This window comes from Ixodes scapularis, unplaced genomic scaffold, assembly GCF_016920785.2.
Source record: "Ixodes scapularis isolate PalLabHiFi unplaced genomic scaffold, ASM1692078v2 PGA_scaffold1__304_contigs__length_218370807, whole genome shotgun sequence".
Lineage (NCBI taxonomy): Eukaryota > Metazoa > Arthropoda > Arachnida > Ixodida > Ixodidae > Ixodes > Ixodes scapularis.
The window spans coordinates 44,851,381-44,995,559 of record NW_024609846.1 but is presented as its reverse complement, the minus strand read 5'-3'; the positions used below and the strand labels follow the sequence as shown (position 1 = coordinate 44,995,559).

The window sequence follows — 144,179 nt, the reverse complement described above, 5'->3', positions numbered from 1 at the left end:
ACTGGTCCGAGTTTCAGGTTCCGCGTCGGGTGGTCTTCTCACCGGGCTCGGAATCGGGCTTGCACCGCGGGCCCTGGGAGGGGAACGCTGCACGGGCATGCTCTACTCCGCACCTCCACCAAAATGTCACGGGTGGTGACCAAAAAAATAGGAAATAAACAGGAAGAGATAAACGTTTAATGTGGCGAACTTGTGCCAAAAAAAAAAAATAAAAGGGGTACAACGATAATAACAGAGCGTCGCGGGCGTCGAAGTCGGCGGAGCAGCACAGTCGAACGCTGGGGCGAAACTGGCTCCGGCTTGCCCGCGGAGCCGCTTTTGTACACAAGTTGGCTTCTGGAGCATTCGACGTGGAAGGTTCGACGCGTAGAACATTCTGACCTCGAATCAGCTAGACGGTTCTCGATTTCACCAGAACATCACATTACAGTGTCAACAAAAATGCATAGCCGCGGCCAGGGATCGAACCCTGGCCCTTCGCGTGGGAGGCAAGCGCGATAACCGTTAGGCTATGGCCGCGCTGCCTACTTGGCGCGCGGCAATATTGCGAAAGCCCGTGGCAACCGCCGAACCGCGTGTCTCTATATCAGCCTGACATTCTCGCATATATGAGTTTGCTGGGCCACGCTATTGAGCTAGCTGAGCACAGCTGGCAGCAGCGCGAGTAAGGTCACGATGGGAACGGGATGGTGCTCGAGCCATCCCACCGCGAACCAATATTTCGGTCACCCCACGGGTACGTGTCGCCATCTATTGGTTGAACTAACGCCTTGTGCAAGATGGCTGCCGTGGGACCGCAGCCTTTTGGACGGGCCCTGGGCTTTTCTTTGTTGTCACCCCACTCGATACGCAGCATGAATCCTTATGCTGTTCCAGGCTTCTCCCTTGACACCCATTCGCGGTGCATCCGGTTCGACCTTATCTCCAGCATGACACCAGATCTGGTGCTCTTCTCACGTCAAGCCGAAGCCAAATGACCCGTACGATTTCAGAGGAGTCAGCGTGGAGGTGATCGTCTTCCCCTTGACGTTTTATTTTCCGGAGTTCACTGGGGCCTCGGCGTCTGCCTTATTTCCAGGTTTCCCTGATCCCAGCGAATTCGAGCCCTAGGCCTCCAGACATCTGTCTGCAAGTTCAGCCATGCTTGCCAAGTTTTTCGTCGCTCCCTCCCGAAATAACAAAAACAGCTTTGGTGGACAACTTTTAACGAACTGTTCCGTCAACAGCAGGCTGCGCACGGACTCGTAGTCATTCGTTATCTCCGACAACTCCACACAGCGGTCGAAGAGACTCGAAAATCTCATCGCATACTGCCCCCCCCCCCCCCCCCCCCCCCCCCCCGATTCGCCACTCTCCGGTTCGGCCCCCCGCAATTTATTTCGAAATCCTTCCGCTGTTAGTCGGAATCTTTCCATTAGCTGCTTCTTCACGCTATCGTATTCCTCCGAATCCGTCGCTGAAAGTCTGGCCACAACCGCCAGTGCCTTTCCCTTCAGGCAGAGAGTGAGCGACGTGTCCCACTTTCTGCCGGCGAGCGTTAATTGCTGAGCCGGATGACGTTCGAATCTGCAAAAGTACGCGTCGAGATCGTCTCTCTTTTTTTTTTTTTTTTTTTTGTCGAAAGGTGCCATTTATTGTTGTGGACCGGCAATCATTTCTCCGAGGGAGGATGGGATTGGATGTCCTTCGCTCCTCCAACTGTTGTTCTCGCTTTGCACTTCTGCAAGACGTATCAGCAACTCCATGATTTATTTTTCCTCTCGTCTTCGAGTCTGCTGATCCTGTGCTTGCCTCTCCGCTTCTTTCTCCTGAGCATTCCTTTCCGCGTCCTTCGCTTTCGCCTGTCGTTCTCTTTCTCAAATGCTACATCTTCTCTTTCGCGGTCTCGTTCCTGTTCAACGAACTCTCGCAACTCGTCTCCCTGTTACCCCAACTCCTTCCCAAGGGTACACGAAGCTTTCATCTCAGTAACTTGACGAAAAACTTAACAATAAAAAAGTCGCTGCAGAAGATACGCCACTTAGTAGCGCACTGACATCCTTCTACCGTTAAAGGGGCCCTGCAAGGACTTTTTTGCTGATTTTTAATTTGCACCGAACCTTAGCGCACTGAACGTAGTGACCTAACGAAACTTTTCTTTTCTTGAATTTCGAATTATTTTAAAAGTTTTAAGCAAATTAAAATTACATAAATAAGCAAAAATAGCCTCCTTCATGACGTCCTTGGTTGCTTGAGTGGCCGTGAACTAGACGAGGGGTAGTGAGCTCAGCGAGTCCTCACGGCTACCGCACTCCGTGTTGACGGCTCGAGAGGGCGCCACTAAAGCATGTTCTGGATAGGCTGTATGAGGAGGGTAGCCAGGGAGGCTCGCATTAGATTTGCTGCGCGATTAAACACTAATTCGGCATGACACTTCATTGGCCACGAACGACGGCAAACACGGGGAAAAGATCAGTTCAGAACGGGAGCCACTTCACGCTGCCATACCACCAAAAAGCCAAACCACAAGCCAAAGCTGCTCGCCGAAGGCCTTGTGAACGCTCGGAACCGGTTGGATTCTCCAGTCCGTACGACCGCAGCGCCGCCGTGTACATCCGGGACCTTTCTACGCTCGCCGCTCGTTGGCATCTGATACCACTACACCTTTATAGTGCGCCGCTTTTTCCACCGCTTGGTGGCGGGTATGTCGACGGGTAATTTCTTGTTTCCGTACTTTCTAAACTGCATTTGTTTCTTTTCTGATCTAAAATAGTTAACAAAAACTACTTCTATAAATAACTGAAACGGTTCGCGCCACTTTTATTTTGCATTTCGACAAAAAAGAAGCTTTTAGCGGCTCGGACCAATAGTAAGCAGAGGACCTAAGATGTCACATATCGCGCGCTTTCGGCACCGCGGCTCGCCCCCGCAGGTGGAGGAGGCTTCCGCATCGTCCAGTTAAAATATGACGCACTGATATTTAGTTACTCTCTCCACGCCCGCTGGCTTGCCCGAACCCCGAGGGACGTGGAAATCGCAAAAAAGGTACACGCTTAAATATGATTCCAGGGCCCCTTTAAGTCGTCTCCCGGCTACTTCACCAACGCTAACCGGTCCTGTCGCGGACGCCAGATTATTCTCGATGTCAGTGGGTCTTTTTGTCAATTAGTAAAATAATGTACAAAAACAAAGGCCACAGCTCATTTGCAAAAAAGTAATTGGTTCGACCGCTTGGCAGGCGATAAGGCCGCGCCTGGTCTAAAAGTGAGCAGGGGAGGCGACTTAAGGGTAAAGGATAAAAATCCAAAAATATTTACCACTTTCGCAAGACTAAAAACTGAGCTTGCGCAAAAACACTATATTCCGTCTCACTAAAACCGTACAGTAAAGCCAAAGCCACAGGGGATAGAGCGTGTCCCAACCTTTTCAAGAAGGGGGAAAGGATGAACAGAAGAGAAAGGCTAGGAATCCCAGCCTCTCTCTCCTGTTCCTCCTTTCGCTTCTCTTGAAAATGTTGGGACACACTTTCTCCCCTGTGGCTTTGGCTGTACTGCACGGTTATAGACGACGCGCGCTCGCGAACAGACAAACAGAAAACCAGTGAGTACCCCAACAGTGAAAAAATATAGTCGTCTGTGTTTCGCCCTCTCTACGTCTTATTCGTTCTGTTATCTAGTACCTAAATACATAGGAGCAAAATCAAAGAGCACGGGCGCAGCAAAGGACAAGTGACAATAAAAGTCTTACCTGCTGTCGTCACTGGTCCGGGGAGACAATGCTCTCCGTGTTGTCAGACCGCCGAGCAATTTCGCGTAAGGTATATTCCAACCAAGCTACTCTTGCGTTTATAAGTTACATTTATGACAGTGTCCTGTCAGGTCACAGTGACGGAAAACAAAACATATCAAAAGGCTCTGCCGCATTGCAACCTGTCCGCGAATGAACCGCGATGTCTTGCGTTATGCCCGCAGCTGTCCTCGATGCCAGACAGCAAAACCCCGGGGTGGCAAGCCCCTTGGTTTCATGCAGTCGGTTCAGAGTCATCGTCCTTGCGAAATTGTTGCGTGTGATATCATAGGCCCATTTCCACGCAGCCCACAAGGCATCATGAAGCACCACGCCCTTGTTAGGTTCGCTTCCCGGGCGCGCTGGGACCAACAAGCCGCAGGTCCAATAAGGACTGGCAGCGGCCGACATCTCAGCACCATTCAAGGGCCGCACATTGAATGAGCGGTGCAAATAAGACACACCGTCAATTTAGACCGACCAGGAGCGCGCCGGGTTATGCGCCCTAGGACAGGTGCCCATGATCACGGAGGACGGTTACCTACACAGGGCCTTCCACGTCGAGCGTCGTCAAAGACAACGGGACAATGACAACGGCAGCAACTCGGGCATCATTATCCGCCGACGTCGAGGCAGCACCCATCGTCGTGTCGAGATCGTGCCCTGAGAGGCTCAGGGCGCCTGACCCAACAAGAACCGCACTCAACGATCGAAGTCTCGACGAGATCTAATCCACCCCCCAGCATCCCCTCCCCGCCCGACTCCGATACTCCGCTCTCCAAAAGCTGCAACCACCAGCGGTCCAGGTCACGCCACACGCACCACCGATTGCCCACTGGCAAGGAAGAAGAGATGACAACCGTCTCCAGTCCACCGCTGGCGCCAGGGAGAGTGCCAATTGAGTGCGCCCACCGGAGCCATGAACAGCCGGGAAACTCGTCCGGTAGAAGAGAACTGGGAGGGTTCGAAGTTGGCACGAGCTGCTCCCACCCTGAATTCTTCAGAGCCGATTCAAAAACCGGCAAGTTTATGAGCCAGACCATCAGAGCCAACGGATTTGTAGCGACCGTGATGTCCCGAATCTGCCCGACCCAAATAAACGAGCGCCGTCATAGCATCATCATCAATGCCCCCTCTCTCTCTGCCGTTTATTCGTTTCCACCGCTCAACACATATGCCACATCATTACGTACAGTCCGTGATGCCTCCGTACGTGCCGGCAACAGAAAGACAAATGTCTGTTGCCCGCACGTCGTCTGTCTATAGGCCTTATGCAAAATCCTTGCAAACTATCATCATCATGCCATTAGGAGCCGCCATATTGGGGGATTTATTACATCTTCCAGTTGTGGACGAGGCGCATCTGCATTTAACTCTCCTTTTATGATATTAGGGCAGTTTATTTGTACATTCAAGGGGTGTCTGGTTAGCTTCGGTTCAAAAAAGAAAAGAAAGACCGCCCAAAATTCTGGAAAAGGAATTGTCAGCAATGAGGTAGCAAGACTCGTCACTCAAGCAGTGAACTGGGCCATTCATGTCAATGAAAGGTATTTCTCGAAGACGTTCTGTGAAGGGTTTGTATTGGACTTGCAGCAGGTGATCATATATTAGTTCTACGACTTCCATTTTGCCGGGTATATTGTTTCTCGGGCGAACCAATCGGTACGGCAATCCCCCAATATGGAGGAAATATGATAATTGATCACGAATACACAAGATGGCGCTTCTTTTTGCATATGGTCTATTGCCCCCATATCCCTCCGAGGGGGGATATGTGGGGGACGAAAATAAAGAAAATAAAGATGGCCTAAAACGGGGTGACGGGCAAGTGCGCGGGGCCGTCGGAGTTTGAGCACCGTGAGAATCGGTATTCGTTTCTGAGTCTCCGCAACTTTTAGAGCATACCTCTTTCCAGCGCTTATCACTCAGACCAAAAATTTACGAGTCACCGGGCTGGGGATGCATGCATGGCGTCGATATTAAGCCAAAGAGAGCTACCGCGTATGATCGGAACGCATTCCGCAGCCCACTAGACAAAGATGGCCGCTCCCAGAACTCGATTATGGGAATGGTTTTATACAGCGGGCTCGGCCTGGATTCTCCCTAAATAACAGGTGGCAATCTTTACAGATGGCAATTATTTTTGTTTATTGAGGAACTTTAATTAGAAACGATGCTTTAGACACGCACACTTCCGAGTTGGCCAAAGTATAAAATCTTTTACAAGGGTTAAAACGAGTGAGAACGATTATTGCCTGATTTGTAATATATTTACATAAAGCTTCTTTGCACAAATACACTCCCGCTACTTAGCCCAAGCACGCTCAAAGAAATGTTTGACGATTGTATAAGCCCACACAGGCACAACGATATATATATATATTTTTTTACTTTCACCAGGCTTCTTTGGTCTCATATAACAGAGGCGTACGATACAGCCGGCTGCATATTTTTCTTCTTTTCTTTTTTTTGCATTGTTAATGTTTAATTACTGGATAGATAGCTCGATGTCTCAGACTTCGAAGTGTAGCCCGCGAACACGCTCAAAAACATTGATGCATTAGAGGAAAGCCTCGTCTCCAGCCCCTTATTCCCTCCTTATCTCAACACACGACTTCACAGTTCGTTACTCTCTCGAACACTGGACTTAGTTATTATTACTCGAGCTCCTCGACTAATCCTGTTTTGCCAGGTCAGTGTTCCTGCTTAAACACGCTTATCTCGAGAAAAGGGGCGAAGGAGCAAATCGTTCGTCTAATCTCGTTTGCCTGTCAAGCACGCCTGCTTTCAACTCTCTTACGTTTGCGCGCCTAGAAGAAAGAAAAACAAATAATGAGCGGCGGTAATGGCATTGTTTAAACGTAATGAAGGTTCGGTTACGAGATTAAAGCGCTGAGCCGCGTGGCTGGACACCCTTAACGAAGGTGTCTCTGAGGGTGTCCTTAGAATTTTCTCGGGGGATCGGTGGCCGTGTGTGTTGACGCACCCCTGCTCGTAGCGCGTGGAGCTCAAGCTCGCGCTGAAGAACCCAGGGATTAATTAAAACTTGTTGTTGGCCTAGTTGGTTCATGATGCAGTTTAGAGGTTTTTTGCGCGACACAAGGGACATTCACAAGCGAGTAGACACAAACGGCGCTTGTCCATGTCTGCTCGCTTGTGATTGTCCCTTGTGTCCCGCAAAAACCTCTAAACTGAACCCAGGGATCCTGGGCTTAATCGCCAGCCCTGCCCTTTGAGCATTGTACCGGCGTGCGGTCGTGTATCACTACTGCGTGATGCACGTTAAAGACCCCAGGCTAGCAGTGGCACTGCACTGGCTCAATTTCTCACCTACAGCTGAGTCATTGCATGTCAAAGACGACGCGGCGATTTTTTTATGTCTGAGATATGCAAGAAAAAATTCATCTGAATAAAAAAAGTCTCTAAATTAAAAAAAAAAAATTCGTTTGTCAAAAAAATAATTTTCTTTTAGATGATATTATGCTCTCAATTTCTGAAATTCGCATAAAACCTATGTTGCTAAAAAAAAACATTCTGAAAAAATATTTTCTCAAAGTAAAAATCAAAATTTGCCCTTAAAAAAAAAGGTCTTAAGTGGCGACCAAGGATTAGGCACGAAACGTTTCGGAACCTGACGTGTCCTTCCTCAGTCTGTTATTTTTTTTATTGATGTAGAAGATAATGAAGTTAGAGGTGATTAGCCGGGAGCACGGTGGAAGAAACACATTTAGGTGGTGACTCTGACCGCTCTTCCCGCTGAGAGCGAGCGACCAAATTGTGTTCGGAGCTAGCTTCGAACCAGGAGTACTTGGTTCCGCGCCGCCGCGGAGGGCGGTAAGCTATGAGGTCCCTCCTCGGCGGCCACGGTGTCGGCGGCGTAGCATGCTCGCCTTTTTCGCGGTGTGATGGTGTGGTGGTGGCGTGCGGCCAGTGGCTGGCTTCGTGCTATGCTTTGGTGCTCTGTCGATCACAGGTGCCACCATCGTACACGAAGGTGAGCCTTAAGACACTGGAAAAAGGGGCGTCGCAGCTTCGACGGAGAGCAGTCGGCGACAGGGCTTTTCTGGCGAAACACTAATCGCCTGTTTCTGCAGGTAGGAAAAAGTATATTTATTTTTAACTAAACACTTGGCAATCCCTGTCGCTGATTGCTGCTCGAGAGTGTCATTTGAAATGTCTAATAATGATGACGTTGATGACGTGTGCCTGCATTGTAAAAAGACAATATGCGATGATAACACTGTTTTGCAGTGTATTGAATGTCACTTCAGTTATCACCTTGGTACTTGCACGGGCCGAAACGAAAAATCGCTCCGTAGGAAAAAGCCGGGGTTTAAAGAAACCTGGAAGTGCCAAACGTGTCTGGGAGCTAAGGGAAAACTTGGCAGCACTCATGAAGTTGTGTCGACTACAAAAGTGGTACCAGATGTACTACAGCAGCAGTTAACTCAAATAACGAGCATGTGGGCAATACTCGCGCCACTCAAACAACAAGTTGACGAGTTGGCAGTAATGAAAGAAACCGCCATGCACGTTGAAAAGTCAGTGCAGGCAATGTCTGACAACTACGACGAGGTGCTAAAAAAAGATGAAAGAACACGACAGCGAGAAATTAAACAATTAAAAAAGAAAGTAAACCAACTGGAACAAGACCGAAAGACTGATGAAACTGCGGAATTGAAGAAAGAACTAAATAAGTTGGAACAATATGGACGAAAAAACAATCTCGAAATGCACGGTCTTATGGAAGCCTTGAATGAAAACCTTTTGGAAAAACTAAACAAAATCGCTGACGAAATAGAAGTTCCACGGCTGTCAAAAGAAAACGTAGAGGCGGTTCACTGCGTTCCAACTAAAGCAAAGAAAGCGTCCATGCTGATTGTGCGTTTTGTAGATCAACATGAGCGAAACGCATGGCTTCATAACACGCAGAAGTTGAGGTCTGAAACTGGTAATGATAACGTGTATCTCTCAGAGAATATGACGGCATTAAACAGAAAGTTGTTTTACGACGTCAGAATGAAGGCCAAACTCCTCGGCTCTAAGTTTGCTCGGCACAAAGAAGGGTGCTCGTACGTGAGGAAGCAAGAAGGCGAACCGACAATTCGAATTGAGCACGTGGGCGATCTGGAAAAGATTAAATAAGGAAGTACTTATGATAAACCTTGTTCTTTTTATTTTTTCTTTGAAATGGCAACCCTAAAGCACACTTGCATCGCGGCAGACAGGCAATATGAGTACGGCTATCACAACAGCTTTATTTTTAATGAATACTTACACGATGAAGGACATTTTTATACAATTTATCTGCAATTTTCTCTCCGAGGGTGGCCACTTACACTACATACGTATGTTCTCTTTATTTTTAATGGAAAATGAGAGCCTTCTGCTACCGCAAAACTTGAAAAGTAATCTTGGTGCGGAACGTATATCATGTATGACGTGCTTTCATTCAAATGTTAGGTCGGCAATAAACAAAGCTGTCGAACTCGAGTTGCTTTTTGGCGAATTTGGTTTTAATTTTAAAGTAATATGCTTACTGAAACATGGTACACCGAAGAGACTGATATACTAAGACTGCCTTCGTACCGTCCTTTTTATATAAATCGAACTGACAAACGCGGTGGTGGTTTAGCTATACTAACAAAGTATGTTCCTTGTGAATTAGAAAGTGATTACAGTGTTATCACTCCTGATTACGAAATGCTGTGTATACGTAATAATAAGCATATTTTTGCAGCGGTTTACAGACCACCAAACGAATCTTTTTTGGTTTTTGTTAATAAATAAAAGTGCATCGTAATATGTGGTGAGGACTTTAACATATGTGTGCTGAAACCGCTGTTAAAACGACTTTAGAATCGCTAATCAGTGCAAATGGCTGTGCAAATGTTATCGATTGACCTACACATGTTACTTTTTTATCAAAAACGGTAATAGATTTGTTCATTTCGAATAGCTCTGTTGAATATATAAAGGCCGGTGTCATTGGTTGTTATCGGAGTGACCACCTTCCCATATTTATTTCTCTTAAAAACGTCCCGAAAAAGGTCTGCAAAACGAAGTGGACACTGATTCAAAAAATAACTTTAGATCGACTAGACGCCTTCGAAATCGCTGTCTCAAAGACAGATTGGAATAGTATACTTTGCGAACTTATTTCCGATGGTGCTTACAACACTTTTATTAAATTATTTCTAAGTTTGTATAAGACATACTTTCCCTTCACACTTATAAAAACCAATAAACGCGTAAGAAAACCTTGGATAACTCCAGAGCTACTTTGTAAAATTAACATAAAAAACGTCTTATATGGTAAATTCGCAAAGTCAAGAGACGAGAATGATCTATCAATATTCAAAAACTATTGCAACAACCTAACGAAAGAACCACGGCGTGCGAGACAGCGTTATCATTTCGATATGTTCAAAGCCGCACAGGGCCGTGCAGACGTCATGTGGAAGCAGCTAAACTCTCTTATCGTGATCGCCCATCCAGTTCTATTGAAAAAAATATGCATAACGGCACTGAACTTACTGGTTGCTCACTGGCAAATGCTTTCAACGAACATTTTGTAAATGTTGCGAGTACGTCTGCAACAAATAATGCTGCTAATTTTAGCGATAAAAGAAACAGTGACACGATATTTGTAGACCCTGTGGTAGAGCCAGAAGTGTTGAGTGTATTTTTTCAGCTTAAAAATAATGGAAGCTGTAACGTAGATGGTATTTAAATAAGGCCTGTAAAGCACGTGATTCATTTGTTAGCAACTGTAATAACTCACATATTTAATATTTCTCTAGCCACAGGAGTATTTCCTAAGCGAATGCAGATTGCTAAGGTTTCAATATTGCATAAAAAAGGAAGCGTAAATGAAATGGGAAATTACAGACCTACCTCAATATTGCCAGTGTTTTCCAAGGTACTCTAAAAAGTCATTTATACCCGATTAACTAACTTTTCTCTTAAGTACGACTTGATAATAGCGTCGCAGTACGGTTTTAGAAAGCACAAATCTACGGAATCTGCTCTACTTGTTCAAAAAGAATTCATTTTGCAAAGCTTTGAAAACAAAATGATGGCCCTTGGAGTATTCATAGACTTTGCTAAAGCTTTCGACTGCCTCAATCATCAAATTCTACTTTCTAAATTAGATAATTATGAAATTCGAGGGAACGCTTTAGAGTTAATACGGTCGTATCTGGGGCATCGGATGCAATATATCAGTATTAATGAAAACTCATCCACCATAAAACCTATTCTTCCTGGCGTACCACAGGGTAGTATTTTGGGTCCTTTCCTTTTTAATATCTATGTTAATGATATCACCAATATTAATCCAAATGCTAAATTTGTCAACTACGCTGACGACCACAAGTATACTCTTTAATTCAAATAATGCTGATACCTTAATTGCTATGGCAAACCTGACTCTGTCCCGATTAGAAATATGGAGTGAGCACAACGCGTTGCAAATAAATGTGAAGAAAACAAACGCCGTGCTTTTTCGTTCAAAAAATAAACTTGTAAACATTACAAAAGTGCTAAATTTAAATTCTAGTAGAATTGAGATGATGAACTCCTTTAAGCTCTTAGGTGTAACTTTCTCTGAGAATATGTCGTGGGAAAACCATATAAACTACCTTATTCCAAAGCTGTGGGCATGTTAAATCGTCATCGTTATAATTTGCCAGAAAAAAAAGTAAATGTATTATTATAGAATTCTCTATTCCACTCCCACTTAAATTAGTGCCACTTAGTTTGGGGTACAACGACTTTTACTAATCTAGAAAAGCTGCATGTGTTGCACAAGAAAGCACTTAGAGCTATAGGAGATGCCCCGTTTGACTTTCATACAGCTAGCTTATTCAAAAAATTTCATGTCATAAATGTACACACATTGTATGATTACAGGCTTGCCACTAGCCTAAAAGTGGAGCAAATTAGAAATACGAACGTTTTCATAAATCTTTCACAAATCTTGAAACACATTCATAGTTACCCTACCCGCGCAACTCAATGTTGGGAGGTGGTCACTCCGAGAACAAACTATGGCACACAAACGCTGAAATACGCTGTTCCTAAATTATTTAATATGTTTTTAGCTAAAGGTATTGATTAGGACAAGTTATCGTGGAGTGAAGTGAGGTCACCCTTTTTTCACTGATGTAGTTGCTCTCTTTACTCCGTGTTCTGTTCATAACGCTATGAGCTTGTTTTTGTTTTTGTTTTTGTTTTCCCGTCATGCCCTATATGTCAACACTGTAATAATCTAAGGTATTGTGCTTAACATCTTGTGATGGCGATCATTTTTTGTACATTTGTGTTTCTCTTTTGATTGCTGTATTATTTCCCCACTCTGTCGCTGCTGCTGTAGGCGGTCAGGAACCCGTCAAGCTGTACCTCACAGCTTTTTTTTTCCTGATCGCCACCATCATCTTATGGTGGAATAAACACTATTATTATTATTATTATTATAAGCCGAAGAAGGAGAAGGAAGAGAAAACAGACTTACGGACTCTGGTGATTTGATGGTGGCGTGGCGGCAGTGAGGTACAACAAGAAGCGATGAGCGAGGACATGCGGGACTACCGTTGCGAGAAACAACCGGAGCGGTTGGTTTGAGAGAGATCCCATACTTGGGCGCCATCTATCCCCGTGCGACTAAAGCGCTCGGTACGCCGAACATAATGTGGTCACCGCGTCAGACAGAGTCATTACCTAAATGTTTTTTTCCACTGTGGCCGGGAGATATCTCCTGACTGGCTACTCTGGTAAGGTTGGGGAATAAGGATAAATAGATGAAGGAAGAGTTGAAGGCACACAAAAATTAAAGAGAATTAAATAGAAAAAGATTGTGTGTCAGTATTAGAGTTTCTTGTTGAGACCTGTAGCTGACAGGTATCGCAGGAGAGCAGTTGTAGCCGCTGTGGCGGAGGCTTCGTTTTCCCATGGACGTAGTAGTTTGCATAAGCCGAGATCTTCTCCGGAAGGCAGCTGAATCTCCTCTTTGAGTTGTTTCCGTTCATCTTCATACTGAGGAAAGACCAGCAAGACGTGTCCTAAATTTTCTGCAATTCTGCAGTTAAAACAGTCTGGGGATTTAATTATTGCTATGTGGTATAAGTATTGGTCAGTGTAGGCCACCTTAAGACGTATTCGGCGAAGCGCAGCTTGGCGTCGTCGAGTGAGACGGTGAGGTGTACAAAACGTTAGATGAGGGTCGATAGCTCGTAAGTTTGTGCATTGATCAGTGGCCTGTGGCTGGCTATTGTCTTTCCCAGTATGTTTACTATTCTCTTTATGTCTGACCTAGTAATTGGGGCTTGAATCTCGTGAATGGAATTTTGTGCATTTGTTGCACCAGCATCGCCCATTTCGTTGCCTTGAACGCCACAATGACTGGGGACACACTGGATACGTAATGAGTACACAAACTGCGTCCCAATGTAGTTTGAGAATGTTCAATGATAGCATTAGAACTGTTCTTACATGGGCGCTGGAAGGATTGAAGGAATGTTTTAGAGACAGGTGATTATTGTCCAAGAACAGGCAGATATTGTGAGGATGTATCTCAGGGTTTCACGTATAGCTACCAGGTCTGCTGCTGTCGACGACATTCCGGAAAGAGAGGTTGTAACCAACTTTCATGATGACATGGTTGTGTGTTGTGGAGGCATCAGTGTAAATGTGACATAAAGAGCGGTGTTCAAAATGAATGCATGACAAAGCTGTCGAAGAACGACATTGGGTTGCATCGATTTCTTGGTCATTCCCGGGATTGTACTGTATATTTTGATAGGAGGTAATGGCCATGTAGGTGTAGAACGACAGTATATTGAGATGTTGAAAATATGTCGGTATAATGTGTGTGTGATCAAGGATCTCTTGCGTAATACGGTTGTAGAAGCACCGCTCCGGGAGATTTACAAGGTGATGGACGTGATGCCATGTGAGATTTCGCAAATGATGCCGAAAAGTCTCCTGGGTACGAAAAGCTGCTATGGATAGCTGGTGGGGCTATGCTGCAGTACCTAGTTTGCATGTATGTACACTTAGGAACGCCCAGACAAACTCTTAGTGTATGTGCTTGTAGTGATTGAAGCTTCTTCATGTTGGTACGACTAAGGCCATGCACTACAGGGAGGAAGTGTCGAAGAATGCTAACGAAAAGCTAATGTACATGCGAAGAAGGGCACATGTCTAAGTTCCCCCCGTTATTCCACTTATAAAACGGCCAAGGCTAGTAAATAAAGATAACTTGATCCTTAGCTGGGGGTTCAAGTTAGGCCGCGCTGTCAATAAAAATTTCGAGAAATTTCTGAGACAGGGCATAAGGAATCCAACTACCACTAGTTTTTAACGGGTATCAATCCATTTTCATCCGTGTGAAAAAAAAAAAGAATAGCGGCAGACGTTTCAGGTGGTATTTCAAGCCCACGCATTGCCAAAAACTGAGGTACACTAGAGAGTTGGTGAAGGCCCGTTTGCGCCCTAACTTTTTGTTCGTTAATTCTACGAGATGTAAGCTTCGTCCCCTTCACGTTTTCTTCTGTTCACTCTTTACCCGTCTCGCATGTACAATTTCACTCGTTGTGGGCTTTGCGCGAACTCGGCCATCGGATGGACCAACTGGAAGCGGAGATCGCCTACATCTGAATGTGCCTAAGGACCAAGTACGTCGACCAGGGTCGTTTCGGGTCCCTGGCTTCAATACAAGTCGGGTGGCATGGCAAGAACGAGTTGTTAAATGACTACCAGACTTGGCACCAAGGAGCAACTACACTCTAAAAACTATCACGCTGGACCTCACGCTAACCACGAGTTTCAAGCGTGGAACCGCCGTCGATACCACGGGAATGACGTTTTAAGCACCACGTGATCGAGAATAAGCGTTTGTTTTCTGTGTCCAAGCGTTAGAGCAGTCCGAGGAATCCCTCTCGGCCTTTTGTTTCGGACGTGATCAACAGCGTTAGCGTGACGACCGCAAAACACACGCTTAGATTTTCAAAAAAAAACGCGTGCGCCTCCATTCATCGTCACGCTAATATATATCCGAATGGACTGACCCTCCCGAAGAAGCACTTGCGCGTGGTTTTTTGTTGATTTTTAGTTGACGTGAGCTTCTCTTTTCTGGAAGCACAGAGAGCGCATGCGTCTTCTTTTTTGGCGGGAAAAGCGAGAAAGCCGTTGCGCTGTTTCCGTTGCGGACTGTCTCTCTCAGTCAGTTCCCGACACACTTTGTTTGTGGCTGGGGCTGGACCAGCTTGACTGGCTGCGACTGGCGAGACTTAAACGGCGCATGAGTTCGGGCACAGTGTTCCATGTTTACCGCACTTGACGTGCGTGGAGTGCAGCGGGGTCGCTGCAAACCCAGCGAGTGCGAGTGCCCCGAATTCCTGCGGGAGACGGAACTGAATGCCAGCCAAGGAAAGGGCTTCCCATTTGGCTGGTGCCTTTATATATACTGCGGCCATTCGCCAGCTATTCAAGGAAGACTGCAATATTTGTGTAAGAACCCTGTTTTCGTTTGTCCCCCATTACTCTCTTGATCCGCTGTTTTTTTTCTTGTTTTGTTGCGAAAGCGCAAGTATCAAGTTGCACAATCTCCACCGTATTGCTTTTCTCGAAGCGATGTGCTCTTCAGCATAACTGTCACATCTAGGAAACAATTTTTGCTGCTTGTGATTGAGCGCGGCATTGAGACAAATGTTGTTTATTCGGAAAGGTAAAGCGGTGAACCGTGGATGCTGGGGTGTAGGTAAGGTAGTCGGGCGAGTTTGCTCTCGGCTGTAGACACTGCAGTACAGAGGTGAGCTTGTTATTCCAAGTGTTGCATTGCTGTCGCAAAAACTTCGAAAGCATATTTTGCCTGAAGTCCCGCCTCTGCGTCGGTCTCCCGTGTTAAACGTTTACGGTTTGGAATCGACAAACACCCAGAATATGGGTGAAGGAGAGAATGGGTACGTGACAATGTGGCAAGTGAAAAAGGGAGGCAACAGGAAAGAAGGGAAAGGGTACACAACGTTGCATTGTAGGAGGAAAAGGGTCGCAGCGGTGAAGGAGACGCAAAGAATCACAGTAGTATCAGAGGCAGCCGCGTGAATCTTTGCATGTTCCGGTGCTTGGAGGCATGTTTCATTTTGGTTTTGATCGGCCTCAACCCAATCGTTTCTTTGAGGTAAAGCTGTGCAGAAATATCGAGTTAGCTTGAGCGGCGTCGCCGTCGGCGTAACCGTAACGCGTCGGCGTAACGCTTTTTCGTGACGCTCGCAAAAAAAAAAAGCACTGATTTTAGCGGCGAGTAGAGCACTTTCGCAATAAAGTAAATACTTTAAGCACGCTCAAAGCGCACTTTATGTTACACAGCTTCACGAACTAAGAACAGCCTGTTATGAGCGCTTCAGTTAATACAACATGGACAATGTTAAAGTTCAAGTGTTTGTACTCATTTTTGTAATACTAAGTTTATTTAGGCCATAATATCTTAATCTCATTGTTAACAGGTTGCACCGACGGATATTCTTGGACCCCGCATTGTGTGGGGCGAAACGAGACGGCTAATCTGCGGCAACGAACCACGAAACGAAATCGACCTGCAACCAGACACGTCTCTCGAGAAAGCGCTGGTGCTATGCCTCTGTGTTTACTACTTAAAGAACGTAACATACCCAGCAGCGTTTGGACAGCTGCTTGGTTTTGTACAGAGTGTAGTGAAACCAGCAAGCAGTTCTGAGGTAGCGTGGGCCCAGAAAGGGTTGTGTGATCTACTCTCAAAATTGCACTTTCTCGCACAAGGTTTTTTGTTTTGTTTTTTTTCTTTTATACTCGTTTTTGAGGAGTGTTTGGAGGGGAGTTATGTACATCACAATATAATAGCTCTAGTCAGTTGAACGAAAGTGCCCTTAATAATGAAAAATCTAAGGTATCTAGAAAAAAATGGCAATGCCACGTCGTCGAATGCGCCAAAACTAAATCTAGTCATTAAATAAACGCCAATTCAATTTTTGTTAGCAAGTGTTGACTTTCCTAACGAACTTAACACTTTGCTCATTTGAAATCATTTGATATTTATGCCCGTTTGACCTTTGTTAGCAAAGTGTTGACGTTGTCCAAACTGTTTGTGTCTCGTTATGAACCAATCTTAGAAGGAAAGACCTCCTTCATATTCTGTGGTTAATTTCTTTTACAAAATCACAGACTTGCCACGAAGCACAATTTTTCTAATATACCAATTATTGTAGAAAATGAACCGTAAAGAAGTATGACACGACACAATTATCACCGCGTAGCTGCAAACCATATGGTAACGAATTGTATATTGATATTGTTACTAACATTTACTGAAAAAATATATCCTGATTCAAACCCGCTAAAAAGTCAAAATAATGACATTCGTTCATAGTTGGTTCATGATACTCTAAGTAGTTGCAGTTCTTAGCAGTTGGTGGGCTTTATACTTTTAACGGCTTATTTGTACAAACAAAAATAGATTTTCTAATAAAGAGTTTATCCCCGAAGCTGAAATTTGTTTGCCTCTTTCTATTTAGTTCCTTTTGGACTGTTCCTTCTTGTAACTGGAGCCTAACGAGATCTCTCTCTGTCTCTTTGGGCTTTTAGACGTCAAAGATAAATTTCTTAAAATCTTTATACAAGTTGCACAGCTGTGAACAGCTTGCAGCTACTTAGCGCAATGTACCAGGCGTAACATGATTCACAATTGCCATTCGGATATGTGCGTAATCATACATAAAAGCAGCACGTCGATCTTTCTTGCACTACTCAATTCGCCTAAAGGAGTACTTAGAGAGATTTAGCAGATCGTTTTTGAGCCCTTATAACGATATCCGATAACAATATGGTGCATGGGGGCCCGTGTGTTCATACGCTTATTACGGCGCGCGTTTTCTCCACTCTTAAATAATGACGCCTTCCAGGCGCGTGGAATGTGCGTCGTGGTTGAAACCTCTGGCCATTGACATTGGGCTTTCTCGCATTTAGTATATCGTCCCAATAATCTTAGTTATTGGGACGATATACTAAATGCGGGAAAGCCCAATGCCCACGGCCAGAGGCCTCCACCGCAACGCGCATTTCACACACGCCTAGGAGGCGCCATTATCTAAGCGTGGAGAAAACGCACGCCGTAATAAGCGTGTAAGCACAAGGGCCCCCTCACGCCTGCCAAGCGTTAAACCATAGCACAGTTCACGCTTAGGAAGCGTGAATTCGAAGCGTTGAAAAACAGCACGCTTAGAGCAAGCGTGTAAAAAATCGCTTTGCGACACGCCTGCAAGCGTTAAACCTGTGCGCAGTTCACGCTTAGGGAGCGTGAACTCTAAGCGTTGAAAAACACCACGCTTAGAACAAGCGTGCAAAAAATCGCTTTGCGTCACGCTTGCTCTGCGTGACCATTTTTAGAGTGTACACACGGTGGACCAGCTCTCCGAAAATCTTTGGACTGCGCTTCTCGGTGAGAAGTTTCAGTGTTCGCCTCTTATCACTCAATGGCAAATGTTAAAGATCAAAGACTTCAATGTTATGTTTCAAAGTCGTCTTTGTCTTCAGCTGTCGCGAAAGTGGCTAGTCTAGTAGTCAATCCATTCAGTGTTGGCTTGACGAAACGTACTGAAGCATGTCTAGCTAATGATCGCAAGTTCTGTGGAAATGTTAAACATTCAAGGATGGATATAGTATCAGCTGTGCACAGCTCATCCAGTTTAGCATCAGGAGCTGCGGGAAAGAACGCCATTTTTTCATCGACGCTGAAAAAAATGTCGTCCTCGGTAGACTCGTCTTTTAGGACTGATCAGACGTATTTTCAAAAGATTGCTTTAGTGAGAAAGAAACTAAGGGAAAAAGAGGTCACGCTCCTTCAAACCGACAAATCTGGGAAATTTGCTGTGTCTGTGACTCTGCGTGTTGTGTTGTCCATCGTCTTTTTCCCAGTGACGGGGGTTTGCCTAAAATTATGTTCCCCGATAAAATTAGCGAAAAAATTGACGTCACGTGACCTTTGCATAGATTCAGTTTCCCCGCTAAATTTGGCGGGAAAACACATCACGACCTTAAAATGCTTTATTCATTGACAACGTGTCGACGCTAAATAACGCAACGTACCATTTCAATATTGCATCACCGTATGTGACGTACGATCGGCGCAGTATGTCAATCGATCGTCAGCGCCATATCGTCGAATAACCAGCACAGCGGTCGCTGTCTAAACGCGCCTCACGTATAGTGTGATAGTCGCGCAACTGTTTTTTTTTTTTTTTTTAACAAGTCTTTATTTATTAACACGGATGCGAACTAACATAACCACTCCCTTCGATTATCTATCGCGTCGTCTGCATTAATACTATACTGGCTACGTCACAGAAGAGCGCCCGCGAATTGGCAGCTCCTAAAAAAGAACCGTTTCATAAGTGCGCGCCATCGAGATTCTGCTGCACCAACTATCCGAGTTCGCCATTGTTTTAGCACACGTACCCTGAGCACGTATAGGACGCGAGGGTGACGTTAGCGTTCGTCGAAGACTCGGATCCAATCACACGCTTCGTGCCCAAGAAATGGTGACCGCCAATGTTGCCCGATGGAGTTTTGAAAAGGGTCTATCGTCGGAGCTTACATTAATACCGTTTGAGCAATGTGCGTTGGCGGAACTACCACTCGCATTCCCCCAAAAACCGTAGTTAAAAAAAAAAAAAAAAAAAAGTCCAGGTCTTTGCGGAGCATTACTGATTTCACCCTTATGTGTAACTGAGGTATATATGTGCATCTTAGATTAGCTTTACGTTATTTTATTAAGACATTTACGTTTAAAATAAAAAAGGCATACTCTCTTCCTTCGACTAACAAGTCTTCTAAGAACTATTTCGCGCAGCGCTTGAATATTGCGCAAAGCTTTTATTTTTTTTTCTTAATCTGACAACGAGTGCGGTGGAAAAGTACGACACAGACAATGCTAAAAAACAAGAAAAAGAAACGATTTTTTTTTCAGTACGGTATTTGTATTTCTTCACTATTTAACTTTGTAGAGTGAGGAAAATGAGACGTTCTTTAAGGCAGCCAACTAATCCACAATGATGGAACTTACCCTAGACTGGGGTAGAAACAGATACTTAAAAGTAGAAGGGACAGAGACAAGTGAAGAAGAGAACGTCTCAATCCACAACCTAATTTTATTTTATTTCTCTCTCGAGACGTCCTCTGCAGGAGGCCCAGCTGCAGAAACACGTGATGTTATAATTGCAATGCCCCAAAAACAACTGCAAAATGATATTTTTGGTCCGCGAAGAATTAGCAGCGAACTAATTTCTTGTCAAGTTCTCACGTTTTATTTTTATATTCTTCCTACTGACGAACGCAAACAAAGCTGAAGTATTATTCTCCTCGGTAATTATTCTATGATGAGTTTATTGTTTTCTTTTTTGTTTTGTTGTTGTTTTTTTCTTGGGCGTTCACCTTTTTTGCGTAAATATTGTTTTGACTTCCGAATACAAAAGAAGAATATTCTCTCGAAGCAGAGCTGATTTCTCGAGTTAATGCGTGAAATTAAAGTCTATTTGCTTTCATTTATATGATGCACGGACGTTCTTCATTACTTTATGTTAATACAATCAGATACAAAGTAAACTACAAAGTAGTGGCTAAGGCGGTAGATAAAAATATAAACGTTGTAAAGGTATCGTGCTTACATTTATTCAAACTTGTATCTTACATGTTTAATACTTGTTTCTGGTAAGTTTCCAAGCAGGCATACAATTACACTTTTGTCGTTAATTTAATTTCCGCCAAAATATAAAAGAAGCAAAAGACCGACAAAAACGCCATTTCTAAGAAAAACAAATGTCGACTGTGTGGATTTACGCCGACTCGACTGTCAGCTGCTAATATCATGACCTCTTAAAAGTTTCCAATGCGGCGTTATGCGAAGCATACAAACCCGCGGAGTCGTGCCAATCACTTCTTCTCGTGCGTGTGTGTGTGCGCATGTGTGCTTGCGCGTGTGTGTGTGTGCGCGCGAGCGCCTGTGTGTACCTGCGTCTGTCTGCGTACGCGTGTGTATGTGTGCGTGCATATCTGTGTGCGCATGCGCGTGCGCGGGCGCGCGCGTATGTATATGTGTCCGTGCATGTGTTTGGGTGTGCGTGTACATGCGCATGTGTGTGAGCGCGCTTGACTGTGAATACCAACATTGGAACGGTGTATAAAAATGAAAGAAGTTTACAACTCTTTGTAATGCCGAATTAGAGCACAGCTCTTGAGGAGGAGGAGGGGATGGTACGGAGAGGAGGGTATGCCCCTCCCCCTCCGTACCGTTTCCTCCTCGATCCTCCTCCCTTTCTCCTCTCCCTCCCCCTCGTGACGTCACTCGTGATCCTAGTGACCCTCGTGATGTCACTCGTGAAGGTCACGACCTTCACTGTGAAGGTGACCTTCGTCGGGACCTTCACAAGTTACCTTTGTGACATCACTCGCCACCCTCGTGACGTCAGGCGTGACGTCACGTGTGACGTCATTATGGGAAACGTCCCATAATGCAACGCGCGGTTACTCCGACGCCGTTCAACCCGGAAACAAGCGCCTAAGAGCTGCGCTCTAAAAGGGATTTATTGGTCCCAACACCACACGTGCTGCGGTGAACGCCGCAACGCCTGTTCATTGATAAAGAACCACAAACACTGGCAGTGCGAGAGTGGTTTACCGTACAGACCCCTCTGCATGTTGTTCTTTATACCCGATTCACACGACCGGACCGAACCTCAATTTTCGTCCGCGGACCGTGTACCACGTGACTGTCACGTTACCGATTCCTGCGATCGGCGCCTCGTCCACGGACGCACGGACTGATACAGTCGAGCGGCTTTTAGAGCGTAGCTGGACCTTTACGCTAAATGCCATTTGAAGTGCCGTGTGGCACTGCTTAAATGACATTTACATTAAAGGTCCTTTGGCATAAAGGTCCTTTTAGCTGCCCGTCTGACAAGGGTATAAAAATAACTAAACCTAAAGGCATGGTAGGCTGAAGGACCCACCGTACTAAAGGTCATACCTGATTCCTATGAGGCGAGTTTCCTTGCGAGTCCCCATTTCTCAAGCGGCAAAAAAGTGGGGTGGGAATTCTTTAAGTCGCAACTGCAACGATGGAAGTGCTTTGCCCTTCGCGTCAAATAGTGCCACGGACAAAATTCTGATACATCTTGTGCCAAAGTGCCAGTTTTACTAAGAATTGCGCCCTACGTGCGTGCGGAGATATTTGTTTCTGGTCATTATCAATAATGACCTCATTTAGCGATGCGGTCACTTTTTAATGATCAAGTGATGTGCTAAGAGATGTTGGAGTCCGATCCAAAAGGATCAGCCACTGCTACAGACCATTGTTTTGAGTGCTACAGAACCTAGCTGCTACAAAAGATAAAATGCCTATTTTCATCACTGCAACTGCGAAATGACAAGCAAAATGGCACTATGCAAATCATGCGTCAGGACATTTTTCATTAGGTCTTGGGCAACTAAATTCGTCCCTAAAATCACAAAAGCTCCTCAGAACAAAATTGTGAAGGCAAACATTAAGACCGTGACCCGCTTTGACATTGCACATTTGTTTGTAGAACAGTTGGCTCCTGGAAATCCGGATTATACTCAGCATGTGCAGCTTCTCGTGCCAACTGAAGTCTCCCGACTGCAACGTCCGCATGCATGGGAGTCTTGAGTGAAAGTCTGAAGGTGACTGAGTGACCCAGCGACCACCCTGAATTCAAGCTACGACCTTTGACAACGCTGAATTCCCGCTACAGGCTGGCCTCGCTCCCTATCATCCAGGCCCATTTTACCATTATAACCCAACAGACATTCAGAGCGATGATGACTCTGATGACGGTTCCGTTGATGGACAGATCAGTGCACAGAAATAAACGCGGGGCCAAGGTGGTTATAACTAGTGCATGCCACTAAATAAGCAACGCTTTTTTTTTTCAGAATAACGACACTTGGCCATATTGTGGCTTAAAATCATGGTTGTCAGTTATCTGAAGCTTTATCTGAAATCGCAGGAAACGCTTTTCCGTCCTCCCCAAATGTTTAAACAGTTCGCGTCAAAGCACAACGATATTTCATGAGCTTCCTAACACCGAATCTAATGCTGAGGAAGTCGCATTTTTGAATCATGACGATCGGCAGTTGCGTCTGCTCAGCAAAGCACCAAATAGGCGACGCCCACAACAATGCTGGGGAACGGAATACCGCTACCCTAAGCCAGTGTCATAGGCAAAGGGGGGGGCGAGGTCGAACTCACCCCCCCCCCCTCCCCCCCCCCCTCCCCCCCCCCCCCCCCCCCCCGTGGGCCCGCTTGCTCCCCTGCTCACGCAGTCGGTTTTGCATGGGGCATGGAGCAAAGGGGGAGTGTAGACTATGTCCAACTTATATGCTTTCGGGAAAAGTGTTTGTGGGGTAGAAAATGCTCATAAATAAAATAAGCAATCTATCTTCATTCACGTTTATTTGATGGGATGCGGAACTTGATCTTAGATATATAGAGAACGGATATTTCGAAACATTTGTGGGGTGAAGGATGGCAATTTCAAGGCCAAGTATAACAAACTATCCTCACTAGTATACACAGTTCAATCAAACAAAGCGAACATAATAAAACGAACACATGGTTATAATATAAAACAATATCAGTGATCCGTTAATGACTTCTAAAAACAACTGCACTGCAAGCAACGGGTGGCGCTGCGCTCACGCACACCTTGAGTACTGATCAAAATTGCGTGCTTTCGACTAGAAATTACCACGAATAAAAAAAGTGAGTGCAACTAGTTATTTCAGAAAGCAATTTAGAGCCTCTCTTGATCATCTTATATATGCCAAGCGCCTGCGCATTAAGATGCAGCCGCGTGCATTCACGATAAAGAATATCCAGGACGTCCTCAGCTTGAACTTCAATTTCGCGGCGAACATTCAAAAGGGCTAGACCGAGCAGTCGCTCATTTGAAGTGGATGCTCTCAGGAATGTTTTCAACCGTCGCGAAGTGAAGAGAACGAGCGCTCAGGCTCCCGCCGTTGTTACGTGCAGAGTCGCTAGGATCTCGAAGAGACGATGGACGTTTGGGAATTGGCGGCGTGCGCGAAGTACAGGGGGCGCTTCTCTATAGCTATCATCATCATCGTTTGTGACGTCACGGGTAGGGCAGACTGGGACAGACCGCGCAGTTCTTGGATCCCTCGGGTCGTCAGCTCGCTTCATGCGCTGTTGGGGTAACACGCGGCAAAGCCTGTTTCACGCGTTGTGTTTATTTGGTGAATTGATATTTGTAGTAGGACATTAAACCGCATGTGGCATGTGTCGTGCCAACAAACACTTTTGGAGTTGAGGTGTCAAAGTGGTCGGATGGTTGGTGAGCTGCTCTCTATCCTATACAAAAAGCTGAAAAGGAAAATAGAATATCCAGCGCTTTATCGCACTACAGCGTCTACCACGGCGAATAGGGTGTATTTTTTATTGTGATGTGGACTAAATAAAACTAAGAAAGTGAGATCTCATCAAATTGAGAAAAAAAAAGAAAGCGAAATGGGAGAACCTCTCGCGTGTGTAGTGAACACTTCAGTAAAAGCAACTCTGTGTATCCTCTTGGTTCCAATGTGTTCAGTGAGTGTTGGTCTCTTATTAGTTCCGAGTTGATTATTTTTTTTTATTTTGTAAATTAGTAAACGAATATTTTCTCAAAATAACTGGCAGGAAGAAGTGGAGTCTGGCTTCCGGAGTCGTTTCGACTAAATCCCTGCTTATTCACTCGGCCGACCCGAAACGTGCGAGACTCCCTCGCGATCCAAGTAATCTAATAAGTCGGTGACACTTCAGCGACCTAGAAAATGAGGAATATACCTGCTATAAATTACTACCGTTTGTATGTTTAGTTTTTGCGAACCAAAATCTGCATAATGCGTGATGCGCTCCTCAGCGAGCGATTTTAAATTTGTAAAACATTCTTGGTAAAAATAGAATTAACAAAATTAATCAATCGCCCGAATGTACCGGGCCATGGCCGACAAATTAAGAATTTATGAAAATTTCTTCTTTTCTTTCGAGCAGAAGTCGCGATGTGACAAGCTTCTTTGCCGCGTTTTCGATTCGGGAGGAGCTAAGCGTCAGTTGCTGACGAGCATTTGCTCAGCAGCAACTGTCGAGTCATACTTGGATAGAAGCGTCGGTATCGGCAAGCTCGATGCAGCTAAAACAAGTGTGCGGCGATTTCCAATGCAACTGTGCGACCATGCACAGCTAAGAAGACAGTACGTCAATTACTCTCGTGAATGCAAAACCTTTTTCTAGAGCGGCCTCCTCAAATCCCCCCCCCCCCCCCCCCCAAAAAAAAAAAAAAAAAAAAAAAAAAAAAAACAGGAGTCAGAGTGGTTCTGAATGGCCCTGACACACGCCGCGCAAGCTGTAATGTAATGCTCCAGGCTTGTTTTTGCACATTTTAAAGCTTTTTCTAATCAAAAATAAACTTCGAGGCACTGTTATTTATTAGAAAGATCGCTCACACAAACGTTACACGCGTTTCTTTAATAAATAAACTGTTTTAATCTGCATAGTTGCAGACTATTAACATAGCCACTCCGTGCTTTGACATGCGCGTCGTGTGCTCGCATCCTGCCAGCTGCGCCTCAGGAGCGCGCCCGCGAGGTGGAGCAACCAAAAACATCCGGACAGAGGGCGACCACCTGCAGCGCGGACATAACGGGCGTTTCACGCTTCTCCGTCTAGCATTTGGAAGCATATGAGCAGCTCACATTGGAGTTCAGGAACTGAAACCAGGCCTCAATAGAGCTCCAAAAACTCTTCAGCGCCGGAAGCTACCCCGCTTTCCAAGATCTTTGCAGGCAGAAGCGACGAAAGTAATTGCAACGGGCGCCGGTGCTTTTTAAATCTCCCATCTTCATCAGGTAATTCATGAAAGGAAGGAACACGGAGCGCTTAAAATGCTCTTCCATGCTCCTAGCGGGAATGTTACAGCGGTGACGTTGTCGACAAAACGCACGACTCCGACAAATCGTGAAAATTAAAGCGGACGCGCCCGCTTCGCGCCCGCTTCAATTTTCACGATTTGTCGGAGTCGTGCGTTTTGTAGTGTCCTGTTTGGACACCCCTTTACTCGCAGCATCTGAATTCCAACTTCCGCTGTCTCGGCCATTTTAATGGCGGCTTGGAATTTGGCTAGTGTTTGTGGGTGAACATTTACTCTGATTTTTCAGCGTCGAATTTTTTCGTTGTTGCTGTTTAATGTTTTGTGACAGTATAGCTATTTTTTTGTTTTGTGTGGACGGCACGCGTTGGTAAGGCAGTGCTACCTCAAAAAGCGGAGGGAGTTGTGTACTGTGAGGAAGCTTTTAAAGTTGGTGGGCCGCAACTACGACGACAGTAGAACAAATGAAGCCTGCTCCGCTTTAAAAAAATAACAGTGCAGCTTCACCCGTTTTATCTTAACAGCGACTCCCTAATCTTTGCGTGAGCGTCCGTAGCGCCGAGTTCGCCCTGCTGGCTAAGCCACTTCCCTAAGCGCAGCTCATTTAGTGGCTCTAGTTATAACCAACGTTCCTTTGGTTTATCAGTTGACAAGCACCACGAAAGAACGGCGTTCGAAAATGGTTCTTTGTTGCCTATCCGGGAGCAGGTGCAGACGGATAGCATTCCTATCGCCACCGGCGTCAACGCATCCATGGACAACGAAGGTCTGCGTTTAAGTCGAGATTATTTTGCAACAAACATATAATATGCAAGTGCATGTAATAGCGTTAAAAAACTTAAGCATACCTCTTATTCTTTTATGTTTTTGTTTTGTACTATCGGCGTCAAATGAAATGCGAACAGCGGAGCGCGTGGCCGTCGGTACATGCTGAAACTGACAAAAACCATGGGTTGGAGAGTAGGGCGCTGCGAGAGTCTGTGTCCCACTCCGTGTTTTACCCTCGCACAGCACAACCCAAGCTTCGAAGAAGCGCAACATCTATCGAGGGCCACGCGCTCCGCTGTTCGCATTTCGTTTGAGGCCGATAGTATACATAAAATAATTTTTAGCCCATGCCCCGAAAAGTCACATGAATTCTACGTTGTCCCCGCTGCAAATAAAAAAAAAAAAAAAAAAAAAAAAAACATAGAGTGTGCAGTATTACTGCTAGCCTGGAGTGTTTAGCGTGCATGCCTCAGAAGTGATTACAAAACCGCGAAGTTGTACGATACGCGCCCAGATCGAAACGGGCGGCACGAGGCATCTTTCTCTCCACTTCATAAAATGCGGACATATTAGACCCGGTGGACATTTCAATTTTAAATGGAGAACACTAGACACAATCAGTGCGCTAAACAAGTAATGCGTTAAATTAGTTAATTTCCAAAATTAGTTTATCAGCAGCCTGACCCCTAAAACGCGGGAAAACATTTTCATTTCCACTTTTAATGTCGTGCTGCAACTGCGGATACGCAGAGCGAGAAGCTAAGCCAGTGTCTAAAATAGTCCCCCCGTGATCACGTGTCGTCAGCATCATGCGCTAGAAAGAGTGGTTTTGGAGCCACTAAATCAGCTACGCTTAGAGCATCGGCGCTCTGTTCCCCGATATTAATGTGGGCGCCGCCATCTTGGTGCTTCTGCAGAGCAGACGCATCTGCCGATCCTCATGATTCAAAAGTCCGACTTCTTCAGCATTTGATTAGGTGCTAGGAAGCTTATGTAATATCGCTTGCTCTGTCGCGAAATGTTGAAACATTTGTAAAGGACGGAAAAGCGTTCCCTGTGATTTAAGATATAGCTTCAAAAACGGGCAACTATATGATTTGAAGCCACAAGATGGGTAAGTGTCGCTACCTTGAAGGGTAGCTTATTTAATGGCACTAAGTGGCACCATATATAAAGCCACTTAATAAGCTACATGCTAAATACACCGCTCCGTGATTAGGCCCTGAGTGCCGCCATTTCGGCGCCTATAGTGCAGAGAGGGGCGCAATTGGCGATTGTTACGATTCGAGCATGCGATTGCCTGGGGTGTAGCTACGCTGTCAGGATGTTCGGGCCATATTGTTTTGATTTGTTACGGACTGTCTTAACACTTTCGGAGAGAGGAAAAACGTTTTCTGCGATTTCAAATAAGGCTTTCGGGCGACTGACAACAATCGTTTCAACCACCCAAATGGTGCGAAGCGCACAATACACCGACGCACCGTTTAGAAACAATTCCGCGTTTGCCCACACCGGGCGTGGGCCCTGCGCTTGCGCAGAAACCATATTCCTGTGAGGCGAAGCTTCCACGCATGCGCAGTGCCGACAGCAGCGCCACCGCAGTGGAGTGACGTCATAGAGCAAAGACGACGAGCGCCCTGGCGGTGCACTTTTGGTGTGAAACGGAGTAATAGCGCCAACCGAAGAGAAAGGACATCGAGGCACCCCGAATAATACAACAAAATAACTTTTTTGTTTTGCGGTGTTGTACGACATGTGAAGCCGCACGGCGAGGACATCCGGCTGGCTCCATATTAAAGGTCCGAAATCCTTATTAATAAAGACGTCCGAGTAGCGGGCGGAGCGGGCTCATCTCTTCATATTTCTTCTCGCTCCTCGAACTCGCTACCAACCAGCAATAAACAAGTGTCATCACAAAGAACAAAAAGAAAAAACTGAGTGCCAAAAACACTGACAAAAAAAAAAAAAGAAAAAACTCAAGACTTAAAAAAAAAAAAAAAAAAAAAAAAAACAAGGAGCAACGTGAGGAAGTAAACGGCGCGTTAATAAACTGCCGCCGTAAACGCCGGTCCTTTTGTCACTCGGATGGGTTTTCCGGGATTTAATATCCGGCCGCAAGAAGAAAAAACGGAGCACCGTGATTGGTTGGCGTGGATGCGGCCGCTACTGCCGCTGTGTGGAGCAACCGGGAACTATAAACGTCCCTGCCATCTGTTGCACCAACGGTCGTTCGTTCGAAGGGCGGCATCGGCGTGTATTTATGTTTTGGTTTCTTTCACTATTTGCATCGCGGACATTTCTTTGTCTTGTGTCGTACATATATTTGTATATGTGCTTGCACGCGTGTGCGTGTGTGTATGCATGTGAGCGTGCACGTGTGCGTGTATGCCTGTGTGTAGTTGCATGCAGGAGTGTCTTTGTCCACGTATGCGTGCGTTTGGATGCGTGTGTCCGTGTATGTTGTGTGTGCATGTATTTTGTATGAGCGTGTTTGTTAGTCTATGCGTGCGTCTTTTGAATTTCTTTATTTATCAATTCTGTCTGTCCTCTTTGAAGGCGGTGGTCTGGCAGCACTGTGCGTGCGGCCATCTTGGTAGAATCTTGAAAGTTTCTTGAGTTTCGGTTTCTCAGCATTTCCATGGCCGCTAATTGTGATTCAGAAACTTTATTATTTACTTACCCAACGTGGGACAAAGGTTGTTAACACCGCAGCTTGGGCTAGTTGGTTTTCCATATTTTTGTACTTCACAGCGCATAAACACGCTGTGTGTATGTTTTTGTGTCTGTGATTGAGTGAGCGCCTGCTATTGTGAGTCGTTTATGCGCTGTAAGTACAAAAATGTGGACAAAGGGCTAGGCCATATGCCTTTCATCTCTGAGGACTTTTTCAATTCTTTTTTCGATGCAAAGACGCATGGAAGTCGTACTGTTTAGCTGCAGACGCCAAAACATGCGACTCGACGGATGTTGCGCTGGTTAAGAAAGATTTGTTCAACCCCGGCACAATAACTGCATTGATTTTCCTGAAACTACCCCCGAAATTTCTTTGCACTCAACAAAATTTTCACCTCGGCTGCAACAAAAAAAAAAAAAAAAAAAAGAGAAAAAAAGAGCCGTGAAATGAAGTTGGCATCGCTCGTGTTGCGCCACTCGAAGTCTGCATCAACACTTTTTGCCGCCGCTGCCATCAAAGTTTTAGCCACTGCGATGAATCTAAGCAAGTGATGTAATCGGAAGTGGCGTTCCACAAGAAAGACAGCAATATCCCGTCTCTGTGAGTGTTGAGCAATCAGACACTCATCCATGTCTGTTTTGTCTTCTATTCTACATAACCGCGCTTCTAATTCAAATATATTTTTATCAACTAACTAACGCCAGATCAAGTGTAAGAAATGGCTGCTAAGCAATATGGTTGTTTTCTGACTGTCCAAAGTTATTATTTTTTTTAGAGCATAGCTTTTAAGCGTTCGTTTCCGGGTTGAGCGGCATCGGCGTCGGCGTAACCTCGCGTTCCATTATGTGATGTTTCCCGTAATCACGTCACACGAGACGGGACGTGTGACGTCACGAGTGTAAAATTTTCTCGCTAAGTTTAGCGGGAAAAATTTTGCTAAATTTGGCGGGAATTTTTTTTTTTTTTTTGCTAGGTTTAGCGGTGAAATTTTTCTGCTAAATTTAGCGGGGAGATCCCGCCATATTTAGGAGGGAAACTTTTCCACTAAATTTAGTGGAGAAATCTTTCCGCTAAATTTTGCGTAAATATTTCCCCGCTATATTTAACGGAGAAATGACGTCACGTGACCTCGAATAAATTCAGTTTCCCCGATAACTTTAGCGGAAAAATTTCCGCTTAATTTAGCGGGAAATTTAGCGAAAATTTCCCGCTTAATGAAAGGGGAGAAGGAGAAGGGGAGGAGGGCATACCCTTTCCTCCTCCTCCTCCTCAAGAAGTGCGCTCTAATTCGGCATTACAGCGAATTGTGAATGTCTTTCATTTTTTTAATATGACATTCAAATGTAGGACTTTGTGGTGTTTTCGGCTTTTGTTGTTCACTGTTAACCATACGCATCTTAAATCATGGTCAGTGGCGTAGATGATTAAAACTGGCATCTTTTTGCCTCGCTTCACACCTCGTCCGCATACATTGAGCTGCTTTCGCATCAAGGAAAACGCAAACTAACACTACAGTCTGCATAAAAAAAAAGGCCATTTAGAAACAAGTTTGATAAAACTTCGTGAGAAGATTAGGGCCCAGTTCTATAACTGTGAATGGGCCCGCGCCGTGCGATTACGTTCGCGTGTTGCTTGGCGTTGTCACCGATTGTTTTTGTCAACAACTGCGTGTAAAGTAACAAACAAAAATAAGAAGAAAAAAAATGTGAATCCTGTTCACATTGGTATTCATGTCGCGCACGAATCGAAGGTTTATCGCTGCATCCGCAGCAGAACGCTGCTACACGCCAGCATTGTACGCCTCGCACGAAGGGCGTCGCTTGTTTACATAGGCTCTTTGCCGGTCGGATCATCGGTTTCGTTTTCTCGCCGCTAGCAATATGGCGGACATAGTTCTCAGCGCGCGCTACATTTCACATATCGTCCAACTTACGACAAATATAATAATGTAGAAAAATGCAGAAGTTATTACTTCTCCGTGTGTACGTGCGGAGATTGCAAAATTACTTTTCAAGAATAATTAAATTACATAACCCATTAAGGCGCGTTCACACACTAGCGCTCGATTACGACTCACCGAGACAGGATCGGTGTTTTGAGCCCCCTGTAACGGCTCACAGACACTGCATTGCTGCGTAGCCGGTCGTAGGTCATCGCAAGAGTCTTAAAGAGCGGTCCCGGCTCAGTCGGTCGTAGCGAAAAGCAAGTGTGTGAACGGGTTTTTACTTTCCTCAGAAATACGCAAAGTAAATAAATTACATGACCAATGACCGCAGACTAAAATTAATTAGAATACAATTACTTTTCAAAAATAAGGTAATTACTTCGAAATTATTTTTAATTATTTTAGGCAGTAATTCGTGCCCGTGAAGACGGAAGTGTGAAAGGAAGTACTCCGGCAATTTTTTGAGCTCCCAACTAACCCTATTTGCCGAATCAACGGCCCATACCCTTTCCGGCATGCTATTTTAGTATCGCGAAATTCAGAGTAGTTGTTGTAAAATCGGCAAGGTGAAAATGATGCAAGAACCAACATTCAAATATGTCCGCGCTTTTCAGTCCCGTGACGTCGCAGGTGGAGCGGGCATTCTAAAAATGGGCTATGCCGAGCATTTGTTTTGTGCTACTACGCAGGTGCTGGAGCGAGCTGGACCTCCCCCCCCCCCGCCCTCCCCGCACCCCCCTTGTGACGCCAGTGTCAAGAGTACAGTGGAACGCCACTAGACGCTGTGCTTCCAAACGTACTTACTCTAAAGAATCGCGTCGAACGACGGGAGGCGAGTCGTGGACCGTGGTGAGTGAGGGGGGTACTGGGGGGCTATGTTGCGCTTTTTGCACTCCCAGGAGACTAGGGAGAGGGAAGTGACGTCAACGACACAGCAAACGCAGATTGGGTGTTGATTTCGTTTTCTTCTGTCAACATCCAATCTGCATTTGCTGTGTCGTTGACGTCACTTCCCTCTTCCAATTCTCCTGGGAGTGCAAAAAGCGCAACATAGCCCTCCTGCTCGTGCAAGAGCAGCGTCTATGACAAGGTGGTTATAAGTACTATACTTGCACCGCGGGAAAGGCTACAAACGCTAGCTCCTTCCTCTAGGGCAGATCTCGGCGGCACAAGCTCTCGTGCACTAAGGGCAGCTGCCAACGCTATGATCTCGCGCTTCTAACTTTCGTCGCGGTACAGCGTAAGGTGAAATGGAGTATAGGGAGCATTTACTGGACGCCATATTTGAGGGCGATGTTTAGGGCGCATGCTCAGAACGAGCTTACATTAGTAGCCTGCTAAGACCGGCAATCTTGATGGTGTGGAATGCACGTTGCAAAAGAACTCTGGAAGCTCGCCGACAGCACGCGCTCAGCATCCACGCACACAGATACGGCCGCCAGTGAATACTCCCTATGAGGGGCACGTTGCAATGCTGGTGAAGCCTAGTCATAAGAAGTTTAAACGATATTGTGTCCAACGTGACCGCAGAACTCTCTGGCGAGTGGTGCGCGTGACATGTCACGTGCGAGATGGATGGTTGATTGTAGAAGGATTCCTTGCAGGCTTGCGCGCGCTCCGTCCGGTAGTTTTTATCCGATCGAAGGCTAGACGAAGGCTAAGTACGGTCACGTGATGTGGTCATGTTGGGCCAAGAAGGATAGAAGAGTAGGAGAGGGCATGACGCCAGCCGCGTAGCCTCCACAAGCCATGCTCTCTTGACCGCCTCGCCTCTTTCTAATTTTTCTCTTTACTCTCCTCACTTATCAGGTCAACGTGACCACATCACGTGACCTTCGTCTAGCGATGGGGTACTAGAACACACCACAGTCTAGCCTTCGATCTGATAAAACCTACCGGACGGAGCGCGCGCGAGCCTGCAAAAAATCCTTCTACAATCAACCATCCATCTCACACGTGACATGTCACGCGCACCAATTGCCAGAGAGATCTACGGTCACGTTGGCCACAACATCGTTTAAACTTTTTATGACTAGGCTTCGCCAATATTGCAACGTGCCCCCTCCTATACTCCGTTTCACCTTATGCTGTACCGCAGCGAAGGCTAGAAGCGCGAGCTCATAGCGTTGGGACTCGGGAGCTACTCTTACCGCACGAGAGCTTGTGCCGCCGAGATGTGCCCTAGAGCAAGGAGCTCGCGCTTGTAGCCTTTCCTGCGGTATATCATAAGGTGAAACAGAGTATAGTACTTCTAACCTCCTTGTGTTGGGCTGATAAGTGAGGAGAGTAAGGTGGAAAATGAGAAAGAGGCGAGGTGTCAAGGGAGCACGGCTTGTGGAGCCTAGGGTATGGTCCTAGGGTGCCTACATGTTTCCACCGTGGAGCCCAAACTGTGGTGGACCCTACCAACACAGACTACGCGGCTGACGTCATGCCCTCTCCTACCCTTCTATTCTCCTTGGTCTATGAACAGTTTCGTAACTGAAGCTCAACTGCCTCACCGGAGTTCATTTGCAAGAGAGGGCAAAGAATTGGGCATATATTTTCAGGTTGAAACCGATTTACGTCAACAAATATAAAGCTAACGCACAAAGGACAAGGACGTACAAATCAAGAACGTTCAGTTTGAAGCGCTTCGATGCACCGCGGGCTGCTCCCGCGTCGTGACGGATTGTGTCATAATTTTTACTAGTACTTGGAAAGTGCTGACTCATCAGATCTCGTCCTCTTTGCGTTTTATTTTTACTATTTAATAGAAATACCACCAGGTTCACCAATGTGTTAATGGAAAACAATGAGTATTACTCGTTTATAGGTTTTGGTTTCGGTTTGCACCATAATATTCGCAACTCCGTCAACTAGCGACACCTGTCAATGGCGTGGTAAAACAGCAAAGATGGCCGACGAGGAGGATGCTCAAGGCTACCGGTGGGAGACAGAATATGAAAGAACTTGGTAAGTACGACTTTAAAAACATATTTCTAGCCTCTGTTCGAAGCGTGAATGACTAGTGTTTGTTTGCCTTTTCTACCAAAGTGCACCATCAAAACTTAACTGTTTAGGGCACCTCGAAGTATAGGGTGGTGCAGTCGTTCTTGGTTCGCATGCGTCGTCGAAACTTCGTCGGGTGTTATTTTCTTAAATTCTTTAATGTAAATGGCTTCTGCGGACCAGAATCGGGGCTGGGGTGAATAAAAATTTTTCTATTTTTGTGTATGTGACAGTGTGATACTCAACTTTCATTCAGCGGGAATGTTATTTCACGCACAATCGTACCATTAGATAGTTGAAGCTATTCAAAGTGATGTCCCCTGACACCAGTGGCGTAGCCAGGATTTTATTTCGGGAGAGGCTGAAACGCATTACCCCCCCCCCCCCCCCCCCCCCCACCACCCCACCAATGACGAAGCAGGGTGAACTAGGCGCTACGGACGCTCACGCAAAGATTAAAAAGGCTAAAACGGAGCAGGCTTCATTTGGGCTCCCGGTTCTACTGTCGTCGTAGTTGCGGCCCACCAACTTTGAAAGCTTCCTCACAGCACACAACTCCCACCACTTTTTGAGGTAGGACGGCATTACCAATGCGTGCCGGCCAGACAAAACAAAAGGATAGCTATAGTGTCACAAAAAATTAAACAGCAACACAAAAAAAAAAAAAAAAATTTAACACCGAAAAATTAGAGCAAACGTCCACCCATCCACCCACAAACACTAGGCCATATTCCAAGTCACCAGTAAAATAGCTGAGACAAGCGGAAGTTGAAATTCAGATGCCGCGAGTAACAAGTCCACAATGTCACCGCTAGCATTCCCGCTAGAAGCACGGAAGAGCATTTTAAGCGCTCCGTGTTCCTTCCTTTCATGTATTACCTGATCACACAGTTAGACGGGAGATTTAAAAAGTACCGTTGTACGTTGCAGTTACTTTTGTCGCTTTTGATGCAAAGATCTTGGAAAGCGGAATGAAAAAACAGTTAGGGCGCAGGCGAGCTGGTGTGTAAGGGCAGCTACCGGCGCTGAAGAGTTTTTGGAGCTCTATTGAGGCCTGGTTTCAGTCCCTGAACTCCAATGCGAGCTGCTCATATGGGCTTCCGAACGTAAGACGGAGAATCATGAAATGCCCGTCACGTCCGCGCTTCAGGTGGTCAACGAAATGTTTTTGGTTGCGCGTCCTCGTGGGCAGGATGGGACGACGCGCTATGTCAAAGCGCCGAGTGGCTATGTTAGTTCACAACTATGCAGATTAAAACGGTTTATCTATTAAAGGAACGCGTACAACGTTTTTGTGAGTGATCTTTCTGATAAATAACAGCGCCTCGAAGTTGCTTTTTTATTAGAAAAACTTTAAAATGTTAAAAAACAAGCCTGGAGCATTCCATTAAAGCTTACGCGGCATGCGTCAGGCTATTCAGAGGCTCTCTAACTTGTTTCTTTGTTTGTTTGTTTCGGATCTGTGGAGGTTGCTGTAGAAAAAGGTTTTGCATTCACCAGAGTATTTGAAGTAGTGTCTTCTTAGCTGTGCACGGTCGCACAGTTGCATTGGAAATCACCGCACACTTGTTTTAGCTGCATTGAACTTGCCGATACCGACGCTTCTATCCAAGTATGACTCGACAGTTTCTGCCCAGCAACTGACGCTTAGCTCCTCCCGAATCGAGAACGCGGCAAAGAAGCTTGTCACATCGCGACTTCTGCTCGAAAGAAAAGAAGAAATTTTCATAAATACTTAAGTTGTCGGCCATGGCCCTGCAAATTCGGGCCATTGATTAATTTGTTCTATCCTATTTTTACCAAAAATTGTTTACAAATTTAAAATCGCTCGCTGAGGAGCGCATCACGCATTATGCGCATTTGGGTTCGCAAAAACTAAACATACAAACGGTAAATGTATCGCAGGTATATTCCTCATTTTCTAGGACGCTGAAGTGTCACCGACTTACTAGATTACTTCGATCGCCAGGGGGTCTCGCACATTTCGTGTCAGCCGGGTGAATAAGCAGGGATTTAGTCGAAACGACTCCGGAAGACAGCCTCCACTTCTTCCTGCCAGTTATTTTGAAGAAATGTGTGTTTACTGGTTTACCCAATTAAAAGAAAAGGAATCAACTCGGAACTAATAGGAGACCAACACTCACGGAACACATTGGAACCAAGAGGATACACGGAGTTGCTTTCACAGAAGTGTTTACTGCACACGCGGGAGATTCTCGCATTTCGCTTGCTTTTTTTCAATTTGATGAGATCTCACTTTCTTAGTTTTATTTTGTCCGAATCACAATAAAAAATACACCCTATTCGCCGTGGTAGACGCTGGAGTGCGATAAAGCACTGGATATTCTATTTTCCTCGTTCAGCTTTTTGTACAAGATAGAGAGCGGCACACCAACCATCCGACCACTTCGACACCTCAGCTCCAAAAGTGTTTGTTGGCACGACTACGCGTGCCACATGCGGTTTAATGTCCTACTACAAACATCACTTCACCAAATAAACACAGCGCGTGAAACAGGATTTGCCGCGCGTTAACCCCAACAGCGTTTGAAGCGAGCTGACGACCCGAGGGATTCAAGAACTGCTCGGTCTGTCCCAGTCTGTCCTACCCGTGACGTCACAAATGATGATCATGATAGCTATAGAGAAGCGCCCCCTGTAGTTCGCACACGCCGCCAATTCCCAAATGTCCATCGTCTCTTCGAGATCCTAGTGACTCTGCGCGTAACAACGGCCGGAGCTGAGCGCTTTTTCTCTTCACTGCGACGGTTGAAAACATACCTGAGAGCGTCCACTTCAAATGAGCGACTGCTCGGTGTAGCGCTTTTGAACGTTCACTGCGACATTGGAGTCCAAGCGGAGTACGTCCTGGATATTCTTTATCGTGAATGCAGGCGGTTGCATCTTAATGTGTAGGCGCTTGGCATATATCAGGTGATCCAGAGAGCCTGTAAATTGCTTTATGAAATAACTAGTCACACTTACTTTTTTATTCGTGGTAATTTCTAGTCGAAAGCACGTAATTCTGATCAGTACTCAAGATGTGCGTGAGCGCGGTGCGACCCGTTGCTTACAGTGCAGTTGTTAATTTTTACAAACCATTTAACACATCACTGACATTGTTTTATGTTATAACCATGTGTTCGTTTTATTATGTTCGCTTTGGTTTGGTTGAACTGTGCATTCTAATGAGGATAGTTTGTTATACTTGGCCTTGAAATTGCCATCCTTCACCCCACAAATGTTTCAAAATATCCATTCTCTGTATATCTGAGATCAAGTTCCGCATCCCATCAAATAAGCATGAATGAAGAAATATTGCCTATTTTATTTATTTGAGCATTTTCTACCCCCACAAACACTTTTCCCGAAAGCATATAAGTTGGACATAGTGCGCACTTCTCCTTTCCTTCATGCCATGTGCAAAACCACTGTGTGAGCAGGGGAACAAGTGGGCCCAGGGAGGGGGGGGTGGTAGGTTTGGCATTTCGGGGGGGGGGGGGGGGGGGGGGGGTTTGACCCTCTATGCCTTGTGCAAAACTGACTGCATGAGCAGGGGAGCAAGCGGGGGTAGGGGGGTAGGTTTGGCAATTTCGGGGAGAGTTTTGACCCCCCAAAACCCCCCCCCCCCCCCCCCCCCCCCCCCCCCCCCCCCCGCCCCCTCCTTGCCTATGCCACTGCCGAACACTGTAACCTTTTTCTATGATGGGTGATGTATTTCACGTCTTAAGGTGGGAGGGAGATTGACCTGGTACTTTTATTCAAATTACGACGCAAGTTATGTTGCACTGACACAACTTGCGTCTAGATGCCCCTCATAAAACAAAATGTACTCTAAACACGGGACGTGCACGGCTGTTCTATCTCAGGAAACTGCTTCCTTTGGTTCTATCACTATTCCTTTCGTTAGCAAAAATTTCCAGATTTTGGTTATGCACCTTGTACTTCTGAAATTTAAGTTCTCGGAACGCTGTTGATTTATTCCACAGGGAAGCAATTCAGGAAGATGAATCAGGCTTACTTCAGCCGAGCGTCCTGGACTTCGTCCATCGGTCCAAGCGCAAGCAGATGCTGGCTAAGAAGAATGTCCGCCTGGGGATGGTGAGTCGTCCAAAATGCATCTTTCCAACAACTTTATTTCTCTTTGCTCACGCTTCAGCATGTCTTACTCTTTCCCCGACTCTATCTGTTTTGTGCAGATGCGGCATCTCTACATCATAGTGGACTTTTCCGAAGCGATGTCGGAACCAGACTTGAAGCCTTCGAGACTTGTTTGCACGCTGAAGGTAACCTTTCTTTTGGTGCTTGTCATTGGTCATTCTAAGCAGGTGCACCGCTTGCTTATCTCATGAAACGTGAGGATAGCATACGACGACTCCCTTAATTCTGACACCATTCACAAATTGCTTAGTAGCTGTTTATTAATGCTTCAGAAGTTAAGTGTAGTGCGTTTTGAAATCTAAGGGTCAAAGCATAGATGCTGAAAGAGATATGACAAGATTGCGACAACAGCTTCGAATATTTATACCAACCGCACTGTTATCATTGGTTGCAACAGGGGTGTCACAGCCTCGACAAACCTCTGTAAATTCTGTCCAAGTCTCATAAGCGCATTTAGGAAACATGAGTCTGGAAAAAGTAAGCTCTTACACTCAACCAGAGTGGGTTATTAATTTCACTCAATATGTATCAGCTGTATGTTGCAATGTATTTGGTGAAGTTTTCTTCGGCTGAATTTCAAGCATTGTCATTGTCCGTCCTATGTTTGTCTTTGTCTTCTTCCTGTGGTCTCGTGTTTTCTGTTCATGGTCACTGACAGGAGGAGAACCGCAGTGAGGTCCTTCAGTTGTCTCGCCTCCAGTGCTAGTTTTTTAACTTCACTAGTGGGACAGACCAAACTGGTTTTGAAGGAATATTTGAAGAATGAAAGTTTGCATTTTGGAGCAGCTTAGAAGCAGAAAAACATATGTTTTGGAGCTGCTTAGGAGCCGGAAACCAAACTTAAGAGTGCTAAGGATGAAAAATCTGCACTTTGGAGCACCTTAGGATTAACTGTGACATCATTATAAGAAAGTATCTTAGCCAGTTGTGCAGTGCTCAACGAAACGGAATGGGCCAGCGGGGTGCGTGGCCCATTCTGCCTGCTGCAACGGGAGCCGTGCAATCTGGTGTCGGAAGTAGCACATACACATGGCTTAACCGCTTTGTTCAATCATTGCGTTACACTAGCAATTCTTATCTTTCCTTCGGGATGCAAAGTTCTGTTAACCCAAATATATAAAAAAAGAAAGCAGTGAACGAAGAAGACATTTGATGTATTCAGTCTGCAAAAAGGACCCACGTGTTATGACACTACACATTTATTTAGTATGATTAGTGAGATCACTGCGAGTTAAGGCCACTTTTTTTTACAACGTTCAGCTTTGGAAACAAATATGTTTACAGTACTTCAAAGAAGAAAAAAAAAAAAAACCACTGTCATGTTAAAATCTCATGGCCAGCATTGATCAGCTATCAGGGGTTGTGCACCGAGGATGAACAGCCGCTGAGTTCTTGGCTCAGCTGTACTCATGTCCAACTCGTGATGCCAGATAGACTGCTTCTCCTAGCAGATGGCGCTCAGGTATGCAAGATCTAAAGTGCTGGATGGATTTTATAAACAAGTACGGCCAAGCTGGTGCATGCTGGGACGCACTTGAGCCAAAAATGGTGGAGCGTCGCCGCCAATCTAGTTCACCGCGGCGCCGGCATCTACAGTTGGCCAATAGGAATATGCTTGCAAACAGCGGTGTGTCACCGGCAGATGCAGCAGACCAACAGGAGCGTGCACGTCTGGATGGGAATGCGCCACAAGCCGAAAATGGCGAGCATCGCCACCACTCGTTTGTTGCGACGCCACGGCGCTGGCATCTATAGTAGACCAATAAGAATATACTTGCAAACAGCGGTGCGTCACCGGCAGACGCAGCAGACCAACAGGAGCCTGTGCGTCTGGATGGGAATGCGCCACAAGCCAAAAATGGCGAGCATCGCCGCCAATCTAGTTTGTCACAATGCCACGGCGCTGGCATCTACAGTAGACCAATAGCAATATGCTCGCAAACAGCGGTGTGTCACCAGCAGATGCAGCAGACCAACAGGAGCGTGCACGTCTGGATGGGAATGCGCCACAAACAAAAAATGGCGACGCGTCGCCATTTTTTGCGAGGATAAGTCAGGATATCCAGCGCTTTAGCGAGGCCATGCACTCCGCTGGTCCATTTCGTTTCATTGAGCAGTTTACCATGAGTTACACTTCGAGCAAACTTGCTTTGTGCTACAAGTGTTGGGAAGTATTGACTAGAACTTTACTTCTAAATATCTGCAATTGCACACAAAAATATATCTCATTTTAGGAACAAATTTTGATTAAAAATGAAGGGGCACGATTCAGGAACATTGATGCTACACGTAGCATCACTTGTTGTAGTCAGTACGATGTATGATGCAACAGTACAACATTTAGGATGTATGGATGTATACATCGGACCCGTCGGATGTATGTATGTATGAACAGATACGGCTGAACTGAGGAATCGGGCAGCGGCTTGCAAACTTTCACCTTCTGCTAGATCTAGAGTCACCGTGATCTTTGGCGCAGAGCGGCTTAATTTTGGTAAATTTCACGCTTTTGGCACAGCTGTGCCACCCCTGATAACTTCGATAACACTTCGGTGTCTTGTGAGCGTGGGCGTGCAGACAGTATGCGGCGGAAAGCAATGTGCACATTCTGCAAGCTGTGCATCTTAGACACACCCTGCCTCTCCCACCCAGTCATTGTCTATAGCTACATTTTTTACACTTCAACCCACGTGCACTCTTGAGTTTCTGTTGAAGTCTCACATTTTCTTTAAGGACTATTTTTAATGAGTAAAAATGTTTCATCACCATTTTCTTCGTGCTGGTGTCCGAGGGGGTTTGCGGCCACAATCGACCAAGCTGGTGCACAGCATTCTTGTGGTTTAGCTGCGCTGTTTCTGGGTGATAATAGAGGAGGAAAGCATTAAGAGGACGGATCTACATATACCATAATATCCCGAGAGATGCCCCACCCCCGAAAGATAGCCCAAACCTATTTTTGGCTTGATTTACTATATCTTTTTAAACACTGAAAGATAGCCCACCCCTAGTAATAGTAGTGTTGTGATCAGTGATGGCCTCAGCGTACATGCGGCTAGTTAGCTTTGGCGGGATATAAGCGAACGTTGCTGACTGAGAAGTACAGTCATCTTTGCTTTGTTGCCCCTCGCCACCATAACAAGCTTGGAAGTGATACAACTTAAAAATAGCAATTTGTTTAAATTTTCTTGATTGTACTCCAAAAGTTAGCCCACTCCATATTTTCACCTGATTTGCCCTCAATGTTAGGTGGGCTATATCTCGGGATTTTACAGTAGGCGATGTATTTTGGGGGGCATAAATCTCTGGGACTGACGTGTCGATGTGTTTCGCGTTTCTTGCAGATGCTGGAGCTGTTTGTGGAGGAGTTCTTCGACCAGAACCCCATCAGCAATGTCGGTGTCATCTCGACGAGCAACAAGCGGGCACAGAAGCTCTTCGACCTCGTCGGTACGTCCCCTGCTATCGTGATCCTATTGTCTCGGGGTTTTGCATCTGCGAGCATTGCCGTCGACTTGGAGACAGGTTGAAAAATAGATTTCCATCGGCGTTGTGAGCTGAGCATTACACTGGTTGAATGAAATTAGAGCATAGCTGGAAGAGGGCAAACAAGCATATCGTGCATTCTGTATTCCCGCACTTTGAAAGATCAGCACTGAACTTCAAATTTGGCTTATGAGAGTGGACAGGGGAATCTTTTTTCTTCAATCTTTTATTCAGTATCCCCTAGTCAAAATGTATTAATTCGGCTTAATTCCATTCTTAAAAAGAGGTTTCTGTCCTCGATTATCACATGATTTAGCTGCTGTATTGCTGAAAATGCACTTTAGGATGACAGCATGAAATTCAAAATTCTCCATCTGTGCAGGTTTGCTAGTTTTAGCAGTTGCTGCAAACCAGAATGTCTCAATATCTACCTCAGAATTGTCAGAAATCTTTGCCCAATCTGAGCTTACGAGGAGGATGTTTCCGTTGAGCCTTCTTCTTGTAGTGACTCAGAAGCCACGCAATAGTCCTAACTGTTTAATGGCGAATCCGGGTGGTCAATCGTCGGCAACTTATTTTGCCGGAAAACCGGCAATCGTGTTCGCGTGGTCAGTTTCCGGCCGGCGCGCACCGTTCGAACGGTGGTTCTCCGGCAAGCACCGGCAACTTTCCGGCGCTTTTTCCGCCGAGCTCCGAACGGCCGGGCGAGTAGGCGCCAGACTGTATCCGGTGTCGTCACTTCCGAAATGAGAGAGAAGGTCAGTGAGAAAAAAAATGAACGAAAGAACGAAACTGATCTGAAGTCACTTTAGCAGCCGCTACGAGAGTCAATCCAAGTCGTTGGGACATGGGTGACGGCGGCGACAGGCTCTCGTTAGCGGTGTCGCGCGGGCAAGAGGCGAAGTAAACTGCCACCGTCTGGCGTTTCGTGTTCGGGTGGTGAGGGTCACGTGGTGTGCCGCTGGCGCGTTTCTGGTTGCCAATTCCGCCGGCTCGTTCTCGCGGGCGATTGACCACCCGAATTCGCCATAAGTGACTCACTTTTGGTGCCAATAAAGTGGCAATGCGCAAACACTTCCAGGAGCATGAATGGTACTTCCGTCTTGGAGTAACACTTTCATGCACACCGAAAATATAATTTTTATCTGTTCTGGAACATTCAACTACTGAAGCCATGGTTTAGTGCGGAAAGGTGCAGGGGTGGAACGGTCGCGCCATTTGCGCCATTTTGCGCCATTTTGCGCCAGACGCATGTGTCTGCGCCATCCTGCGCCATGTTGCAGAAAGTGCGCCACAGCCAATATCTCGCGCCATTATGCGCCAAATCGCAAAACGTGCGCCAAAAAGAAACATTTTATTTTGTCTTGGTTTCGGTTTTTATCGACTCGATTGTCAACAATGAGGGCGTTTAGCCTGGTCGGCCTTGCAATGCTTTGTTCTGTTTATTCCCCTCGTCTATCCCGAGTCGGAAGCGCGCGAAAAAACTCGGATTCTAAGCGCTACACCACCTGCGACTGGATTGTTACTCTTCAACCATAAGCGGTAGGGCAAGTAGGCCGAGGTGAGGTCGAGTCGTTAAGCGTCAGATTGCATGAGGCTCTGCGGCCCGGGATCTGGACGTCATCCAGTCGAAAGCAAATGAGCAAAATATTCCTTTTAGTGCTTCATCGTTGGGAGTTGGAACCGCATTCTTGCAAGATAAATCGTGATTTGATAGAATTGAAACGCGGTCCGATCCGAAACTTGCCGGTCAGCAGCTCTACTTATCTGCTCGGCGTACTTTAACCTTGCTCCTGCTTATCGCTTCGAATACGATAACTCCGTTAATCGTAGCCTGCTGCTTCGATGTCGAGTTGCACAATAGGATAAACTCGAAATTTGTTGCCCTGTTCCTCCGTGCAACTGCACGTCCGTTGTTTACGCACGTCACGTGGTTCGCACGTATAATTACTATGTCGAGCACGTGTGGGTTGTGCGATAAGCAGAGCTGGTTTGCATCTTGAGCGTCTGAAGGCCACTCAGAAAATATCAAGGACGCTATCTTCAGAAACATAGAGTATACTTGCTGTTTGGTTCTCATTAAGGCTCACAAAGATTCAAGTTTTCGCATATATTACACTGTTATCCCCTCTACCTAGGTCCCTAACCGCTCATGTTCATCTCTGCTGCTAAGCACAATTGAAATTGCTTTCGTGCTTGTCTAAGATACAAGCTGAAGTGCAATGCAAACTGATCTGAGCTGCTCCTAGCCTGCTCCAGGATGTAGTTTTAGCTGCTCCCAACCTGCTCCAAAACAGCTGTTTCAGCTGCTCCCGTGGCTGCTCCTAAGTACATTTCATGAGTTCCACCCCTGAAGGTGCAATCACTGTGCTCTTCCTGCTTCGTAACAGCATTATCAACGAATGCACTTATTAAGTGCTTCTCAACAAAATAAAATTATCATGTTTAGGTAAATGTTTTAAAATTTTGTTTCTATAATTTACAGTACCATGTTCACAAGCACTCTTAAATGGCCTACTTAGGCTTTTTCAGTCACATTGCTTGCTAAGCTGCCCTCGTTCTGTGCATTGCTCACTAGCCATAGACGCCTTTAGCACGTGCCAATTAGAGACATCCTTACCTCTTCTCGTACCATGGGCAAAGGAGATAATTTTTGAAGTCTAGACAAATTTTTATTTTTATTTTAAGAACTATACAGCATATGGTTAACTATGATACATCAAAGTGTAGCCAATAAGCTGTTCTTTAGAAGAAAAAAAAAGGTTCACACTAATATCTGAAAAAAGTTAGTGAAAATTTAAATGCTGAACTAGAAATTTTTGCAAAATGGAAAAGAAAAGGTTTAGACATTTGCGGCTTTATTAAAGAGATACTGAATCGAAACTTAAAATATACCTCTCACAATCAGAAATAAGTTAAACATTATCAATTTTATCTGTTAATGACTATCGCATGCTTATGTTTTGAACGGATGGCGATACCTTTTGTTCCAAAGGACAGTTTCCAGCGAGTGCTCGAAGATCAGCCATCGAAGAGTGCGGTGCATCACGGGGGCTTGACCAATCGACGTCAGAGTCGTGACGTCTATTGGTCCAGCACGGGCAAAGCTGCTTGGGGGTTGGCACGGTTATGAGCTCTACCACTTGGCGTTGTCAACGCGTTACAACCCGGCCGTTTTTAATGGACCTTTTTCCAGTAAGCGCCTGCGCACGCGCACACCCTTTCCACTTGACCTTGACCGCCCTTTCGCCATTTTTGGGGGGCACTGTTTTCTTGCGACACTAATCTGTTCCTATGGGAGAAGGCGAGTCCGGTTGCCCTCCATTTGTAGTAGGCGGCGAAACCGTCATGGGGCACTCCTTACTGGAAAAAGGTCCATTGCTGGTCCCCACTCCCCTCAGGAGTTGAATAGGCCGGAAGAGAAGGGAAATCGGGTCTGAATGGGAGCTCACGCGCATGCAGCTTACTGCCATACTTCCGCAAAGCAGCTGTGCTTTTAAGTGGAGAATGGCGTAACAACATTTAATTTATTCCTTTAAAATAATGTTTTGGTGTTTTTTCAAGCAAAAAAATTTATGACTCCGTGGTTCGTGGTGGCACTAAAGTGATGGGGGACCCCATGCCAGCGGGTTTAGGGGTTGGGTAGGGTATAAAATAACTAATTGCAGTGTGAAATGGGCTACTTTTACTGTTATAGATAGGAGAAATAGAAATATCATGTAAAAGGATGAATGAATGGATATATGGTAACGGCTGTACCTTTTATAATGGGCGGTAGCTTGCACCACCTAGCCAAGGTCAACATTTTTTTCTTTTAAAGGATCACGAAGGCAATTCTAAATCTTTTTATAAGAAGGTGTTTCGGACGCATTGGGGTCGTAGCATGCCACTCAATTTTTTTTAGAGCTCTGTGACTCTTATTTTTGTGCCTGCAAATAAATTTTTTAAGCCGAAACAAACATTCGGACGGGGCTTCAGAGAGCACTGTCGGTTTCCGACAGGATTAAGTGGACGCTCAGCGTGGTTCACACGGTTGACTATAGTGCACGGCGGTCTGTGAACTGAAGAAATTGGATGACACCCCCATGCCCGCAGACCCTGCGCTGACTGAACGGGAGACCCCTTCTCAGCACGCAAAACTCTGGATTGGCACTTTACGAGGGTGCCCCAGACTTGCCAACAGTAAAGTCGCTCTATACTGGAAAAGTAGCGACAACCTATGATCACGCTGCCAAGCTCAGCGGTAGGCCTGCGTATGGCACGTGACCTTCCCCTGGTGCTCCACCCCTTTGGCCACCATTAAGGATTCAGCAGATATTGCCGTGTCTGGTTGCTGGCTGCGCCAGCGCCGGGTGGGCTTTATGCCGGGTGGATCCGGACTTGTTTAGGTGCTCGTGTTAATTTTGTTGTTGTCGCTTGCTGGTCTCGTTTACCTTTCATAGTTTTTCGGCGAGACCAGGATCACTGTTTACATGTTTCGCTACGAATCGCGTTGTGAAACGGCCGAGATGCCTGGTTGCTGTGCAGTGAACTGCAGCTCTAAAACAGGTGGTGGCAAAAAGCTTTCCCGCGCATTCCTCGCGGGAAAGAGAACACTACAAGAAGAAAAGTGTAGTTGTACAGAATCAGGAGGAAGGATTTCACACCTATGACAGGTACAAGGGTGTGAAATAAGTTATTATAACTTTTAAAGGAAAGGTTAGGAAAGCCTTAAATGCAGGAGCACGCTTAGCGGAACTGAGGGTTTCTTTAATTTTACTCGATCGTGAGAGTTTTAACTTTTGCGATTTCTCACGCTGTACATAGTACACACTTCCCAAGCAATAATTGTCGTAAGTGAAACCTTTAATTAAGGAGCTTACAAAAAGAGAAGGAGAATATTTAGTTGGCATTTGGCATTTTTCTGCGAGTGGATATTATGCTGATCGCACATTGTAGCAAAGTGTATCTGTTCGTGAAGATTGGTTAGCAAATGCACATCTGCTTGAGCGGTGCGAACAATTTGGCAGGTTCCTTTTTTTATATATATATAGTGATGCCACAAAAAAAAAAACTGTCCCATGCACAGCATAATAGTATGCGGCCTTTTTCTTCTCTAGCATATCAAAGGGTCGCATATCCGACGCAGTATACAGATTGTAATTCCCTAAGAATTGTGAGCCGTTTCCTTACGGAAATGTGTTATTTTCCCATCCAAAGTGTGATTATTTTCGTGCACATGTACGCTAGGCCTTGGACAAAAACACCTTGACAGCAATGATCGCTATAGTACGCTGTCCTGCCTACTGATAGCTTATGCATACTTATCTGCAGTATGATTGGTATAACTTCTCAAGGTCTTTTTAGCATAGAGACAGCAGCGATCGCAATTCGCGCTTGTCGTCGTTGGGCTCATGGTAGATCGCAGAATCGGGAATTTCCCGCCATGCAGTAGGGCTAAATATCACAAAGGCTTTCTGACGTATTCACGACACACTAACCCTTTAGCCGTGCAAAAAAAAAACACAAAACATATGTTTTTATTGATTTACATTGAAGGTAGCTTACAGCGTTTGTGAGAACCACATCATACTCTTTAGTTCTGTAAGCATTATCCGAAGGTAGAAAGCGCTGCCAGCACGTTTAAAGGGAAGCTGGAACACTTCTTTAAAAAAAATGAGATAGAGGTTGATTTTAGCATAGTTTTATCCTGTGAACCTTTGGGGAAACCATTCTTTTTCCCCAAAGATGTAACTAAACGCGAAAAAACACGAAAAGCTTCCGAGCAGTCGTTACGCCATTAGAGGATCCTTCGGCCCCCAAGTGCATGTCGCTCGAGGGCCGCGCGTGCAATCGCAAGCTTGCCAGGTATATTCCGTCGCACTAGCACCAGTCATGACATCTTTTTTTGGCGTTTTTAAAAATAGCGAAAGTGCGCGTGCATAGCTTTGATGGGCGCTGAAGATGTGCGAGAGCGGAGATTCCGAAAACTCCTTTTCTGACCTTTCACTCCGGGAAGGAGGGCCTTCAGCACTACTTTGAAAATGATTTTCTGCTGTCTCCATGCGCTGAAATAAAAAATTATTTCGATATTCGATGTCCTGGAGGTCAAAGGAAGATGATTTAAGTGCGTTTCCTCAATTCCAAAGCCGCTTCAGGTTCCCTTTAATTAATTTTCTCTAGGTGTTTAACACTTGCATGGCACTATGCACTATGAGTATATATCAGCAGCCTGCACTTGCAAATACACAACGTGAACAAGTGTGCTCCCTGGACGCACAGAGATGACTCGGCCGTCGTCTGCTAGTTCTTCTTGGTACCCCTTAGGCAGCGTGTGCGTCGCCAAAAAGAGAGGAAGAAAGAAAGTAAAGGGTGAGGGTGAAAGATGTCGCTACCTTTCCATATATTGAGGTACCTTAGCCAACAGCACCTCAGTCGCCGCCTCACAGCGGGCGACTCTCTGCCCGACTCGCCAACGCTGCCGCAACGCCAAGAGCACGTCATTCGTTTTACGAATCGCCTGGCGAGGAGCCGGTGTCGTCATGCTTTGATGTAGCGCATCACTTTAGTTCACGTTTCTGTCGCCGGCTCGGGAGGGTCTCTGGCATTGTTCCCAGCACGGTTATTTCCATACCTGTTTAATTTATTGGTGCGGCACCCAAACGTCTGTTCAGGTTAGAACTTGGTCAACAGTGTCTAAGACGTGCCCGATGCACATTTCTATCGTCAAATAAAACTTCCAAATTGGCTTCATGGTCCATTTAAAAAAAGAGGCTGGGTGGTTGAGGTGAGGGTGCTGTGGACCCCAAAAATGACTAGGGTCTGCGGAACCCGATTTGAGAACCACTGTTCTAACTGATACAATCTTTTCTTGTTCCGCCAACGGCAAGTGTGCTTGCGTGGAATTATACCTTTCAGGCATGTTGTTGAATGCAGAGGTACATGTCCTTCAGAACATTCTTTTTTTTTGTTTACAAAACCTAGGTTTGTTAAAAGCACTGCTCTAACTTCTGCTCTACTAATGTTTTTATGGCAAGCGGCACAGATAAAATGTGTGCCCCGGCCTAGGGCAGCCTAGAAAGTTAGAATGATGCTCTCCAACGTGCACCCGTCGGTATGCTGTGCCTCAGAGATCAGACATCTCTGTAGGAGCTCGAATCAAATGATCCAACATTGTCCACAGTCCTCGCTGGTACTGTCATCCAAAAAAGCAAGCAGCGAATTCCTGCATGCCGCCACCATGCAAGGATTTATTTGTGATAGCTTACCAGTTATGGGAGAAAGCACAAAACGAAATTGAAACTGAATCTGTAGTAGTCCTTCGGCTATCCACGAGATGGTGCGACGTGTTCCGGCACGCCAAATCAGAATTTCGACGGTGCATGAAAGCCATCGTTCGCGGTTGACCAACAGCCAATGGACATGGTACGGAAAAAGTCAGTAACCCTTCCACATCTCATCATAGTGCCCAGCCAGCGCAGACATGTACGACAAACACCCACAAATCCCGCGTGAAAGACGAGAATGCTGTGGTGTCTAAAAAAGCACCCTTTGTGCGAGATGAAGTGAAGTGATCAGAATAAAAGTGCATAAAATGGTAGTAAATTACACTCAATTCATGGACAGCTGAATAAAAGCGTCTGTACCAGTGCAGATAGTGACCTCTTGGTATCTGTCCGAACAGGCAATGCTTCGAAAGTGGTTGAGGCTCTCCGGTCGGCCACCAACAAGGTGCCGTCGGGAGAACCCTCCTTGCAGAACTCTCTGGAACTGGCGGCGGAGGTGCTCCGGTAAGTACAGTTGACGCTGTTAGTGGCTACTCAGTTGTCGAGTTTTATTTTCGCAAGCTATACAGGTTATCAAGAAAAGAAAAAAAAAAACGATCTGGGTCTGTGCAGTGTCAGAATAGAATGGATCACCTGATGCCCTTTTTTCACAAATGCTTAGGCAAAGGGTTCTCAGATGTTTGAATCTCAAGAAATGCTCATCTCTCTGAATGGCAGCCAAGGAACTTCTTTTGGTCTCAGCGTTGATTCAGTGATTCACTTGCCCCACAGACCTTACGAAGATACATACCATGGAGTGCTTTTCCTGTAGTTATCTACCACTGAGTAGCTCAGGCCCTCTAAAACAGATAAACCAAAACGGGGCATTCATGCCTTTTTCTTACTCTTTTCTCTCTCTCCCCTCATGCATTTTTCTTACCCTTTTCCCTTTCGCTCCTTTCTCCGCTCTTACTGCCTCAAAGCTTTAAACTAGGAGGATGCTTTACCAAGGTGCTAGGATGTTCGAGGAAATTTTGGAGCTCTAGGAACCCCAGAGGGTTCTTGGAGCACCCATTTTTTTATATTCGTGATTGTCCCATTTTATAGAAATGGCATTAGTACATATTTGTTATAAGTAGTACATGTTAAAATGGTGCAGCTTTTTATTGTGCTCTGTAGTGAAATCTCAGCTCAAGTTCCTGCGAGCCTTGGGCACCAGTCAACGATTGAGTCTTCTGTTCTTTGTCTTTTGCCTTAATCGTATAAAGTCATTGGTCATTGCTGAGGTCACATTAAACAAAGTTAAGTCCTTGGCAAGGTGACTGAAGCAAGTTGAAATCAGTTTCGGTTTACATGCCTCAAGTTTGACTATTTATCTGCAGAGCGTCATTTTAAGACGATACTAAACAGTGCCAGATTAAACACTCAGTATTTTGGCATGTCTGGTAGCAGGTTTGACTTAATTTCCTTTTTATGGTTCCAGGCATTTACCGACCCACACCAGTCGAGAGGTGCTTGTCGTGATGGGAAGCCTTACCACCTGCGATCCTAGCGACATCCACAAAACGATTGAGGTATGAAACCGTAATATATTCTGAGAGAGGCCCCACTACTGAAAGAGAGCCCACTCATGTTTTCGAAATTATTTTCTACCGTATTTACTCGATCGTAAGTCGACCCTCCCCCTCACCCACCCACATTGCACATAAGCAAAAGAAAAAAAATTTAGATGCGCGTTTTATTGCGAACACATGAGAACGGCAAAGTATCTGTTTCAAAAGCCCAGCCTCCAACACACGATCGATGCCTTCTGGCGTGCTTTCGCTGCGCATGTACGCGCAAAGTGCATGAGATGCCGAGGCGTTATCGAAACTAGGAAGTTCACGCTGGAGGTGGGACAGCTGAAGCTGCTCCCTGTTGTTCTCACTCTGTCCGCGACTAGACTACGTCTTGTCCTCACTGGTGACGTCAGTTTCGTCGTCATCACTGCTACGTTCTCGAAGCACGTCGTCGGCGTCGTCCAACGAAATCTCCCACTTCGCAAATGACTGCATCTTCCATGCTTGCCCGGTGATCGCTTTGCACGTCGCGGGTAGAAACTGATTGCACACTTTTGTGGCGTACGTTGCCAGCCTTTGGCCCACGGAAGACTCTTCGTTTGCCGTCACAGTTAAAGATCCCGCGCCATTGCAGACTCCACTGGAGCGTCACCCGTTCCGACGGGTCGACCAACAGCGCAGTTGTTGGTTGTTTCTGGGTGAAGAATGGCCATAAACAAGCACCAAAAACCCAAACTGCCGGATCACGCGTGGTCCAGCATGATCTCGACACTTGATCGAACGACGTGTGACCGTGGATCGCGCGAAAAATTGCAAAAATACGCCGCAGGGAGTGAGCCGTGAGGCTGTTCGAGCAGCCTCCGGAGTGGCTCTCACAAGAAGTGCCGCCACCTCCGGAAGTCGGGCTCGCGGTGCGCTGTTCACCGCCGTACATTCGGGTTAATTTGCGAATCGCCATCAATAATACTCGTTTGCGCAAATCTAAAAAAAAAAAAGAATAAAAAATTGAGCACACAGAATAGTGCAATGTTGCAAGCACAGCTGGCTGAACTTGTACCAAGTGGAGGTGTTCTTGATATCGCGATTGTTTAGTTTTTGTCGGAGGTAGAATGCTTTGGTTCGATTATAAGTCAAGCCCCCCTCTTCAGATTTTCAGAAATTGAAAAATGGGTCGACCTACATTCACATAAATACGGTATTTATGAAAGAACAATGAGAGATAGCCCTTTCCTAGAAACTGCACTGCCCAGAAGGCCTTGGCAGAAATGGGGCCAGCCCACTTTCCACTTGTTTGATGTTTGCAGGTTTTTTCACTATTGTGAAATTTAACCTAGCTCATTCGTTTCGGAGAGGATATTGCATCAGTTGGTAAAGGCGAACAGGGTATGCCGTGCATTTGACTCCATTCTTATGTTTTTATGCAGGCAATGCAGAAGTGCAGCATTCGTTGCAGTGTGGTTGGCCTTGCAGCTGAAGTTCGTGTGTGCTGTGCTCTCACCAAAGCCACTGGAGGTAAGGTTGTCTTACATATGTTCATTTTTCTTTTCATTTTTGTACATGATCTTCAACGGTGTGTTCCAGAACAAGAGCAGTCCCTTTTGATTTTTGTTTCTGCATGATAATATGTCTGTATGATCCTCGACTTGCTCTCTCCTTTGCTTCCAGGCACTTACAACGTAATCATGGATGAGAATCACTTCAAAGAGATTCTGTTTCAGCATGCCATCCCACCACCCGTCACGGTGAGTGGTACAATTTCTGAGGAAAGATTAAAAAGGTCTCTTTGACCAAGTGGTTCCGCCATCTAGTCCTTACAGGTTCTTTGATGTACACAGTTTACCTCCTCTCCTTTCAACAGGGCACATAATATTAGAAAAGTCCTATGTGGCTTGTGTGTAGGGGTTTGTGAGAGATCATATAAACGTGAATATGTGCATCAGTTTATGGAATTATGACCACAGTTATCTTTAGCCTACAAACTCAAAAATAAACAGAAAAGCAAGAAAAAACACTATGCATTTCTAAAGTTAACAGGGGTAGCTATTGTGATTCCTAATGTTTTGAAAGCCTTTTTTATTTTCATACTTGATATCTTGAATTTGGGGAGATTTACTATTTATTTTATTAATTAGTTGTATAATTTTATACATACCTAGGTATTATGATTGCACAGCTTGTCCCTAGCTTGTAAAAACAATTGGCTCAAATGCAAGTTATATGGGTCCATGCAAATTGGTTCTTATGAGGGACCCACTTTGCATTGATTAGCATGTGATATGAATGTGCCTTTAAATTTTTGAGGGACTGCCATAGTAAGTGAGATATTGAAAAAAGAATTCATGTGATATAGAATGATCTGCTTGCTTGGAAGCACCAAAGAATGAAGAGTTGCAAGAAGCATATGGTAATTTCCAAATAAATTTGTAATTCATTTAAAAGAAAGAGCTTATCACATTTAAGTACTTGCATTATGCCCTTCTTCTAGTCAGTGTGCTTAGCCTAATATGCAAACACACTCGAAAACATCTGTAATACACACACATAAACATGGAACTCTCCGTTCATATGTGGCATCTTTCCCATATGCTGCATTGAATGCTGATCAAGGCTTTCTAGCTTTGGTCTTATGTTATTGTGCTATTTTATTCTAAAACCCTGGGTATGTGAGAATATGGTTCCGATTTTACACAGGAAAAAGGGTACAAAAAGCCTATTAAAGAAAGAAACAGGAAAAGAAGCAGTCTTTTCCGCAGTGCAGATAAGTAGCTGAAATATGGCATCTTTTTGTCCAGCGTCTTGTGCAAATTCATTCGTTGTAGCTGCAGATAATGTGTTGTGTCATTGACAGAATTTTCCACAGACGTGAGTAGAACTGTAGAGTGCTGGTACAGTCTCCTCATTTTTGACATTTGTGGTGCAGTACCGAGATGCTTGACACCAAAGTTCAGCATAAAATGCTGCACGCTAATGCTCGTAGAACATGCTCAAGTTTGGATGCTTCATGACCATATTCCTGCTTTCAAATTAAATGAGACTGACCAGAGCTTCCTCTGCTTAATTGATAGTTTTTTTATTACTATTTGTTGTTCATTTGCTTTTCAGGGAAATTCTGAATCCTCTCTCATCAGAATGGGTAAGGAATTTCATGATCCTACCATATTTAAATGGATGTCTGTTGACCATCGTAGGAAGATGCCCACATGTCTTGTTTCACGTAATCATGCAAGGAGCGGATGATGGTGACCTAGCAAACTGTGGCAGGTATCATTTAATTGGAAAAGCCAACCTCCACTGAATCACTAAGCACAACAATCTTTGATGGCCGAAGAAGTAGTGCAAATAATATTTTTTAGTCCAAATCACTTCGCTGTTAATCTCTCAAAAACCACCATTTGTTTTCTCTCTCTCTTTTTCTTCGCTGCCTCGGTGGATTCGTGCAAAGCACTGACCTACTGAATCCTAGTTGACTCGTTCCAACCCCCTCCGAGGTACCCACATGATGATGAGGTTTGTTGCGGAGAGGGCTGAGATTACGATTGCACGTCGAACGAACTCCAGGTGGTCAAAACTAATCCTCGGACCTCCTCTGGGATGCACCTATGCCCTATGTTGGTTTAGCATGTAAACCCATAAATTTACCTTGTCAAACCACTTCTTTGCCTTGTCATTTGCTGGGCTAGTTTCATAAGTCACAATGATTAGCTCTCTGTATCCTCTGAGGAGAAATAGATTTACGGGCCCTCTTCCCGAGGGACCTCTACCGAATGTTTGAGTAAACTCTAGGAACCTCACTTAACCAAAAAGAAATAACAGAATTAAAGGTAGGCAAGCTGGTGAACTTTTATCATTAGGATAATCTGAGATAGAGGAAACTAGAAAAATTGGGTATGCACGCTTTAGTTTACGTACCCCATTGCACAAGTAATTTTTCTTGGTAATGTTTTTCGTTTCTTGAAGCATTCAAGCTTCTAGATTAGGACATTCGACAGAGATCAGTCCGGTTGGGTGGAATAATTTAAAAAAAAAAAGACGTCTAACCAGGCCCTAATTGGGAACACTTTGTTTCGATGCCTACTTGGCTCTTTTTCAGCGGTGACGGCGGGGGTCAATGTTATGATGGCCATTGAAAAGCAGTATTTTCGTTTTAGTTTTTTCTTACAGTGGTGCATTTTTTGAGTTGGTGAAAGTTTTAAAGCTTGTGGACTTCTAGTATTTCCAGTATTCAGAATTTGTTGTATTTCTTCCAGCTTCTGGTATTTCAAATATAGCTTCCTTTGCTTTCTAGCTTTTATCTATATTCTCTACCATGTGTTATTTCTAGTTTCTACTATTTCTACTCTTTAGTGGTCCTTCTAGCATCTAGTATTTCAAATAGGACTGACTTCACATTTCAAATCTGGGTTATATGACAAGAATCTACTGTACCCGCAAAAAACATGTAGTTTTGTAACCACTACCATTTGTGCAGACTCATGTTATGTGCTTGGGACTTACAGGATTTCCCTACCAACGAACAGAGGGTGAAGGGAAACCGTCCATCTGTTTTTGGTGAGCTCAAAGTGCCTCCTGTGAACTTCTATACCCTCTTGGAAAGTTATATAATGAAGCCAGAGGGCCTGAGATCATTCGCTGCACTATGCAGTTATGGAGCTGCATCCTTTTGTTGTTAATATTTTGAAGTGGGATCCCCTGACCTTGGCAATCGTTCACACTTTTTTGCATGCAACCTCTAAGAAAGTTATGTCTCCTATGCTTGTAAAATAAAGTAAAAGCCATGTTAAGGCTGGTTCAGACATTTGTGTCTGTGTGTGACAGACTGCCTTACGATTCCTTGCTTTCTGCTATGATGCACTGCACAGATTTGAAACGTGGGGTGCCTGTGTGCAAATATTTTAATGCTGGAGTTTTTACAGTTTTTGCGATACTGAATCTATGTGCCATCTATGAGAGATGGTTTCTTTTCTCATTGTCAGGATTGTTTCAACCCACACTGAAAGAATGACGTGTAAAAGATGAGAAAGTACAAGCTGTAGACTGTAGGGAAAGGAGGGAAGCTACCCAATATGGGATACCAGTCTGTCATCTCGTGTTAAGCTGTCATAAGTTCTGAACGAGCCTTTACTGCAGAGCCGCCTACATTTCACAAGCTGCACTTAGCGTTAATGTTTCGCGTTCTGTTTAATCCCTACTGTTCTGTTTGGTTGTGGTTCTTGAAATAAGTCTCTGTTTTCCATTTGACCATCAGCCACCTAGACAGTCAGAACACGTCGGAGGGACTGAGCAAGAGCGGCTTTTTCTGTCCCCAGTGCAGCGGCAAGTACTGCTCCCTCCCTGTGGAGTGCAAGACCTGCGGTGAGCCGTTTCTCTTCGTGTTGCCTTTGTTTGGAACCCTTTGGTGACTGCACCTGTTCCCTCCACTTGATTGCATAGAAAAGTGAGGGATAGGTCAGTGCCAGCTGTCACCTCACTTGTCAAGCACGTAATCTGTTATTTAATGCTGAAGTTGTTATCTAAATTTGGTTGAGTTGGGCCACTTGTGCATTATGGGGTGTTCATAAACTATGGGCATTCCTACAATTCTGCTAAGAATATGATGTTGATGCCAGTGGCATAGCCAGGAATTTTCAGGAAGGGGGGGGAGGGGGTGGGGGGTTAAGGTGGCTGGGATTTCCATGAATTGGGGGTGTGAATGGGTGGAGAGGGGTTCAAAGTGTCTGTGTATATTATAGGGTTGGCTGGATTTCAGAGGGGGGCTGAAGCCTCATAAGCCTCCCCCCTGGATACGCCACTGGTTGATGCTATGAGATGGAGATGATGGGATTGTTTTACTGTCACAACTTGACAGAAAACATTGATGACATTGAAAATTACCTGAGACTGTGGTAAAAGGTGGAAAACTTGGTAGAAAAAAGTTGCAGGACAAGGAGCGTCTGAGTTTTACTTTGAGGCGTTCCTTTTCCTGTGTCTTTTTCTTCTACTAAGTTTCCCATTTCTTACCGCAGTCTCGGGTAGTTTTCAACATGACCAACCTCCACCAGCTTGTCTGCACGCTTGCTGTATTTGGGAACATATTGATTTGGGACTTTGGGTGGCATATGCCACAGGCATTGTAACGCGACGCAGCTTATGCCTTGTGATTTTTATTGGCCCATCGCTCCTCATTACTGAGTCCTACTTGTATCCTGGGCATGGATAATGTCTTGCATCTTCCAGAAAAGAAAAAGGAAGTTAGACATTTACTATAGACAACACAGAGAGAGGTTGGCCTGCCTTTGACGTATGGTAACACTGATTTATGTTGTAGATGAGAAATTTGACTAAGGCATTGCAACCGCTAACCTGTAGGTTCTTAATGTGTATCGTGTTGTAGTGTTTACATGACCACACGCCGGTACGATGCTCATCCAGATCCAAACGGGCAGGGGTGGGGATTGAACCCAAGAAAGACCCCTGGATACTGCAGTGCCAGCTTTTGCTTCATGCGCTCTGAGCTGTGGAGCGCTCAGGGCCAATGTCAGTAGGCCTTGTGACAGCATAGTTTTTGAGAAAGGAGGCTTGCAATGGAAGCAACTTCTTACCTTGCTCCTTAGAAAACAGTAAGTAAACTTAGGATGCAAGCTCTTCTCCATTAAAGGCTCGTTCATACTCTTGCAACCTCTTAAAACTGGGTTCCTTGAAACCTCTTACAACGAGAAGACACACTGGCACCATCTATTGAGTAGCAGTGTAAACTTGGCGGTCCGGTATATTTTCTATTTCTCTCGCGCATTGTCCTTTCTTTCTTGGCTCGAAAAACTTTTGTCAACGTTATAAACGAGCCTTTCTTTTAGGTATTATGCACATTTGACCTCGGAAATCCCGCAAAACCTTCGCTCTTGTGAGATGCAGTTCCAAGGTCACCGCATAGACGGCGCCAGCGTGCCAGCGTGTTCTCTCGCCCTAAGAAATTTTTAAGAGGTTTCAACAAGTCTAGTCTCTCTTGGTCATACTCGGTTGCAAGAGTGTGAACGGGCCTCAAGTCTAGAAGAAGCAGCAGACCAGAAAATATTAATTTTTTTCATTTTGACTTGTCTCTATTGATTTGTTTGTTAACCTTAGTAATTTAATTTCTTGGGTACTGCAAACTGCAGGTCCAGGCGTCTGGGCAATTCCCTCATTAATTATAAACTTTTCACTCATAGTTATGCCTGCCACAAACATTATCAGTACTAATGGTGTTTGCCCTCACTGAAGTTGTAGCATCTGCTACAACAGTGCGAGCAACAGGCATCTGTAAACCAAAAAGTCTTTTCTCTGACGCCATCCTCTTGAGTGTGTTTGGAAAATTTTGTGAATAAAGTGCGCACCAGTCTTAAAGGAGTACTTCGGCGATTTTTTGAGCCAATCCAACTAACTAAATTTCCGGAATCACCGGACTTTACCCTTTCTGGTATGCTATATTTAGTATAACGAAATTCAGAATAGTTATTGTGGCATATGCAAGTGATAATGATGCCGAAACCAGCATTCTGCCAAAACCAACACTTTTCAGTGGCGTGTCATCGGGGGAAGCTAGGCTTGCATTGCAGGTCAAGCTGGCAGTCTAGAAATGAACTATGCTGAGCATTTGTTCCGTGCAGTTGCGCTGCTGCTGGAGTGAGCTTTCAAAGTATTAATTTTCACCATGAAACTGCTTTTAATCAATTGGAAACAAAGTCTACAGTCCGAAAAGTCAACCCCTGCCTTCTCCTGATGTCACTTTTTTATTGTTGCCAGTAGAGACCTTCACTTGCAAAAACACGGTGAGGACCAAAGTTATAAATTCAAGAACTTTGTGAAAGAGATTTAATTTGGCCCAATATTTGGGTTACTAGTTTATCGACGCTTGTTGGTGCATTTAGCAAGTTTATAGGCAAATCGGGGATTATGAAGAAAACACCAGAGTACCCCTTCAACGGTTACCATTCTTTTTACGGGCATTTTCATTGTTCTGGGTAATGAAATTCGAGTATTGTTTGTTGCCAGGTCTGACGCTGGTCTCCGCACCCCATCTTGCAAGGTCATATCATCACTTGTTTGCATTAGATGCATTTGAGGAGATGCCGAAGGAGTCGCTTCCAAAGGATGACGTTGTGTGAGTACATATTACTTTATATTGAGGGGTTTAAATGACATTGAGTTGCGAGGCCACGTACGCCGCATCACGGACGTTCGCTAAACCACAAAGTTCGGGGGGGCAGACCCCTTTTCAGGGAAGGACAACAGTTGGCAGAATTGAGCTGCGAGGTACCTTTCTTTTCTTTCCCTCCTTTTTCTTCTGTTCGACAAGTCGCAAAGGTCACATATACCTTCACGAAAAGAAAGCTTCTGCCGACTCGACTACGTGCGACTCCCTCGTCTGTTGACTCACTCAGATCTTCTGGACTGCCTTTTTTTTCTCCTGAATTTTCCTTCTCACAGCCCCAAGACACATTCATTTATCTCTGGTTATAAATCTCTGCCATGTGCATTGATCAAACTCTTTTTGCAGGGCAAAGATGCTGACTGATTGAACTGTGTCACTTTGTTTCATTCTTACAGTTCATGTTTCTCCTGCCTGTCCTCCATCCCTGACAATCATGTAAGTTTTGGGGTTTCTCTTTTACTGGCAGTTCCCTTTTTCTAAGAATTAATTTAAATCTAAAAAGTCTCGTTGGCTTAATCTGGAGATGCTGGCTGCTCTCCTACTGTTTTTGGGAAGGGCAAAGGTTTTCCAGCCGCAACAGTTGCACCATTTTGACAAATTCTTACTGCACTCTTGCGGTGCTAGTGCTCCTAGTGAACATAGATTATTCCAGTATCAATTTCTTTTAGGGGGCTTGATAATTCATAGCCATGCTCCAGTAGTTGTGCATTTCTTTGAAGCCCTGTCAAATGGAAGTGTGCAACAGCCTAGGCATGCTTGCCCTGAAAGCATAGTAACTACTTGAAGTCTGTTTAAGCAATGTCTTACTGTGCATGGCATGCACCACAGGTTTGATAGTGTACAAACCTATTGGTATGTCTGCAAAGCTTTATCTGGCACCCCATCTCCATGAGAGCTCATGTAAATGAAGCACTCAGTTAAGTGACATGTTTATGCCAGCAGCTTTGAGAACATTGTGCATGATGCTCTCAATAAAGTGTGTAATGTAACAGATGCTATTAAAAAAACACTAAACCTAGGGAAAAAAATTTTTTTTTTTTTCCGATAATATGTTTTAATATGAATTTTTCCATTTGTAGGCAAAACTGAAACTACTCCTGTGGAATGATGATGATAGCATTTGTACCCAACTACTTTGCACTTTAAAGCAACTCTGAGGTCCAGTAAATTTGGAGCGCACACAACTGTAAAATACTGAGCAAGCACCCCCTCCAAATTCAGAGATCATCCAATCAAAATAAGGAGGGGGCCCTTACTCGGTTTGGGAATAACATTCAAGATCGTAGCCACAAAAATATTAAATTATCGTAAAATGGAAGGACGGGCGCATGCTCGCTGTTTTACGGTAGTTGGCGACAAATACTATCATCATCATCCCTTAGGGGTACAATTTCGGCTTTGCCCGCAAATTGAAAACTTCTAGAGCGCAGCTCTTAGGCGCCCGTTTCCAGCTTGAGCGGCATCGGCGTTGGCGTAATCGCGCAGTGCATGATGGGTAAATTTCCCTGCTAAATTTAGCGGAATATTTTCCCCGCTAAATTTAGCAGAAAAATTTCCCCGCTATATTTAGCGGAAAACTTTCCCCGCTAAATCTAGTGGAAAATTTTCCCCGCTAAATCTAGTGGAATATTTTCCCCGCTAAATTTAGTGGAAAATTTTCCTCGCTATATTTAGCGGAAAATTTCCCCCGCTTAATCTAGCGGAAAATTTTCTCCTCTAAATCTAGCGGAAAATTTTCCCCACTAAATTTAGTGGAAAAATTTCTCCGCTAAGTTTAGCGGAAAATTTTCCCCGCTTAATCTAGCGGAAAATTTTCCCCGCTAAATTTAGTGGAAAAATTTCCCCGTTATATTTAGCGGAAAATTTTCCCCGCTTAATCTAGCGGAAAATCTTTCCCGCTAAATTTAGTGGATTTCCCCGCTAAATTTAGCAAAAAAAATTCCCCGCTAAATCGAGCAGAAAAATTTCCCTGCTAAATCTAGTGGAAAAATTTCCCCGCTATATTTAGCAGAAAATTTTCCCCGCTTAATCTAGCGGAAAATCTTTCCCGCTAAATTAGTGGATTTCCCAGCTAAATTTAGCAGAAAAAATTCCCCGCTAAATCGAGCAGAAAAATTTCCCTGCTAAATCTAGTGGAAAAATTTCCCCGCTAAATGTAGCGGAAAATTTTCCCCTATAAATCTAGCGGAAAAATTTCCCCGCTAAATTTGTCGGGAAATTTTTCGGAAAATTTTCTCCTAAAAGGAGGCGAGCAGGAGAGGAGGAGGTGCATAGCACCCTCTCTGTACCTTCCCCTCCTCCTCTTCAAAAGCTGCGCTCTAATTCAATGTTACAGGGAGTTGTAAACGGCTTTAATTTTTTTATAGCATAATTAATGAGCAAGACAAATAATTTTTTTTTCCGACGAACATTGTTTTTAAAATTCGCCTGTCCTAACCAGGCAAAAAAAAAAAAAGATTTTTCTGAAGTTCAGTCTCTTTATAAGGCTCTTTGTTTTTTGCATGCTTGCTATCTGGTAGGAGAAAGGCTGAGGAGTGGGTTTTCTCATTTGTAATAAATGTTAGTTGCACCAGACAGTAAAAGATATGTAAACCTGTATGCCAGGAACAGAAATGGTACAGTTTAACACAAAAAGACATGCTTTTTGTGTTCCCTTAAAAATGTCTACTGGAGAAAATCAGTCATCTGGGTTAGGTTCTTATTTCACACTCTCTTTGTTTACATTCCACCCATTGAAAAGCATAGCAAACGAGCGGAAGCATGCACCTGATCTCGCCACACAGCCATCTGCTTTCTCACAATAAAGTCCGTCTGATATGGTTACTGTCACCATGGCAGCAAAGTGTCTGCTGAATGGACATATATGCAAATGCAATGTCTGAAGCCAGCAACAGCTGACGGCATTGTACAACTACCGTCCGCTAAAGTCGCCACGGAAAATGACCTCTAAATCATCACAGGGCTTATGAGAGCTTGGTCCAACATTATTGTCATCACGAATCCTTCTTTTGACATTCCTCTGTTGTGAATTTTGTGGGATAATCTGCTGACAATGTTCGAGCACTTTTGCGCCACAAAACCCCAATCTACTACTACAATGTTAGAGCAAATCTTGAAATAATTTTTTTACTGTAACTGGTTTGGATTGTCAAGAAAATGCCTAATTGTCTATTTGGATGCTCTTTGCAGGTCTACCAGTGTACGAAGTGCAAGGCACAGTTCTGTCTGGAGTGTGATCTTTTCATTCATGACACTCTACACACATGCCCAGGATGTGCGAGTCGACCCTCCACGCTCGAAAACCCGTCTTGACAATAAAGATATTTAATGGTGACTAGTGTTTAATGTCACCACTTCATTTGTATTTTTAGTATTAATGTTAGATACAAGTCTGGGGATTGACCTTATGATTGTGGCACATCAATCTAATTTGGGACACGGGGAGTGCTACAGACAGTTGCAGGAAGGAGCAACACTGCTATCTAGTCTTAGCATGAATCTGATAGAAGAGAAGTATGAAATTGGATATTGGAAGTGTTTTGGGATCTTAAAATGGTAGCGGCCTTTCTGGTGGCTGTGGAACTGTCCAGAGGGCAATGCATGATGTGCTTGCTTTGCCAAATTAGTGTCTTTCTTGCATCGAATATGGCTGTATGTTAGGACCCCAGCATCATGATGGCCCGTTCAGTCTTGCAACCTTTTAGAATTGGGTGCCTTGAAACCTCTTACAACGAGAGGACACACTGGCGCCATCTATTGGATAGCAGTGTAAACTTCGCGGTCCGGCATGTTTTCTATTTCTCTCGCGCATTATCCTTTCTTTCTTGGCTCGAAAAACTTTTGTCAACGATATAAACGAGCCTGTCTCATAGATATTACGCACATTGACCTCGAAGATCCCGCAAAACCTTCGCTCTTGTGAATTGCAGTTCCAGGGTCACCGCATAGATGGCGCCTGAATCCCAGTGTGTTCCCTCGTCCTAAGAAATTTTAAGAGGTTTCAACAGGTCTCGTTTCTGTCGGTCGTACTCGGTTGCAAGAGTGTGAACGAGCCTTTTTCTCGCAAGTTACTTTAAAAGTTGACAGGTACCAAAAAGCAAAACTGCACTAACACCAGCCAATGATGGAGAAAAACAATAAAAAATGTGGCGTAAAGAATCTTCAAAAAAATAAAAAATTTACTAAACATTTTACTTATATCAGGATGATAGCTTATATTAAAGAGTTTCCAACTGCTCGATTGAGGTCACGTGGTTTATGGGCCGCATTTGCAAGGGGGTTAGCAAAAAGCGTTAATTTTGTCGTCTGCACCTTTCCGCCTGCTCTCCTCCTCGCCACACGGCAACGCAGCGCATGCGCATTTCCGATCAATCTCCGCAGGAGGCAACATTACTAGAACACTCAGTTGGGAAACTCGCCGTCGAAACCTGGGCCGCTGGCGTTCACCGAGACCGAGCTAAATGCGACAACAGCGCCACTCTTTATCGTTTGTCTGTACTGTGGTCACCTTGAGCTTTTTGAAAGCCTGTTTTTGCGTAAAAACAAACGGAAAATACTCTTTTTGTATGAAATTTATTGGAGTTTAGTACAAAAAGAGGGGCGCGTTATGTTTTTAAAATCTTTAGTTTGCAGGGTTTTGCGGCACAATTAATGTTTTTATACAACCATGCCTCAGCGGGGCTTTTAGGTAGCGCGTCCCGACCTAGGTGCATTTTAACTTCGGGAGTTCGACGCGGCGCGTCCGCCGGGGAGACGGGGGTGGCACTCCTGTAACCTCTTCCGCTGTATCTGTTCTTAAAGGGGTACTTCGCCGATTTTTGAGCTACCTCAACTAACTATATTTTCTGATTCCTCGGCCTTTACCCTTTCTGGTATGCTATTTAGTATCGTGAAATTCATATTAGTTATTGCGAAATCGGCAAATGAAAATGATGCAAAAACAACCATTCAAATTATAATGCAATTAAATGCAAAGGTGCAAGCAAGCTGGACAAAAATGACGATAATAATCCCTTCTCCAGGGATTATTATCGTCAAACATTCAAATATACCCGCCCTTTTCAGGGCCGTGACGTCAGTGGAAGGTAAGCTTGCCAGTCGGGCGAGCAGTCTAAAAAATAGAATATGCCAATCATTTGTCCCGTGCTGGAGCGCGGGGACTGGAGCGAGCTTCCAAAGCATTCATTTGACACCATGAAACTGCTTCGAATCAGTTGGGAACAAATTCTACAGTCCAAAGAGTGAACCCCTGCACTTCCAATGACGTCACTTTTTTATTGTTGCCAGTAGAGACTTTCAGTTTGAAAAACACGGTGAGGACCAAAATTGTAAATTCAATAACTTCGTGAAAAAAAAAAATTAGTTTGACCTAATATTTGGGATACTATTTTGGCGATGTTGTTTGGCGAGTTTAGCAAAATTTCAAGCAAATTGGGGACCATGAAGAAATCGGCGGAGTACCTCTTTAAAGCCAAAATTGAAGTCACGTGTAGTTCCTCGAGTGGCCGCTGCGGCAGAAATGGTGGCGTTGTGTTCGTCATTAGCTCGGTGCTCGGAGACAGATTGGGGCCACTTTTTCAAAGCTGTCTCCATGGGAGTTTCCCAACTGAGTGTTTTAGCAACGTTGACAGGGGGCGTCCGCCATTAAATTGCAAACGCTCCCCACGGTTTGACTTGGATTCTCCACAATCTAGGCTTTCTTGAGGATAGCGTAGCGAGCGCCACCGAATGGAGGCGTCACGAAACGGCGCCAGGTGTCTAGGAAACTTGTCAACTGACTTCGATCCAGGGGCGGATGCAGGAATTTCCTGAGGGGGGAGGGGGGGAGTCAGGTGTTGGCCAGCGTACCATATGTCTAGGAACCCCCACATCCTCGTTTCACGCCCTAAATTTTACACATGCAAAAATCAAGAGGAGGGTCAGGACATCCGGACCTACCCCCCTCTATCCGCCCCTGCTTCGATCTAGTAACACACAGCCCACACGAATCTACCTCGTTGGCACGAACAAACACTAGTGTTTATTCGCGATAAACACTATAAATAGAAGTTAGAACCGAGCGATTTCAATCGGGTGGCGGCTTGCGCCACAATTATTATGCGTCGGAACTATTCGGTAGATGGGAAGGGGGCGATCGTGTTGGTGTTGGTGGAGGAGCGATATTCCGCACCCTCCCCGTATTGGTTACACGCACGCAATAAAGCCCCTTGATGTGCGTAGCCTCGGCGGCCCCTGGAAGCAAATGCCATGATGGAGGTGCTGCGCCGAATTGCGCCATGAACGAAAGTCTGCTACATCTTACGCCAAAATGCCATTTTCGCTAAGAATAGACCCTTTCCGAAATTCAGTGCCATCTGGTGGTTCGTAAAGCAGTTTAGATTTTGCCATATCAATGGCGGAAATGAACTTGTGTCGGCACCGTTGCTTTCGCAAGTCAACGGCTAGCGAGGAATTGTTCAGTGTGAGTTCTTTCTCGATAACTTACAGTTCGATGGTGACCAAGAACCTGCATACAGAACAAAGCTCCAACCCACTCAGATGCCTCGAGAAAATTACATACACCAAAGTGCTTTAAAGCCGATTGTCACTTGTGTGCCGCCCACAGATTGATTGAATCTGAGTTATTAGAAATGAACGCTTACGTAGCTCTTGTGTTCCATTCCTACGTCGCGTCGTACTGACCCCCCGAATGTACAGGCCTTGCATCATCCGCTTAGGAGCATCTTCAACGTCTTCCTTTATCAGTCACTAGAAGGCTGCCATTGATATGGCACAGATGCCGTTCCACAGATGATGATAGTGATCAAAGTGGCCAGACTGAATTTCGGAAAGGGTCTATTGCGCCACACCTGCGCCCAAATAAGCTTGAACAAAGGGGGGGGGGGGGGGGGGGGGGGGGGTTAAAAAGGAGACATTTAGAGGGGTTCAGAGAACTAGAAGGAAAATAAAATGCTACAAATGCATGTTTTCACAGTGTCTCCACCAGGTTGCCTAATGCAGATTTAAAAAGTACATGAAATGCGAAGTAAATGAGAAATTATGTACCTCAAGTACAGTGTAAGTACACCAGGAGCACTGCACTTGAAATAAAGTACTATAAATACAATGTACTTTCAAAGCAAAGTAGAAGTACATTTTAACACAGTCTTCCATGATTCCCTCTCATTTTCTACACAGCGTTTTTTTTTTTTTTTTTTTTTTTTTTTTTTTTTACATAGACAGTTGTTAATAGGAAGTTCTTCAGGGAACTTCGCAAAAACTCCCGGTACCTCGAGCGTGCACGGGCAGCCAGAGTTCGCGTCGAAAAGCAACGAGCGCGTCTAAAAATCAAACGTCAAAGGAAAAAAAGAAAAAGCAAAGATCGCCTGTTAGAAGCCAGGCGGTCTAAAATAAAGCAAGGAGCACGTCTAAAAACCAAGCGTTCGAGAAAAAAAAAAAATATAAAAGCGATGAGTACGCGTTGAAGGCTGGGCGTTCGATAGAGACACCGTTCTCCGTTTGATACTTGCTGCGTCCGATTTAGCTGCACCAGACTGCAAAGGTGCAGAAAAGTGTTGCCTGGTCAACATCGCGGAGAAGAAAAAGGGCAGGGCAGTGTACTTCTGGTTGTGTTTTCGGATAGGCTGCACTCGTAGATCAAATACAGCGGTGGGCACCGAGTGCAGCTGGAGTATCATGGTGCAGGTAAATAGAAAGCTAGGAAGTGGCTACAAGTGGCTGTAGCCGAAATCCCGTTGTACCGGAGCATGCGCACGACCATTTGAGCAGACGAGCCTCGGAAAGTTTGTGGCGGTTCCGAAAGGACGTGACTTTCAGTTTTGGTGCGCTGAGCAGCTCGTCGTATACAGAGTACGGATAAGGCACAGGAGCGGAATCGAGAGCGGAAGCGACAATGTCACGAAAACCCTCAGGTTTCTGCTCGGAGGACGAGCAGAAATGAGAACGGGAATTTTTAGCAAACCGTTACGGTACATTCCGCGTACCGTACTACCCAACGTTGGCACTACCGGAGCCATTGAAGCATGTTGAAATAGCGCGCGCCCGGGTGATATCGTGACCGCGGGCAAGCCGTTCCGCAGCCATGCTGGTGAACCTTTTAGGCCGTTCCCCATTCATTTGCATATAATTGATTCTTCATCAGCGTCGCGTTTGGTGTTGGCAGTTCTCAGGACCACGATAGGTGGCCCCGCCGACGTCTACATCAGAAAGCACGATCGGGAATGTATTTGGGATTTTTACTTCGTTTTATTCCCCTGACGATCCAACGCATCCGCGAAAGCGAAATCGGCCGCCGACGCGCTGGCTGCTCAAGCATTGGATCGTTTTTTAAAGGTATACTACAACGAAATTTCGGCGGTCATTTTTTGGTCTATACATGTGTTCAAAAAAGCAGCATCACATCGAACATACCAATATCTTGTTTAAAAAGTCACGAAAAGGAATTTTAAAACGAATTAAACGATTACTAACGCCTCGCTTGTAATGCCCGTCTAGGAACCTTGACAGCTAGTGACGGTGTGTGTCTCGCCTCCGGCCACGACGAGAGAAGAGGGGAAGGAGGAACTCCCCTTTTCCCGAGAATGCCTTTTGTGTGTCGCAGAAGTCGCTATTGTCCCTCTAAAAGATTATAGAGGATTAACCCGTCACTCAGAATTCGGACATAAGCAGCCGCTTCGGTGGCTGGAACGACTAGGCCATCCTCACGACGTCAGCCTCGCCGTAGCTTTGCTCGTCCCGAGACGACCTACGTCACGATTGCGTTGGATGTCACGTGGTCTCCGCTGGGCCTTCTCCGAGCGCTTGCCAGAGTGGGCCGTTTATGACGAAAAATACAGCCACCAGGCTTAAAATACAAAAGTGCGATTGTCGTTTACGGATATTGTGGATCATATTCAACCTATTTTTGAACACGACGGGAATATTTCAAATTTCGTTGAAGTATCCCTTTAAAAGCATGCTTCAAAGGCTCCGGTAGTGCGGCACGCGGAACACGGCAACGGTTTGCTAAAAGTTCCGAATGGCTGCTGTCGCTGCGATGTGTCAGCACACGTAACGCGGTTCCGTAAAAACACTCGAATCTCTCTCTCTCTCTTTTTTTAGCTGATATAGGTTGTTTTAGGGGTATTGATGGGTGCATCAGTTATTTTACGAAATGGCGGCGAATATTGGATGAAGTCAGATGGTCACAGAGTAGCCTCGCTGATGAACTATTTGACAAAATTAACTTGCACATGCACGTATTTGTATCGTTCTTATAGCTGTCATTACTTTACCCAAAGAAATGACCACATAATAGAGAGTTTTAGAATAGGGGGCCCCAACGCTTTGGGGAACCCAACGCTTTGGGGTACCCAACGCAACGACACCTCACGCAGCGTGCTTATAGAATAGGGTTTGTGACGACGCAACACGGCACGCTCGCCTTTTTCGCATGCAGCGCCATTGTGGACAACGAACGAACTTCTTAACAGTGAAAATTATAAAAACGTAAAACATTTGCGCTGAAACGACACATTATTGTGGCCTGCGGTTCAAATAATAGGTAGGGTAACACCAGTTGGAACGGCACAGCAAGACCCATCTGCCGACCGTCTCTGAATCAGAAGGTTTACGTCTCTGGTCACAAGTTGGGTGCCTCAATGACCTTCTGTTTAGAGTGATGCCACCCTTTGTAGTACCCGATGCCGACAACACGCGCTCACGGGGAAAACACAAAGAAATCGACGAAAACAAAATGTCGCCATAGCACAGTCAACGCCACAGACGCGTGCAGGGACACGCTCTTTCACGCGCTTCTGAACAAAAAATAAACGTAAAAGTGGGAACAAAATGGCCAGATGTCTCCACCCTAAGCAAAACGCACATGAAGGCACCCTAGTCACAAGAGAGTGCACGCCCTCAAATACCAGGCTATCATATGCCCCAATGGAATTATCTGCGAGCTCGACGGGACCATTCCCCGGTCACAGGCACGACGCTGGTAGGTGTAGCTTGCTTTTAGCCCATCCTGTGGTTGAACCAGCACGACAGTTATAGAGAGTTTTATAATAGGGTGTCCCAAAGCTTTAGACCCCAAAGAAATAGGGGCTCAGCACTGCGCATGCGTAGAACCCAAACTCCTTTTGGGGTTTTGGGTTTGCTCGCGCCCCCAACGTGAAATTCGAGAAATAGCGTGGGGCCCCCCAAGTGCTTGGGGCCGGGTTGTGTCGGCAAACATGGCGGCGCCCTTTCCGCTCGCTTCGGGTGCAAATTCGTCATGGTCGCTGCAGTATTAGCCAATTTCATTGCCAATGAATAGTGCAACTGGCTTTCGCTTTGCTTAATCTCGCTCAAGTCACAAAAAATGAGCGGTGGGCTCACCCCATTTTAAAGAACGTACCCGATCCTGGCCGTTTCTAAGCCTAAACATACGTCGTAACTGTTGACATGGTGACGTATTGCTACGCCGTGGCTGAAGGCTCGTTCACACAGACCTTTTTTTTTTTTTTTTTTACGTTACCAAAAGTCACCGGGAAATCTGTGCTTCGTATTAAACTGTGCCAGCAGCAGGTCGACCCGGTCGCGGATGGCCCGCGTGGGGAAATTTCTTCCGATTGCTTCGGAGATCCTTTCGGCAATTGAAGTCCATCTCCTGGAATCCTGAAATGGGTTAGTGGCGTACACTTCGCGTAGCACATAAATGTCATCGTCGATCAAGAAGCGAACGCGCGCGGGAGCCTTCTCTTCCGCCATTTTCTTCTGGCCTTGAATCGGCCTCGACTCGTCCGGCCATCCCGCTTCGGGTGTAGCCGAAACAATCCAATCCGTAGCGCTCTAATATGGCGCTTGTTCTCGTAGTAACATAGAGAGTTGAGCTAGCTGGTACTTAGAAGACATACCTAATACAGCGCACAAGCACAGGAGGAAGATAGCAAAACGCAGAAAGGGGCGCTGACTCCCAACTTATGTATTGTGAAAGAAAGAGAAAGAGGAAGCTTCAGATATGAACCCCACGTTCCTTGGCTTACCTCTTTGTTTTTCTCCCTTTAAGCATAATAAAAAAAAAAAAAAACGTTTATTCACGTTGTTGTTTTTCTTTCTTCTTTTTTCTCCTCTTTTTTTTTTTCGTCGTGACCTTATAATGCAGTTTTCTCCTTTTATACTGCAACTTAGTAATTTATATGTTTTTATTCTTTCTTGTTTATAGCTTGTGGGTGCGCGCGGGGCTTCATGTCTGAAGCTTCCTCTTTCTCTTTCTTTCACAATACATAAGTTGGGAGTCAGCGCTCTTTCCTGTGTTCTATTTTCGGGAGATCGGTGGCCGAGTGGGCTAAAGCGCGCACCCAGCTCGACGCGCGTGGAGCGAAAGCTCGCGCTGTAGAACCCAGAGATTCTATGTTCAATCCCCACCCTTGCCCGTTTCGATCTGGATGACCACCGTACCGGCGTGCGGTCGTGTATCACTACTGCGTGGTGCATGTTAAAGACCCCAGGCTAGCGGTTGTACCGCACTGGCTAAATTGCTCATCTACAGTGGGTAACAATGTCGCCATGTTCTGGCAGACTAAACTCCTGCTGTATAAACAACTAACGACTATTTTTTTTTGTTCTATTTCTCTTCTTTTTTGCTTGCGCGCTGTTTTAGGTATGGCTCGTTCTCGAATTTTTTGGTCGTTCGTATGTGCTTTGAACATATGCAGCCGAAGATTTTGGCCTTCAACTATGCCGAGACTGAGACGAACGCGAGCGCGCATACTCTGCGAGCAGCTGCACAATTTAAATCTGAGCTGGAGCGACTTTGAAGCCTTGAAATACTTGTTTTCAAGATGCAGGTATCGTGCCACGAACGAAATCTACTCGGAGCCACAGAGTAGCAATACGTTGCCATGTCAACGGTTACCGCGTATGTTTAGGCTTAGAAACGGACAGAATGGGGGACGATTTTTAAAATGGGGCGAGCCCACCGCTCATTCTTTGTGGCTTGAGCGAGATAAAGCAAAGCGAAAGCCGGTTGCACTATTTATTGGCATTGAAAAGGGCTAATACTGCAGCGACCATGACGAATTTGCTCCGAAGCGAGCGGAAAGGGCGCAGCCATGTTTGCCGACGCAACCCGGCCCCAAGGGCCCAAACGCCAACCCAAAGCCCCAAACCGAGTTTGGGTTCTGCTCATGCGCCGTGGTAATCCCCTATTTCTTTGGGGCCCCCAAGCTTTGGGGGCCCCTATTCTAAAACTCTCTAATGCCTCGAAAGGCGGTAGCGCGTTTTCACATAAAGTCACGCCATTTTTACAGCGATAGCTGTGATAGGCTGTTCCCACCACTGAAAATGACGTCCGTTGGCGGAGTTGTTAATGTTGATGTTAATGTTGGGGTTGGCGATCTGGGGCGTCCATCGTGGATGTCGAAAAATCCTTGAAATTATCGCCCTCCGCCCGCGGGGATCGAACCTGGGTCCGCTGCGTGCGAAGCAGAGCTGTTACCACTGAGCTACGCAACAGAATTAATAACCCGCTGCCGCTGCGGACCCAGGCTCGATTCCCGTGGTCGGCGGTGGGCGATACATCGACGACGAACGCCCTACATCGCCGGCTACAACATCAACAACACCAACGATTACTACAACTACATTAACAATTACAACATAAGAACTATCGCTGTAAAAAAGGAAAAAAAAAACAAAAAAAAACGACCGCATCTCCACGTGGTGAATAATGTTGGTTGGGGGAAGCTCTGGGGTGGTGCTGATGATACTGATTTTTTTTCATAGGTAGTGCTGATGGTGCTGATTTGTTTTTATTGATCATAGGTAGTGCTGAGTTCCGGGTTGCCTTTCGACTGCATTATTACTGCTTTATAGTCGGCGAAATGCAGAGCCAGTGGTTCTTCTAGTGGATCAGCTTGGATCCGCTAGAAGCCGTGGGAACGCATCTCCACCGCTTAAGTCAACGGTCCTTGTCAGAAAGAGAATGTGTGGTATGGAACGTGGTTATATACGCATTTGAGCATTTGACCGCAGCGCCCTCTCGTCTATAAACGTTCAGCCAATGCATGCAAAGTTTAACGCGATTATATACGCATTTGACCGCAGCGCCCTCTCCTGTGTGGACGGTGAGCGGCTACATGAGACGTTTCATCCATGACATCCCCAGCTCTTGAGTCACTACCACATCTCGGTGCCCCCTACTCGTCCCGCAGTCGTGGCCGAGTGGTTAAGGCGATGGACCAGTCGTGGCCGAGTGGTTAAGGTGATGGAGTAGAAATCCATTGGGGTCTCCCCGCACGTGTTCGAATCCTGTCGACTTCACGAACATTTTTTTCTTTTTTCAAGAATACAGATGGGATGGCAACCGACGTGAGCACGGACGCCGGACAGACAAGGCTAGACCCTAAGGAGCTTCGCCCCTAAAAAAGAACCGATAACAAAATCTCGTGGCAGCACTGTCAATGCCAAGAGTTCGTGCAGGAAAACGGTAACACGCGCTCCGAAAAAAACAACAAAACCGTTTGGTATTTGTAGTATTTAATGCCCAATCACGCGCCTCTTCAAAATAAATGCATACATAAATAAAAGAGATAAACTAAAATAAAATAAACAAGGGCGTGTGGAACAAAAAGTTATGTGTCTATTTTGTTCCGAACGCTTTTGTTCGCGCAGCCCAGGGTGCGTGAGCGCGACGCCGATGTCCGACGACTTCGCCGTGACTCGTCGCAGCTATCGCTGTGACTGTACTCTGGTATCACACAGGAATGCTAAATTTTTAATGCGAAAACATTAGCTGTCCCATGGAGCGAACCTGAGTTATTAGCTTTGGAAGCCGTGCCAAACGGCACCTAAACTCCCCTGTCCGAATGGAGCGAAGCCTGTCGTCTGTAGCAGCGATCTGATGGATAGACTCCCATTGGCTGGCGCGCGTCATAGTTTCAAGGAACGAAGCTCCCATTGGTTCTCGCGGGGCGTAGTTCCACGGAACGCCACCAGAGAGGCCCTCCATGGCGGCGCAGCGGCCCGGCCGCCGGTAAGAGGGAGCAGCAACTGCCCGCCGAGCCAGCAGAGCCCGCACGGGCAGACTCCGGAGTGGCTGCACGGCCGAGCTCGGCGCGGCGCGGCCACTTCACGAGAGCGCGCGCTCGGCCGTCGGCCACAGCCTCGGCAGTAACGAAACGTGACCGTCCACGCCAGTACGCCGCAGATGACCTAAGGGATCGGAGAACGACATTCGCGCCTTCTCATTCACAGCTCATAAGTGCTTAGGTGTCCTCGAAATTTTTTATTTGGTTAGAAGTTGGTGAACTCATACTCGACATCAGAAGTCGTGTATAGTACTGGCAAAGTCAAGGGCACGAGCGCGTGGTCCTTGAAATAGCTTAAAGGGTAAAAGCACGTTCACACTCTTGCGACCTCTTAAAATCGAATGCCTTAGAACCATACAACAAGAGGACACACTGGCGCCATCTATTGGGTAGAAGTGTAAACTTGGCGGTCCGGCATGTTTTCCATTTCTCTCGCGCATTATCTTTTCTTTCTTGGCTCGAAAAACTCTTGTCTACGTTATAAACGAGCCTTTCTTATAGGTATTACGCACATTTGACCTCGGAAATTCCGCAAGACCTTCGCTCTCGGGAAACGCAGTTCCAAAGTCACCGCATAGATGGCGCCAGAATGCCAGTGTGTTCCCTCGTCCTAAGAAAATTCAAGAAGTTTTAACAGATATCGTCTCTCTCGGCTGTACTCGGTTGCAAAAGTGTGAACGGGCCTTTACTCCGGTCATAGGTCGAACCCAAGTTCTCCGGTCGTACTCGGTTGCAAAAGTGTGAACGGGCCTTTACTCCGGTCAAAAGTCGAACCCAAGTTCTCCGGTCGTACTCGGTTGCAAAAGTGTGAACGGGCCTTTACTCCGGTCAAAAGTCGAACCCAAGTTCTCCGGTCGTACTCGGTTGCAAAAGTGTGAACGGGCCTTTACTCCGGTCAAAAGTCGAACCCAAGTTCTCCGGTCGTACTCGGTTGCAAAAGTGTGAACGGGCCTTTACTCCGGTCACAAGTCGAACCCAACTTCTCCGGTCGTACTCGGTTGCAAAAGTGTGAACGGGCCTTTACTCCGGTCAAAAGTCGAACCCAAGTTCTCTGGTCGTACTCGGTTGCAAAAGTGTGAACGGGCCTTTACTCCGGTCAAAAGTCGAACCCAAGTTCTCCGGTCGTACTTGGTTGCAAAAGTGTGAACGGGCCTTTACTCCGGTCAAAAGTCGAACCCAAGTTCTCCGGTCGTACTCGGTTGCAAAAGTGTGAACGGGCCTTTACTCCGGTCAAAAGTCGAACCCAAGTTCTCCGGTCGTACTCGGTTGCAAAAGTGGGAACGGGCCTTTACTCCGGTCAAAAGTCGAACCCAAGTTCTCCGGTCGTACTCGGTTGCAAAAGTGTGAACGGGCCTTTACTCCGGTCAAAAGTCGAACCCAAGTTCTCCGGTCGTACTCGGTTGCAAAAGTGTGAACGAGCCTTTACTCCGGTCAAAAGTCGAACCCAAGTTCTCCGGTCGTACTCGGTTGCAAAAGTGTGAACGGGCCTTTACTCCGGTCAAAAGTCGAACCCAAGTTCTCCGGTCGTACTCGGTTGCAAAGGTGTGAACGGGCCTTTACTCCGGTCAAAAGTCGAACCCAAGTTCTCCGGTCGTACTCGGTTGCAAAAGTGTGAACGGGCCTTTACTCCGGTCAAAAGTCGAACCCAAGTTCTCCGGTCGTACTCGGTTGCAAAAGTGTGAACGGGCCTTTACTCCGGTCAAAAGTCGAACCAAAGTAAATGAATGATATCGATTTACGGAGATAAATACGAGCACTGCTAAAATATTACACTAATGGGAAACCGCGATCGAATCTAAAACCGACATTAAAAATGCTACCACTTGTTTTTCAGCGGGCGCATTCAGCGGGTTGACTGTTTGTAAAAAAAACCCTGTGCCCTGACGTGATCTTCGTTTTCAAGGAGGTTTGAATTGTTCGTACTGTCGCTTTCGCCGTGTTTTTCTGCTGCGTTTTCAGCCATCCCAGCCGATAAATTATGCTTGTTATGTTATGTTTTAGCGGCTGTAACTTGTAAGTGCCCTTCGGCGATAGCGCACGGATACTAGTGGCTCTCTGCTCGCTCAGGAGCGTCGCAGTGCCGAAGGTTGCATTCACTGGCGGTCATAGTTTAGTCCATTCCTGCTCAGCACAAGCTTGCAATTAGCTTTCACCACGCTTCTACAACGTGCATTGCCCACCATCAAGATTTCAGTTCTTCTCTGAAAATAAGTGGGGGCTAGTTCTGAGCCTGCCGGTGCCATTCCAAGGCTGCCATATTTTCCATAGCGCCCTTCTGAGCGTGCCCAACAAGTCAGGACATGGTTCATTAAATAAATGCATCAATCAATCAATCCTGCGTTCATCGTGGCAAGCTCGCGTTTTTGCCGGAAACTTTCTGTCTGTGTATTAATATTTACTATAAATGTTTGATGTCTGCAAAGCAAAGCAGTAAAACAGCTGTAACATATTACCTTACTGATCGGAACTGCTCTTGAGATAAGGCCAGTCTCACGGCTTGCAGTACCGTAATACAAAGTTTGCGTCACACGATGACCATGCAGCTGATCACAGGGGTTGCCGTCATGCTTGAGCCGCTAGTATCGGTTTCGCCATGGACCCCCGAACAAAATCTTTGAGATGGGATATCTACACAACTACACACACAAAAAAAAATGCTGGCATTTTGTTAATCGGGGACTTTTCTTTTTCATTTAAAACCGTCGTAACGCCTAAAATCGAGAAAGGGACCAGAGTTACCCCTTCGCCGAGCGCCCAGAAGCTACTACCCAGACCAACGCGCTCGTCCGTGCCTTATCCTAGCGCTTTACGCAACATATCGAGCATACTTATTGCGTTCCGAGAACAACAAATCAGACGAATTCTGTGGGAGCTCGCTCCTAAGGGCACCAACAGCTTGGAAATTTTCTACAGATTTGGCGACAAGACATAAATCCGCACCCCAAAAAGAAAAAAAAAATCGACAAGTGGACGCCGAAAATAACAGAGCAATCTCAGCTTGCCCAAAAGGCACCTTTTCGTGCCCTCTAATTCTCTTGCTTGCGCTGACCGGGCGAGAAGTAGCGAGAGCTTCGAAATACTTCGGGAAGGCCGTCCCCTGCACAAAACGGAGCGATGCGTCGTCTGCTCGCGTTTCTGGCGAGAAGAGAATATCTTTCCCACTATTTCTTCGGAGTTTACAAAGCAACGTTTTGTCATACATTTTTACAAGACCAAATTTGGGGAATGCACTTTGAAGATGGAGTTGTACTTTCCTTGGAAAATAAGTAAAGTACAATATTACTTTAAGTAAAGTACAAGTTTTTAAAACCTGTTTATTGCGGTACTTTAAGTATAATGTGCTTAAAGTACTTCCCAACACTGGTCTCTACTCGCTGTATAGCTTATTTAATCTTAGGTCAGATCACAGTCGAAGGCTCGAAATCACACAACCGGAAACACACACACTAAAATCGCACGTTGATTAGCTAACTAGAGGTGGTCAGGCTGAACCGGCCTAAGAGCCGCGATCAAGACCACTAAACTTCCAAGAGCTGTCTGGAAGAGGAAAGGCAGGAAAGAGAGCCGGGGGGGGGGGGGGGGGGGGTCCAAACTTTTTTCTTTAGCAATAGGTGGAACATGGAATACTTCAGATCAATCCGAACCAAAAACACTCCAACTGTACGTATGGTAGCAGTAGCACAAGACTACCAAACCGCAACCTGTCTTTTAATTTAAACCCGTTCCTTTCCTCTTCTTCGGGAAGTGCTCGTGTGACTAAAAAGGGAGGCGGGGAAGGCGAGGGGGGGATGTTATGTTTAATACTCCTTTCCTTCCCTGATAGGCAATAACCTCTTAGAACAAGTACCTCGGCCTCAACAGAAGTCAAAATTTGCGTTGGGACTCACAGACTCAGTCCACAGCTAATAAAGCTTTAAACATCTGAGTTTCCTTAAACGAGTATTAAAACTTGGATCTCCTGCCAGTAAATTACTAGCCTACAAAACTTTATTTTTGTCCTACGCTCGAGTTCGCCAACGTTGTCTGCTTCCCCCACACAGTCTCCGGTATCAATAAGGTAGAAAGAGTTCAAAGAATGGCAGCGAGGTTTATTTGCAATAAATATAGTTGGCACGTCTCTCCCTCTGAACTTTGCAGGCCCCTCAACGGGGTATCTCCTTTCTAGAAAAGAGAGCGAATAAACCAAAGGTAATTTTAAACTACCAAAAGAAAATGATCTTATCCATACAAGCAAACGATTAACACGGTACAACCATGGCAAGCTTTATGAGCAGAGCGTCACTCTTAATAACTGCTTTAAATTTTCTATTTTTCCCCGAACTATAAACGAATGGAACCACCTGCCTCGTAATGTTGTTAATTCCTCTTCCATTGAGATCTTTCTTGATTGCTTAGACGCCCACCTTTCATCCTAAAGTAATATTTTATGCTGTTTTTAAAAGTGCAATGTATTTATTGTATTGAAGTTATTTACTATTTTTTTCATTCCTGACTTCTATATTTGCGTTAAAAATTGACGTGCAAATCGTGTGTCGAATATTGTTTCTTGCTTGTAATATTTCAAACTGTACCACCCTACAACAACCCCGAATGGGGTTAGTAGTATTGAAAATAAATAAATAAATAAATGACGAATGCCATGCTGTCGCGGTTTTGGCACTTTGATTGGCTTGTAACGTCGAAGAGCTTGTGAGAGATCGTTCGGCGACCGCGCTGGCCCCCTCATCGTCTGGATTTCCAGACGATGTCGGCAATTTCGGGTACTAATAGTCGCGAGAAAATTTTTTAGAATAGTAAACAGGTGGCTACTGTGATAAGCCTGAACCAGGGTATTTTCTTCCCAATGAGCTCGCATGATTATCGTGTGTGCCACAAGCCCCCGTGCCTTGGCTATGCAGTCGGGTCAACCTTCTCCGCCCGACAAGAGCGAGCGCGTCGAGCTTCCCTGCTTTGCACCGGAGCGATAGGAGCAGCAGCCGACACGGGGAAGCACCTGGGTTAGCGCGATTGGCTCGAGACCATCTTTGGCGATTGGCTCAAAACCATCGTTGGTCTTGAATGTAAATAACGACTATTAAAAAAAAGAAAAAAAAAAACTGGACCAAAAAAGGCGAGAAAAAAAAGGTCTATATTTGAATAAATGCGGTGTTCAAAGTAGTTTCCGAGCAGCAGTCAATCGAAAGAACAACGAACTTCGATTTAACTCTGGTTCCAACGCCGCTAAAGCGCAGTGTCACTTTCAAAGCACAACTGTAGGTTTTTGTAATACTTCTGGGTGGATGTTTTTGCAGTTAATCGTATTAAAATATTAAGTAAAAAATGAAAAAAAAAAAGAACACGTGAGACTAGGGAAAAGAAATCGGACAACACAACACCTTCTCAAATTTGAGACGGTGTGTGTTTTTCCATTTTGTGTCCCTAGTCTCAAGGTTTTTTTTTTTCTTTTTCTTACTATGATTGCTTACTAGCTCACCTGCGCTGTTTTGAAGTCTTAAATAGGACCGGTTCATAAAACTTGGGGGTACGTATTTTTATTGATAGACGTTCTAGTGGATATGCTGGTTTTCGCTGGCATCTTACAGGAGTTATATTTACAGGCTATATGAGCTACAGAGTATAAATGGGGGAGGGGGAAAGGAGGTTTATCTCAACTTGAGTGTTGGCATCTGCTCCATTTTAGAGAGCATCTCTTAGGCGCCCGTTTCCGCGTTGAACGGCGTCGCCGTCGCCGTCGGCGGAACTGCCCCGCTAAATTTAGCGGGAAATTGAATTGGTGTTGAGGTCACATGACGTCAATTTCGCCGCTAAATCTAGGGGAGACTGAATTTGTTCATGGGTGACGTGACACGAAGTCATGTGACGTCAATTTTCCCGCTAAATTTAGCGGGGAAATTTTCGATAAATTTGGAGGAAAATTTAGCGAAAAAAATTAGCGCGAGGTGGAGAGGAGGAGGAAGAGGAGGAGGAAAGGAGGAAGAGGAGGATGAAGAGAAAAGGGGAGGAGGAGGGGAGAGTACAGAGGAGGAGGGGCATACCCTCCCCCTTTGTACCCTGTCATCCTCCTCGCCAAGAGCTACGCTCTAGCTTCGCATTACTGAGGTTTGCAAACGTCCTTAATTTTTTCAACCATTGTTTAATACTATTTTTAATTGAAACTACTCTAAACTCAGCCTCAATTCTAAAGAGAGAAAAAAAAAAAAAAAAAAAAAGAAGCAGAAGGCTCTGCGGTCCTAACCGCACAGACTTCTCGTAACATGGCACAGTATGAAATCAGAACCCCCAGTCATCATCATTAGATTAACTCATTTAGCGATGCCGTCACTTCTTCGTTTTGTTCGGTGAGGTAACCTTTGAGTGCACATAAAGAAACCACTCCTGATAGAAATCCCTGAGCCTTACACTACGATGTATCCCGTTTCGTATGTGCTGATTTCAGATGTTTTATTTGTAATTTATTTTGATGTTGCAATTTGTCATTTATAATTTCCGAACCGGTTCGCGAACCGGTTCGCGGATCGAATTAATCGAACCGGAACTGAACCGGAACAAAATAAATTTACCTGAACCTGAACCGTAACCGAACCCGTATTTTTTTCGGTTCGACACACTGATATATATATATATATGAAACTAAAAGTAGTGACACTGCTTTTAGTTTGGGGCAACATAAAAGAAATTAGCAACGACTATATCTAAATAAAACACGCTCGGTGTTTTCGCGCTGAAAATATATAGTGACTCATGAGAAGAACTTTTTTTTCTCAGTCTCCCACATTTTGTGATGGGAGCGTTCTAGGCAATGTAATTGTAATTACACTACTTTTATATGGGACGATAGAAGTAAATTCTTGATAAGTACATTTAAATAGAACAAATCTTTGATTTTTTTTTTGTTGTGGAATAATAAAGATATCAATGGCGACGAAAATGTTTTCGTCGGTCCCGCAGTTTGAATTATAGAGGCGTTTTAGGCAATGTGCTTGTAATTATACTTCTTTGAGTTCAGTAAAATGCATATAAATGACTAATGACTTTGTTTAAATAAAAAACGTCTATTTTTCGCGGTGGAATATTGAAGTAACCTGGGCACGGACCATCTTCTTTTCTTAGGACAATAAGACGTGTCGTTTAATAGCAACGAAAGTATTTATCTCAAATCAAATTTTCTTTTAAAAACGGTAAAAAATAAATATTCACATCTGTAAGTTTGGAAACGGCGACACAAACATGACTTTTTCCAAACATCTTTATTACGTCATGAAAACTCAGACATTTTTACCAAACAAGCCAGTGCTGTGCAAGATAGTATATAAGCAAACCGAGCCGTGAGCACATATTTCGGTGCTGCGCACGTAATCCCGTTAAAAATACTTTGATTATTTATGGAATCAATGTAGTCAACGACTTTGTTGAATACAAAGGTGAAGGGGGGTGTTCAAACATTCCAACCTTTCCCGACTAGAAACAACGGCAAAAAAGCAGACACTTCCTGAATATCGTTGTCATCATATGCACTATTTTCCACGTGTGCCCGCTTGTATATAACAGTTTTGTTTGGCACTATCACAGGTCAAAAGACAAAACACCACACACAAGCACTGTATTCCATCTGCCGGGGCCCGGTGTAACAAACAAAAACAGTGCCGCGTTTTTTTAAATGTTACAAACGGCAACTTGGAGAGTTTTGTTTACGGACGAAGCTCCAGTATGCATTTTATTCACTAGTATATCAACGGTCGAAAAAACCGTATATATATTTTTTTTTCTTTTTTTTTTTATGTATTCGGATATAATTCATGTAGCTATACTAAGTGCGACCCCAGTTGACGCTACAATCAGATGCAGCCAATCAGAAAGCACCAAAAGTGCATCGTCAATGTGCCCGTTGCAACGAGGTAGAGTGGCTTATAGCGATAGACTGGTATCCCGTTCACCAGACGAAAGTGACCCCCACTTGGCTGCCGCCATGTTGTACAATTTTGACCCCTAGACACGTGACCGTACCAAATAGTGAGGCTTTTACGGAAAACTGAGCCGAGATTCGTATTGCGATCGCTGTAAAAAGACACGATAAACTATTTTTCGATACTGCTAGCCCCAGAGATCAGTGTCTAGCTCCGATAAAAACACCAACCAAAATACAGCACCGCGGCTGTCGGCATCTAGCGGAGCCATTGCGAAGCTGCCCGAGGTTTTGTCGTAGAAGCACATTTTGAACTTAAAACGAACGAAACGTAACTTATCTCGTCGGTACTGTTATTAAAGATCAATAAGCAATGCTCTGTGCGCGGTATTTCGTTGAAATCTAGACGTAAAACGATAAGGTACGTGTCTAGTGGTTAAAAATGTGCAACATGGCGGCGGCCGGGGGAGGGGGGGGGGGAGGGGGTCCCTTTCAGTTGCCAGTTTATCGTTCTAAGCCCGTCTACCTCGTTGGCTCGTTGCCTTTGTGGGTATGCTAGCTATCACTTACTAAACCAATCACACACATACACAGGAAAAAAAAAACGCGGAATCGCGGCGGATACAGTGTGCTTGATTGGCTACATCGGATGGCGTAGCGCCGGCTGGGGTCGGACCCAGAGTGAAACGCAGTATAGAGATAGAGAGAGATGGAAATTGTCGCGTGATAACGCAAATAGTTTTGTACGGCCTTTTTTTTTAATATTGGCCTGTGGGGGAATATATTGTTGTGTCTAAAATGTTACAGTATTTTTTTTTTTTTTTGGGTGGACTCATTGTTCGTTGGTGCAGTATTGCGAGGGACGATGGGTACGGTACCTTACGATTCGAAGAGAAGGTTCCGTTATAAAAAAAAAAAAAAAAAATAAAGAAGCAAGACACCGAGAGTTCTGAGCTCGATATTGGGAACGACTCGAGGGTCGATGAGTATCTTTGTCGAGACGCTGTGCGAGAGTCTTTTTGCGAGTGCAGCGAACACGTTTTCCTAACTAGCTGTGCAAAGACGACCAACCAGTCTGGCCAGATTATTGCGGTGGTCTTCGGAGTCGTATTACTAGGCAAGATAACTTAATAAACAACAACAACAAACTTTAACGTCAGCATTCTCACGGAGGTATATCTGGGTTACAGTTGCTTCGGGAACGAGTAACACCTAAAACTTCCAATTTAAATAAAGACGCAGCTTCGACTAATGGCTTGTTTGCACCTGGCGCCATCTATCACGTAGCGCAGGTATATGCGCATGTAACTCGACTGAAGTTCTTCCATTATGTGCGAGGTTACATCTTCCTACTGTATATGAGAAATAATTGCCTACAACGTTGTCAGCATTATTTCGAGTCTGCGGCGAAGGAATGATGCCTACAAAATGATAAGAATGTATACGCTGATCGAAAGGGTTCTAGCGCTACCTAAGAGATGGCGCCAGCGTGCCAGTACGTTCTCTGGACGTAAGCTGCAGCACGAAAACGCAACGCACCCAGACGCAGTCAAACGCAAGTATGTATGGGAACCAGCCGAAAGTGTTTTACAATGCGGCCTCAGTTAGTACACGAAATTGAGCGGCATCGTTAAAAGAACGGAGTTTCAACGGTAGGGTGTGCATTATCCGTTAGCGAAACAATAAATGCAGCGTAAAAGGTACAGGAAGGATGGAATACCGTGGACAGCCGCTGTTCTCACTCTTGACCGCTTACAAAGTGTCGTCTTAAGGTCAGGGTTAGACGGGTGTTAGAAAGGAGATATGTTCACTTAGGAGGCAAGAACGTCGGAGCACAAAACATGCATGGAAGACGATTATGCAATCCTTGACTAGGCTGAGCTGGTGAGACCATGACTAGCATGCCAGAATGACTTGGCAGTCGACTTCTACCCTGGCAACGTCTGAGCGCACATTTAACTGACAAGCACACGCAACAACCTGGCGGGGTAGTACTAAAACATGAAAACAGTTTACCCCACACTAGTCTTCTACACCCGTGTGCTACCAGTTTTCATTGGTATGATGCCAATAATGAGCGTCAGTTTTTTTTTTTTAAGTGACACTTTTGTTTAGTCCGGCGGATGCTGTTTTCTATTTATTAATTAACACGCGACGCTTTCCTCGAAGTCTCTTCGGTAGCTTCCTTTTCCTTGCATCTCGCATCAAGCCAGGGCCCATAGGTACGGGGGAAAGTGCATTGGGGTGGATTGTCTGCTAACGCAAACAAGAAACACGTCACTAACCACAAAAGGCTTCAACAACCGTATACATAATATAGTTTATAAAGAGAAGTCAAACCTCCTCATGCGAAAACGTTTTTTTTCCTTCTCGGCCACCTTGCAAAAAATATACTTGCACATCACACGTGGTTGAACACACTGAAGAGAAATAGAAAGAGAAAGCGAGAGAGAGAGAGAGAGCGAGATAGAGAGAAAGAGAGAAAGTGAGAGACAGTGCAGTAAACGTGAGAGGTGTTAACTTATAGCTTTGAAGTTGACTTAGCATGCACGAAGCTTTAAATCGAGGAAGGCACACCTCAAACAATTATCTCGCGTCTGCAGTTCTGGAACATGAGTGGTGTTGAGTGAGTTTGTCATGGTGAACAGAGACGCGAATAATCACGCCAGTGTTGATGGCGCACAGTCGTGGACGTTAGGATATACTCCAATGAAGTGCCGGACCGCCTGCTCCGTTGGGAGTAAATCATAGCGACGCAAAAGCTGTACAGAAAAAAACGAAAAAAAAAAAAAAATCCTGTTTTGGAGGGAATGTTTGGTGGGGTTGAACATACTACCGTGGCGAGTAGTAATAGAGTTTTAGCATACCGTTGCCGTACGGAGCGGCATTGCTACCGGAAGATCGCGCTGCATCTCCGAAGCATAATCTTCAGCGCGCGCAAGAAGCGTTGCTGTGTCGACGGTAGCCTGCGGTAACGCTACGCCGAAAACCACCTAATGTCGTTACAATGCTCCAAGGGCCCGCAGGTGCGCACAACCACACATCCGCGAATGTGCATACACACAACTTGTAGAACAACCATTGAGTGAGTTCGTTCGTGTACTTCACGCGAAGAAACATGATTCACGTTCGAGATTCGGAACAGAAGACATGCGGCTTTCCCATGGAGGATTTCATCAATTTTCAGTATGGTACAGTCAAGTTCTTGGAACGCTGATGTTCAACCACTTAGGGTTGTTTGTTCAATAGCACACCCTCAAGCTCAGTTTATGTTACTGCTGGCAAGAAAAGCTCCTGCATTCAAAAAAGTTACGCCAACCTTCTCTCTAAAAAAAGGGGTGGGGGGGGGGGGGGGGTGACCCTTCTCTCCTTCTTTCCGCTCCCGGATGATGACGCCATTTTTGAGCATGACCGAGCAACATCTCCTAAATAAATTGGCCGTAGTGCTGAATGATCAGTCACTTCGAGAGGTGAACGCAGTGCAGGGATTGGACAAGTGTACTACGTCAACTTTCGGTGGAGACTCGTCTTCCAATCAGCGATGACGGGAGTGTTAGCCGAACGCCCGACGCGGCACTACTTCTTTTCCCTCCCAGCACGCCACGCTCAAACATGGCGTCGTCTGCCGGAAGGGGAGTTATAAATATTTGAGTTCGAGTGCGTTCGAAAGGAGGAAAGCTAACTACAGTGGTTCGCGTTACTTTCAGTATAGAGGGGCTTTACTTGCGAGCTCTCGAATTGGATGGTCGCCATTTGGTTTGTCTGTTATAGCGGTATTCGGCAACGCTAGAAGCGAGTCGGGAGGGCGCACGCTGCAAAGAGTTTCAAGCACTGTACTTCTGCACTGATTGTCTATGTTTGCATTGGTATGGTGCGTCTACGGTGCCAAGCGTACCCCGGGACCTCGTCGAGATTCCCAGTCGCCGTCGACGTAGTAGAAAACGTCTTTTTTGCTTTCTTTTCTTAAATAACATCATCGAGCGTGCCTTCAATGGGAGTCGGGCTTGGTGCACGCTGTGAGTACAGCATGATAACTTGTCACAGATATTTGAACTCGAGGATGAGAGGCGCGGAGACGATGAGTTGGCGTCCACGCCGGCGGGACGCCAGAACAAGCATGCTGTCCTTTGGTCCGACTTATTGCTTCTGGGTGGGAGTGGACCCGCTTGGTTCTATGTGGCTGGCCCCGAACCCTGGAATGACGCGGGCCGATTTGGTTCGCCCGTGGGACTGCAACTTCGGGCAATGCTCCGGCGACTGGTTCTGCGGAAAAGGGGATTACATTTTTATGAAGATGGAACTCTGTACATCAGTACATATATAATCAACGGGGAAAGAAAGGAGAAGAGAAATTCTTGCGAGATTTTATTTTCTTTCGATTATCAGACTCGTTGCACATCGACGGATTAAATAATAACATAGAAAAGAGAACTTGGAGAGGTTTGGAAATATATAGTAGACACATACCAGTCATCGGGTATATTGGGGGTGATGATGATGATGATGATTAACTTTATTCTCAAAAGGGTGGCGCCATGGCCTCATTGGGGCAAGGGGAACATAGGTAAGAAAAGTTTACTTTCGGCGTTGCTCTCCTGTCGAGCGCGTGAACTGCAATAGGGAGAGTATTTACATAATTTTCTTCTGCCCTAAAATGTACAGAATATTTTCTGTCTTTTCTCGGAAGGATATTTGGACGAATGCCGCCACCCGACGAATTTCCTTAGAAGATATGGCCCTCCTTCAGCCATGCGCTTTTTGTTATCAATCCCGCATGCTGCTGGCCGAATGTTCTAACACACACCAGCTCGGAGCACGTGGAGCGAAACCTCGAGCCGCAGAACCCAGGGATCCTGGCTTCCATCCCCATCCCTGCCCGTTTCGATCTGGATGAGCATCACTCCGGCGTGCGGTCACGTAATCACTTCTGCATGGAGCACGTTAAAAACCCCGGGCTAGGGGTGCTGCTGCACTGGCCACATATCTCACCCAGAGCGGATACACGGGACGCCCGTTGGAGCTGACTAATTTCCGGCGTTCAGAACACACGCAATGGTTAATTATCAGGAAGAAGAAACGGCTGGTATGTCCGCGCAGTCTAACGTGTTTTCGACTGGCCGGTATGCGGGTAATGGACACAGGGTCTCACTCACCCTAACCTCTTGCGGCGAGTCAATGCTGAACGAAGACGGTGTCCAGTTCGGCGAGCCTCCGCTGACTGCCCGGGTGGCTCCTGTGCGACGGGACGATGTGCGAGACGAACATGCTGCGGGGCTGCATGGCCATCGGACGCAGCGAGATCTTGGGCGACGGCTGCCTCGGGGAGCCCATGTTGCCGTTGGCGGACGGCACCAGCGGGAACTCGGACGCCGCCGTGGAACTGTGGATGCCGTACAGCAGGTACACGCCCGCACCTGCACGCAGATCATCGTTCGGCTGACGGCCTTCGAACTCCTCTCCTTCAGCACTAAGTTTTTTCCCCTCTAGTTTTCTGTTTCCCCTCTCCCAGTGTTGGGAAGTGCTTTGAGTACGTTGCACTTAAAGTACAAGTAGGACTAGAAAATTTGTACTTACTCGAAGTGAATTCTCCGAGTATGTATTTGTACTTAAAATATTTTTTCTGGTACTTTCCGAGACAAGTAAAACTCCCGACTTTAAAGTACATTCTCCAAATTTCGTATCGGCGAAAGTAAGTTCTTTCGAGGAGTATTCGCCCGTGTTCTTGGCTTTCCCAAAAAGGTCGAGTTAAAACTTTCACAGAACAAATGGCGTATCGTAATGTTAAAATGCGATGTCGTCTTTCGAAACGACGTTCGACCATTCCTCTTAGTGAAGTAGTGGTGTCTGTAAGACCGATACAAATAAGTGCTTTATATGTTGATTCTGTTAAATTGTTCATCAATGAGAGAAAAACAACTCTTTGGCCACATTATTCATATTTGTCTCCATTTCTAAAAATAATTGATGCACTCCCCATTACCCTTGGAGCAATGCGTACCAAGTGCATCATGAAAAATTGTGTTAAAAGTTCTTGAATTTTATTTTGAAAGAAACCTGATCATCCTAAGCTCTATGCACCTCAATAAGTAGGCGTCTTTACAATGAGTGAAACGGTAACTATCTTAATTTTGTGCGATGCGTAGTTTCTACAGGAAGACGTTTGGCCAACGTCGGCTGAAACATCCGTGTAAAACATTGGGGTGCCCACGGTTCTCATTTCTGGAAAAAAGTGAATCGTATGCAGTATTCTCCTAAATAAAGGTTTGGTGTGCAAGGAAGCACAGTAGAAAATGATAAGTCATATTGGGTCCTTAGATGTTTGCAATAGTAAATTTGTGATTCTATGAATAAGGCAGCTTGTACAATAGCAAAATAACAATTTAACCAGGTAGCGCGACTCGTCGGAATGCTTGACGTGTACCAGACGATAGTGGTAACTCGTGGTATCATGGTTAGCGTTCCAGATATTATCTTTTGATTAAATATTTATCTGCAGACCTTAACTCGCTACGCTCTGTATAGGATAAACGCTTTGTGCGGCCGTAGAAAAATCTGTCTACTTGCGCGTGCATGATGACTAATGTCACTGACATGATTGTAAATAGTGCGAGTCATGTACCGCTCTAATCACCTGCCGCTCCGTATCTCTTATCAGCAAGCGGCGTGCCGGTTTGTACGTCTACATAAGCGTTTTGTGTTTCTTAAAATAAACTTGTCATTCACCTCTCGAGACACGAGAGTGCTACAATGAGGAGAACGTCAAGGCGTCCCTTTCGAATGTCCGGTCCCCAGCATGGGCTCGTCGCCTTCCTCCGTGCTTTGGCTGCGTGCGCATGCTCCAAGCTTACGAGCCGCCAAATTGTAATCAAATGTAGGAAGCTCGCGCTGGAGGCGATACAACTGGAAGACCTCCTTGACCTTGTCCTTCCGTCAGGTACTATAGTATGTAACGGGGATGACGATGACAGAGCTTCCTTAAAGGGGCGGTGCAATGATTTTATGATAAAAAGAATTTGCATCTCGTCACTTTTACTTTGTTTATTGTGTCTCGGAGAATAGAGAAAACATCTCGCTCACTAAAAAAATGTCGCGATTCCGCTGCGTAATGGCTAAGCGAAAGTCGAGCTTTTTCCCCCACCTGCAACCACGAGTTGCAGCCGAAGGAACTACGGCGAGGAGATTACGTGACCTCGCTCGGCTCTAAGCTTTAAGCGTCCTCCGAGAAAGCACACGGGAAGCTACTGGGCACTCCGAATGACGTCACTATGAGGGGGACCAGGTGTGACCCTGAAGGCTGGGAGTGAGTTGAGGGTGCCCGAAATGCCAATATTTATCTTTTTTTTAGAGCGCAGCTCTTAGGGGCCCGTTCCCGGCTTGAGCGGCGTCGGCGTAACCAAGGTCACCCCAAGGTCACGTGACCCCCCAAGGTCATCCCAAGGTCACGTGACCCCCCTCCTTCAAGGTCACGTGACCCCCTCCCCGAAGTCATGTGACACCCCCCGGGGTCACGTGACCTCCCCGATGACGTCATCGTCACTGATGACGTCACCGGCATCCGCATCGTCATCATCACTGATGACGTCACCAGTGACGTCACTGATAACGTCCCCGGCATCCGCATCGTCATCATCACTGATGACGTCATCAGTGACGTCACTGATGACGTCACCGGCATCCGCATCGTCATCGTCATCATCACGGATGACGATGACGATGAGGATGCCGGTGACGTCATCATCACTGATGACATCCCCGGCATCCGCATCGTCATCGCCATCATCACTGATGACGTCATCGGAATCCGCATCGTCATCGTCACTGATGACGTCATCAGTGACGTCACTGATGGCATCATCGGCATCGTCACGTGACCCCCAAGGTCACGTGACCCCCCCAGGTCACTTGACCCCCCCCCCCAGTACCCTTCCCTCCTCCTCCTCAAGAGCTGCGCTCTAATTCGGTGTTACAGGGAGTTGTAAACGGCTTTCACTTTTTAGAGCGCAGCTCTTAGGGGCCCGTTTCCAGCCTGAGCGGCGTCGCCGTCGGCGTAACCGGGGGGGGGGGGGTCACGTGACCCCCCCCGAGGTGACGTGACCCCCCCCCCCCCCCCCCGAGGTGACGTGACACCCCCCCCCCCCCCCCCCCCGAGTTCACGTGACTACCCGGAGGTGACGTGACCCCCCTAGTACCCTTCCCTACTCCTCCTCAAGAGCTGCGCTCCAATTCGGCGTTACAGGGATTTGTAAACGGCTTTCATTTTTTACCCGACAACTAGGACACGCAGGCGAAATCGGTTTTCTGTTCTTTACTTCAGAAGTGTCGGAGGGCAACTTCCAGAAATCTTTGACCGAAGTCTGGAAATCGTTGCACCCCCCCTTTAAAGAGGTGATGACACCCCCCAATGCACTTTTTTTCCTTCTTTCTTTTTAAAATTTATTAAACGATTGGACATGATACTTAGAGATCACCTTCAAAAGTTGAAGCCTGGAAACAGCGTGTTTGCAGAGAAAATCAATATTGTCAGAAAGCCTAATTTGAAGTTTCTACGCTTCTCGATAACGTCATAGGTGGTTTAAAGCATTTTTTGCTTATTTTTCTGCTGTCCTTGAACCGGAGCAGCCCGCCGGTTGAAGGAGGGCAGCAGAATTTTAAAACCCGGCGTCGTCGTGCGCTAGCCACGTTCGCAGAAAATATGTTTCATGCATACCATTATTAAATGTTATAAAAATGCAACTTTCCCAACCTCATAACTTCTGCACATTCAAACAGCGATAATGACGCAGCGCGTGATCAGAAAAACGATCGCGAGGAGGTGTCTGGTAGGAGAGGAGGGAGCGCTTCAAAAAAAAAAAAAAAACATTTGTGCGTTAAATATTTTTTTTCGCGTTGAAATGTTATCTTTTTTTCATAGGACAAATTATTTTGAAGCTTTTAAGCAGTAAAAAATACAAATTTCGAGGTATCAGTGCCCTCTTAAACACAAAGGACCCTCACCCAGTGCAACCCAGCAGAGGAACACGAGCCAAGCGGAAACGAGCAGGTCCACCAGCAGACAGATGCTTAGAAAGGCTCCGATGGCCGGTAGCCAGGGCACCATTGGCACCCTGAAGGTCTCGACACCTCCCAGGAGCCCCGCTGCCGCGCCTCCGGGCGTCGCCTGGGGCTGCCTTGAGAGTAGCACCAGGAGACAGGCCACCACAACGGCGCTCACAGTGGACACCACCGCGCACGCCGAGGCCACCGCGTGTCCGTCTAATCTGGACCCGAGCTCCATGGCCGCCGATAAGACGAACAGAGATACGATGATGCCGGCCACGGCTAGGTCCGACCTGCGGGCCGTCACGGACGTCGGGTCCCTCAACGTTCCCCCGTGGACGTCCGTCAGGGCGGCGACGCGGAGTCGCTCACGGTACTCGCGGACGAGGGCGTCGGTGTCCTTGTTGTGGTCGTCCTCTTCCTCTTCTTCCTCTTCGTCCTCGGATGACGAAGACGTTGCGGTCGGCTCGGAACTGGCGTCTTCCTTGGACGGGGACTCTGGCGGTGGTTCGTCGCGGAGGAGGTCGTACGCTGTCCGGCTGGGCGGATGGTAGCGAGCCAGTAGGACGGCGATGCAGACGGCTGCGTTGAGGACGAGCGGGCCGGCCGCCATTAGGCCCAGCAGACGGCGTACGGGAATGACAAGGGCGGCCAGGGATGCCAGGGCTCCGGCGGCAAGGATGGATCCCACGGGGGTACCCGTGCTCGAGGACACCTTGGCGAGGCTCCGGAAGAGCAGACCGTCGGCGGCGAGGGAGCGGACTGCACCGCCTGTCGGGACAAGGTTGACAGAAAGAGGGGGGGGGGGGGGGGGGGGGGGGGTTGATCGTTGAGTAAGGTTCAGTTTCATGTTTCGTCGGTCGAGGACGGGCGTTTGTGTCTACATTGCGCACGACGCGGTATGCAGTGGCTGAAGCAATTTTAGGTATGAGGAGCTTTTAATTTGTGGCTTCGAGCATATTTGCGTACCTTTGAATTGTAATTACGCTATTAGAACAGTTACCTAACTCAAAAAGTATAGTTAATTACCGAACAACATGGCAAGTTATACTTACATTTAGTCATTATACATTATAAAAATATTACGATTATTTTAAAATGCATTTTGTTACCTGACTTGAGGGACACTGCTTTGACATAATTTTTCCGTATTCAAATTTATTTCTTCCTCGTCTAATTGTTTCATTACACAACATTCTACATTCGGCAGGTTATACGCCCTTGTTTCGTCAAGTTTATTAATTATATATATATATATAATATATATATATATATATACCACGGAGACTGTCGAGGTGTCGTTTGCTAAACAGGTAGACTAAAATTACACGCGAAATTCAGTCGCATGTTCGTGAACTACCAAAAGAGGCAGACGCCCGGGGGTTTCGCGTGTATGTTTATCATGTTCATTTGCATAATTTTGTTTTGTAGATAATGAAGTCTAGAAGGTATTGAAGTTTCCTGTTAGTGTCCATGAAACGAGTGCCATTTGAAACAAAATATTGCAAAAGTCACAATATTAATTCAAGTTTTGTCGTAATTGTAGCGCAAAAGTGTAATTGTAACGCAAACGTAGTTGTAAGGTGGACGCAAAAGTATCGGTAATTGTAATGCAAATTTTTTATTTACTGATGCCAAAATGGTAATTAATTCTCAATTTAACAAATTTTAGTCAAGCCTATATATTTAATTTATAGATTACACGAAATAACTTCACCAGGGTAATGACGTTAACGTAACTGAAATACTAACCCAATATAATTTTTATACCTTAATGTGTTTTTTTTTACAAATCATCAAGTACAGCTACTGCTGGTAATACATTTGTAGTTCCTGGTGTAAGGCCATACTTTAGGTATTTTACATTATTTTGTGCACGAATATTTCCAAGGTATCCTACACTTTCTTTTGTGTATGACATCTCTTTAAATAACCTTAAACTTCTTATATGTATGGTCTTCTTTCAAGTTTCCTAACACTTCTTGTACCTATGGCACCTTTTAGGTATCCAATATGCAAAAGTTTACAACGCGTTTCCTAAGTTTACATAACGTGCTGGAAGATACGATAGCGACCAGCTGACAGTGAAACTTGCTGTCACTTCTGAATGCCAGCACGATTACCTACGTCAACTTTTGCTAAGACTAATTGTGAGTCCTTAAAGAGATGCCAAACCGAAATCTGGATTCCACAAAACACGGCGGCAAAAGCGTGCAACGGCATGCTATACAAACACCAAAATATCACTCGTATGCAGCGATATCTCAAACGGATGACCGTATTTTTTTTAAAAAAAAGGAGGCGCATTTGACAGATAATGTTTACGCCTTGTTTCTCCGAGAAGGAGAGGGAACGACCTCACGTCTTCTCCCCCTCGCCTTGAGGGGGCGAAGCGAAGAGAGGAAACGAGATATCTTGAAGTCACGCGCCTCGTCAGCCTCGTTCAATATGGACCTCTTTTTCCAAAAATACGGCCGTCCATTCGAGATATTGCCTTACGAATAGTGTTGTAGGGATTGTAGCGTCCCGCCTACAGCTCCTGCATTCTTTTCTGAAATCCAAATTTCGGTTCACCATCCCTTTAACAATAAATAAGCTTCGCATAAAACATTATTTCACCATGGTTATCAAACTGACACGCAGTTCCTCTGCACGAGGTTCCAAGTCAACATCCGCCTACAGCTCCCCCGAAGTTCCAATTTTAGAAGACAGAGGCATGTTGTGCCCGGTGTAATATTTCATAGGGCGGTGAAAAAAATTAATTAAATCGTCAATCCATTTTCGTGCCCAGGAACAACACTATGTTACAAACACTATGTTACGAGAGTTTCGTCGAGAGGCTCGGCTATATATATATACAGCACAACCATTGACTCGGGTGCGTCTTTACGTTAAACGGTGCAAGCAATAGATGACTGCTCGCCATTTTCAAAAGCCTGAAATCTTAGGTCATAATAGAAGAAAACGTTTTCAATGGCGTACGCTGAGAACGAATATTACCATGTTTTTGGAGCGACAGTGCGCGAAGTATGCACGTTTAAAGTTGACATGTTACGCAGCGTGGACTATCTATAGGTGCAGAGGTTGTTTTTTTTTTCCCCCTCTCAAGATCGTTCATATGACGAGAAGGAATGGATTTTTCGAAATACACGTTGCCTAGAATAATGCTATTTTTATGACGGAAGGTTTTTGTGTGCGCTAATAAAGCGGGCACCTTTCAAGGTTCGTTGCGCATGAAAATATTTTACATGCCGACTGTGCACCAGGTGCGGGCCATGCACGAGGTGCGAACAATGCACGTGGTACGGACTATGCACAGGGTGAAACTATGCATGCACGTGGCGTCAACAAACTAAAAGAAAAAAAAAAACTGTTTTTTTAGCTCAAATTTTTTTTGGCGAACAAATTTTCTTATTTTTCTAACACGGTTCGGACAATGCGCTGGATTTTGCTTGGAAACGTCTATGTACCAACCAAGGAGTGAGCACCCTTGAGACTCTGCACTTTGGTCAGGTGATTAACGAGGAAGTTTCCAATGCCGGACATAATCAGAACGCATATCAACAGTTTGACCTATCACTGGAAGAAGGCGTTCATGTCCTGAGCACAAAACAAGCTGCGTCATTTCTAACGAACGAAGAGGCGTGAGGGTCCTACCCAGGGGTAGCAGGCCGTAGACGGTGAGTCCCGCCAAGGCGACGAGGGAAGCGGCCGCCATCGCTGTTCCGGCCCAGTCCGCCGAGCAGGAGGCCAACATGGCGGCCAGCGGCCTGGGCGCGTCCTGTCGCGCCTGGAGCGTCACCACCACGGCCATGGCGAAGGTGAGGAGAAAGGTGAGCGCCGTGCTCAGACCCACGGCCAGCGGCAGGTCCCGGGACGGCCGAGGGCTCTCCGGAGCGCGGCGCAGAGCCGTGTGCGGGCCGATGAAGGCGTACATGCACAGGGCTGCGCCGGACAGGAGCTGCAGGAAGACGATAGGCAGTGTTCCTAAGGCCCGTTCACAAATTTGCGTTTGCTTGAGGCTGGCTTACACACTTGCGACTGCTTAGGACCGGAGAGGCTTAAAACAGTATTTAATCCTCTTGTTGCTGCTTACGACCGGTTATACGCAGCAGCGTAGCCGGTCGTGAGCAGTCATAGGAGGCTTAAAAGCCGCACGATTTTGAGAAATGGTCGTTTATAACATTGCCAAAGTTTTCCAAGTAAAAACAAACAAAAAAAAAACAAGAGTGGTGCGCGATAAAGACGGTCATGGACATGCGTAGTGTTCAACGGTTACTCGATTGATGGCGCCAGCGTGTCTCTCATCGTAAGGGACTTAAGAGGTTTTAGGGCACACGGTCACTCGTGACGTCAATATGGGACCGTCCTATAATACAAAGCGCCATTACGCCGATGGCGACGCCGCTCAAGCCGGAAACGGGCGCCTAAGAGCTGCGTTCTAAAATTCTGAAATTCACAGGTCTCTTCTCTCGGAGATGCGCAAAACTGCCTTAGAATATGACGATGCATTCTGTATTAAGAAGCAAGAAGAAAGCAAGTGCGTTAGTGCCCCGTCAATGCACCTGACAGATACAAAGTTTTATTTACTAAACGAAGAGCCAAAAAGATGGTATTGATAGTGTGTGTTCGTTTCAATAAACCTTCATTTAAGAGTGCACTTCGTCTTGTCTGCTTCCTTGTCCCTGTTTATTCGGCGTTTTTTGTTTAGAATATGTGACTCTGTACCAAATTGAAGTACGAAAACACGCTCCCCTCTTAGGCAGACAGCTGAAATGCTCTTTACTTAATACGCCTTTCTTGGTTCCGAAACTCTATGGAATTTTCCACCGGTGTGTTACTCTGTTTAACACGAAACGCCTATGCGGGGTGCGCACTCGCACCTTTACCGTTCGTTCTGTGCATCTGCTCCAAAATGACGCCTTAGCGGCTCCAACGTCACACCTCAGCTGTAGCTCTGCTTCAGCTTACGAGTTGCGTAAGTGCGAACAATTTTGTTGTTTATGATTGGTTCAGAGATGATAAAACGCGTATATAAGCGTGATGAACAGCATGTTGGTGCGCTTTCGACGCCGCCTGATTGGTCCCATCAGCTCGCAGAAGTATAAATGCCTCATTCATAAACCCTCTGTGATGCCAGGGTTTCACCTATACGTCACGATGTGACTTGACGCCACGTCATGGGACCACATGAAACCATAACGTCACAGTATCGCGTCGCGTGGGACTGCGACATCGAGACGTCACGAGTACTGCGACGTCACGTGAGACAGACGTCACGTAACCAGGGGATGTGACGTCAGGGCACGTGACATAACAGTGTCACATAACGTCATATTGAACCATTTCAAACGCTGACGACGTCACGTCATGAGCGTGACGTCACTATCGAGGCTACAAGCCACGAACACGAAAGTGCCAAGAGCCATAAATGCTATGGATGTAAGAAAGGAATCAAGGCGGGCTGACCCCCGTGGGTGCGCTGTCACTCATGACCAGCATAGCCAGGCTCCAGTAGTTGCCGGGAGCCGCGGTGGCCCCGACCGACCCCATGGCGACGAAGAAGAGCGCTGCCAGCACGGACACGCCGATGAGCAGCAGGCCGAGCCAGGTGGGCTCCCGGGCGGACAGGAGCCTCGGCGCCGCGGCCAGGGACGCCGCCGTCAGGCCCAGGGCTAGGGCCACGGGGTCGTAGGAGCCGAGCGCCTGCCAGGCCCGGCCCAGGGCCCCGCCGCTCAGCGAGTCGATGGTGCTGCTTTGGAGGCGCGCGACGCAGGCCACCGCGGCGCCCTGGTGGAGCAGGGACAGCCAACCGGCCGAGAAGGCGGCCGCCTCGCCCGCCCACTGGTACAGGCAGGCGTACAGGGAGTCAGGGCAGGGCCGCTGAGAGGTGACCAGCTCGATCAGGCACAGCCCTGCGAGTGAAGAGACCGCCCGTGTTCTTTGGAGGAGCAAATATATACCGTATAACAACAAAATGGTTTATCGACAGCCGCAATCAAACTTCTTTTATTAAAAGCCTTATGTGTCCTATTTCGCGAAAAGGTGTCGGCGTTGTGCCCGAAAGATGGCCATGAAAATAGATCATCAAGCACACGCCGCTCCAGGTTAAAGCGGACGCGCCTCGGAAATAAAACAGAAAGGAAAGCACAGCAATGCAGATGTTTCGCCTCGGAAGCCGTTATGCCGGCGGGGGCGCCGCGCCTGCGCAGTGGGGGAGCGTGCTGTCACCTCCGGACCCGCGGGACTATAATACTTTCGCATTCCTATACACCTTTGCAGTCTTAAGTGTCTTCGGTGTGTTTTTTTTTTTTACAGAAAGAAAAATAGAGAAAAAAAAAATGGTTTTAGGAAGGTTAGTATACAGCCCTGTTACATTAGTATACAGACCACCACATTACTAGTTTTGATAAAAACTTTTTATCAAAACTAGTAATGTGGTGGTCTGTATACTAATGTAACAGGGCTGTATACTAACCTTTCTAAAACCATTTTTTTCTCTATTTTTTTTTAGATTACTTTTTAGATTTTTAGATTACTTTTTATTAAAACGTAATCTAAAATCACTTCAACTTTGGTTATCTGAAATCAGACCACGACATTACTAGTTTTGATAAAAAGTAATCTAAAATCACTTCAACTTTGGTTATCTGAAATCAGACCACGACATTACTAGTTTTGATAAAAAGTAATCTAAGATCACTTCAACTTTGGTTATCTGAAATACCCATTTTAGTTTTCTCTTAGTCTACTTTTCGTTTCTGTGTTGATCTTCAATTATATGACACTTCCTTGCGCGCCAACCCGATCCAGCCGGTAAGTCTAGCATGAACCTACAATTTTTTTGGAAACAAATATGTTTGGGTATGTTTATACAGCCGGAAGTAAGACCCGTGCCACATGGGCAACTCGAATGCCGTTTACAACAAATGACATTCGTGTGATCGGCAAATCAGCTCGCAGTCTGTCGCACGTGGAATGCGCCACGCCCAGAGTGTCGCGCGCTGATTGGCCGTCCGCTCCAATGTCATTCGTTGCAAATGACATTCGAGGTGCCCGTGTGGCACGGGCATTAGTCAGCCGCTATGGACATCTGCTGTCTCAGCTGTATATGATAAATTTAGCCAGTGCAGTACAAACGCTGATTTGGGGTATTTAACGTGCATCACGCAGTAGTGATACAAAACCGCACGCCAGTACGATGAGCATTTAGGTCAAAACGGGCTGGGGCGGCATATCCTAGGTTCTGCAGCGCGAGCTTTCGTTCCACGTGCTCCCAGCTGGAGTGCGCTAGTGTGCGCTATTTGCGGTGCCGAGCTCGCTAGGGGTGCTGCTTCTGTTTTTGTCACTATGGACAGTGCACCTGCTACCCACGCGGTTATGTTTTAATTTTCATAGTGCATAGAAGCTTGGCATTGCACGTGCTTGCACCAGCAGAGGAAGTTGAAGTATCCTCCCTCTGGGTTTTGAAAAATTCCACCAGGCGGTGATACCCCAACTTCTCGCCGTGAATAGACAATTGCAAGCCCGGATTGGTGCCCCCTGAGTGCAAGCACGTACAGCTTACGCGTTAACATAGCTTTGACAAGCTTGAAACTGCACAGGCTTGTCCGCGCGAGCAGAGAAATCGCGGCGGCCAGTGGCCTTGCTTGCAATCGCCATGCTCCGTTTCACTTTAAGTGCGAGCGAGGCCGACGCTCAAACCACGTGCTACAAACTCGAGCACGTGGCCCTGAGCATAGCCTCCTATATACCCACAAAGCCTAGCAGATCGCCACAAGAAGCGGCCGCCGAAACGGAAAAGGTGGAGCGGCAGGAAACGAATGAGAGGAGAGCCACGCGACTGGCGCCCCGCTGCGGCGAGACGCCGAAACACACTTTGCCGAGCGAACAAGTGTGTTTCGCGTCCTCGCCGCTGCAAAAGCTGTGCGCTGACGTCAAGGTTTCCCGAGAAATGGCTCTTTGATGCTCTGTGCTACCAGATACTCGCGCTCCAAATCTGCGACCGGGCATTCTATGGTTACGTCGTCGAATCGCCAGGCTTTGTGAGTGTAGAGGAGGCTATGCCCTGAGCAATGCTTGCACTGCACGAGAGCGCGTACTTGACAGGGATGCCTAAAGCCTGGAGCCAACGCTACTAGAACTACTCAGTTGAGAAGCTGCCATACAGCCTCCTTTGAAAAGGTCCATGGCTTCAATCCGTACTCCAGAACCGATCGCAACGCCGCCATTCCCCCGGCAGCGGCCACTCCGGGAACTGCACGTCTGCATCTGTCGGTTCAAGTCGAGTCGCGCAATGGCCGGTGGCGCCATCTCGCATTGCCATTTCGCAGTACCAATATAAATAAACTTTAATGTTTTGACTAGTCACTAGTGAAAGGCGCTGATATCCTATTTAGTTTGGTCTCGGTCGATGGGAGGTTTTTAAGAGTGAGTTTCCCAACTGAGTGTTTAGTAACGTTTCCCGAAGCTCACTCGTGTAGCTTCTGCCAATAGACCGATCTCACCAGCCAGTTTGTCGGCGGCACCGCTGCTGCAAGGCACCGAGGGAACTTTAGTATATATGTATGTGCGACAACCTCGCTGGAGCTCTGCGCGTGAGAACACAGCAGCCTGTCTCCTGTGAACTATAGGTTATGGTGGCGTCACGCATGCGTTGAACGCTTTGTGAGATAGACAGGTCTATTGATTCTGCTACGATCATTCACTTGGCCACCGATCCTACATTTTTTCGGCAATATCATTAAGCCAGCATCATTAAGCTTGGTTAACCTCTTCGTCTTTTGAATAGACCCATTTTTTTCTCTCTCTGGTGGCAGAGTAAACTCGGTTAATTATTCAGTTACAATACATACCCCACTGAAGGAAATTATTAACGCATCCAGCAAACACCCCGCAGAAGTGAGAGTACCTCGTCCTAGAACAAATTATGGGCTTCAAATGTTACAGCATACATTGCCAACATTACTGAACTTTTTAAGAGACCACCATGTCTGTCTTGATGCACTAAATAAGAAAACAATACGCACAATATTCACTTCTAACTTTTAAACTTTTTTCTCCTGCATAGAACTGCCTGTTTTGTTTTTTCGCCTTTAAAATGTTTCTATTAACGTTTCCTGCCTGCCGATCTGCCGATAGGGGGCAGGGGCTTTGTCAAGCTGCACATTTTGCAGCTTTTTTCCCTGTCTCCGTCACCCATATGTAAAAATGGGAGTAAATAAAATGAATTGAATAAGTATCACAGGTTTATAAGCCCATGGAAAGCCACTAGATTTTGTTCTTCTGAGATCAGTTTTCATTCGCAGTGGAGAACGCTTGACTAATTACATGTTTTTAACTCTCTTATCAATCTGTCCCGATTCAAAGTACGCTGTAATATACCTTCCGCAAGAGTCTACTTCCCAAGGATGCATTTTATTTCATAAAATTGCGAAATTAGTATGCTTTTAGGTAACTGTTTTTTGCCGGAAAAGCCTTTCAGCTGCGAAAGTAAAACAAGCGAAATCGGCGACAGGGTGCACGTGTTAACCAACGTTATTAGAACAACTCAGTCTCGGTGAACTAGAGGAGGAATAGTGAGATCAGGCACCGACGCGCGCCATGCATTATGAGAATGTCCTGGAAGGACGCAGCTGTGCTGCGGCTTTTCGGCAGCACGAACTGGCTCCCGTTCAGACTTTTCACCCGTAATTTCTGTCACTTATGTCGATTTAAGTGCAATGCCCAATCGATTACGGCGACGACGATGACGACAACGCCAGTAGCGCAGCAAATGCTATGCGATGCATGCGCGTAAACAGCTCATGCTTTAGTGGCGCCCTCTCACGCCGTCGACACGATGTGCGTTAGCCGTGACCGCTCGCTGAACTCACTACCCATCCTCTAGCTCACTCTAACTCAGTTGGGAAACTGCCATAGAGCCTCCTTTGAAAAATTAGCGCCGATCCGTACTCGACAATTGAATTAAAAGCGATCGCAACGCCGCCATTAGTCCCTCAGTGGCCGCTCCGGGAACTGCAAGGCTGCACGTACTGGTTGAGGTTGAGTCACTCAAATGCCGGTGGCGCCATGTCGCAATGCCATTTCGCAGTAGCTACATAAATCAACTTTCATGTTTTGACTCGTCGCTAAAGGGGGGCTTTGTCATCGTATTTAGTTTGGTCTCGGTGAACGCGAGCGGTTCGTGTTTCAAGGGTGAGTTTCCCAACTGAGTGTTTTAGTAACGTTGGTGTTAACTGTGCTCTGCACATGGTTGTGCGACTGTTTTTAAACTTTATCGTACACTGCAGCTCATCGCACGCTTTTCCAATGTTTGAGGCTAGCTCGCACTATGCGGGGATGTAGGTGCGCTGCCCAGCTTGCTGAAAACGACCGCCTAAATCTGTTATAAAGTTCTAGAGTCAAAACAAACCATAACATCGAGGTTTTTTTTTTTTTAAACCTCGCAACAAAAAACAATATTAAAACGTCCTGCACTATTCCTCTGTACAATAACAATTCAAGAGATGCCAACCTACTTTATTGCGTCCGCCCGAAACGTCGTGTATACCTTCCTGTCCACGTATATTTTCGAGAAGCACAACCATATTATTTGCAATTTCGTGTTTTGGCGTCTCACGCATGTTCACATTATTAGAACTCCTCTGGTGAATTGCGATTGGAGTCCTGCAGACCTGTTTGAGGGGAAAATATATGGCAGTTTCCTTTGTTTGGGTGACATACGTTAAATGCATTTTTCAGTTTTCACTGATAATTTATCAGTGAACCCTCCATGTTCATGTAGGCGAAATATTAAGCTGTGTCTTTTTTTCTTGGACAACCATCTGCTTTACTTAAAGGAGCACTCAAGTGTATTCTGAGATCGTCTATTTATTGTAGTAACTCAATCTACGGCCACTGGGCATCCTAAAAAAACCAGAAATTACATTCAAGCGCGGCCGATTTCCCTATTAAAAATCAAATTAAAAATCGTGTTCGCCTCTTCCCCTTTTCTGCGCCATGGCGCAGAACACCAGGGGGTGCCACCGGACGGGAAGGCAGCAGGGGAAGACACGCGACAGCCGATCACGAATGATACGGTTTCCCGCGGACTCAATTTTCGAATACGCGCGCACTCGAAAAATCAGTTCGCCGAGAAGACCTCACTCGTGATAAACTGTCGAGTACGCTCTCCTTCTGCCTTGACGTCCGGTGGCTCCCCCTGGTGTTCTGCGCCATGGCGCGGAAAGAGCGGCGCCGCACGATCTTTGATTGAATTTTTAATAGGGAAATCGGCCGCTCTTCAGTGTGATTACGGGTTTTTTAGGATGCTTAGAGACCGTAGTTCGAGTTGCGACAAGAAATAGACGATCTCAGAATTCACTTGAGTGCTCATTTAAATAAAAGACACGTCAACTTCATAGTTTAATTAAAATACTCCCTTATGCAATACCCTCTCTCCCAGGGTTCCAGGTATCACATAGATAGAGCAACCGTAAGCTATATATAAAAATGGCAATTCTCTGATAATGACTTATGAGGCATTGATTGCACCTTTGTTCATAGACAAAAGTTAACGAAGGCGGCGGTCACGACTTCATTGTTATGCAAGGTGCTTTCACTTCTTTCTCTTTCTTTCACATGAGCTCTTTCGTAACGCTTAAATTTCGACGTCTACAGGTCAACGCTCGTATTCTTGGTTGTACAAGAAGTTAAACCCGGTATACGTTGTTCAAGGATTCACCTGGAGGGTGGAAGGTTAAACGTAAAACAATGACGATCCATTGTTTGTCGCAAACAGTCAGTGTCCCATATTGCGACCGTGCTTATTGCGGTCTAAATGTCGCACATAGAAACTAATTTTTACTTATTAAGTCGGAACTACTGAGCAGGTGAAAACCTCGCGCCACGGCAGGTATTTTAATTAAAGGGGTCGCTAAAGGGCTTTTTGCGCAAGTTTTGCCGTTTGTCATTTTATCACAAAATATAATAAAATAAGGAACCAGACAAAGCCAGATTTATCCATTTGACACATCCTTTGAAGTTACCGCTGTGAAGACGTTTAAGATGTTGCCATTACTTATACAACAAATTCTTCTCGGAAGAAAAGAAGGAGGTAATGTGAAAAAAATAAATAAAAGGACCTAGTTTGTCACGCGAAGGGCGCCGACGATGCGTGTCCGGCCTGTGCCCCGAAAGCCGGACTTGCAAACGTGTATAACACGTCTGTAAGTCCGGCTTGAGGGCGCAGCCATCTTGCTTGGCTGGGCTGCGCTTGGACGCGTCATAATCCGATTACGGAGCCCTCGCTAAGGCGTAGTAATCGGATTGTGGCCGCACCCAAGCGCACCCCATTGAGCAAGATAGCGGCGCCCTGAGACCGGATTTGCGAACGTGTATAGGGATCCTTACCAGACCACGAAAACAGACATGTCTACACTTTAAGAAATATAGAGTGTTTACTTTCAAGCCGAGCACTTGGGAGAACCGATCGCTGCAATCTACGTGGCGGATATTTAGACTATATCCGGACCGCAAGTTCGTCTGCTTCTTTTGCAGGGGTTGTCATGACGTCAGAACGCCGAGTTTTGATCGGTTTTGATTGAAGAATAGTAGGTAGACCTCAAAGTTGAGGTCTACCCACTATTCTGCAATAAAAGCCAATCAGAGTTCGGCCTTCTGACGTCACCATAACCCCTGCAAAAAAAGCAGACGAAATTGGGCTCTGCATAAAAGAAAAGTGTGTGCTGTTACGATTAGCATGGCGTTCCACCATGGTCAGCGTTACAGCGCAGACTATGCTTCGTTTCAGCTTAAGTCCAGACGCTGCCGATGCTACAAGCGCGAACATATGGCCCTGAACAGTGTTTGCACTGCACGACCGCGCGTGCTCGGCAGGGACGCTGAAAGCCTAGAGCTCGCGATCGTAGCATCGGCTGCGTCTTTACTTAAGCCGAACGAAGTATAGGAATAGAAAACTATAGAAAATAAAGACACGTATTTAGACTATATTATTCCGGTAGGCGTGCGCTACGCGACAATGTTAGCGCGAACACGACTTCGACGCTTTTTCGCATTTTACTTGCGAAGGGTACTGGCGGGCATCAAAATTTGCCACTTGGGTTAATAGACGCAACTGAGCACTCCTTACCACTATAGTAGCTTTGGTGACGGCCCTTTAGTACTAAGGGAAAAGGAAAAGAAAATCCGACGATGGCTTGTTCGCGCTAACTGTGTTTCAGAGTGTACATTAGACAGTTTTAGTGGACCGTACGCTATAGCTTTGCGTACGCAAGGAGATTGCGGGTCGTGAGTGCGCATGCGCAGAACGCAATAGAAGGTCTAGCGTATTGCGTACGCACGCAAAGCTGGGGATTTTGCGTTGCTGGCTAGCGGGACTTGCGGGACGCTCTCGAGAGATCTCGGAGCCAACGAGAGCGCCAGTTTCAAGATGGCGGTTGCCTTGACTGGCGCAGCAAGGGCGACGTGGTGTTTTCCAAGTTCTGTGTTACGTGAAATTGCGTGGTGTTCAGCTCGGCGATTCTTTCTGAAACCTACCGCGGTCGAATCAGATCGCCCTGCAGCTGAAGGAGCGCACAGTGGAAATGTTCGCCGCTCGCAGTGTGCGTTGACGCTGCGATCTGCTCAACGCTAAGCCTATTCCCCTAGTTCATCGCCGACGGACGAACGACTCTAAAAGAAATCGCCGAAGTTTTCGCTATGCACTGGACATCAGGATCATGAATTTCATTCCGCGATAGCATTGATAAAAGGTGCCGTTTCCACGGGACGGCTGACGGAGGCTCCGTGATCGAATTTGGCTACGCACTCGTACTCGTAGCCTCTGTACCCCGCAGAAAAGCGCGCTTGACAAGGCAGCTGTGGCTTGGTTTAACCTGAAATAAAATGATTGGACACTTTTTCTTTTTCAATATTCCTTTTCAGGAGCATGGTTGCGCTATAAGCACGCGGAATTCTACGGCTCTAGCAAATTTAACCAAGATCATGCGCGGTGTTCACTCGAAAACGTAACGGACAACTAAATTCGGTCCGAGCAGGTCATTTTTAGCGAAGGCTATACTATTGCGTATTGCGTACGTAAGATCCAGCAACGCTATACTAAAACTGTCTATTGTCTTGAAATTGTGGTGATGACACGGTGCATCGCTGTCGAACTGGAGTGCCGTATAGTAGTACGCATGGCCAATAGATTTGGATGGTATCTTTTATTAAACTGGAAGTCAAGAAAAAGATATCAATCGAAGAAAGTTAGCTCGAAACAAGAGACACGCTTGTTTCAGATGTTGCGCCAGTCGTAGAGCTGCGTGGCTGACCGCATCTGGTAGAGCAGGAGCTTGAGCTGCTCCAGAGTGTCGTTGTAGAACTCGCTGAGGTGCGGCCGCCTCCGAATGAGCTCCATGACCCAGCTCATGTTCTCGTCCATGTTCTTGAGGATGTGGTGGGGCCAGAAGCGGATGTCGCTCATACCCAGCCTCCCCGGCTCGTAGTTGACCACCGTCGAGAAGTAGCAGTCCAGCTCGAGCTTGAGCATCACGTAGCGCTTAAAAGAAGCCTCCAAGAGCTGCGTCACCTCAGGTAGGTCGCGGGGAACGCGATCCCGCATATGGGTGATCATGAACTGTCCCTCGGTATAGTACGAATACATGAAGTCCTTGAACTCGGCCAGGGAGGAGAAGGGCGAGCCCATGTTGTCGTGCGGGGAGACGAACCCGATGAAGGGCTTGCTCTTGGACGTCTCGCGCTTGTTGGAGTCACTGAGCAGGCTGTCGTACATGTCCTTGGGCGTTCCTTGGGGCATCACTGCCTCGCGGAAATGGGTCCGCTTGAGGCCCGCATTGGGCAGGCTGCCCCCGCCGTCACTGCGACTTTCCTGACCCAGTGGCACGGGGCTGCTCGTCAAGGATCTGGTCGCCATGTCCTTCTCCTCGGTGCTTAGACCAGTGCCTCCTATATGGGAGGCGCTGCTTAGGCTCGTCAACCCGTCCCCTAGGCTCGTCTTTCTTCTCTTCAACCATTCGAATCTGGCAGTGACGTAAGGGCGCGTGAGCGGAAAGACGGCAAGGCCTCACGCCCCACTATGGCGACTGATGTGATATCAGTGCAAGCCATAGAAACACTGCGCTCCTCGTGTCTTCGGCTTCGCTCGCACTTATGGTGCAAAAGAGCCTTGAGTACATCTTGAGTACATATGAAATATAACCTGGAGTTCACGTTAAAGACCCCAGGCTAGTGGTCGTATTGAACTGGCTCAATTTCTCATATACATCTGAGACGCCAGACGCCCATTTAGGCTGACTAACATCCGGCTGTGTAAACATACGCACAAGACAATTACAGTTGTAAACAGTGATTTTAAGTACAAAGATGGCTGAGCTGTCGTCACTCCGAAACATCCAGATAGCATACTTCGTGGGTCTAAGTAGCCCCACTTGCAGAATAGACCTTTCGCAATACCAAAGCGATCCTAGCGGCGTAATGGCGTGTACAGCATCTTGGGAACCCATTGGACACCAAATTTCGGTTTCCATTGGCCAACTCTACTTCACGACATCGCGTCAAGACCAGATTAACTGCTCACATTTTCAAGTATGCCACTTTCTCTAAATTTGTAATGCTGTAGGCGTTGCCTACCGATACAGGAAGAGTGCGTGAGCACGTATATTCGGGCTCCCATTGTGCCGGAGTTTGTGCGCAAGTAAACACAGGACGAAGATGGCGAACGGAATATGAAGTATACTTGGCCGGTCGTCCTGATTCATCGGCTTCTTAATTCCCCAAGCTTCTTAAATTATCAGTGAGCAGAGAGGGTAATGCTGTACTCTGGAGTGGTAGCCGGGCAGCCAGACAGGTATGGGACACGGCAGGCCATACTCATACTCCCTCGCTAAGCCTACACTCTAAAAAACGTCTGTGCGTCTACTTTCACGCACAATATTAGGGCAACCAATCAGCGCAACTTACGGAGGCAGCTCAGCGAATGGTTGTTCCAAAACGTCTGTTTAGACCAAAAAACGCTGACTGAGTTGTGACATTAAGCAATGCAAGCGTGACGTTTTGCATTGCTTAATGTCACAACTCAGACAGCGTTTTTTGGTCTAAACACATGTTTCGGCATTGTCATTCGCTGAGCTGCCTCCGTAAGTTGCGCTGATTGGCTTTCCAAGTTTTGTGCGTGAAAGTAGACGCACAGACTTTTTTTAGAGTGAGTGTTCTTTTGACGCCGTCTGATTTTTTCCATCAACTCAAAGCCTCGACTGCGTCTGGGACCATAAATGACTTTTCAGCTCCTTCCGAATGAAGACCCCAATTAATCTTCAATGTTCATAGAACCCGCAGCAGGAATTCATTTTTGTTTTATTGCCTCCAGTTTTGCACAGAAAAAAAAGATGAAAACTCACGTCTGCTTTTCTCCTCGACTCGATCGAACTCGGTCACCAACATGTCAAATCACGTGTCTGTGACGTAAAAGCATGCCTCTCTTCCTGAAACGGAAGCTCTCCCAACCGAGCGAGGGAGCCGCGCCAGTCAAGCGCCGTGTTGCGTCGAAACGACATTTTAGAGCACAGCTCTTAGGAGCCCGTTTCCGCGTTTAGTGGCGTCGTCGTTGGCGTCGGCGTCGTCGTAACCGACCCGCTGAATTTAGCGGGAAATTAAAGGGATTGTCCGGTCTAAAGTGGAAGTACTTAAGTTTTTGCGCTCGTTACGTCGAGGGAGCCTTCAGGTAGACAAACAACATTTTTATCTTGAAATATTATCTCCCGTTATTAATAAAACCCTTCATGAGCGTATGTACGAAACTGCCCCCCGAATTTCGCCAGTGTCAATGGCTGACATCCGTAGGTGCTGCGTGACGTCACAAAACGCAAAGGTTTGTCGGATGGTCGGGATAACAAGCGCTGGTCGATGGATGTCTTGTATTTTGTTTCGAATTATATAGTCTCTTAGGCCAGTGATTCTCAAATGGGGGTCCGCGAAGCCCTGCCTCATCAGCCAAGCCCGGCAATAAAAGTTGTCTTTTCTTTTTTAAGTCGAAAAGAAATGTTTCAGTTTTCGGGCGAGTTTTTTTCGTGTGAATGTCAATAAGAGAGGTCTTCTTCACACTAGCCCTTAGTTATATCCATTTATTAAATCATTATTATATTTAACCTATATTTTTCCTCTCCTCTCACCACGAACGGGGTCCTCCATCATCTCCGCCGATCCACAAGGGGCCCGCGAAACATCGATGGTTGAGAACCACTGTCCTAGGCTGTACCCTAGTGAAATACAATTCCTTTATTGCAGTTCCCAAGCGTGTGGAAAAAAAGTCACGCCATAAGCTTCGAGCAAACGTATGCCGTTTTGCGCAAGCACAACTGCGATGGCCACCGATCGAATTAGGACTGCTTGCAAAGCAAGGGATGCAGATTTTGCCTCTGAAGCGGCAACTAGGTACACGAAGCGGTATCTGGGTACACATATCGGCGGATCCACTGGATCGGTGATGAGGCTGCGGGTCTTTCCCTCAGAGGCGATGACCGCGGGTCGAAGGCAACCGGCGAATCATTCAAATGCATGTCGTCACTTCACTTAGACGAGCTTGGTGAATCGTAGCCACGCTCTATTTGCACATGCATGCGGCTCAAGCATAATTTGGCTGCACGCGTGCTAAATACAACTCCTCGTGTCGTTTCAAGGTGGTCTAGGTGTTGGTTTCGGTTTCGCTGCATAAACAAATTGATTGATCCGATCCGGGCGACGGACGTAGTTCAATATCGTTGGCACAGCATCACATCTCAGCTTACGAGCCTTCTGTCCGCTTAGAGCTGAGCTCGTAGCTCTCTTCTGTGAGATGATTGCTGCATAAGCGGGATCTCGATCTTGAGAGAAACCCAGTCCCTACGCACGGCGACGATCCATTTCTCGTCACTGCACGTCTCGCGGAAAAGTGTGGGACGTCATGTCTTGGGTCGCATCTGCTGCCAGGTGGTCGTGGCACCCAACCGCGCAACAAAAATCTCACCCAACTACGAAACAAGTCGAGCACAACAACAAAAACGAAGGACGCTGAGGCGTTCACTCGCAGGTAAACGACGAGACAGAAATGCTCGCTTTGTGTTGTGTGACGTCAGAGCTCCCATGTTGCCACTGAAAACAGCGTTTCCGCTAGAGTGCGATTGGAGCAGTGTAAATTCAATTACACATGCATAGGGGCATATCAAATCCAGATATTGCACGTACGATGCATATCGAGGCAATAACAATGATATTCAATTGTTTTCTCGAATACAAAATTTGACCGGACAATCCCTTTAAATTGGTGTTTAGATCACGTGACGTCAATTTTCCGGCTAAATGTAGCCGAGAAACTGAATTTGTTAATGGGTGACATGACACAAAGTCATGTGACGTTATTTTCCTGTTAAACTTAGCGGGGAAACTGAATTGCTAATGAGGTCACGTGACGTCAATTTCTCCACTAAATTTAGAGGGGAAATTTAACGGGAGGAAAAGAGGAGGAGGGAAGAGGAGGGGAGGAGGCGAGGCATACCCTCCTCTCCTCTCCCTCAAGAGCTGCGCTCTAATTTCGCATAACAGATATTCGTAAACGTCTTTCATCTTTTGCATCGACGTTTCGACACCAGGCCGTCGGAACGACGTCACCTGCTGAGGTTTCTATGAACGCCGATTGCTTCGTCGTTGGTCCGCGACGCTTGTGCGATGAACGCCATGGCTTTGGATACGTTGCAGCTGAGGGAAGTGCAGCTTAAAATGTTTCGGTAGAGTGAAAGTATGGTATTTGTTCCGTACGCCGGGACGCAGCAAAACGAGAACTCGCACGACGAAGGCTGTAGCAGTTCAGCGTCGGAACCGGCCGCGGAGCAGTGGCGATTACTCGATTCAGCTGCGAGTACAGAATGCTAGAAACAAATGAATACACATTCGCAATGGAATTCCTGGGGGAGAAACAAGGAGGTTATAGATACTAGGGGGGAGTTGGTTGCAACATTTGTGAAGGGTAGTTATAAAAAAGTTTAAACGATTGTTTGGCCAATGTGATCGTGAGTCCTCTGACAATTGGTGCGCGTGGCAGGTCAAGTGCGAGATGGATGGTTGATTCTAGGAGGATTCCGTGCAGGGGTTGCGCGCGCTTCGTCCGGTAAGTTTTGTCAGGTCGAAGGGTAGACGTGAAACAAGCAAGCAAGCGGTTGAGGCGGATCACGAGCAAACGATACACCGCTGCTGGTACACAGAATGATCAGGGTAATCGCTGCAATCGAAAGCCTGACGTCGCCGGGACGCCAATTTCCTCCGGCTATGGGATGGGCGCTTGCAGCGTGGTCGGCTGCCGCAATCGGACTGGCTTTTCTTCAGCGGGGGTTACCTTTCACCGGTAAGCCCTTGGCGTATTAAACACACATAGTTTTACGATAACAGAAATCGATCAAGAATTCTCTCAGACTTCCGACGGTCGCCGAACTGCGGAAACGATAGATTTCGGCCGCTGGTCACGGCGGTGGCCGGACCCCATCGAAGTGGAGCGTGGTGTGCTCCGTGCACTTCCAATTGTCAATAAAACATCTCCCAACCTCGAGTCAAGCTGAGCTGGTTCAATTTCTCACGACAGCAATAAAACATTTCGGTGGACGACCTGCATAGCGGTCGCAACGAAAAGAAAAAGCCAAACCTATCGTGATATAACATGAAAGGGATGAAAGCGCAGCACTCATTTGCAGGCGGGCGCGGAAATCATCGCCGTAAAAATGCCGAAGTATTGGTCCAACTTGTCGGGTCGACATAGTTACGCAATCATGTGTGTATATAATTTATTCTTGCTTTGGCTACCGTAGTAATTAGTGGCCAGAAGATAAAAAGAATACTCCTCGCCGATGCACGCAGATGCACGTACGTTACCCAAAAAACACGCCAACAGGCAATCGTTACAGCGCTGACATTCCACGTTAAATACTATCATTTTCAAGTTGGTAACGGTCTGTAGAAAACAGCATGCATTTACTTTATAGTTGAGGGTACACAACGAAGCGCAGCAGGCGTAGAATCGGTAGGCTGGGCGCGGGCCACAGTTTCTAGCTGTGATGACTGATAAGTGAAACCCACCAGCACCACGCGTCCTGCTACCCGCAACCATCAACCACGCGACAGTCACGTGATGTGGTCACGCTGGCCCGATCAGTGAGGAGGGTAAAGAAGAAAGTCAGAAAGAGGCGAGGCGACAAGGGAGCATGGCATGGGGAGGCTACGCGACTGACGTCATGCCCACTCCAACCCTTCTAATCTTCTTGGGGAGAAACCTCTCGTGCTCTCGTTGACGCTGCGGCTTATGCAACCGGATATTGAAATCGGTCGTTTCCGTCGATTGTATTCATCGACAATTTCATCGTTTGTGAACACAGTTCGAGTGACACACTACTCGTATCTAATACAGAAGCTAGATAACGCGAACGAAACACTAGAAAAGCTTAATAGATGAAGTAGACATAATGCATTAAAAATAAACGCCGTTAAGACAAAGGCAGTTATATTCCGACCTAAGAATAAACATATTAATATTACTAACAATATTTTTATAAATTCTTCTCAAATAGAAATTGTTCCTGCGTTTAAAACTTTGCGCGTAATTTTTCAAGAAAACTTGTCATGGGACGACCATCTTAATCATATCGTATCAAAATTATCTAGCATCGTCGGTATTCTATATTGTCATAAACACATTCTGCCACTTAGAACAAAATTAATATTATATAATTCATTGTTTTATTGATATTTAAATTATGGTCAACTCATATGGGGCACTACTACCTATATTAACCGCCACAAAATCTTTATGTTACAAAAAAAAGATATTAAGAAATATCTCTGATGTGCCACTAGAACATCCAACTGATGATCTTTTTAGTAAAATTGGTGTGATGAAAATTTTTGATTTATATAAATATCGTTTATGTGCAAGGTATCAAATAGAAACAAATTTATCCCAATATCACCTTAAGAACTCAGCAAAGCTAAGAGATAAAATTTATAGATACCCAACACGAAATAAAGAACCTTGGGAAGTATCCTTTTTTTAGAACAAACTACGGCCACCAAAGTTTAAAATATACTTTGCCGGCTACCCTTAACCAGCTTAGTAGGCAAGGCATTGAGCTTAGCAATATATTGGTGAGCTCCTTACGGGAAATGTTTATTTCAAATGTTTATTTCGAGCCAAATTGTCCGCAATAAGTGCTAAAATCTCTTGATTCGATGTTTTCTTTCGCGTTTATTTCAGTGATGTTCTAACGTTCTGTGTGTGCTTTCACTATTGTGTAAATTGTATCAATGTGCTACTTATCCTGTATAGCGTTAGTTCTTTTTTTCTAAAGTTTCTCAAACATGTAGTGAACATGTCATGTTCTATTTTTGTATAATTTATTTTGGTGCCTGCATCGCGACTGCTGGTATAGGTGGATCGGGGCTCGTCAAGCTGTTTTTACAGCTTTTTTTCCAGTGTCACCTTTTCAACATTGTTTTTGTTGGAAGAATGAAGGTACTATTGGGTTATTATAACTGACGTGCTAAAAAAAAAAAGAAAAAAAAAGGACTCCGTCACTGTGGATGTTGCGGTCGTATTGTTAGGTGGTGCAAGCTACCGCCCATTACAGAAAGTTTCGCAACGATTAATATATTCATCCACCTTCGTTCCGAGCGTTCGCGAGAGAATGTTAGTTATAGTCCACTTTTATTTGGCGAAATTTCATGCTAAAAAGTAGGATTTAGCCTTTCTAACCTCGCATGCTAATTTTCTTTCGATCCCATAAAAGATATGCAGTCAGTAAAATTTTGCCTAAAATCGTTTCATCAATTTTGGTTGCATGGTCCCTTTAAAGTTGAAACGAAGTATAGTCATCTTGTGTATTAAAGACGTGCGCAATAAAATACGTCGCTGTGATTGACCTTCCATGATTGGTCAGACTATGACGTCTTGAGTAGGGTTATTTCTGCTCCCGTCGACGGAAATAAAAGCAAAGTCAAACTCTACTCTGACGGTGTTGATTTCGGAACGTGATGACTGTTAGCGGTGAGATGTGTGGCTGGCGCCCTCCTATGGTTTCCATTCGTGTCGCGACGAGAACTTTCCTGTCTTGATGCCATGAGTTCTAACCTTTGACTGCTCATCATCAGTTGCGAACTACAAGTTTGATGGTATCTGTGAAAATAACAATCGAAACCTTGAAATCATCGGACTCTTAAATCAACATCGCCACAGTCAGATTTGTATGTAATGAGTTACAAGAAACTAAATACTTATAATCTATCAATTACATTTGGTTGTAACTTAACTTGTGAATTGCAGCGTTCGCCGTCATTCAATTACTATTTGTCTGTAATCAATTACGAGTAATACATTTTGTTTCCGAAAGAGCTAAAATTATTGAGCTCAGCGTTTTTACGTAAAAATCGCTATGCCTGCCCGTGCGTCACTCGCTTATGTCGCAACAATGTTAGACACTTTATTAAACCCCTAAACAAATAAAATAAAATATCAATATAGCAGAAGGATTAAAATGTCGACACGCTCAGCGAGAGTTAATTTTGACTGTCGAACTGTCGAGAATGCCTCGTTTTCTGTGTACGGGTCCTTACGATCCAGCTGCGGCAACCGGCGGTCGCACCAGTGAAGCACTTCGCTCCCTAGTGGACTCGGAAGCGTCCCTCGAACTTCGAAGCACTGCGAAACCACGAACTGGTAGGCGGAGCGTGCGCTACAACACCTCTCTTCCATCAAGCGCATCCGTCGAGAGGGTCTTGAGCGTCGGGGCAGATACCCTCACAAGGAAACATGGGAAGATGACTAACGAGAACTTCGAGCGACAACTGCTGTTCAAGCTTAACAAGGTGTGAATGACAAAAAAGAAACAGAATGTAACCACTTTGAACATTAGTATGATTTTTTTTTATTTCGTAATAAAATGTAAAAAAATAACGTAAGAGGGAATCCTTTACTTTCTGGTAATTTTTCAATTACTTTTGTGATGCAGTAATTGATTACTGCAATTAGTTACATTTTTCAATAAAGTATTTAAATTGTGATAGGTTACTTTTTTTCTTCAGTAACGCATACGAGACTGGCCACAGTTGTCACCTTCATATTGCGCTGATTTCCGTCGATGATAGAAAAATTAATCCATATAAAGACGTCACAGTGAGCGCCTGACCAATCGCGTATTGCGACCACAGCGACGCTTTTGGTCGGGCAGGTCGCTAATAGGCTTCCAGCACGCCGTTTACGCACCATCGAACTTGTCGCTCGACTACCTCGGTCGTGACGTAAGGGATAGGAATCCTAAAAGGGCGCCACCGAAACATCTCGTCGCTAACAGAAGTCACATGGCACACGGTCCACTGACCGTATGCGTTAACACTTTGTTTCAGCTTAGGTCCAGCTACAAGCCGATGCGACCAACCAACGCCATAAGCGCGACGACATGGCGTTGGTAATCTTTTCACTGTGTGTTCTATTATCTGCTAAACCAATCAAGTGCAGTGAATGCCCGATACCCCTCGTTTTTAGCACCCACGTCGGTGTTTGTATGTTTTCGAGCCTTCAACCGCGCTCGGACTTGTGATGAAACGAAGTATATATAAAATCACCAACTTTAATAATAAAAAAAAAACAAAAAAACACCGTGAACAAAAAAATGGGTTTAGCCAATCACATATTGCGATTGAAGAAACAGTGCAGACGGCGAATACGTTGAGCCAAACCTGGCTTACTGAAAGCCTTTTTATTACGGCGACGGGGGGTATGTTTAGATTGAACTGTTCTAGGAATCGAGTGAAGCTGCGTGTTCCAAGAGGCCCAGTGACCGTGGAGTCTCCAGGGAGCCCAATCTCATAGACGAGAAGACAATATGCGTTCCTCGGTTATTGTTCTTCAGCGGAGCCCCGGGGGACAAATGAGCTTTCGGAGTGCGGCGAACGGATAGAAAAGGTCGTCGACACCGGCTCTTGTTTCTTTCGCTTTTTGCAGAGAAGGGCACGCGCAAGTAAAAGCCGTCCTAAACAGCGAGAGCAGTAATCGCGAGGTTAGCAACAGAAGCGAACCAATCGAGCGGTCCGCGTGTATGCCGCTTTCAATTTTCTTCACTGACAGGGATGGGCAAAATACATGCAAATATGTATCGAAATACAAATACAAAATACTTCGTCAAAAATGTATTTAATTACAAATCTAATTACATATTCAAAAAAAAAAAAGCATTTAAGTACAAGATACAAATACAACCAAATGTATTTGGTCTCCTCCAAATACTTTTCCAAATACATTCCCCAAATTTGCGTCAGCGACTTCAGGGCGCCTCCAACGTGTTTCTGGGTATCTCATTTTAATTTTACATCGCACACTTTGGAGTTAGTGTGCGAGGCTCTAGTAACGTAATGTAAATATAATCACAAAAAAAACTGTAATCAGCTTGGACGTTATAGGTGAAAAAAGTATAGAGCTTCAAGCAGCTTTTTTTGTCGATTACATTTTGCTATAGACCAACAAAGAACCGAGACGACCAAGACGCGCAGCACTAGCTAGAGAATTTTTTATTGTTGCAACTCGCACTAGTAACGAAAATCTGGACGACCCGCGCATTTAGAATGTTCCAGGCAAAAGTATGAATGGAAATCAGGCTGGAAAGCATCACAAGTTGTCACAGGCACTTATTTAGCCAGTCTGCCTGTGAACGTCGATTTCGTCACTACCCTTGCCCTGGACTAGCACCGTAATCACAAAGTCACTAAACGCTTGTGCTTGATTGAGAGATACTGCATTCGGTGCAGAACGTTGTTTTCTTCCTGCTCTGGACACGTCTTAAGGGTTGTCCAAAGAGGACAGTACAAAACGCACGACTCCGACAAGTCGTGAAAATGGAAGCGGGCGTTATGTAGTGTCCTGTTTAGACACCCCTTTAGGATGAGCGAATTGAGTCGTGACAATAAACTTGAGGGATGTATTTTCGCCCACAAAATTGTATTTAATTACAATTGTATTTGAAATACTCAATTTTAGTATTTAAACACACGTCAAATACATTACCCAATTTGTAATTAAATACAAATGCAAAATACACATAGTACTTGAAATACGTATTTCAAATACTTGTATTTTAAATACTGCCCATCCCTAACTGGAAAGGGAATTGTGCACCAAAAATTGCAAAATCTGATTAGGGTAACGGCGACACCTCGCGGAGCTTTGGTGCGCGAATAGCTGTGGTTTGTTTGGTCGCGTTCCAAGTTCTGATTGAGATTTTCATCAATCGTATGCTAGAGGGGCCTGCTCGTGTATCAAGTGTAACTGCCCGTCATCGTACGCAAATGCTTCTGCTCAGACTGCGGTCCCGCCGCTAAAACAACATAGAAAAGACAGCCTGCAGACGTTTTCTGCGATGTGGTTTTCTCCTTGTATGACGGGTCCTGCCAGATGTAAAACAGCGGAAAACAAAGAAAGAAAACAACCTGGCGCTGGTTTTGAGTTTTTCTAACAAATCAAAAACAGCAACAGAAAAAAAAAAAAAAAAAACTGCGACGTTGTCATACAGCGATAGTTGTTTTTAAATAAGCGCCTCACTTTTGTACAACAACAACAACGTTGATACTAATTTCGAGACTTTAATACTGTAAAAAAAATAGATTACGGGTGAGGCGCGCGCGGATAAATTATGCTTGCGAGATACACTGATAGCAATTATACAATTATATAGCAATTATACAATTTCTTCGCGGGCACATTCAATAATGCACTTTTTACTCTGTTGCAGAGAAAGAAAGTTGTTGCCAATATTACGCGTCATGAACATTTGCGACACATACGTTATACGAATGAAACGCCAATGCACGAACGCACGAGGCTCGTGTAAATTGTGCTTGTCAGGCCCCGATGTTTTTTTCTGGCAAAACGTTACGAAATTCAAAATTTCGGCAAAACTTGCAAAAAAAAAATTTTCGGAAATACGTTTACATTTAATGGCACGCCGATGCAGGAAAAACACTGGCCTTACACAACCTCTGCTTGGACACAAGGTCAACAAATAAAGGTTACACACACCCCTACATTTTTTTTTTATAATGCATTAAGCGAGATACATAATTATATTCCCTTTATATGGCGTTTCTTTTCACAGTTCATCGTGCGCGAATAATTAGTTATACAAATAGTTTTATATTACACAAGCTTGATCATGCTGACAATGACTGTAAGCATAGCATATGTGGTGGGCCTTCCAGGGAAGAAGATAAGGGCACCTGAACGGCACCGCCTAACGAAGATTCGCTCTCATTTCTGACACACTTCGTAAGTATGGCGGATGTACCGGCTTTTGCTTGAGTGGTGACATCTCAACCATTTTTCCGCCCAATAATTGTTTTTTAACGTCTTTTGAGGTGCGCACAAACCAATGTGACCCTACTCGAGCGCGTAGCCTTGGCTAATACTATTTAGGTGCCGTTGTACCGAACATGGCACGCACTGAATGTGCCGGAGCGTCACGGGCTGGTCACCGGCGCTCCGCGTCACGGCGTCACGTCACGGGCGGGCGGGCTGGCTGGGAAAACGGTTCACACAGAACCGTATTCTTGCGATTTCTTGTGTTACCTGTGAGTCACCGAAACATTCGTGTGCCGAATGTCGCGTGCCAGGCTATCTGCTTAAATGGGTAGCCCCCCTTAATATGAAGCGATATCCCTGAGACTTTTGCGTAAGCAGTTGTAACGTAGTAACGTAACGTAAGAAAACGTGGCTGTGTGAACTAAAGTAACTGGATCACGGGAAAGTAGCGCTAAGCTCTCTGTATGGTCGCCATTTGGGTTCATGTAATGAGCAAAAGTTTCGTTGACCTCTCTATTCTTGGTGAGCCTATTCAAATTGACTCGTGACGGGTAGTATTATGAAGCCGTTTCTTGCATACCGAGTTCCTCATACTCTCACACAGGTGAAACAAGTGAACATCTTTGTACCGCCGCCACATGCGGTGTCGGTGCTTGGAGGCAATCAACATAACTTTACTGCCTTTAAATACGAAAGAACAACAATATCATTACAAGAGATTTGTGAAGATACGCATGATTCATAAGTGTATTGAACACACATGCAGTGCCAAAAACACTTGTATAAGCGAGAAACACTTCTGTACGATGATACTCCATGGCGATCTTGGCGCGACTGGTTCAGAACGACCCTTTTGAACTTTCGAAGACTTGAATGGACCGTAAATGGCGATTGCTATGACAACTGAAACCGATCAGGCAATTACCTTGCTAGGTCTGGTCGTCTGTAGGTTAGTACCGGTTTTTGTCCGGCTAGCGGGCAGGGAAGGCAAGGACGCTACTTTCCTAGGATTCAGTGACTCTAGTGTGAACACCCCTTTAGACGTCTTCTGTTGAGTCAAGCTGTAAGGTACGACATGGTGTTAATTGTAAACGGTTATTTATCATAATGTAAACCCTAAAACACATAAAATAAAAATTAAAAAAGTCGTACAAAGCGTTGTCTTTTCTGTTATGTTATTGCTCCTTGTCTCAGAGTTTAAATTATGGCGTTTTTTAACCAGTTCGTCTGTAAAAACGCTTTTCTAGGGGCGCCGCTATCGTAAAAATTGCGGCTCCGACGACGAATACCGATTGGTTCTTGTCAGCGCAGCTATCTGGGTTGGCAACGGTGTGGGTATGGGATGACTTGGCTAGACATGGCTATGGCGGGCTACAATAACTTGACCGGACTTGGACGGTTGAATCGAGATGCCTAATGACAGGTCACCGCCATGATTCCTCGAAAGAACGAGGACGACGGTGGTGGGGTGCTTGGAATGAGTTTCCACAACGAAGGTACATATAAGCAGTTCAATGTAGTCTATGCAGGTATGCTTTCGGCATTTGATAGCTGCATCTTGAGTAATGGTACGTAGACATTTTCATACCCTCCACATGCCATGCGGCAATGGCATTCCTTGCACTGATAACTTAATCGGAGCACCTGCATCGGACGTTGGAATCGATCTTCTTGCCGCAGACTAAAGAGTCATGAGCGTAGACGTGACGATGAGTCTGATACAAAGCTTATTTGTGCACACGACGACGACGCAGTGATAGCCAGACAACCGTAGATATGGGGAATTGTAACACAGTAAGAAAAAATAAGGACTTTGAACTAACTCACGCACAACGTCTGTTTCTAAGCCTTTTCGCCCATACCCGTGGCGGCTGCATACCTTGTGTCAGCGGGCAGTCCAAAAAATACACCGGGTCAAGTGTACGTGGGTTACGCGCTGGTATGGGGTATTATGCGAAAAAGGTATATAGTTTCCCTTCTCGCAGATATATATATTTTTTAAATTTATCATTAAGAGTTAATTTCTCGTGATAAATGCATTAATAAACATGTAATACAAGAATGTTACACGGTGCCTTCTTGGTGGGATGGGGTTGAGTAAAGGGAAACACATGAAGAGTGTTTTCCCTTTAATGAGCGCACTCTCCCTGCAAAGATTGGTTGTTGGTGCGGTGCGTCCCTTGCCACCTGGCGAAGAAGGTAGCGAGAGGAGAGGCTGAGCAAAGCTTGGAGACGCTGGCAGCGGCGCCTACGCCTCTCCTTCGCATCCATAGTTTATTCACCATATCACATATGGTGGGAGCTGGAGATTAAGGCGATACTGGCCGCCTTAATAAAGTCCAACAGGGAGTCAAGGACTTCTTTGCGGTGCTCCGCTTCCTTGGTTGGCGTGGTCCATTCAGACCAACTTGTTGATCTTTGCGCACTAGAGATGTTCCAATGTTCTGCCTTGTATATTCTCGTGATCAACTTTTTTTCCGTTTGTCCTCACCAGAGGGTGAAAAGCGAGCTCTGTATGGCCAAATACTTTGAGAGGAGAGTAGTCTGCTCCGCTCATTTGCATTAGACAAAGCGTATAAAGCGCCAAATTCTTCCCTGACCGGACGGCGTCTGAGAGAACGCATGCGCGTCGCGCTGTCGACGTCGTCGCGCTTTCGTACTACGCAGAAAAAGAGGGCTGCCGTCGACGCAACGAGATACCGGATTCGCCAAAACAGTAGAAACGGCTGTCTCCGTTGGCTCGAAGGCTTCCCACGACGAAAGATGGCGGCAGCCGCTCCTCCCAATGGACCTTTTCCGAGAAGCGTTCTGCGCACGCGCGAGCGCCCGATGCCAAGCGGCGGAAGTCGGAACGAAAAATCGAGGAAATTTGGAAGGAGGCTGTATATCAGCGAGTAGAACAGGTAACTGCAGCATAGATATAATTGTGTTACACAAAAAGAGAACGTCGACGGAAAGGAAAACACGACGCTTGGGTGGACGCTACGGATGCCCCTCTTTAAAGTCGCGTTGGGCAGGCGCGCTGCTCAGAGAGCGAAGAAACTGGTAGCGTAGCTCCCATTATCGATTGGTAGCGCAGGTAGGTCACTTCTTCGATTTTTAGTTCGTGCAGCCACCGCCTGGTGCCGTCGGTATGTGGAAAAGGTCCATTCGAAGGGGTGAACACCCGAAGCTGCACGCGCTCTCGGTTTCAAGACCATTAAATTGTCGCGGGGTAAGATATACTCCGATGTAAAGTATATGGTATAAGATACTGATCCGAAAGCTTCACATTTCTTGCAGCATTAAAAAAAAAAAAAGGCGAGCAAAGAACAAAAAAAAAAGTTTGTTACATGGGAATTTCAGATATCTTCAAAATTCCTCTAATGAATCTGCAAATCAGGGCACGCCGAAAAGCACGACCGTGGGTCGGAATTCCAAGCTAATTCGCTTATTCTGCGAACGCTTTAAAAATGGCCGGGAAACAGAGGTAAATATTGGTAACTTGCTTTATTCAAATGTCAACTTCAAAAGTGAATCGATTGATTCAGGGGTGACGAATGACTGAGAGAAGAATTTGCCTGAACGTGCGTCCACGTTGACTCCTTTTTGCTGGGGCCATAAAAACACTTTCAAAGTTTGCCTAAGAAAAAAGCCCACCAGGTGCCGCCGTACAAGCCGAAGCACTCTTGAACTCCTAGAATTTAGAGCAACTGAAATCAAATACGTTTGACTCAAACCACGAAGAGTGTTTTCCCTTTAATGGCGCACACTTCCTGCGAAGATTGGTTGCTGGTGCGTCCCTTGACACCTGGCGAAGAAGGTAACGAGAGTAGAGGCTGAGCAAAGCTTGAAGTCGCTTGCAGCGCCGTCTTCGCCTCCCCTTGCATCTATTTGCCATATCACATATGGTAGGAGCTGGAGAAAAACGCTGACAAAGCAGCTTGGCAGGTCTCCAGCCCCCTAAACAGGCGGTACACAGCGGGGGCCAAGTTTCGTACAATGCAAGAAAAAAGTAACAGCAAAATAAACGAAAATACCCACAAAACGTTATTGCGGTAAAACAAAAAGATGACTAACAGGTCATCAAGTACACATGAAATAAACAATGACAAAAATATGCTCAAGAAAATTCTGTCTTACAACAAGACAAACAATAAACAACAACATATTTATATCAAAAGTAGATAATCACGTAACTCACGCGGGCTTGAAGATATTATATTAACTATGGAAGTGTTTAGTAATGTTGGAAGTGTTCTTCTAATCATCTGAAGGCCGTAGTCTGTCCGCGACGTATCAACCATCTAGAAATCTGAGTGGCGAATAGAACGTGTAAGTGTTCTTCTAAAAAATACCAAGCATAGCAGGAAGCCATTTGTCACAAAATATTCTTGTTTATATTTTATGATAAGCCTGGTATTCATATTGTTGATGTATTTCTAGTACCCCGAGTTTTTCAAAAATTTGGTCCGTGGGAAAAAGATAAGGCACGTCACACACGAGTCGTACGCTCTCTTTTCTAGAAACAATATTTTATGTAAATTTGTTTTTTGTAATGGTGCCCCATACCAATTGACAATAGTTCAATTGAAATACAAAAAAATTTGTTATACAGAAGTAGTTTAACGCTTGATGGAAGAATTAGACGGTGACGATGTAACATACCTATTATGCAAGCAAGTTTTGAAACAACGTAATCTAAGTGCGCTGTCCAAGACATGTAATTTGAAAACAACACGCCCAAGGTCTTGAACGTGATGACCATGTCAATGGGGGACGAGTATAGGACGATGTCGCGCAAACACGACCCATAAACCACGTGACCCCGACCATGTAGTTGAGAACACTCTCACATCTGGGCATATTGAAACACTCTTTTCGGTTTCGCCTAGTGAAATGAGTGAGAAACCAATGTCCATTAAAACAGTCACGCTGATCAAAGCACGACGCTATCGCGCACGCAACCTTCTATTTACGTTCGGACGGTAGGTGTGTATTTATATACGTATATAAATATAAGTTATATAACTGTACTCGCGGCACAAGGTCACGCTGGGAGACCGCGGTGAGAATCATTGTGCGAGGCGTTCGTGTCCGGCGTCTTTATCGGACGGCGTGTGAACAGGGACACGTGCGTGCCGACGTGCCTTTCCAGATGTTCGTAGCGGTAAAGTGCATGCGATGCAATGGAACGACGCAGCAAGAATGGGGTGACACGGAGCGGTAGGGTATACGTATGTAGCTGTCGCGATATGCCAGTGTACGCGTGATACATACGCTCGATGCAGCCTGCACACGAAAGCGAGGTTGTAGCTCGCACAACGCTCTCAAACGCACGGCATAGCGGGTCGCGCGAATCTTATTGCTTCGCAGCGAATGAGATTGAAGAATTAGCTGACAAGAACACCGAAGAAAGAATCGCGAAGCAAGAAGCGTGAACGCAAGAAGTCGTGCCCCGCCTTTCTTAAAGTGTCAGTAACGAGTTTTAGAATAGAGTACGCCGAAGCTTTGTGAAGCAAAGAAATAGCGCCGTCAACATCGCGCATTCCCCGAGCCCAAACTGCGCTCTGGATCTGGCGCATGGTGACGACGCTATCTATTTTCACGCCCAACGCTTTTGCGTACCGGTATTCTAAAACTCGCTATACTTCGTCTCACCTCAAGTACAGACGAAGCCGACGCTACGAGTTGATGGGGCCGATAGAAACAGTTTCAAAAGAGCAAGTCACTGGGCCTTGCATGTAGATGATTGATTAGCGACAATAGAACATATACAAAACAACCATAACGATGCTTGACGCAGTCTTGGCTGCGTCTGGACGTAAGGTGAAACGAAGCATAGTGACTATACGCTCTAAACAATTATATGAGTTTACTTTCCTGGAGAACACAAAGAGAGCCAGTTACGGTGAGAGACAGACGCCGCCCTTCCACTCCCTTCTTTCGTCTGCAGCGCAGTTGCGTCGATGGTCGAGCGCGCGCGCTGTCCTCGGCGCTTTGACCTTGGGCGTGGAGCGGTGGAGCCGCTGCCTCGCGGACACGCAGCGCCATGGGGTGGCGGTCGTTAAAACCGATGCACAGCGGCCAATGAGAGCCTCGTCGACGCGCAACAGCCAATGTGACCGAAGCCGAAGCCCATCAGCTTTACTCCGCTCCTTCGGGATCGGGGAAATTAGGTGCCGTTTGGCTACGCTTTTCGCGTAGTTTCATAGCTGGGAGCTGGCTTCACATGGAGAAAGGATTTAAGGTGCCGTTTGGCGCGGCTTCAAAACTGATGACGTCGGCTCGCTCCATGGGACAGTTAATGCGTTTCTATTTTAAAAAAAGCGATGTGAACAGTACCAATGAGGATGACATTTCGTTTACTTAATGTACCTGTGCACATGGCATTTTTTCAGACATAATTCCACGGTAAGTTTCGATATTCGCTGGGATGCTCCTGTTGATTAGCGTAATTGGCTGCCTCTGCATCCGGCAGGGAGGTGAACTTATGCACCAGAACTCTGTTATTAGAGGGATTTACAAAAGGGGCCCCAACGATTGGGTGCCCCTAAGAAATCGGGGGACCCAGATGCAATAAGGTTGGCGTCGGCGGCTCGCAGACTACCGTTTTCCCAACGCAGCGCTGCGCGCGCACGTTTCCCGCTTGCAGCGCCAATGCGGCTAGCAAACGTAATAATAATAATAATAAAAGTAAGACATATACGCTTAGCAAGTACTTTTTGTTTACAAATAATAGTTAAGGTGACACCAAATCAAGCCGGTTAAAACAAAAGACAATCTAAATTCAGTATAAATATTGTTAACTGTTTTCAACCAAAACAATTCGATCTGTAGCCCTCTAATTTAGCGTTCGTATCACATTGTTTTTCGGCGTTCGTGTGCGCTTTGGCCGTCTGTCGGCGAAGATTTAGGCCTTCAACTGCGCCGAAACTGAGACGAACACAAGCGAGCATACTCTGCGAGCAGCTGCTCCATCTAAATCTGAGCGGGAGCAACTTTGAAGGCTTGGAAGACTTGTTTTGAAGCTACAGGTAACATGCCACGAACGAAATCCCCTCGGAGACTAGTGAGACGTCGCTATGTCAACATTTACCGCGTCTCTTTAGGCTTAAGCAGGAATCACACTGCTTATACATCCTAAAAAAAAAAAAAATGAGAGACGTTTACAAATTTGTGTAATGAAAAATTAAAGTGGAACTCTTGAGGTGTTTTGATTTTGTAATATACTGTGCTAAAGAATTTGAGGAAGAAATATCTATATGTACAAATATAGGCCTCGTACTCCTGCGTACACATAATATAAATTCTCTCTCTCTCTCCATATATATATATATATATATATATATATATATATATATATATATATATATATATATATATATATATTAATTATTTATTATAATATTATTTATATAAGGGGGCGGAGGGGAGGGGTTGTAAGTTCAGCGGTTGTTTGTCTCCTTTCTTCCGTCCCGTCTGTTTCGCTGTACGTTTTAAAGGGCAACTCCGCTCAATTTTTGCTGCTGAGAAAACAGTGTAATTCTATTCAGTATAATCTAGAAAGGCTACAAGTCATATATTGGAATTGAATTCCGTCTAAAAAAGTTCTACAAGCGCGAAAGTAACAATATCGGCTAACTATAGCGGGAACGTGCGGCGCAGCCAACACTGCACTTCCGCCGATCTGCTTCCGCCGCTTCCATCGTCAGTGACGTCTATAGCATGCGCAGGTGTTTTCTTCGTTTTTTCGTTTCGAGGTACAGATCCCACAGGCGGCGCCACGCTCGCCGCCTCCGGCGGTCACTCTGCCCTCTGACTCAACCAACTATTGTGACTCTACTTACTCTACCTCGGAGGCGGTGTCCACGTGATCTGCGAGCGAACGCGGAGGCTCCGGTTGCGTCTTTGCCGTTGTGCTGGTTGTGCCGTGTTCATCTTTCGTTGTTTCGTGTTTTATTTAGGCAAGATTTGCTCCTGGTGTGCCTTTGCAATGGCTGGCAGAAAGCGCAAAGGCAGAGGCTCACGTCGTTGTGTCGCTGGCTGCCCGAACTACCAGCTAAACAGCCCAGGAGTCCTCTCTTCCACAGGTTTCCTGGCGACATTGAACGGCGGAAAGTTTGGACGGACGCTCTGTACATATGGGACCCCGAGAAGTCCTTGTCGCCAACTGCCAGGATATTGATCTGTTCCGATCACTTCTTGCCCGAATGTTACGAGCGAAATATGCGCGTGTTAGCTGACTGTGGCTTCTCGACGAAGTACGCGAAGCTGAAGCCGGACGCCGTGCCGTCGATCTTCGCACGAGGCACAGCTTCTCCGACAGCAGACGGCTCAGCGGTGGCTCCATCATGTTCAGATCTCGGCAGCCAGGAAATTGAGTGGCTAACGCGATTTTACGTCGGCAACATATGCAATCAAATATTACTCCAGCACATCGCTTTGGCATAGACAAGTGTTGAGCGATTGCTCATGCAACCAGAACACGTTTTCACTACGCGATCGCGGGCTTTCGATATGTATCGTTCTCGCGGGGCAGTGTTAACACGATACACGATGCGTACGTTCTCTGTCTCCTGACAGACTGGCAGTCGCTCATACGCAACAACGCAGCGTTTCTATCGAAGGGTTGCATGGGTTGCACGGGGGCTATTGGAACTACGTAATCGGAATTTAGAACAACGAACGGTCGCACCGCACAAGTTATTAGAACAACGAACAGAAGCCACACATGCTGACTACGTTGCAACAGTCCTTCCTCAGACCCGTTCAGGTTAGAAATACAGCACCCCCAGCGTGCAAGCGCGTGCAGCGTGCACGAGAACGTAGCGTTGACAAGCTTGTGATTGCACTGGCTTCCCCGCATAAAATAAGATATGACGGCAGCTACAGGCCCAGCTTGCATCTACTACAATTGCGTACAAAATATACCTTGGCAAGCACAAACCTCGTTGTGTGTTTCGGTTCACAACGGAAATGAAGCGGGAGCCGTCCTGTGCAGCCGATGCGATGCAGACGACGTGTGTGCAGCGCCTGTCCGTGCGGAAGGCCACGTGACCCTTTGTATCCCACGTGGTGTGCGCATGCTCTCGACGTCGACCGTAGACGCTGACGATAGTGTTGCCCATCCTTGCCGAAGTTTCGGTTTCTTTTTGCGATTTTGCTTCTTTCAAGATTACTCGGAAATTAATTTACTTTTCGGGGAGAAGAGTATGCAGTGTCGTTTATGAGTGCTTTGCAAGGTAACATCATCCACTAACTCCAAATTTTCAAAATTGAGCGGAGTTGCCCTTTAAATAACAATGCCGTACCAACACGCCCAAGCTCCCCCCCCCCCCCCCCCCCCCCCATTCTGAACAATTTCATTTAAAAGAGGAAGGGAGGTTACGCAGGAGGAGGAGGAAGAGAGGAAAGGAGGTGGAGGAGGGGAGGGGAGGGTACGAAGGACCCTCCCCTCCTCTTCCATACCCTCCCGTCCTCCTACAGTTTCCCCGCTAAATTCAGCTGGAACATTGACGCCACGTGACCTCAACACCAATTCAATTCCCCGCTAAATTTAGAGGGGAAACTAAATTGGTGTTGAGGTCATGTGGCGTTAGTTTTGCCGCTAAATGTAGCGGGGAAACTGAATGCGCAGTGTTGCATTATGTCCCATAATGCAACACTGCGCATTCAGTCACAGACCTCCACACCAATTCAGTTTCTTCGCTAAATAAAGCGAGAAATTGAATTGGTGTGTAGGTCTGTGACGTCCCATAACGCAACGCGCGCTGTTACGCCGACGGCAAAGCCGACGCCGCGAAACACGGGAACGAGCGCCTAAGAGCTGCGCTCTAAAAAAATGGGATTTGAGTATGTTCATACAGCCTAGAACTAAGACTGCCTCAACGGGCGACTTGTCTCCCAGCTGTAGATGAGAAAGGTAGCCAGTGCAGTACAGCCGGTAGCCTGGGGTCTTTAACGTGTACCACGCAGTAGTGATACACGACAGCACGCTGGTAATGCTCATCCGGATCGAAACGGACAGGCGTGAGGATTGAGCCTAGGATCCCTGGGTTCTGCAGCGGGAGCTTCCGCTCCACGTGCTCCGAGCTGGTGTGCGCTAGACCACTCGGCCACCGATCTCCCCAATATGCTACAAAAGACAGTCTGGATCAGGGTGTAAGATAGACAGGTGGGGAAACGAGAGCCAAATGAGCGACCGGATTGTGTCCCCCTCGGTTTTCTCTTTTTCTGTGGCGCCATCTATGTGGAGCACCGCGAACTTTCACTCCAGGTGGGCGACCGCTGGCGATCGGCTAGACTGACGGAGATTGTTTATCGTAGATTTTCAACGGAGGACTGTCGTGCTCTCGGTTTATTTTGCGTACTCTCCCATAGAGTTCCATGAAAATCCGATTCCGAGTTTTTTCTTCTCGCTGCAGCGCCATCTCTCGCAAAACGGGGGTACCCGCAACCAGACGAGTACACAATCTAGTCACGGCGCTGCGGTAGGCTTCTATGGGCCGTTTCCCCACCCGTCTATCTTACAACCTGGTCTGCATACAGGTTAGGACGCGGGTCACCGCAGGATATCTGCTTCGAACGCTGCATGGCAATGAGTTCAAATAGAAATTGGGCACGCGGCGTTCGAACCACGGTGACTCGTGTTTGCAGACTGCCTTTTGTATGGTGTATGAGTAGTGTGCGCCGGCTTTAGGAAAGACCAGAGTGAGAAGACGATCTTCAAAATGGGGCAAGCTCACCGCTCTCTTTTTTTTTGTGATTTGATCGAGATGAAGAGAATCGAAAGCCGGCTGCACCATTCACTCACACTGAACGTGGCTAATACTGCAGCGACTGTGACAAATTTTCTCCCAAGCGAGCGGAGAGCGAGCCGCCATGTTTGCCGACGCAACCAGGCCCCAAGCAAACAGGGGCCCCACGCTATTTCAGAAATTCTGCACCGAGCGCCACGCCAAACCTCAAAACGCAGTTTGGGTTCAGCGCATTCGCAGTGATGAGCTATTTCTTAGTGGCCCCCAAGATTTGGAGCCCTCTATTCTACAACTCTCGGATATGGCAAGTCAGCGCTTGCTTTTACTGGGTGTGGGTTCCGACCTTCTTATCGGTTAAAACCACAGTCTCGTTGAATTCGAAGCGACAATGATGTGCTCGACAAGCGCATTCCCTTCATAAGCAATCGGGGACCATACGGCGAACAAGTACGTCGGCTCTTTGCACACCTCCTGCGTTCGTTTACCATCCAGATACGCCCACGTGCATTTGTTTATCCCCGACCTCAGCAAATGACGCTGCGCGTTTGGCCCCGTCGTCGCGAAGCGTTTTTTGTGCATTCTCCATATTCTTACACCCCGATGCACCAAAAACTTGTTTTTGGAACACTTTCTTTTTATGTATACGCTCCAAAAACTCAGAGCGAACTAATTTCCCGCACAGCACTTGGGAGAACCAATCGCCGCAATCGACGGATCAAACAAGGCTGATAAAAAAAAAAAAAAAAAAAAAGGTTGGGCAGTGACAGTGATCAATACGTTTCACCGAGCTCAGTGCCACTGCGCAGATTGCGCGTGCGCACATATCAGACTTGCCTGAGGCGAAGTATCCGCGCATGCGCAGTGCCGACAGCAGCGCCACCGCAGTGGCGTGCCATCGGAGAATCGAGTTGGTCTATGGATGTAAAGCGCCGTTCACACTTATGCAACCGTGTAAGACCGAGAGAGACCAGACCGGTGTTTGAGCCTCTTGCGACGTCTTAGGACCCGAGGCGCTGCAGCGGAGCTGGTCTTAAGACATCGAAAGAGGCTTATAAATCGGTCTTGTCTCTCTCGGTCGTACTCGGTTGAATATGTGTGAACGGCGCTTTAGGTGCAGAAATTTCACGAGACCTCCCAAGTGGCACGTCCGCCCGCTAGACAATTCCCTTTTTACACTCCCCGATTTAGATATGTGGAGAATAGAACAACATTTGGGTATCAGGTGTTTGCTTCTCCCGTACGCACGCACGCGCAGTCTTTCGATTTTTTAAAAATGATATCGCGCGAGAGCCGACCGGTCGCTAAGTCAACACCCTATCGCGGCGTGATGAGGCAAAATGAACGAGAATCAGTGCGCACAAAAAGGCCACACGTCAATGTCCGAGTCATGATTGAGACGCGCGCGAGAGAAAACCGAGCCCATCGAACGCACCGCGGATGTTGGTTGGGAAGGAAACTGCCATGAACAGTTTGCGAATTAACCAATATTTGTTAATCATTTACTGGTTTCACGAGTCGCTATACGATCGTTGGCTAAAATACTAAAAGTTGACGGGAAACAAATATAATTTTTTTAATATAAGGAAGGCAGTACGTTTTGTAATGTTTATCGATTTTGAAACATCTACGAGCTTTCGTTGCCCCCAAGAAGACTTGTACGTGATCCGTTACAAGTAACGAAATTACTTGTAATCCCTTACATTTACCAGAAATGTTTTAAAGAACAGTTACATATTTGCTAGAGTAATTCTACAGTAATTTTCTTGGATATTTACGTAACAGCTTTGTTGTAAATCCTTACATTTTTAATCACCCCCCCCCCCCCCCCCCCCCGTTTCATTTTTGTTTTCTCAAATGTTTTGTTTCGCTTGAAAGGTCGATTGCACGCACGCTGTCACGCGCATTGGCCAGAGTAGATGGAGGCATGGCACGCTTCAGTTCTCCAAAGCGTTTCTTCACAACGCCAAGTCCCTCAATCTTTTTTTTTTCTTTTCTGCAGACCCTAACAACAGAGTCAAATAATTCAAATAGGTATTTCTTAAAAAAAAAAGAATAAAAGGAAAAAAAAGGAGTGCGGGCAAGCTATATCCACTTCTTTGTTTTGTCCTTCTTTTTTCTTTTTTTTTTTTTTGCGATCGAAGACGGGCAGAGGCCTACACCAACTGATTGTGTACCTCTTCGAGAAATTTCATAATGTCACGGCAGGAGAAAAAGCTCCGTCTAACCTAAAATCCACTAAAAGTGACGTGATAATAAACGAAGGTGTCATACAATTATACTCTTTCGTTGCTGCAACACAAAAGGTGTTAGGACACTTCTCATCTTCTCTAAAGCCGGGGTTACACTGCTTTAGAGAAGATTAGTCACCGCGAGATCCTGGCTCCGAATGCCGCATGGCAATGAGTTCAGCGAGAAACTTGGCACGCGGCATTCGAACCAAGGATATTGCGATGACCAGTCATGGGTAAGTTACCTTTAAAAAGTGATTTGCTACAGTTACAGTTACTTTCAGAAAAAAGTAGCGAAGTTACCGTGACAAAAGAGTAACTCGTTAGAGTTACAGTTACTTTTAAAAAGTAGCGACGTTACTTTTCAGTTACTTTTCTATAACACAAAAAAATTTAGAAAAAAACTAGAAAACGCCTCTCACAACGTTTTATTGCATAAAATTAAAAAGTACGCTTTTTACTTCATATTTTAAATTAGCAGCAGTTGCCTCTCGAAGTTAGTGTTTGAAAGTTTCCACGCCAGAGTAGTGGCGCAAATCAAAATACGAGACATACGCAGTGCCCTTCACGTGTATTGTTGTTTCACGGTTGATTCACCCGATTAAAAAGCGTTTGCATAGAAAAAAGAGAAACCGCAACGTAGGTAGTGCTTCAAGACACTAAGATGTAAGTGTTCAGTCACAAAGTGCAAGCGCGTACGTAAAGATAACTAGATATGTTTTCATAACATCTACACGTGGCTATATTCGGGTCGTGACTCGCGGGCAAGAACGTATTCACAACTTTGTGCAAGGCCAACTTGACACTCGAAATGTCGGAATAGACGATTTGGAAAGTGCAAGGAATGGCTAAATTGCACCCTCGTTCAGTGATATATTATTCATAAAACACTGGAAAGTAACGACAAAAGTAACGTCGTTACTTTCATCGTTACCTCAGAAAAAAATAATAGAACTACAGTTACAAGTTACATTTTAAAAAGTAACTCGTTACAGTTACAGTTACCAAAAAAGTAACGAAGTTACAGTAACGCGTTCCTAGTAACGCGTTACTACCCAAGACTGGCGGTGTCTCGTGTTTGCAGACTGTCATCTGTATGATGTAGTCCAGCCTCTAGGGCTGTCCCGCTTTATTTGTGAATTCCAGCCAGGATATCTGCATCTCAGTAACCCTTTTTGTGCGTCAGTTTTTGCGAGCCTCTTTGAAAATGGTAATGGTCTTTTTTTTTTTCTTTCTCCTGCTTTTATCCCAGCAGGATACATCTTATCTCAAACAAACAAATTTACTAATAAAATAAAAATTGTAGTTGACGTAGGCTAAGGACTTCGGGCTTGAGGAGGGAGTGAAACTCGCGAGTGGAGTTCAGTTCTCTGCCGTTCGCTGCTCGTGGCCCCTATGGACGTCTATCATGAGAACACTGGAGTGCACAACTGCTGGCACGTGTTTTTCGCGTTTTTAGCGGCATTAAGGAAGGCACGTACGTACGGCAAATCTGCTTTTATATTGCCTTGTTTTAACCGATGTTGTAGTTATATATTTTTTTAAAGTGTCTAGGTATTTTTTGTTTCTTTATTATATATTTTCACACAGAAAATGGTTTTTCTTATTCACAAAGATCTCAACCGTGGCTCGGCTCGTCCATAGGCAAAGAAAAAAGAATATTCTAGATCGAAAACTTGTTTATTATTTACCAGTCACGTGTAACTACCATGTCTTACTAACGTCGTTTGCTGCTGCCTGGAAATACTTTCTGGTATTGTTAGATGTACATAAACCAATTCTTATTCTATTTTGGACACTTGTGTGACAATTTCTACAGTTTCGCGATTCCGACTAGCACCGGCTGCAACGACGAAGTTTTGTTATTTCTTCAGGTAAAGGGCACTTCCATCACTTCGCTGGAGAAGCACAACGCAGTACATCAAGCATTCGTGGGGCAGTATATGGGACTCCCATCCAGTGCCTCAGCGGAAAGGGCATAGCAGTCGAGATCTTCACGAAGAAATGTGGCAAGCTATCTGACGAGAGATTCAAGAGCCAGCTGTTGCTCAAAATACGCAAGGTCAGCAATTGGGACTGGTGGCAACAATAAACAACTGAATGACTCTCCTCCCTTTGTTTCTTACTTAAGGGCACTAAAGTTGGAAGGAAACCTACGAAAGTAACGGATTACTTTCGTGGTTAACGGTCACTTACTTTGGTAGAAAGGCAATTAGAAATAATTACAATTTAGCCTCTAGAAATCGTTAAATATATTTTTTTACTTCGTGTTTAGTAACGTTTAAGTCTGCCCCCAAGTAACCCAAAGGCGGATTCAGAAAGAGAGAGAGAGAGGGGGGAAGGGTTCGGATGTCTTGGCACTCCCTCTCGAATTCCGCATGTGTAAAAATACAGGGCGGGGAAAGGGGAGATGCTTAAACATATAATACGTGTATACACCGCGTCACAATTTCACATGTGAATTGCGTCACAGCCGCTAAAGGCTCTATTATCGCATCTGCGTAGCCTCGTTTAGACACTTGCGTCGGTTGCGTTCGGAACTCGTAAAACGACGGCGGCGACAGATCCCCGGAACAGCTGTTCGCCGCCAAAAAAGCGTAGCAACCAGTTTGACGAGTAGCTTCGAAACACGATCGCAGGTCGAGACAAAGTACGCACTTCCCAAGATGTGATTGGTCGGTCGCTAGAGACGCGCACGACTCACTGGTCATTGTGGTGCAAGCAACGCGTTATACGTGTGGGGCGTGGTTTCCCTGGTGGCTCTGCCACTGCTGTTGTATAATTTTTAGCAAACTCAACGATGCAACCGTCTTAACTAAGACCTAAACCAGCGTTTATATACAAAAACGAGCGCGTTGGTAACAGTAATTAATCATGAGGAAGATACATAGAAAGGGGGGACGGTGTCCGTCTTCGGTGTCCGTCCCCCCTTTCTATGTATCTTCCTCATGTTTAATCAGCGTTTATAGTCACCGATATTATAAGAACGACAGGGCATGTCTTTCGAACGCCCGGCCTCGATCAGGCGCTTCATGCCTTCAACGGTGCTTTGGCTGCGCTTGCGCGTTCGAGGTGCGCGATACGCCAGACGTAGCACGTTGTCTCGAGCACGAGACGCACGAGACGGTGTCCCGCCTCCAGCTCGCGCTGAGGGCGGAACAAGTGAAGCACCTCCCTACCGTTCTTACATCCTCAGTGACGATTCGTAACTTTCAGAGATGCTGGTATCGTGGTGTAACCATCGCCGTCCCTATGTTGGTGGATGGACTTCCCAAGAAAAATGCTTGCTTACACCTCCCCAATATAAAAAAAAAAAAAAGATAATGTCGAAGTGTATTTACACAGCGAACTTGTCCCCAGAAAAGTTACCACGAAATCTGTTACGCCACCGTTCCTGAAGTTTAAAACTCGCTAATCCTAAACAAAAAAAAAGAAAAAAAAGCGAATTTTAAGAACGGGTTCGCGCAACACAGGAACGTGTCTGGGGACAAGTTTACGGACCTAAGAAATGTTGTGTATCACGTGCGAAAACGTCATGAAATTGGTCCGATCCGTTGACCTGCCGGACTACGTGGTAATCAAGATTTTAAAACCTTTCTTTGTCGATTTTTCCTTGTCCGGCGAGGCCCGTGCCAGGTCCGCGGACTCGGCCAACTCGGCAAGGACGAATTTCGCCAAACTGCTCGCGCGACAACTGACTGTACGAGCCGCCCTTGCTTACAGCTTAAGGGCTAGTTTCCCCAGAATCGTGCCCCCCCCCCCCCCCCCCCCCTCCCCCCTCTTCCCGCAAAGAAAGGTCGACACAAAACTCTGGTTGCCGCCGTCGCTCATAGATGGCGGTAGCTGTCCAGAGTGTTATAAAATTTATCCAGTGCTTTAAGAGTGTTGTGTTCGCCGGTTGTCCGCTTGCCGCCATCGCTCATACATCGCGGCAACATTTCTTCGGGAGAAGAAGAGCGGGAACGGAATGAGCGGCGAAGTGCGCAGCAGCGCGAATGGTTTCGCAACCGCCGCGAGGCCGCTGTCGCCTAAAGGTCCACTTTGTCGAGCGCTTCAGATTCCCTTGCGAAAGAAGAGCAGATCGTCCGCCTGGAAAGCCACCGCAGAGAACAGAAGCTACAGCTCGCTGCTCTTCCTTCTTCACCAAAGTGGAAAGGTTGAAAGTTTTTCGTTTTCTTTTATACGGTTTCTACGGGCCATTTTCAGCGTTTGTCAAGATTGAATCACATGGAAGGAAGAATAGCGTCGCGTGGCGCCGACGCTATGACGCGGTCCAATGCCGTGCCGTCCCGTGCGACTTAGGCTATAGTTATTTTGCTCGACGGCGCGATGCCATGCGATTTTTGCTCGCGTGTATTTCAGGCTTTCAAATGATTCTTGCTTGGCTGTGTTTTATGTAAATGTTGGCATTAGTTGTCACTTCATTGAACCGAATGTGTTTATGTGTCCTTCCTTGTAATTACTGTCTACGTCCCCGCTGCAAGTTAAGTAAACATTAAAAAAAAAGACGTTGTTTGACGACCTTTTTGTTGCAAAATGCAGATAGATTTCTTAGCCGTACAAAACAGGAACCAGCTTCGACCAAAACAAACAACACTCCAAGATGTATTACATACGGAAGGCAAAAGTAGTTCAATAAAATAACTAAGCGATATCATAATATGTACTATCGGGTTCGAATGAAATGCGAACATCAGGCTCGTTCGATTTACCTGCACCGGTGCAGAAAAGTGTAGGGCGGTGTACTTCCGGTCGTATCTCAATTCACATACCGGAAGTACACTGGCCTACACTTTCCTGCACCGGTGCAAGAGCTACAGGCAGATCGAACGAACCTAGAGCCAGAACTTCCAGCGCCGCATCTGCGCAGCGCAAAAGCGTGGGTTGTGCTGGGCGAGGTTCAAACACACCGCAGTAGGACGCCCACCTTCGCAGCGTCCTACTCTGCAATCCGCCGTTTTATCAATTTCCAGAGGCCGTCTATGGCAACGCGCTCCAGTGTTCGCATTCCATTCGAACCCGATACACGTATGCAAGCCCATAGCCACATGTAGAGTGATATGCCTCCCCGTAGGGGAGATAGAGTTGAGCGTGTTTTCCACGGCTCGCCGCGCCGCTATTCGCCGAAATCAATCACTTGACAAAAAACAAAACAAAAAAAAAAAAACACCTAATGCTACGCAGGAAGGCTTCTACTATACTAAGCCACCATAGCTATACGGCCGCTCCACAACTCCGTCACCTGCTAGCCGCTAACTAGCCACTAGCCAACTGTGCTTATGTTCTTTGCTTTTGCATGAGGTCGTATATTATCCATTCAGAGGCGGGATATCATCCATGTATCATTCAAATGAGCATTGCCACGACGACGAAGAGAGGCGGTACTCCACCACCCGCCTGTCTTCCGGCCCATTTGGGTACATATTTCGCCATGCTGTCAACAGAAAACGCGGACTTTACGCGCGTGACATCAGAAGCTGACGGGGAACACTCGCGGAACAATGGCAACGTGAGTGTACCACCGCATGCGAACTCGGGGGAGCGAGGCCTATCCACTCGGACTACCCTTAATAGACCCCTCTTCACGCCCCTCTTCACGCAGCTGCACGCGTGAAGAGGGGCTTTTCCGCATAACTATGAATTTTTAAGATGGATGAACGCGCAACTCTGCTTTCTACGGAACTCCAGCCAGATGTAACATTGAGTGCCAATACAAGAAGTCGGAATTACAGGGTCCTTGTTGGCTAGCAAAAGAAATAATGAAACGTGTTATATATCTTTTATTGCAGGAAATAGGTTATAGTTAGGGTGTGCATTTTCCGGTTTTGACCGAAAAACACCGATAAACATCCGTCGGTGACGAAAATATAAAATCGGTTAAAACCGAAAAACACCGGTGGTTGGATATTTTCGCCCTGGTTGAAACCGAAAAACACCAGTCGTTGCACGTTTCCGACCTAGCGAAACCCTTTCCCCGTAGAGGTTCGTCAAACGTGTTATCTTGTGGATCCTGCATTCTTCCAGTGTTTATACATGGCTTGCCGGTGGCGTCAGTCCGCCCTCCTTTCTGGGGGTCAAAAGCGTCTAGTGAACGCAGTGGAAGCTAAGCTCTCATACGCCTTTCCCCTATTGTGTCTCCCATGGCCCCTTTTGTGGAAAAATTAACGCAGTGGAGGGTAGGCTCTCACGTGCCTTTTCCTCATTGTGTCTGGCCGAGTGATGTCCGCGCAAGCCATGCATTCAGAGGTTGCTGTGGTTCCTGGAAGACACTGCCAACGTCCGTGTCGTACTGGAGCGTGCGTTTGCATAATTGCGGGCTGCGAACCGCAAAGAACGTGCTGCCATAAGGGCAGCACGTTCCTTGCGTGTAGATGCAAGCATGAAATTATGCTTGCATCTACTATAATAACCAAGTGTGAGAAATAGTTGCTTCCTAGAGAAGAGTGTATGAACTATGTGAATAAAATTGGAAATCTTTGTCTGTGATCAATCGCTTTTTTTTCACCGATAATCACCGATTTTAGCCTCGTCGTGAGACGTTCCACCGAAATACGTCGGTGTTTTGAAAATAAATAAACACCGAAAAACATCCGCCGATTTTTCTCACAAATAAACACCGGAAAGTACACACCCTAGTTATAGTTTATAGGGAAATAGGAAATAGGTTAATATACCTTATTTCCATTTATCAAGGGGTTGTTCTCCTCGTGTTCTTAAAATGATCTTTATGTTGACTTAGTTCACTTATAGGTACTATATTCACTGGGCGCAATACTTGAGCGCAGCGTTCACGGCGCATGCTCTGAATGAAACTCTACTTATTTTCCAAAAGGGATTACAATCTTTATGGTGAGAACTGCACGTTGCGGAAGCGCTCTGGAAGCGCATCGTGAGCTCGCGCTCTGAGACAGCGGGCTCAATTATGGCCGCCAGTGAGTACCACCTATACATTTTACAGGCAAATTCCAACTGAGAAAAATGTGCGATCTGTTCAGTATTGATATGCTGCTAAACTGATTGACTTTGTAGATCGTAATTTCTGTTCCTAACCACGTTTATCGCTCGCGGAGCGTTAGGGTTCAGGCGGAGGAGGATACATAGCTATTTAATCTCGGATGGTCTATGGGATGTTCAAGTAGTTCCAGCACTTACATGTAGCATCGTATAAAACGTCTGTAGTTTAGTTTTCACATGTGGTTTGCCACTATTCCTCCAAAATTACCGACCGCATCATCAATACCTATAGCCGCGAAGCTCGAGATAATTTTATTTAACGCATGTGTGTCCTCTTTCCATCTGGAGGCTGGGTATTCGTGTCTAAGCTTTTTTTTTTCCATTCTCGCATCTTGGGTACTTCACAGCTGAGCCTGAAGGTTACATATTTGGGCCTGTCGATGCGCACGATGTGTGAGCTGAAGGCGTGTCTATCGTATCAGCCACAATTAATCCCGACACTGTTTTGTTGTCCCGCTGTAAATAAAAAAAAAAAACGAAAAAAAAAAAAAAGATGGATAAGTTAGTGCCGTGTTTTTTAACTATCAAAATCCTGAGGCCCTGTCCTTCAGTTATTCCACCAAACCAGCTGCTAAATGCGGTCTCGCCTTATCTTTAGGGGCTTTCTATTCCCCAAGGCAACGTTTATGAGTGCATCTGTCCTCCCTATCTTTGTCGTCTTCATGGAGCGTGACTTTGCCTTAAAACCTGGCTCACATTTCCTAGTGTTAGCAGCTTCGACCGGCGTCTACTTTACATTTCAGTAAAACATGACCTATTGGAGCGAAAAAAATGCCCAAATATGCCTAGTAGTGTCGTCCTGGCCAGGTTCAAAGCCAGCGATGGTGCGGAACCCTATGACTATGTTAACCATCGGCAGCCTTTGCTTCTCGCATGAGCTAATGGGTTCCATCCTTTGAAAGAGTGTGTGAACACTCGTCATTGTAAAAAGAAAAGAGTAAGCAACTTGCGTTTGGGTTACTAACGGCATAGGGATCTTCATCTTCTCGGTAGATTTCTTGGATACCCGGGGAAGCACAGGCTTGTTGCGCCCAATGAATTGGGTCCCTGCTACGCGGCGGAACCGAGGGGGCCAAGAGTCCGGGACAACACCGTCTGCTGCGACTGACCAATCTCAGAAGATGGCATTGTCCCGGTCCCTAAATCCCGCTTGGTCCTACAGTGTTACAGTAACATTAACATTAACATATTGAAAATATAATGAAGAATAAATCTGATGTATTTTGAACATAACAGGTGAAAGAAGTTCAAACGTTTGAGCACACTTTCTTTTGCTGATGACGTCATTGGTCTCGACCAATAGAGAACCGAGACAATAAGAGCGTGCACCAACTATGCGCGAGCTTTCTGATTGTTGAGAGGAACGTCCAGTTATGAAGATGTGAACGCCACACCGACTTACGTGTGTTCAAAGCAAAAATTTGAGTAAGCGCCACGGGCTTAAAGGGATCGGAAGGGTTACGTGCACCTATTCAGCCTGTCCTACCTCTAGAATTCTATGTCGTCATTATCCGACGCTCTATACTAATATCGTCACTGAACGCTCGTGTTCAACACTGATAGGCACGCCATTCGAAGCAGCATTTGGTTTTCTTCGTCCCTTTGCACTGGCTTTCTAAGTGGGAAGGCAGGGGAAAATTGGCGAGGGTATCACACCGTGGCAAATGCTTTGTAAAAGGTTGAGTATCATCACTCACTCATTATTGGGCAGAACACTATAAGGAGTGATTGATGACACGCCGATGGACGTTAATATTGACTGATGTCGCTTTTCTTTTTAGGGTGGAGCTACCGGATGCCGACGGCATGCGATCATTAGGTGATATAAAATAAGAAAAAAACAGCCGTCGTAGCGCAGGTTTAAGCTAAGAGCTCAAGCAGGGACATGCTGCGTCTTTCGCTCCAGAGCAAAACGAACAGAGAAACGTTGCGAAACAAAACGGTATATGCTGTCGCTGCTGGCGCGATAGCGTAGCTTGATATCGAGCTTCATTTGCGGGCCCTCGCGTCAGCTTCATGAACACCGTTGTACACATTGCGTGAAACAGAGTTTAAATGGGCGATGCAAAATTATTATTTCACCTTCAGCGTATATATTGCTTAGTATTACACAAGTTAGTTTCTTTTCTCAACAAAATGACAATCGCGAAAAAAAAAAGAATTGGGAAAAAGCTTGAGGTACACCTAAGCATTTCTTATGAGTTCTGCATGCGAAAGCATGCAAGCCGCTCGTCCGCTCCTTTCGTCGTCTGCTGCGTACTTTTCGTCGCCGGTCGGCGCGTGTGCTCCACTGGTGACCTTAGACGCTTTGCGCTGATAGACACGCAGCGCCATGGAGTGAGCGGTCGTGGAAACTGACGAGCGTAGCGGCCAATTGGAGCCCCGTCGACGCGTGCCAGCCAATGAAACCGAAGGATCGAGGAAATTATGTGCCGTTTTCGTGCTTCAAACTGATGACGTCAGCTCGCTCTATGGGACAGTTAATGCTTTCACATTAAAACGAGCAATGTTAACCATTTCAACTCGTAGCCAGAACAAGAGGTCACGTTGTCTTGAGCCGGTTATATGCTGTCATCTGATATGCACGCGCTGGGGGTTGTCAAAGCAGAGGCCACGCGCTGAGCTCTACACATTGCTAAGGTTCAGCTATTTCCGACATCGCAGTGATTGGCCACGAGCAACTACCGGAATGCATGCCGAGGCATCTATTGTCACGAGCCCAAACCGAATGCTCACGCAGTGCTCGTGTGCACTGTGTGAGCCGCATTTAAATTTCGTCACCACTGGGATCGCGAAGCTTGATGACGAAATTCAGCGGATCGCATTGCTGACGATGCCAACCATGTGATCCCCACAATTTTGTCTTCAGTTTTTCGAAGGAGAGACCGAAAGAAAACGTATCAGCTTTGATAAACCTAGAAAATATGCGACAACAAAGGAGCTTCTTGGTTAGTGGGGTCAGTCCAGTATACTTCTTCAATATGGTCAGTGCGAATATGTTTGGGGTATACTTGGGCATACGAATTTACTTGGGTGTACTTGGCTATACCTGGGTATACTCGGGCATATGAGTATACCTGATGAGTGTGAGTGTACTTGGAGTCCATAATGCCAGTAAGCTTTTGTAAAGTAAGAAACATTCCAGCCCAATATCATCGCACGAGTAGACGCGTTCTGTACGCTCCGCGACACTGTTAGCGCAAACAAGTCATCAACCGCTTTTTTTCTCTCTCTTAGCATAATAAGGACTGTCATGAAGACTTCTGTAGTGGTGGAAAGTTGGGGTACTAACCTAGGTGGTAAATGTTTACGCCCGCCAATACCCTATCCAGGCAAAATTCGAAAAAGCGCCGCGATCGTGCTTCCCCTGAAGTGTAGCGCACTATACTTATTAAGCCTCTCACTTTTGCAGACAGCGTCTGTGATTTTTGGGTGTGTTTGTTTCCTATTTTTAATACTTTTCCTTGTTATTACAGTAGAACAGAAACACTACACCCCTTCCATTTAGTATTTCATCAGGTAAATTGAAATGACTATTGTAAAATATAAACAAAAAAAAATACTACAGATGTTTAGAAAATATAACAATTAGTAAAAAAAGACACAGGGAAAAGGAAGACCCAAATTAATGATTTCAAGTATTCAATTTGCTTCAATTAATTGCTTAGTTGTTGTTTATAGCATCGTTTATAACAGCTCTGTTGTATTGCGTACAGCGTTTCGATATCTTTTGTATTGTTGTCGACAGACGGACGTTTATTGAAATTTCATTATTAAACGGCTTTGTGAAACCGTTTGATATCTTGCTTTAGTGCTGCACACAGGGTGTATTGTGCGTATAAAATAAAACGAAAACAAGGTCTCACAATAGTAGATTTTTGTTCTCACGATTTCTTTTTTTTTTTTTTTAAATCTAGGAGTGTATATACTTTATTTCAGTACCTTAAACAAAAATTTTTGAAACAGGTAAAAAAGCGTCTTTTCGAGGAACTATTAGCATCGCGCACCGCACCGACGAGCGGTTGAGTATCGATATACTGCGCGATACACGTTAAAGACTTCAGGCTAGCAGTTGTACTGCACCGGATAAATTCCCCATCTACAGTGGGTAACAATGTCACCATGTTCCGGCAGACTAACCTCCCGCAGTATAAAAAAAAACTGACGACCAATTAATTTTAATTACTTAGCATCGCGCAGTGCTGCATGCGGCGCCCTTTTGTTTGCATGGCGCGACTTCATCAACATTTTTTGATGAAGTCGACCCGCAGTACTGAACAAGGACCCGGGGTCCTTGTTCAGTACTGCGGGTTCCCCCACTATCCTTCCAGTCAGAGCGAATCAGGGCTCGGCGTTCTGACGTCACCGCCACCCCTGCGCTAGAGGTAGTCGAACTTGCGCACCGTGTGTTCACTGACTTCTCAAGACCCGCAGAGCTCTCGCTTCGTGATTCGACTTCCAGCGTTTACATCCACTAATCTCTCGCAACCTCATTTTCTGCAAAGTGATAGGTAGCTGCTTGGGAAGGGCCACTCCCGGCGTTTCTTAAAATAAACCTAAAAAGGGTCTTGGAAAAAAAAAAAGAGTTAGAGGTGAATTTTGAGTATTTTTATCCCGTGAATCTGAACATAACGTTCGTTTTCCCCTAAACGCGAGAAAACACGAAAACATCCCCGGCAAATCGCTACTTCCTTTCAGGATGATTCGGCCGCCAACGAGCGCATGTCGCTCGTGTGGGCAGCGCGTTCAACTGCAAGCTTGCGGCGTATACTTCCCCCGCACTGACGCCAATCGTGACGTGTTTTTTTTTTTTTTTTTTTTTTTTACCTTTTTGAAAATAGCGAGAGTGTGCGTGCATAGCTTTGATAGGCGCTGAAGATGTGCGAGAGCGAAGATTCCGAAAACTTCTAATATGACGTCACGCTCCGGGGAAGAAGAGCTTCGGCGGTACTTTGAAAATAATGTTCTGCATCGTCTGTGCACACCATTAAAAAAACAATAATCTCGATATCCGTGATCACCAGGGCAGACGATTTAAGTGTTTTTCCCTTGCTTTGCTTTGCTTTGCTCGATGCCTTTGCTCAATGTGGACTTAAAGTGTGTAGCCTGTTCATCAAAGAGCGAGGTATACTTGGTTTCAGCTAAAGTCCAGATGCAGCCCAAGCTACGAGCTGATAGGACCAATCAAGCAGACTCAAAAGAGCAAGTCACTGGGCCTTTTCTGTTTTATTGGTTCAGCGATAATAGAACGCGTATAGAAACTTTTGACGCTCATGATTGGTCTTACCAGCTCGTAGCGTCGACGGCGTCTAAACTTTAAAATTAACACTGAAATTAAAAAAAAGAACGTTAAAAAGCCTCATATTTTTGTGATTTTTCTTACACAGACTTTTTGTGTGTGCAATATTTACGCTGTTAGACACAATTTAAGAGAAAGGGGGGGGGGGGGGGCGGGTTGATCTTGCTCTAGGCCCCGCCCGGTGCTTACATAACTAAGCGCCTTTCCTCGGCTTTCATTAGTTGAAGAGATGATTGACTTGTGAAATGTTCGTTATAAAATTTTTCCTCCGTGCCGTAATAGTATTTATATCGACAATACTCTTATGTCTCAGAAAGAAATAGTCTGCGCAGAGTCATTAATATTTTAACAAATACCTCGAGATTTCCTGACCGCTTCTGCTTCAAACGATAACATACATGGCCGCCGGCGTTCGCGGCGGGATCAACAAGAAAAGTTCGTCGAGCTCATTTAATTTTATGAGGGCGAGTCGTTCTGCATTTACCGAGGTGTTCAGAGAAATATCTCTTCAACCGACCTATCGGGTATCTCAAATAGCGGCCGGGCTCTTTAAATCGGCCGCAAAATTTGATTGCTTAACCTATAGCACTGCGAGTTTGTGCAGCGTTGGCCATAGGTGGTGCATTTTTCTATAAAATTTGCAAAAAGCGATCTTACCCGAGGAAAAATTAAAGAAAGAAAAAGGCTTAGCTACTATGGAAATGCGGCGAAGCCACTGGTCTTCAATCAATAGAGCGCCGTATTGTTTGAAGACCGGTGACTTCGCTGCGTTTCCACGCAAGTTAAGCCTTTTTATTCATTAACTTCTTTTTCAGGTAAGATTGCTCTTCGGAAATTTTTGGAAAAAAAATGCACTACCTGTGGGCAACGCTGCACAAAATCGTAGCGCGATAGGTTAAGAAACCGAATTTTGCGGCCGATTTAAAGAGCCTGGCCACTATTTGGGACACCCGGCAGTTTGCAACAAACAACTGTCGCAAGCACGCGCCTTACAGTCTTAAGAAATTCCTGCACGTCTATTTACCCGCAAAACACTCAAAGAGCCAGTCGCTGCGATCTAGGAAATCAGGTCAGCGAATGAAGAGGCGGAACATGTTTTTAGAACTCAAAATGAAGCCTGCGTTGTCACATTACGCAATGCAAAGCGTCATGCTTGCATTGCGTAATGCCACAGCGCAGACTTAATTGTGAGGTCTAAACAGATGTTCCGCCTCATCATTCGCTGAGCTGATTTCCTAGATCGCAATAATTGGCTCTTTGAGTGTTTTGCGGGTAAGTAGACGTGCAGGCACTTCTTAGAGTGTGATAATAATAATTGGGTTGTGGGGATATTTATACAGCGTGTAGTTGGTCAGCCATTAAAGTTGCGACGAGTCACACGCTGTAGATGAGCAATTTAGCCAGTGCAGTACAACCACTAGCCTGGGGTCTTTAACGTGCACCACGCAGTGGTGACTCCTTAGAGTGTAGAAAGCGCTGTGCGAGTGTGGGGTTGGTAGCGGTACTGGGATAAGCCTGGCGTCCCAAGTCAATTATGTTGCTTGATCTAGCTTGATTTATTCCTTTGCGCGTGTTGGTACTAAATAAATATGTTTCTTCCTGTAAAAGCGGCCCCGCTGCTTTGTGCAACAGTTGTGATTGTAACCATGGTATAATACCGAGAAGTGTACACGGGTAAGAATTTGCGAGTCATTTGGCTGGAGGCCATCGGGCGCGCATCATATTTTTTTGTGTTCACGTCATTTTGCTGCGAAAGGAAGTAGCTCTAAAGCTTTGCAGTGCACCTGGCCTACCAAAACCAATATTTTTACGTCGCATTTTAACTGTGCGTTATGACGCTCATTAACCTTGCTCGCTAATGCCATGTGAAAAAAAGATAAAAAAACAAGGACTGTAAAGTTGCAGACTGCATATTCATTTTGTTGATTTTTTTAGTCTTCGGTTGCTTATTACCGAACATCGATAGACGCTGACAGACTCTTGTATTGGACTGGCTTGCACATGATGGAACATTAAAACGTCGCTTCCATGGTCGCGCTTACTCAGCGTTGTAGAACTTTTTAGACGGGGGCGGAATAGCAGACGGACTGAGGCGAAAACGGACGCCGACGCGCAGCTTTCGTGTCCGCGTCTCGCGGGCATTGCAGACGACGATAGACGATGGTGAAATAGCAGACGATGCCGGAGGCTGCCGCGCGTCTGCTCGCACGAGCAGCAGGCGGTATCACACGAACCGGACGTCGCGAAAGAGAGACACTAGGCTTGTTAGCTTGTTCAGCCGAGCTGCCAAGCCAATCCAGTAGTAATGGGCGGGGCCACTGATCTGTGAACGGTGCTAGAGCGTGCCGTGACCTTCACCTAGATTGCGTCTAAAAGCGTAAGTATTTCGTAAAAATATTTACGCTTTTTAAATTTCGTGGAAAAATAAAAAAAATACTACGTGTCCCATCTATGTCCTGTAAAAAAAGTTTCTTTTTAGATTTCAGTGTTTCTTTAAGGTGAAACACCATATAATACTATCCTTTTTTAATTTTGCATAAGCTGGATATCGGTATCGGTGGTGAATACGTCTTTATTAATAGTATATCTTTGTAGCAACCTGCGCAACCGAACACTTCTGACTGAACCCCAAAATATCCCCCCCCCCCCCCCAAAAAAAAAAGACCGTATTAAAAAAAAAATTCCGAAGAGAGCGAACATTTTGTTCTCTGGCGCGTCCACAGAAGCGTCCCAAAAGCGATGCGATCGAGCGAAAAATCTGCAATTCGGCCAACGCGCAGCAGTCGCAGCTGCTGCTTCCTCTCCGAAAGTGCGCTCCATTGGCG

The 144,179-nt window shown here is 45.9% G+C and overlaps 3 protein-coding genes across 3 annotated transcripts; 1 reads left to right on the top strand and 2 right to left on the bottom strand.

Moving 5' to 3' along the window:
- Nucleotides 1-33,944: 33,944 nt before the first annotated feature.
- LOC115320156 (general transcription factor IIH subunit 2) lies at nt 33,945-62,083 on the top strand. The gene is made up of 14 exons (XM_040210893.2): nt 33,945-34,078; nt 38,104-38,215; nt 38,314-38,400; nt 41,617-41,722; nt 49,422-49,527; nt 50,486-50,576; nt 51,986-52,073; nt 52,227-52,303; nt 53,664-53,694; nt 55,058-55,109; nt 55,807-55,913; nt 58,566-58,674; nt 59,121-59,160; nt 61,915-62,083. The coding sequence occupies exons 1-14, from the start codon at nt 34,020-34,022 to the stop codon at nt 62,035-62,037; spliced, it is 1,188 nt and encodes a 395-aa protein (XP_040066827.1). The 5' UTR covers nt 33,945-34,019; the 3' UTR covers nt 62,038-62,083.
- Nucleotides 62,084-80,034: 17,951 nt separating this feature from the next.
- LOC8053670 (cationic amino acid transporter 2) lies at nt 80,035-95,624 on the bottom strand. The gene is made up of 5 exons (XM_029977056.4): nt 95,185-95,624; nt 93,373-93,676; nt 89,674-90,486; nt 85,833-86,093; nt 80,035-84,942 (listed from the first exon to the last, which is right to left on the bottom strand). The coding sequence occupies exons 1-4, from the start codon at nt 95,266-95,268 to the stop codon at nt 85,852-85,854; spliced, it is 1,443 nt and encodes a 480-aa protein (XP_029832916.2). The 5' UTR covers nt 95,269-95,624; the 3' UTR covers nt 80,035-84,942; nt 85,833-85,851.
- Nucleotides 95,625-103,993: 8,369 nt separating this feature from the next.
- LOC121046643 lies at nt 103,994-104,632 on the bottom strand. Its single transcript, XM_040501115.1, has one exon. It carries the CDS (start codon nt 104,630-104,632, stop codon nt 103,994-103,996), a length of 639 nt encoding a protein of 212 aa, XP_040357049.1.
- Between the last annotated feature and the right edge of the window lie 39,547 nt (nt 104,633-144,179).

What these genes read in the sequence shown, in the direction of transcription:
- LOC8053670 (XM_029977056.4), bottom strand. Translation starts at nt 95,268, where the DNA reads ATGGGGTCGGTCGGGGCCACCGCGGCTCCCGGCAACTACTGGAGCCTG. An exon ending in GTGACAGCGCACCCACGGGG is followed by an intron (nt 93,677 to 95,184) that starts GTCAGCCCGCCT and finishes GTCTTCCTGCAG; the next exon opens with CTCCTGTCCGGCGCAGCCCT. An exon ending in CCTCTGCTGGGTTGCACTGG is followed by an intron (nt 86,094 to 89,673) that starts GTGAGGGTCCTT and finishes ATCTGCGTGCAG; the next exon opens with GTGCGGGCGTGTACCTGCTG.
- LOC115320156 (XM_040210893.2), top strand. Translation starts at nt 34,020, where the DNA reads ATGGCCGACGAGGAGGATGCTCAAGGCTACCGGTGGGAGACAGAATAT. An exon ending in TGTGGAGTGCAAGACCTGCG is followed by an intron (nt 55,914 to 58,565) that starts GTGAGCCGTTTC and finishes GTTTGTTGCCAG; the next exon opens with GTCTGACGCTGGTCTCCGCA. An exon ending in CTTCCAAAGGATGACGTTGT is followed by an intron (nt 58,675 to 59,120) that starts GTGAGTACATAT and finishes TCATTCTTACAG; the next exon opens with TTCATGTTTCTCCTGCCTGT.
- LOC121046643 (XM_040501115.1), bottom strand. Translation starts at nt 104,632, where the DNA reads ATGGCGACCAGATCCTTGACGAGCAGCCCCGTGCCACTGGGTCAGGAA.